The 136,168-nt window shown below is 37.5% G+C and overlaps 22 protein-coding genes, 2 long non-coding RNA genes and 1 other non-coding gene across 37 annotated transcripts; 16 read left to right on the top strand and 9 right to left on the bottom strand.

Annotated features, from left to right (window-relative positions):
* Positions 1-2,674: 2,674 nt before the first annotated feature.
* Positions 2,675-6,823, top strand: LOC137737036 (uncharacterized). Its single transcript, XM_068476385.2, has 4 exons — positions 2,675-3,658; positions 3,768-3,946; positions 5,979-6,053; positions 6,168-6,823. Exons 1-4 carry the CDS (start codon positions 2,992-2,994, stop codon positions 6,552-6,554), a joined length of 1,308 nt encoding a protein of 435 aa, XP_068332486.1. The 5' UTR covers positions 2,675-2,991; the 3' UTR covers positions 6,555-6,823.
* A 775-nt stretch (positions 6,824-7,598) lies between these two features.
* On the top strand, positions 7,599-18,099 carry LOC148692019 (uncharacterized). Its single transcript, XR_015954572.1, has 2 exons — positions 7,599-7,862; positions 17,941-18,099. It is a non-coding gene; the product is annotated as an uncharacterized LOC148692019 (long non-coding RNA).
* Positions 8,524-10,556, top strand: LOC148692021 (uncharacterized). 2 transcript variants are annotated; one of them, XR_015955275.1, is made up of 3 exons: positions 8,524-8,661; positions 8,756-8,866; positions 9,398-10,036. It is a non-coding gene; the product is annotated as an uncharacterized LOC148692021 (long non-coding RNA). The 2 variants fall into 2 exon arrangements; XR_015955276.1 differs by lacking the exon at positions 8,524-8,661 and adding an exon at positions 10,341-10,556 and having other exon boundaries at positions 8,679-8,866; positions 9,398-9,464.
* LOC148692020 (uncharacterized) lies at positions 11,234-17,804 on the top strand. 4 transcript variants are annotated; one of them, XM_088682491.1, is made up of 3 exons: positions 11,234-12,133; positions 16,653-16,719; positions 17,596-17,768. In XM_088682491.1, exons 1-3 carry the CDS (start codon positions 11,656-11,658, stop codon positions 17,600-17,602), a joined length of 552 nt encoding a protein of 183 aa, XP_088538617.1. In that variant the 5' UTR covers positions 11,234-11,655; the 3' UTR covers positions 17,603-17,768. The 4 variants fall into 4 exon arrangements, 1 of the variants encoding a protein (XP_088538617.1); XR_015954758.1 differs by lacking the exons at positions 11,234-12,133; positions 17,596-17,768 and adding exons at positions 15,811-15,916; positions 16,011-16,121 and having other exon boundaries at positions 16,653-17,291; XR_015954759.1 differs by lacking the exon at positions 11,234-12,133 and adding an exon at positions 15,934-16,121 and having other exon boundaries at positions 17,596-17,804.
* Positions 18,100-22,132: 4,033 nt separating the features above from the next.
* Positions 22,133-23,907, top strand: LOC137738120 (thioredoxin H-type). The gene is made up of 3 exons (XM_068477745.2): positions 22,133-22,393; positions 22,647-22,769; positions 23,232-23,907. Exons 1-3 carry the CDS (start codon positions 22,253-22,255, stop codon positions 23,364-23,366), a joined length of 399 nt encoding a protein of 132 aa, XP_068333846.2. The 5' UTR covers positions 22,133-22,252; the 3' UTR covers positions 23,367-23,907.
* Positions 23,908-27,974: 4,067 nt separating this feature from the next.
* LOC137736420 (thioredoxin H2-like) lies at positions 27,975-29,366 on the top strand. Its single transcript, XM_068475690.2, has 3 exons — positions 27,975-28,179; positions 28,408-28,529; positions 28,900-29,366. Exons 1-3 carry the CDS (start codon positions 28,048-28,050, stop codon positions 29,033-29,035), a joined length of 390 nt encoding a protein of 129 aa, XP_068331791.1. The 5' UTR covers positions 27,975-28,047; the 3' UTR covers positions 29,036-29,366.
* Positions 29,367-36,253: 6,887 nt separating this feature from the next.
* LOC137737414 (uncharacterized) lies at positions 36,254-38,136 on the bottom strand. The gene is made up of 2 exons (XM_068476874.2): positions 37,453-38,136; positions 36,254-36,893 (listed from the first exon to the last, which is right to left on the bottom strand). The coding sequence occupies exons 1-2, from the start codon at positions 37,899-37,901 to the stop codon at positions 36,446-36,448; spliced, it is 897 nt and encodes a 298-aa protein (XP_068332975.2). The 5' UTR covers positions 37,902-38,136; the 3' UTR covers positions 36,254-36,445.
* A 2,445-nt stretch (positions 38,137-40,581) lies between these two features.
* Positions 40,582-42,847, top strand: CRR28 (Tetratricopeptide repeat (TPR)-like superfamily protein). Its single transcript, XM_068477927.2, has one exon. It carries the CDS (start codon positions 40,761-40,763, stop codon positions 42,597-42,599), a length of 1,839 nt encoding a protein of 612 aa, XP_068334028.2. The 5' UTR covers positions 40,582-40,760; the 3' UTR covers positions 42,600-42,847.
* A 977-nt stretch (positions 42,848-43,824) lies between these two features.
* LOC137738060 (Actin cross-linking protein) lies at positions 43,825-49,825 on the bottom strand. The gene is made up of 4 exons (XM_068477663.2): positions 49,105-49,825; positions 45,261-45,860; positions 44,878-45,169; positions 43,825-44,257 (listed from the first exon to the last, which is right to left on the bottom strand). Exons 1-4 carry the CDS (start codon positions 49,732-49,734, stop codon positions 44,223-44,225), a joined length of 1,557 nt encoding a protein of 518 aa, XP_068333764.1. The 5' UTR covers positions 49,735-49,825; the 3' UTR covers positions 43,825-44,222.
* Positions 49,826-54,208: 4,383 nt separating this feature from the next.
* On the top strand, positions 54,209-57,561 carry LOC137737283 (LEAF RUST 10 DISEASE-RESISTANCE LOCUS RECEPTOR-LIKE PROTEIN KINASE-like 1.5). Its single transcript, XM_068476723.2, has one exon. The coding sequence runs from the start codon at positions 54,306-54,308 to the stop codon at positions 56,214-56,216; it is 1,911 nt and encodes a 636-aa protein (XP_068332824.1). The 5' UTR covers positions 54,209-54,305; the 3' UTR covers positions 56,217-57,561.
* Positions 56,813-60,824, bottom strand: LOC137737284 (uncharacterized). Of its 4 annotated transcripts, none has more exons than XM_088683123.1 (14): positions 60,610-60,824; positions 60,346-60,495; positions 60,155-60,253; positions 59,329-59,430; positions 58,941-59,084; positions 58,733-58,827; positions 58,524-58,653; positions 58,348-58,452; positions 57,960-58,066; positions 57,822-57,873; positions 57,504-57,593; positions 57,328-57,412; positions 57,182-57,263; positions 56,813-57,085 (listed from the first exon to the last, which is right to left on the bottom strand). In XM_088683123.1, the coding sequence occupies exons 1-14, from the start codon at positions 60,700-60,702 to the stop codon at positions 57,067-57,069; spliced, it is 1,353 nt and encodes a 450-aa protein (XP_088539249.1). In that variant the 5' UTR covers positions 60,703-60,824; the 3' UTR covers positions 56,813-57,066. The 4 variants fall into 4 exon arrangements, 3 of the variants coding, with proteins under 3 accessions (XP_088539249.1, XP_068332825.2, XP_088539247.1); XM_068476724.2 differs by having other exon boundaries at positions 57,182-57,246; XM_088683121.1 differs by having other exon boundaries at positions 57,182-57,246; positions 58,733-58,809.
* Positions 60,825-62,327: 1,503 nt separating this feature from the next.
* On the bottom strand, positions 62,328-64,178 carry LOC137737761 (glutathione S-transferase U17). Its single transcript, XM_068477315.2, has 2 exons — positions 63,197-64,178; positions 62,328-62,997 (listed from the first exon to the last, which is right to left on the bottom strand). The coding sequence occupies exons 1-2, from the start codon at positions 63,512-63,514 to the stop codon at positions 62,614-62,616; spliced, it is 702 nt and encodes a 233-aa protein (XP_068333416.1). The 5' UTR covers positions 63,515-64,178; the 3' UTR covers positions 62,328-62,613.
* A 155-nt stretch (positions 64,179-64,333) lies between these two features.
* On the bottom strand, positions 64,334-66,767 carry LOC137737536 (glutathione S-transferase U17). The gene is made up of 2 exons (XM_068477050.2): positions 66,262-66,767; positions 64,334-64,950 (listed from the first exon to the last, which is right to left on the bottom strand). Exons 1-2 carry the CDS (start codon positions 66,577-66,579, stop codon positions 64,573-64,575), a joined length of 696 nt encoding a protein of 231 aa, XP_068333151.1. The 5' UTR covers positions 66,580-66,767; the 3' UTR covers positions 64,334-64,572.
* A 911-nt stretch (positions 66,768-67,678) lies between these two features.
* TRNAG-GCC (transfer RNA glycine (anticodon GCC)) lies at positions 67,679-67,749 on the top strand. Its single transcript has one exon. It is a non-coding gene; the product is annotated as a tRNA-Gly (tRNA).
* A 215-nt stretch (positions 67,750-67,964) lies between these two features.
* On the bottom strand, positions 67,965-71,741 carry LOC137738319 (uncharacterized). 5 transcript variants are annotated; one of them, XM_088682938.1, is made up of 4 exons: positions 71,562-71,741; positions 68,681-71,105; positions 68,406-68,588; positions 67,965-68,297 (listed from the first exon to the last, which is right to left on the bottom strand). In XM_088682938.1, the coding sequence occupies exon 2, from the start codon at positions 70,993-70,995 to the stop codon at positions 68,758-68,760; it is 2,238 nt and encodes a 745-aa protein (XP_088539064.1). In that variant the 5' UTR covers positions 70,996-71,105; positions 71,562-71,741; the 3' UTR covers positions 67,965-68,297; positions 68,406-68,588; positions 68,681-68,757. The 5 variants fall into 5 exon arrangements, with proteins under 5 accessions (XP_088539064.1, XP_088539063.1, XP_088539065.1 ...); XM_088682937.1 differs by having other exon boundaries at positions 68,684-71,105; XM_088682939.1 differs by having other exon boundaries at positions 68,406-69,776; positions 69,891-71,105.
* Positions 71,742-74,271: 2,530 nt separating this feature from the next.
* On the top strand, positions 74,272-75,569 carry LOC137736447 (Putative membrane lipoprotein). The gene is made up of 2 exons (XM_068475712.2): positions 74,272-75,235; positions 75,387-75,569. Exons 1-2 carry the CDS (start codon positions 74,365-74,367, stop codon positions 75,434-75,436), a joined length of 921 nt encoding a protein of 306 aa, XP_068331813.1. The 5' UTR covers positions 74,272-74,364; the 3' UTR covers positions 75,437-75,569.
* Positions 75,570-75,881: 312 nt separating this feature from the next.
* On the bottom strand, positions 75,882-79,889 carry LOC137737742 (hydroxyproline O-galactosyltransferase GALT6). Its single transcript, XM_068477294.2, has 7 exons — positions 78,704-79,889; positions 78,182-78,414; positions 77,812-78,102; positions 77,586-77,714; positions 77,324-77,497; positions 76,512-76,619; positions 75,882-76,422 (listed from the first exon to the last, which is right to left on the bottom strand). The coding sequence occupies exons 1-7, from the start codon at positions 79,578-79,580 to the stop codon at positions 76,216-76,218; spliced, it is 2,019 nt and encodes a 672-aa protein (XP_068333395.1). The 5' UTR covers positions 79,581-79,889; the 3' UTR covers positions 75,882-76,215.
* A 4,815-nt stretch (positions 79,890-84,704) lies between these two features.
* LOC137736510 (glycerol-3-phosphate acyltransferase RAM2-like) lies at positions 84,705-86,648 on the top strand. The gene is made up of 2 exons (XM_088683266.1): positions 84,705-85,447; positions 85,653-86,648. The coding sequence occupies exons 1-2, from the start codon at positions 85,229-85,231 to the stop codon at positions 86,550-86,552; spliced, it is 1,119 nt and encodes a 372-aa protein (XP_088539392.1). The 5' UTR covers positions 84,705-85,228; the 3' UTR covers positions 86,553-86,648.
* A 560-nt stretch (positions 86,649-87,208) lies between these two features.
* Positions 87,209-90,896, top strand: LOC137738250 (Vps51/Vps67 family (components of vesicular transport) protein). The gene is made up of 6 exons (XM_068477880.2): positions 87,209-87,581; positions 87,964-88,061; positions 88,235-89,279; positions 89,441-90,151; positions 90,283-90,419; positions 90,645-90,896. The coding sequence occupies exons 1-6, from the start codon at positions 87,408-87,410 to the stop codon at positions 90,811-90,813; spliced, it is 2,334 nt and encodes a 777-aa protein (XP_068333981.2). The 5' UTR covers positions 87,209-87,407; the 3' UTR covers positions 90,814-90,896.
* Positions 90,897-92,874: 1,978 nt separating this feature from the next.
* On the top strand, positions 92,875-95,881 carry LOC137736305 (putative polygalacturonase At3g15720). The gene is made up of 7 exons (XM_088683469.1): positions 92,875-92,898; positions 92,999-93,169; positions 94,184-94,391; positions 94,468-94,549; positions 94,658-94,766; positions 94,938-95,054; positions 95,518-95,881. The coding sequence occupies exons 1-7, from the start codon at positions 92,875-92,877 to the stop codon at positions 95,770-95,772; spliced, it is 966 nt and encodes a 321-aa protein (XP_088539595.1). The 3' UTR covers positions 95,773-95,881.
* Positions 95,882-97,650: 1,769 nt separating this feature from the next.
* On the top strand, positions 97,651-99,547 carry LOC137737935 (uncharacterized). Its single transcript, XM_068477523.2, has one exon. The coding sequence runs from the start codon at positions 97,823-97,825 to the stop codon at positions 99,218-99,220; it is 1,398 nt and encodes a 465-aa protein (XP_068333624.2). The 5' UTR covers positions 97,651-97,822; the 3' UTR covers positions 99,221-99,547.
* LOC137737934 (uncharacterized) lies at positions 99,381-103,622 on the bottom strand. The gene is made up of 9 exons (XM_068477522.2): positions 102,958-103,622; positions 102,300-102,383; positions 101,726-102,190; positions 101,180-101,315; positions 100,770-100,932; positions 100,262-100,390; positions 99,908-100,102; positions 99,676-99,798; positions 99,381-99,565 (listed from the first exon to the last, which is right to left on the bottom strand). Exons 1-9 carry the CDS (start codon positions 103,160-103,162, stop codon positions 99,458-99,460), a joined length of 1,608 nt encoding a protein of 535 aa, XP_068333623.2. The 5' UTR covers positions 103,163-103,622; the 3' UTR covers positions 99,381-99,457.
* Positions 103,623-105,843: 2,221 nt separating this feature from the next.
* LOC137736304 (RUN/FYVE domain protein) lies at positions 105,844-111,222 on the bottom strand. Its single transcript, XM_088683133.1, has 16 exons — positions 111,050-111,222; positions 110,932-110,976; positions 110,753-110,851; positions 110,517-110,627; positions 110,214-110,388; positions 110,067-110,123; positions 109,807-109,943; positions 109,646-109,705; positions 109,478-109,555; positions 109,141-109,214; positions 108,907-108,983; positions 108,580-108,659; positions 108,409-108,492; positions 108,196-108,273; positions 107,986-108,077; positions 105,844-105,968 (listed from the first exon to the last, which is right to left on the bottom strand). The coding sequence occupies exons 1-14, from the start codon at positions 111,119-111,121 to the stop codon at positions 108,196-108,198; spliced, it is 1,227 nt and encodes a 408-aa protein (XP_088539259.1). The 5' UTR covers positions 111,122-111,222; the 3' UTR covers positions 105,844-105,968; positions 107,986-108,077.
* An 8,064-nt stretch (positions 111,223-119,286) lies between these two features.
* Positions 119,287-122,514, top strand: LOC137737446 (transcription factor BHLH089). Its single transcript, XM_068476922.2, has 6 exons — positions 119,287-120,184; positions 120,432-120,632; positions 120,913-120,978; positions 121,227-121,295; positions 121,388-121,459; positions 122,020-122,514. Exons 1-6 carry the CDS (start codon positions 119,849-119,851, stop codon positions 122,146-122,148), a joined length of 873 nt encoding a protein of 290 aa, XP_068333023.1. The 5' UTR covers positions 119,287-119,848; the 3' UTR covers positions 122,149-122,514.
* A 1,504-nt stretch (positions 122,515-124,018) lies between these two features.
* Positions 124,019-135,492, top strand: LOC137737558 (phospholipid-transporting ATPase 3). Of its 2 annotated transcripts, none has more exons than XM_068477079.2 (27): positions 124,019-124,457; positions 125,275-125,340; positions 125,776-125,837; positions 126,231-126,312; positions 126,514-126,624; positions 127,690-127,767; positions 127,900-127,996; positions 128,175-128,281; positions 128,629-128,694; positions 129,004-129,125; positions 129,253-129,358; positions 129,450-129,527; positions 129,620-129,736; positions 130,338-130,487; positions 130,645-130,749; positions 131,086-131,228; positions 131,538-131,639; positions 131,751-131,814; positions 131,904-132,116; positions 132,349-132,514; positions 132,634-132,713; positions 132,821-133,060; positions 133,568-133,789; positions 133,870-134,037; positions 134,173-134,523; positions 134,612-134,718; positions 134,819-135,492. In XM_068477079.2, exons 1-27 carry the CDS (start codon positions 124,284-124,286, stop codon positions 135,114-135,116), a joined length of 3,675 nt encoding a protein of 1,224 aa, XP_068333180.2. In that variant the 5' UTR covers positions 124,019-124,283; the 3' UTR covers positions 135,117-135,492. The 2 variants fall into 2 exon arrangements, with proteins under 2 accessions (XP_068333180.2, XP_088538346.1); XM_088682220.1 differs by having other exon boundaries at positions 124,099-124,457; positions 127,718-127,767.
* The last annotated feature ends 676 nt before the right edge of the window (positions 135,493-136,168 follow it).

Genomic DNA, 136,168 nt, shown 5'->3' with positions numbered 1-136,168 from the left:
CTTTGTATCCACTACCTGTACCACAAGGAAACCACTATAACTCATTCGTACAGATGTTTGGGGACCCTCACTTATATTGTCTCATGATGGTTTCAGGTACTATGTCATATTTATGGATGATTTTACCAGATATTGTTGGTTTTATCCTCTGAGATATAAATCTGATGTACTGTCCATATTCATGTAATATAAATCTATGGTTGAAAATATTATGTGCACTAAGATTATTGCTTTGAGATCTGATTCTGGTGGTGAATTCATGAGCATTCTATTTTCTAATTTCTTGGCAAAGCATGGTATCCAACACAACTATCTTGTCCACACACCCTATAACAAAATGAGTGTACAGAACGTAAACACATACATCTTGTGGAAACTGCACTGACCCTTTTAGCATGGTGAGGAACTTTAGATGATGCCAAAAGGGTCAGTGCAGTTTCCACAAGATGTATGTGTTTACTTTCTGCACACTCATTTTGTTATAGGGTGTGTGGACAAGATAGTTGTGTTGGATACCATGCTTTGCCAAGAAATTAGAAAATAGAATGCTCATGAATTCATATGCAGTTTCCACAAGATGTATGTGTTTCCCATGGTTGAAGCCTTATACCTCATCTAAGTTGGGTCCCAATAGTAAGTCTTGTGTTTTCTTGGGCTATAGTCTCAACCATAAGGGGTACAAATGTCTTGATCCCATCACAAGGAGAATTTATATCTCTCGGCATATACTATTTGATGAGTGCACCTTTCCATTCCATTAACTTTACCATTATTCCTCTATTTCCTAACCTCATCCTCTCATCCCATCTTCTGCCATATGATCAACCTTAACCTTTACCTTCATTCCTACCACATCTCCACCACCTATACCATCTGCAGCATCCTCACCCTCATTTCAATCTGCACCTCAATCTAATCCCACTTCCCCACTTGTACCTTCATCAGATTATGTACCTAGTGATCATTCCCCATCACCATTTAACATTCATCCTATGCAAACTCGATCTAAGTCCAGTATATACAAGCCTAAAGCTCTCACTACAACTTAACATCCCTTACCCTCTCATTTGTCACCAGATTACTCCCACAACCTATCTACAAGCTCCAAGCATCCACATTGGCGTCATGCAATGCATGAGGAATTTAATGCTCTCCTCAATACTGGCACATGGTTACTTATTGCTTAGCATTCCTCTCAGAACATTGTTGGCTGCAAATGGGTTTTCCGGATCAAACAGAATCCTGATGTATCTATAGATCGATACAAGGCATGGCTTGTTGCCAAAGGCTTTCACCAACATGAAGGTCTTGATTACACTTAACCATGTGGCTAAATATGTGACAATCCGAATCTTACTCACTCTGGCTGCTCAATTTGACTGGTTTTTGAGCCAACTCGATGTCAGCAATGCATTCTTGCACGACACTCTCTCTGAATCTGTTTTTATGCAGCAGCCTCCTGGATTTGAAGACTCTACCAAACCAAAACATGTGTGTCAGCTCCATAAATCCTTAGATAGCCTGAAACAGGCTCCTTGAGCCTAGTATGATAAGTTACTTGCTGCACTTCATTCTCTCAGATTTATTGGCTCTCAAAGTGATCATTCTCTCTTTGTGAAAAATGATCATTCCTTGGTTTTCATTATGTTTATGTGGACGATATTCTGGTCACTGGTACTTCCTCTACAGCTTGTCAAACTGTGATCAAACAGCTCAGTACTATGTTTCCTATTAAAGATCTTGGAGCTTTGCACTATTTTATTAGCATTGAGGTCAAACGGTCTTTTACTGGAATTTTCCTATCTCAAACGAAATACATTTTGGATCTGTTAACTAAAGCCAAAATGGTTAGAGCCAAATTTTGCAGTACACCACTCAACACCTCCAATATTGATCATGACTCTCCTCTTATTGAGAATGTTTCTGAATATTGATCTTTGGTTGGTGCTCTCCAATACCTAACCTGGACATGCCCAGGTCTCAGTTTTGTTGTTAATCTTGTGTGTTAGTTCATGCATACTCCCAGAGTTTCTCATTTCCAAGCTGTTATGAGAAAACTTAGGTATCTCAAAGGAACCATTGACCTTGGCCTCTGGTTTTCTAAATGTTCTTCACTCCTTATATCACAGCTTTCTTAGAAGCTGATTGGCCTGGTTGTACTTTGGATAGGCGATCTACTAGGGGCAATTCCATTATCAGTTGAAGTGCTAAAAAGCAACCAACTGTAGCTCGTTCTTCAACAGAGGTCGAGTATCGGCCCCTTGCAAACATTTTCTCTGAAATCACTCGAATTTGTAAACTGCTTACTGATATAGGCTATTGTCTGCCTTGTTCTCCTCAACTTTGGTGTGACAATGTCTCTGTTATATCTCTTGCCAATAATCCTATCTTTCATGCTCGGACGAAACATGTGGAGACCAACTATCACTATATTCGGAAAAAGGTCTTGGCCAAACCAGTCTGCCTTCACTTCATCTGCACCCAATATCAAGTGGCTAATATGTACCAAATCTCTATCTAAGTCCAGATTTCTGTTTCTCCAAGACAAACTTCAACTTCGAGTTTCGCAGTTTCTTTTAAGGAAGGATATTAAGGGCAATATTGTAAACTCATATTCTAAGGATAATACTTAGAGGTTAAGGAAAACTGTTAATTTGTTATAATAAGATTCCTCTTAGTTAGAAACTTGTTATGGCATAGTTAGCCTACACAACTTGTATATGTACTGAAAGTATAACTTTATTCATTTTTGAAATGAAAACATATTTTCCTAATACATTTCACCTCCTATTTAATATTTGGCAAACCATCTCCCAAAGGGCCAAATACCCTTCATTCCACCTCTACCCCTCCCTCTCTCTCCCTCTCTCCCTTCCCAAATTCCCTCCCGCCGCTTCGTTATCTCCAAAACCCTTACCACCACGCCGCCGCCTGGTGGTGCTTCTCCGATAACCCGAATTACAAAACCGTAGAACTTCCGCAGCAGCCGAAATGGAGGCCACGGCGGCTTCGGACCTCTCCGATGGACCAGTCCTCAGCCTCATCAACAAGCGCATCCGAGCCCTCCGCAAAAAGCAGAACCGCATAATCCAGATGGAGGAGTCTCTTGCCCAAGGCAAGGTCCTCAACAAGGAGCAGGAGGGCGTCCTCAAATCCAAGTCCGGCGTCTTTGCCCTAATCGAAGAGCTCGAGAAGCTTCGACAGCCTCTCGCTGACGCCGTCGCCGAAGAGCAAAGCCTCGCCGTGCAGCGCCATCAGGTATCCGCCTCTACCCAGCCTATCTCCGATGATAAGCCCAATGTTGTCCAGCCCAGTGAATCGGACGATTGCCAAGCTGCCGCCGTCGAAGAGCTTCTGAATCTGCTCTACTTTGGGTCCTTGTTCGACGTGAAGTCGCAGAGTGACTTCACCCGGATTATTCTAACCAGGACCCACGAGAGAGAATGCTGCTTGACCTACGATACCATCACTGACGACGACACTGAGATGCTGGCCCCGAGGGACTTGGATTTGATTTCGTCTCTCGGTGGATTTTTGATCTCGCGGCCCGGCGATTCCAGCTTGTCCCATAAGAATGCGTTGCAGCAATGCCTCGAACACGCCAAGCGTTGGCTCGCTAAGTCGGAGCAACCCATTGAGCCGAATTCCAATGTGACATGTAAAGTTTCTATCTTTTTGTGAAATATTTAGTTGGTTTTTGTAAATGATTGAAATTCTGTTTTCTATGTGGCTTCTTTGTTGACATCAATGGTTTAATTTGTGTGCAGATGCGGGCTTGAGAGAGAGGCTCAGTAAGATTATGGCTTCGGACTACTTTACCACAACGCCGCAAATGAAAGAAGTTTCGGCCGCAGCAGCTGCAGGGAACTATGCTCCATTTCAGGTGCCGGTACATGAGCCTATCTTGCCTGTTGAGGTGCCTGTCCAGTTGGATTTCCAGCAGAAGGTATTATTGATTTAGTTGTAAATTTTCGTCATTTGTGATATGCTTTGAGTTGTTCTATTAACAATTTGGGGCTTAATTCATTATGATGGTTTTGGTGTTTTGATTGTGAGGCATATGATTTGTATTATTGTGGTATTTCTTATGAGATATTGTTTTATATTTTTCTGAGTTGCTGTTGGTGTTAAAAGAATAAAAGTAAAGACTATTTCAGCATCTCTGCTTATAACTGCATAGAAATAGTTGCCGTTGAAGCAAGCAGAGACAGTCTCCAAAATGGTGGATTTGGGTTGGTTACGTGGCAAGCTATTGAATCTGGCAGTCAAAACGCTGAAACATGGATGCATGTTAGGTGGACAATGTAGCATGAGTACTGAACTTTCTTTTATTTTGAAAGTTTTAAGAACTGTTGGCTTTGTCTTTTCTTATTCGTGCTACTGCTTCTCTTGTGGGTGATGCCAACCTTGAACTCTAAGATATAGTGATCTGATTCAACTCTATTACTCTCAGGTGTAGTAATAGCTTTCACAAGTTTAAAAAGGGTTTAATTTGACCGGAAACTGGAAGTCGGTATTAACAGTCTTATGAAGGAATGAGTTGTTGGCTACTACCTACCCTTCCAGACGCAAGTTAAGGGTTTAGGGAAACCATGAAATAGTGAATGATGCTTTTTATTTAAACTGACCAACATGAAATTGGTATTTGGTGCTACATGAAACTAAGATTGTTTGAACCGCAAGCATAATTAGGTCTCACAAAGATTTGTTTTTATCTATTGGACATCAGAAGTTTTTATTCTTGCTGTGTATTGTGTATGGGAATATGTGCCCTCCCCTTCCCAACAATGATCCGTGAAATTTTTATGTGCTTCGTATATGTAGGACAAGAATCCCAATTATTCTTAACACTATGCCTAATAATTATTAGAATCTTTCAACATGCACGGGTGTATTTGGTTTGAGATTAATAGGAGTCTTTTTTTTTTGGTTATTAATGCAAATGAAAACATCATTATCTCCTTCACAGATGAACTATGCATAGTAAAGTAATGCAACTTCGGACTTTGTGAAGGAGGTATTTGAACTCGTCCACTTTTGCTAGTTGTTGGGAACAGTGTATTGATGAATAATTCAGAATCCGAATAAGTTCAGTCCAGGGGACAAATCAATAGGAAATGCTATTTTCTTTGTATGGATAATTTATGCTTGCCTACTTTGGGGGCCACGTGACTGACATTCTTGAATTTCTATGCAACAACTAAAACTTTGATTAGGCAATGGTTAAAGAGGTACTGTGTCTCCTTCTGGCTGTGTAGTATTTTACTCTCTTTACTTCTTAAGGTCAGAGGTAGAAAAGTGTTTGTGGTTGTTAATTTATAAATAAAGAATATAAAGAAACATCTGTTTTAGCATCAGCCTTCTTTGCATGCGCGGGGTGATGTAAACAAGTGCATCGTGATCAATCTAAATATTGGATTCAAGATTATCTAATGCATGGCCACCTTTCTCTTTGTTATTATATCTCCAGATATACTAAAGCTCTGTTTTATCTTTTCGAAGTTTCTATTAGGTATGGTAATTTTGTGGCTTTCTTTTCCTTTATTTTTTGGTTTACCCGAGCGTGGATGATAAACAAGTGAGAATGCAATTTTTACTAGTTTCCTTTTGACAATACATTTGGCGTCGTTTTCTTTATTTCAAGTTCATTGCTGTGCTGTTTTCTGGTCACACACCTCCTCATCTTACTAGCACTAGCATCCATCCCTATATGGGCTGTTAACAGTCGCACTCCGTCCCATCTTTCAGTCACCCCCTTTCTCAACTTCTGCTATCTTTTTGCGTGCTTTACACCATATTTGTTTGAAGTTGTTAGGAACAAGAAATTATTAGCATGAAATCTTCAAACTTAATGAAAGTTGTTTAATCAACTATAAGTAAGTGTAAAATGATTATTTGATTTTTTTCCTGTTATTGTTGACTGAGTGATAGATTTTGGTCAAGCAATACGCATTGAATTTTCTTTAAATGCTCTGTAGGTTGAAGACACTGCAAATTTTCAAGGACATGATACTGGTGATAGCCAATCGAGTCATACAGAGGAACTTCAGAAGGTGCTCTCAGCATAGCATTCGACAGTTGGTTCTTCTTATTTTAGCATTTTAAGGTCAATTTTTTTTTGGAATTTGCATCTAGTTTATTGAATGTGGGAGGTTCTTTCTTTGCAGGATGAAGTAGTGAAAGAAAATCAGTCGGAGGCTGTCTCAGCTCAACAAGAACAGGTTCAGCTAGAAACAGAAGCAGACTACAACCAGAGAGATGTAGAATTCGAGCAACAGCATGCTTCTCGCAGACCATACCAAAACCAAAGAGGTGGTCGTGGGGGAGGTGGCCGTAGAGGTTACGCTAATGGCCGTGGAGGTCGAGGTAATGGCAGAGGAGGTGGTTCCTTCCAGAATGGTCGCAACCAGTATTACGACCAGCCAGGAAGTTATTATCCAAGACCCTACTATAACAATAGGGGAAGGGGCGGTAGGGGTGGCGGGTCCTCATACAACCACCAAGGTGCAGCTCAAGAGGGTCATACCTCGGCCAACGTTGGAGTTGCTTCATAATGGTACTTTCAGTCTCTGTAGAATGTTTCTTTCTAGTTTTTGTATGGGGCGGTGGGGTGGAGACGTTTGCCGCATTGCATGAAACATGGTTTTTCGATGTGGGCGGTTGACGGACTCACCACCTGGGATGGTTTTTGGTCGTCTGTCGTTCAGTTAATGTGTTTTGTGTTGGAAAACCTCCAAAGATATAAAGATGTTGAAGTATTTTTGGGACATTGTTTGACTTTAATTAACCCCGGTGCGGCGGTGCCTGATGCCTGATGATTAAATTTCTTCGTCCGACTACAATTTATGATGGAAATGGTTCGTGTTTGGGTTTACTTATCCGTGTTGAGTCTCGACCCTCGAATCTGTATGCAAATAATTTACAGTTGCTCATACTGTTTGTCAGAGAAATTAAAGTTGTTATTTTGTATTTGATTATTTGAACAGTGTGTGCTGTTTTGAACAAATGAAAATATAAGGTTTTTTTTAGTTAAAATAGTCTCTAAGATTGACATAATTTTTTACTTTGGTCTTGAGATTTAAAATTTTTAGAATTGGTTTTTGAGTTTGTTCATTATCAATCATTTTAGTTATTCTGTGAAATTTTTTCGTTAAATAAAAATAAAATGACAATAATACTCTTAATTTTAATCAAAAATATTTTGACATATTATTTATTAAATTGAAGGTTTTTTATTTTTTTTTATATTTTATTTAATAGAAATTCTTCATGGAGGGAGATGGTGGAATAACTCATTCACCACTACTATTTATTTCAAATCTCAATTACCAAACTGAGGAGTTATGTCAATCTCAGAAATTATCTTGGCTAAAATATCTAGATATAATTGTATAAATAATATATCTGTTTGGTATATCGAATTTCTTTTTTGGAAAAATTACAGATAAAATATACTTTTAATACTTAATTTCACATTGAGACTACTTTTTAAATATTTTAAGGAGAGAGAAAGATTAATACATGTGAAAGACGACATTATTTACTTTTTTTCTTTTCTTTAGAGTGTAAGTTACAAAAATATCCTTTATCTTTTGCATTTGTTCACACTTCTTTCTCCTGTTCCCTTATCTTTTTTTTTTTTCTCTTTCTCATGCTCCCTCTGTCTCTTTTTTTTTTTTCTCGAATCTCTCTCTCCCTTCCTTTTTCCCATTTCATCAGTAAACAAATAACAAATACCGATCCATACATCAATAAAATCTTAATTTATGCATGTGCCTGATCAAGAAGACACGGTACGATGAAGCACAAACCATTCTTCACGATTTGTCAGAAGGTCATCTTCAAGAATTTAACAAGCCCAAGTAAAAAATTTGATCTGAGGAAATATTGCAGGAGCTAGCTAGAGCAATGTTAACTTGTAGGTTTGTCTACCAACTCTTTATATTTAAATATAGAAAAAAGCTTTTCTCGGGGAGCTTGACCACTTGGTGAAGCATTGAAATCCTCTAAGGTAAAGGAGACTTCCCATATTTGAAGAGATTTCTTCATTTAGAAATGAGTTAGTTCGCTAATTTTGTAGAGATTTATAGATGTTGAAGTGGATCTTAATTTGAATTCTACTATAAGTTAGAAGGCCAGTACCAAAATAGCTGATATCTGTACAAGAACAACAGCATTGAAATTTATTTTTCTTTACCTCGATTAAATTATGGTAACAAAAATAGGGTGACATCTTTATAGTTCTGAACTAACATATATAGTTTTATTTTGTTAATTTGAACAAAAGCATACTTATTTTCTAGTTACTGAGCTTAATGTAACATCCCGTCCCGAAACTAACGAAACGTACGTGTGAATTTACAATTTTACCCCCCTAGCTGTTATTTTACGTGTATTTTTGTGTTGTGTGGTGTGGTAGGACCACACACAATCATACATTTTCTTTTTCTTCCCGGGATTCCCTCCCTCATTCCCTCACTCTGTCTCTTCTCTCAGTCTCTCTCTCTCTCTCTCTCTTCCTCCCCGAGTTCACCTTCTTCTTCTTCTTCTTCCTCTACACACGGACACACATACAAACCTAATCAAATCTTCACCAAACAAGAAACCAAGACCACCATCGTGTTCGTGGAGCTGAGAGGAGTTCAAAGGTGCCATTTTCAGGTAAGGAAAACACCATTTTCACGTCGATATCACGAGGTCCGATTTGAACACTGTTCATGCAAACCTAAACTAGCTTGTTTTTGGAATTTCTAAGCTTGTAGTTGTGCTTGTGAGGTCCCAAGGAGCCTCGGAGTAGTTCGTTGGGTGAATTTGGACGTCGGGATCGTCCTGTACGAAGTTGGCCGATTCTTGAAGTTGAAGACAGGTATGATCTAGCAATTTTTAGGCCTTAAAACTAGTCTAACGTGATTCTACTAGTCCTAAGCTTCATTTTGGTATAAAGAACGTGAAAAATGGTTGAAAAACGAAGGAGAAAACTTAGTTTGAAAATTACCCAGTTTTCCGGCGCCGTCGCCGGCGCCGGCGTCTCGCCGGAGAAGAAAGGAGAATATTCCGTTAAGTCTAACGGAATATTCCTAACGGCAGTGACAGAATCCGGTTAGATTTGACGGAATATTCCGTCAGTTAACGGAATATTCCTGACGGCGTCAACTGACGCCGTCAGTGTGCAGTGCACGTGGGCCGCGCGTGGGGGCGCGTAGGTCCGTGCGTGTTCAGGCGCGTGGGGGCGCGTGCGTGGTCCAAAAATTTTTCTAAAAATATGGGCGTGATCCTGAGGTTGTGTAGGTCACGTTGGTATATTCATTTGTCCAATTTGAGCAATGTATGAGAAGTTATTACGAGAAGTTGCTTAGGTGCTTTTAAATTAATGTTTTCGTAACTTTGTCGCGTATAGGTGATTCGTTTTCCGAGGACGAGCGTACGCACTCGAGGCAGGGGGGCTACGACCCTTCTAATTATCAGTGAGTGGGCTTTTGTTTTCCGTATATACCTATATACATATTAATTCCCAGAAATTAAATAGAAAAGGTTATATGTTTTATGCCATGCATCATTTGAATATTGTTTACGCATCATCACGTGCGTTGGTAGTTGGCATACATATATAAATGTGTATTTGGTGCTGTGGACGCACAGGTAAGTGCCAGGTAAGCGGTATTCATGTGGTTATGCATTCCTGTTTATTATGCAATAGTAGTTTGAAATGCTTAGAGAGCTCATAATCTGCACCCCCGGTGTTAGTGCTCCCGCCCAGGGCCAGGGCACAGTCCTTCACGTGATGTTCACCAGCACCACACGCTCGCCTTGGATCCAAGTTAGGTGCAAGCCTTGTCGTACAGACCACATTAGGTGGTTCCGACTCGTAGGTGACCCGCGATTATTCGCACAGTCTTCACGTGATCGTAGCACTAGAGCGTATATATTACACCCAGTCTTGTCGTACAGACCACGTTAGGTGGTTCCGACTCGTGTGCAGATTCAGATATTGAGTTGAGATTGAAGCTCTATATGCAGCCGTACAGGTCACGTTAGGTGACTCCCGGCTGCCAGATTATATATATTCGATGTGAATTACGCTTGAGCATTTATAATTGATTATGATATTCTGTAATGGCATATTCTCAAGCATGAATGGCATATTGCAAAGCATGAATGGCATATTGTGAGCATGAATGGCATATGTGGAGCATGATTGACATATCTATACATACGTATATATGTTCATTTTCTGGGAAGTATACAGGTTTTACGGCGAGGGGTTAGAATGTGTTTTGCTAAAGAGTTTTCAAAGAACTTTGTTTTTGCCCACTCACGCTTTTGTTTTTGCGCCCCTCCAGGTTCTAGTGGTCTAGCAAGTTCGGTGGTCTATCCCAGAGGGCGTCCCGGCATTTCTGACAGACACTCACCATTGTAGGGTCACCTTCGGGTGTACATATGTCGTATCTTTCCTTTTTCGACTGCTGTAGACTTGCTCTGAATTGTGTCTCTCATACACTAGTACTTTGTATGCTATTAGGTTTTTAATGATTCGTACTTTTATATTACTATACCTTTAGCTTCCGCACGCGCACATGGCTACGTCACCTTCGCGTGACGGCCAGCATGCCCTGATCTCGGTCGGGGTGTGTCAGCTTGGTATCAGAGCCTAGGTTTGGCAGTCCTGTGTCTTTGTGAGTATTCTAATAGTTGGTGTCTTATGTCAGAATCATGCCGCCTCGTCGGGAACCACGTCGCTCAGATGAGTCTGGTTTTCCTGATCTTACTCAGTTGGGGGAAGTGATTGCTACAGCCCTTCAAACAGTGATGCGCCCTCCCCAGAGGACTCCTCTGGAGACTATGTATAACTTGAAGTTGGATAAGTTTAAAGGTAACGAGGGTCACGAAGGCGCAGAACGTTGGTTGGAACACATAGAGAAGACTTTCCGTGTGTTGCATAACCAGGGGAACCTTCCTATGGAAAGGTGGGTTGAGACAACCTCTTGGTTTCTGGAGATGGAGTCTGCAGCTTGGTGGGAGCAAGAACTTCGTAGGTTGACTCCAGCTCAGAGGACCGATTGGAATGTTTTCAAAGACGTGTTTCAAAGGAGATTTGTACCCCCTGAGTATATCGACCGTAAGAAACAGGAATTCACTGAATTGAAACAGCGAAAGATGACGGCTAACGAGTACTATCGTAAGTTCACTGATTTGTCTCGTTACTATCCCGATGTCGCTGGTAATCAGGCGGAGATGCTTCGTCGTTTTCGCTTGGGCACTAAGAAGAAATGGCGTTCTATGGTAACTACTACTCACTGTGAGTCATATCAGGAGTTCTATGAGATATTGTTGAGGGTAGAGGACTCTGAGAATATGTCAAGTGATAGTGACGAAGAGAAAAACGGCAATCAGAAGAAAGACGACAAAGGAAAAGGTCAAACATCGTTGGGGCCTCGCCAAACTCAGAACTTTAAAAGGGGTGGTGCAAGTTCAAGTTCGTCTAGTGGTGGTTTCAGTGCCTCTGGACAAGGACGTGGAGGTAGGTTTTATGGAGGTGCTCGAGGCTAGAGACAAGATGATGGTGGCCGAAACCGACTCCCATTTTGCCGTAGATGTAATAATCGACATTTCGGCGAGTGTAGGCGTGGCAACGGTGCTTGTTTCACGTGTGGGCAGATGGGACATAGAGCGGTGAATTGTCCCCAGGGTCAGCAACAGAAGCCGCAGCAGACCTTTATGCCGCCACCTGCACCGATTCGGCAAATCCAAGGTCCGAGTAATTATGGTCAAACAGGTAGAGGTGGTGCCTATCACTATCAGGGTGATGCTGTTCCCTATGCCCCGGGACCGTATCAGTACCCCCAGGACCCGTATTCACAAGGTGGTTATCCCCCGTATCCCAGCAACTACATGCCGTATCCTCCAGCTCCAACAAGTGGTTCTCAGTGGTACCAAGGAGGACAGTATCAGCAGGGTGAGAATGCCACTAGTAGTGCAGGGTCTTCGAGGCAGATGGGTCAGCCCAGTCAGGGGCGTGGAGCTCAAGGTCGCGGTGTTCAAGCGAGCAGAGGTCGTGGAGGACGACAGCAGGGCCAGGGGCGTATTCACAATATTTCCCTGCAGGATGCTCAGAACAACCCGGACTTGATAATGGGTACGTTAAACATTCTTGGTTATTTTGCTAGAGTCTTAATTGATTGTGGAGCTACACATTCCGTTATTTCTCATACATTTGCTCAAGTAACGCAACCTCGCCCCACACCTCTAGGGTACGATTTAGAGTTCGCTATGCCTAGAGGAGAGAGATGTGTTGTAGATTGTGTGTACCCAGGATGTCCAGTGATAGTAGAGGGTGTAGTTATGCCCGCGGATCTTATTCCGTTAGATATTGTCGATTTTGATGTGATTTTGGGCAATGATTGGTTGCACTTCTATCGTGCCAACATTGATTGTTACGGGAAAGTAGTTACTTTTCACCGTCCTGGATTACCTGAGGTTACTTTTGTGGGTGAGCCGAGTGGAGTAAGACATGGTGTTATTTCGGCTTTACGAGCGAAGAAGTTGTTGACTAAAGGTTGTCAGGGGTATCTAGCTCATGTGGTACTAGAGGAGGCCGTTCCAAGCAGAATTGAGGATGTGAGAGTGGTTAGACACTTCCCTGATGTTTTTCCTGAAGATTTACCTGGTTTACCCCCAGATCGAGATGTGGATTTCACTGTTGAGTTGCTTCCAGGTACCAATCCTATTTCATTAACTCCTTATCGTATGGCTCCCGCTGAGTTAAGGGAATTGAAAGTGCAATTACAGGAATTAGTGGATAAGGGATTCATTCAGCCTAGTATTTCACCTTGGGGCGCTCCAGTGTTGTTTGTGAAAAAGAAAGATGGGACTTTGAGGCTGTGTATCGACTACAGACAATTGAATCGGGTGACGATTAAAAACCGTTATCCATTGCCTCGTATCGACGATTTGTTTGATCAGCTGAGAGGTGCTTGTGTATTTTCTAAGATAGACTTGAGGTCTGGGTACTATCAGCTGAAGATTAGTAGGGATGATGTTCCTAAGACGGCGTTCAGGACTCGTTACGGTCATTACGAGTTTCTGGTTATGCCATTTGGGTTGACGAATGCACCAGCAGCTTTTATGGATTTAATGAACCGGGTATTTCAGCCTTACCTGGATAGATTTGTCATTGTCTTCATTGACGATATTCTGGTGTATTCTAAGTCCAAAGCGGAACATGTCCGACATCTTACTTTGGTGTTGAAAAGGTTGAGAGAACACCAATTGTATGCTAAGTTTAGTAAGTGCCAGTTCTGGTTAGATCAAGTCGCGTTTTTGGGGCACATCATTTCTGCTCAAGGTATTCTGGTTGATACTCAGAAGGTTGCAGCTGTGGAGAGTTGGGAGCAACCACGAACCGTCACTGAGGTGAGAAGTTTCATTGGTTTGGCGGGATATTATCGGAGATTCGTTAAGGATTTTTCGGTAATTGCTTTGCCACTGACGAGGTTAACAAGGAAAGATGTTAAGTTTGAGTGGAATGATAAGTGTGAGCAAAGTTTCCAGCAGTTGAAGCATTGTCTTACTAATGCACCTGTTTTGGCACTTCCAGACGATAGTGGTGATTTCGAGGTTTATAGCGATGCTTCCTTGAATGGTCTGGGATGTGTATTGATGCAGCATGGTAGGGTGATTGCTTATGCTTCGCGGCAGTTGAAAACCCATGAGATGAATTACCCTACACATGATTTGGAGTTGGCTGCTATTATCTTTGCATTGAAGTTGTGGAGACACTATCTTTATGGAGAAAAGTGTAGGATCTTCACAGATCACAAGAGTCTTCAGTATCTCTTTACCCAGAAGGAACTTAATCTTCGTCAACGGAGGTGGTTGGAGTTGCTCAGCGATTACGATTGCACGATTGATTATCACCCTGGTCGTGCGAACGTAGTAGCCGATGCACTTAGCAGGAAGTCACATGGCCGTATCAATGCGTTGTACGCTAGTCGTATTCCTCTTTTGGTGGACTTGCGTGCTACGGGAGTAAGGTTAGAAGCAGAAGATCGAGAAGTGGCATTACTTGCTAATTTTCAAGTTAGGCCAATCTTAGTTGATCGGGTGCTTGAAGCTCAGGTAGCTGATGAACAGATTCAAGAACTAATTCAAGCTCGAGATCAAGGAAGGAGGCGAGATCTCAGAGTTCGTGATTCTGATGGCATGTTGATGTTAGAGGGTAGAATGTTCGTGCCTAGTAATGTGGACTTGAAGAAGGAAATTCTTGATGAAGCACATATCTCGGCTTATGCCATGCACCCAGGGGCAACCAAAATGTATCATACCATTCGACCATTTTACTATTGGCCGGGTATGAAAAGGGAGATAGCTGAGTATGTGAGCAGTTGTGCTGTTTGTCAGCAGGTTAAAGCAGAAAGAAAGAAGCCGTTTGGATTGTTACAGCCGCTTCCCGTTCCAGAGTGGAAGTGGGAAAATATCACTATGGATTTTGTGTACAAGTTGCCGCGTACACATAATGGCTTTGATGGCATTTGGGTGATCGTTGATCGGCTCACTAAGTCGGCACATTTCATTCCAGTAAGAGAGAAGTACTCTTTGAGCCGGTTAGCAGAGCTGTTTATTTCAAAGGTTGTGAAGTACCATGGTGTCCCTGTAAGTATTGTCTCGGATCGTGATCCACGATTCACATCAAAGTTTTGGGTAGCCTTTCAGGAAGCTTTGGGTACGAGACTACTTTACAGTACGGCATATCATCCACAAACGGACGGACAGTCTGAGAGAACTATTCAGACCTTGGAAGATATGCTGCGAGCATCAGTGTTACAGTTCAGTGATGCTTGGCACCAGCGGTTAGATTTGATGGAATTTGCTTACAACAACAGTTTCCATTCGAGCATTGGCATGGCGCCATTTGAGGCTTTGTATGGTAGATCTTGTCGCACTCCGTTATGTTGGTCGGAGGTTGGCGAAAGAGTTTTAGTAGGTCCGGAGATTGTCGAGGAGACTACTCAAAATGTTCAGGTAATTAGGTCTAACCTGAAAGCAGCTCAGGACAGGCAGAAAAGTTTAGCAGATCGACATGCTACGGACAGAACGTATGAGGTCGGAGATTGGGTATTTCTGAAGCTTTCACCGTGGAGAGGTGTTGTGCGGTTTGGAAAGAAAGGGAAGTTGAGTCCCAGGTATATCGGACCGTACATAGTCACAGAAAAAGTTGGTGAGGTAGCTTATAGGTTGGAGTTGCCTCCGGAGTTGGCTAAAGTGCATAACGTTTTTCACGTGTCTATGCTCCGACATTACGTTGCTGATCCATTGCATGTGATCCCTCCTCAACCGTTAGAGATAAATCCAGATTTGACGTACGACGAGGAACCGTTAACGATCTTAGATTGGAAAGAGAAGGTTCTGAGGAACAAAACGGTGAATTTGGTGAAAGTCTTGTGGAGGAATCACTCGGTTGAAGAAGCGACATGGGAGACAGAAAATAGGATGAGGGATTTGTATCCAAGATTATTCTTTGACCGTTAGGGGTGTAATTAGTTAGTTTGAATTTCGGGACGAAATTCTATTAAGGTGGGTAGGTTGTAACATCCCGTCCCGAAACTAACGAAACGTACGTGTGAATTTACAATTTTACCCCCCTAGCTGTTATTTTACGTGTATTTTTGTGTTGTGTGGTGTGGTAGGACCACACACAATCATACATTTTCTTTTTCTTCCCGGGATTCCCTCCCTCATTCCCTCACTCTGTCTCTTCTCTCAGTCTCTCTCTCTCTCTCTCTCTTCCTCCCCGAGTTCACCTTCTTCTTCCTCTACACACGGACACACATACAAACCTAATCAAATCTTCACCAAACAAGAAACCAAGACCACCATCGTGTTCGTGGAGCTGAGAGGAGTTCAAAGGTGCCATTTTCAGGTAAGGAAAACACCATTTTCACGTCGATATCACGAGGTCCGATTTGAACACTGTTCATGCAAACCTAAACTAGCTTGTTTTTGGAATTTCTAAGCTTGTAGTTGTGCTTGTGAGGTCCCAAGGAGCCTCGGAGTAGTTCGTTGGGTGAATTTGGACGTCGGGATCGTCCTGTACGAAGTTGGCCGATTCTTGAAGTTGAAGACAGGTATGATCTAGCAATTTTTAGGCCTTAAAACTAGTCTAACGTGATTCTACTAGTCCTAAGCTTCATTTTGGTATAAAGAACGTGAAAAATGGTTGAAAAACGAAGGAGAAAACTTAGTTTGAAAATTACTCAGTTTTCCGGCGCCGTCGCCGGCGCCGGCGTCTCGCCGGAGAAGAAAGGAGAATATTCCGTTAAGTCTAACGGAATATTCCTAACGGCAGTGACAGAATCCGGTTAGATTTGACGGAATATTCCGTCAGTTAACGGAATATTCCTGACGGCGTCAACTGACGCCGTCAGTGTGCAGTGCACGTGGGCCGCGCGTGGGGGCGCGTAGGTCCGTGCGTGTTCAGGCGCGTGGGGGCGCGTGCGTGGTCCAAAAATTTTTCTAAAAATATGGGCGTGATCCTGAGGTTGTGTAGGTCACGTTGGTATATTCATTTGTCCAATTTGAGCAATGTATGAGAAGTTATTACGAGAAGTTGCTTAGGTGCTTTTAAATTAATGTTTTCGTAACTTTGTCGCGTATAGGTGATTCGTTTTCCGAGGACGAGCGTACGCACTCGAGGCAGGGGGGCTACGACCCTTCTAATTATCAGTGAGTGGGCTTTTGTTTTCCGTATATACCTATATACATATTAATTCCCAGAAATTAAATAGAAAAGGTTATATGTTTTATGCCATGCATCATTTGAATATTGTTTACGCATCATCACGTGCGTTGGTAGTTGGCATACATATATAAATGTGTATTTGGTGCTGTGGACGCACAGGTAAGTGCCAGGTAAGCGGTATTCATGTGGTTATGCATTCCTGTTTATTATGCAATAGTAGTTTGAAATGCTTAGAGAGCTCATAATCTGCACCCCCGGTGTTAGTGCTCCCGCCCAGGGCCAGGGCACAGTCCTTCACGTGATGTTCACCAGCACCACACGCTCGCCTTGGATCCAAGTTAGGTGCAAGCCTTGTCGTACAGACCACATTAGGTGGTTCCGACTCGTAGGTGACCCGCGATTATTCGCACAGTCTTCACGTGATCGTAGCACTAGAGCGTATATATTACACCCAGTCTTGTCGTACAGACCACGTTAGGTGGTTCCGACTCGTGTGCAGATTCAGATATTGAGTTGAGATTGAAGCTCTATATGCAGCCGTACAGGTCACGTTAGGTGACTCCCGGCTGCCAGATTATATATATTCGATGTGAATTACGCTTGAGCATTTATAATTGATTATGATATTCTGTAATGGCATATTCTCAAGCATGAATGGCATATTGCAAAGCATGAATGGCATATTGTGAGCATGAATGGCATATGTGGAGCATGATTGACATATCTATACATACGTATATATGTTCATTTTCTGGGAAGTATACAGGTTTTACGGCGAGGGGTTAGAATGTGTTTTGCTAAAGAGTTTTCAAAGAACTTTGTTTTTGCCCACTCACGCTTTTGTTTTTGCGCCCCTCCAGGTTCTAGTGGTCTAGCAAGTTCGGTGGTCTATCCCAGAGGGCGTCCCGGCATTTCTGACAGACACTCACCATTGTAGGGTCACCTTCGGGTGTACATATGTCGTATCTTTCCTTTTTCGACTGCTGTAGACTTGCTCTGAATTGTGTCTCTCATACACTAGTACTTTGTATGCTATTAGGTTTTTAATGATTCGTACTTTTATATTACTATACCTTTAGCTTCCGCACGCGCACATGGCTACGTCACCTTCGCGTGACGGCCAGCATGCCCTGATCTCGGTCGGGGTGTGTCATTAAAGTATCACTATAATTTATGTTTTATTTCTTCTTCTTATTTGCTTTCAGGTTCAAAATCTACTGATGAAACAAATAAAGATTTGTATGCGAGGATTAGTGAAATATAGTTTACTTTGTACTGTAATTTTGTTGTATTTTCGTTGGGTTGTACAGGGAGCTGAGTTTGTAAATGAATCTATTAAATGTGTTCCTTTTGGTCTGCAAAAATGGTTGAAGACGAGTTTAATTGATTCTGTAAAAATAGTCAAGGATGGGTTAAACTGATTCTGCAAAAATGATCGATGACAGGTTAAACTAATTCTGCAGGCGAGTTGAACTAATTCTGCAAAAATAGTCAAAGACTACAAAAATGGTCGAGAACGGGTTGAACCAATTCTGCAAAAATGGTCGACCACGAGTTAAACTGATTATGTAAAAATGATTGATGACGGGTTGAATGATTATGCAAAAATTATCGATGACGGGTTGAATGATTATGCAAAAAATGGTCAAGGATGGGTTGAACTGATTCTACAAAATGGTCGAGGACAGATTGAACTGATTCTACAAAAATAGTTAAGGACGGGTTGAACTGATTATGCAAAAATGATCGAGAACGGGTTGAGTTGATTCACAAAAAATAGTCAATGATAAGTTGAACTGATTCTGCATATAGTTTCAGAACTGATTCTATAGAAGTAGTCGATGATGGGTTAAGTTTATGATATATATTAATTTTGTTGGAGTTGTGAGGGCTGAGTTCTATTAACAGCCCTAAAGATTTAGGGGTATGGTTAGTATTCTAAAACATTATTTTCATGTTTTTGGGTTAGGCTTTAATTGTTTTTATATTTTTGTTTCTTCTTGACATGTTTAAAAACTGGTGGAGTTACTTGAAATATAGTAAAAGTTTTTGTCTCTATATACAAAGCTTTCTTTTCTTTCTTTTTTTAAATTTGATCCAACGGTCAAAAATTATTATAACTTTTAAAAGTTTTTACTAACTTCTCTGTTTTTGGTCGTTGGATCAAATTTTAAAAACCTAGATCACTTGATCCCTAGGCTTTGAAGGAAGGGACCCGGACATGATCTATTTCCTAGATAATATATCAGTTTAGCCTATCAATTTTTTTTTTCTTTACATGTTTTGTCTCTCCAAATTTGCTCCCCTCCTTTCTCACTTTTTTCTTTGTCTTTTCTTTTCTATAAAGAAATCAATGCAAGTTGTTGACGTATGATCTTTAAATAGAAGGAGAAGAAAGAGAATAGAATCATACCCCCTTTCTTTATGGACATGGATCCGCTCCGGATCTTCTTTGTGGGGATCTGGGAGAGCAATCAATCAAGTCTGTTCATCGTACATCGTAAGGTCAGTTTTCGTTAAATACTATTTATATTAAATTTTAAAATTTAAAAGATTTCTAACCGTACAATGTACAATGAACAGATACGATTGATTGATCTCCTGGATCCCCACAAAGAGGATCCGGAGAAGATCCTATTCCTTTCTTTATTACTCCAGCCCAAGGACAAAGTCTTTTTTTAAAACGAAAATTAATGAAAGTGATTTGAAAACTTTGAGTTTTAACGATAAGAACAAAATAAAGGGTAAAGTGAATAGTACAAGGATTAATTTTTTAGTGTAAAAATATAATTTTTCGTTAAAATAAACAGTACCAAAAGTTTTTTGTTAAATTTCTCTTTTTTAAATTGATCGCTATCAGCCCACTGTTTGTCTGGTCCACGAATAAAGTTTTAGTGGGGTTTTTTTTGTTTGCTTTCTAGTCCCTCCAAGGAGCAGCATCAAACTAATCTAAATTATATAAAGAGAGATTCGTATTTTGGGTGCGTAGTTAGAAGCTCATATGTTCTAATCAGTGCGACTACGCTCACATATGATATATGCTACATTCATAATTGTTATCTTTTAAACTAGTATTGTTTTTTTGATTTAATAAGACATTCTATATTATTTTAATGTGTAGGAAGGGACAGTTCAAACTAAATTCGAAGATGTGGACACACTACACTAACTAGTTAGTTTAACCCACGTCTATATTTTTTTGGAAATCCACCACGGAGAATTAAGTGTTGCCTTTTGAAAATCTGAGATGCTCTTAAAAGTTGTCCATCAATTGTTCGACGAATTCACTCTATGGCATTGGACAGGGTAACTGCTAGCCTTATATGCCGTGTATGCGTTGCTATGGCATCTTTTGATGGACTCACTTAGCATATGTTGACATTTGTGGACTTGCTCACTCAAAAGCTATTGACATCAGTTGACATGCTCACTCTATGTTGGCATATATCGACAGACGTGCAATATGACTTGACAAATGATTTCAAGTCTACCCAGACTCGATGAAATATCAATTTACATACTATTCCATCCAAAAAATATTTGCACGCGCTGCTTGCACAATTTTTATTGATCCTTCAATAATTTTTTTCTGAATCAGCCACTTAGTGGGTTTATGTGCATTGCACGGTGGTGCGCAACTTGGATGGAAGCAAAAATTTGGGACCACAGGAAAGTTCAAGAAAGAGATGCCCTTTTATTAGCCTCACTTAATTCATTAAATTAGCTTCCGCATTACAGGAGCTCATGGATTTGAACTTTATTCACATAGCTGTAATTATATTTTAAAGTTGTTCCGGCAAGAATTCTATTATCTTTTGAAGTATATTATATTTTAAAAATTTTAATCGTTAAATTCTAAGCATTGTACTATTAATCAAGAATCTAATGAGCAAATATCTTAAAATATAACGTAATCTGATACATAGAAAGAATTTTCATTTGGTCATGTAATTAACCTGACTTTTGGTATAGTTTGGGATTGCTACTAATGGTGAATATATGCCATTCTCCTTGTTTTTACGTCATGTGACAAAACTTGCCCATTGACATTAACAGCAGCCAAGTGCTCCTCTTTACACTCTAATTGGTGTAATTAGGGATCCCAGCATTTACCATTTAAGTAGAAAGTGAAAAATGATTGAATTGACTTAGATCCCAACTCCACAAACAACACCACTCACCACTATCAGACTTTTACTTTTTTTTTTTATTTTTATATTTAATCTTTTTGCGGTGTTTATTTTGACTTAATTAACGTCTAGGATCGATCTACTAAGAGTATATGGATATAGTTTGCCTTAAAAAAAAATTGGTTTGTAAGAGGAAGGTGCCCAAAACCTTTAAAACAACACAAGTATATATTATTTTCCGATACGAGGACAATTAAGTTATAACATTACACAACACTTCTGTACTCAATAACTCTTAAACGGGTCGGTTGATCATTTAAAAATTGGCTTGTAAAGAACGAGTGTACAAATACTCTTAAACTCTACTATAACGTCCTAAAAATATCCATAAAAGGGGGAAAATGCTATATATACCTTTTCGTGGACGTATCATTAAAACTAGTGCCGAGTCAGTTGGACATATAAATCACAATATGGTCAATAAATATGTTATAAATACGCTTCAATTATAGCAATAGTTGCTAAATTATGGTTTTGAAAAATTTTCGTTCATGAATTTAAATATTAGTTTTTATCGTCCCCAAATAAAACCTTGCTTTGTCCTCCGTCGAACTTTTTCTACCAAACGTAGGGGTACAAATGAAGAATCAAACGTCCACGAGGCAAAAGGAATACAAGTTTATATAAAAAATGAAATGTCCTTTTAATAATGATTAATATCAAATCCTAGATGCCTTAAATTTTTCCTAATTAAGTTCAGCGGTGTACAATTCATTTAGCAAAATATGGTTCAATATCTTAGTGAATTAGGTGTTGAGTTCTACTCATGCGTTCCGAATTTGAAACTTCTTATCTGTCACATCCTGGTCCGGGCCCCCACCATATCCCGGGCTCGACTCCACCGTAGCACGATATTGTCTGCTTTGGATTCCGATCACGCCCTCACGGTTTTGTTTATGGGAATGTTATATTGATAAGAATTCTAAGACATGATTTGATAATTATTCTAGACGCCGATCGTTCGTAACGGCCATCATGCCTCGATTGAGGTCAGAGTGTGTCTTTATCTCTTAAATTATTACAATAGTTTCAAACTTTCTCAATAATAATAATAATAATAATAATAATAATAATAATAATAATAATAAAAGTAATAAAAAAAAAATGGTCCAATCAAAGAGGCGAACGAATCCGATGCTTGAAGTTGATCGCGCAACTTTTGCCATTCGCCCTACACTATATAAACCCCTTCCCACCAACACCAAATATCCATGCCAAGCGCAGTCGATTTGAAGAAAATAGTTAAGCTTAACTATTTAAATTAAGCTTATTATTGTGTTTTATCGTCATCTCTCAGAGACAAAGAGAAGAAGAAGAAGAAGAAGAAATGGGAGGTAGCACGTCACACTTTGAAGACTCGGATGAATCGGATGAATTTCCACGTGAACACAAGTCTCGCATCGTGGCCTTCCATTCCGAGGACCAATGGAACACCCACTTTGCTGCCGTCAAAGACAGCAATAAACTGGTAATTAATTATGTTTAAGCCCTTAAGAAGTTTGTAGGCTATGTAATTCAATTGTTTAAGGACATCCATTTTTACGTTGAAAGTCTCGAGTTCAAATTCTCCATTGTCGGTACTATCGTTTGTATAAAAGGAAAGCCATGGAGCCAACTGATTAATATATGATATATCAACTCTATTATACTCTACTCTGTTTATTTTAATGAAGTTGCTTAACTGATTAATATTTTGTTTGGATGGTGATGGTGATGAACAGATGGTGATTGATTTCACGGCTAAATGGTGTGGACCTTGTAGAGCCATGGTGCCAATCTTCAGAGAGTATGCTGATAAATTCACCGATGTTGAGTTCGTCAAGATTGATGTCGACGAGCTATCGGTATATATATGCATGAATACTACTCATATTTTTCTTTAACTTAATGTATATATTCCAATGAAAGATGTTATTTACACCTCAAAAAAGTTATGATGCACTGATTTCTTGTAAAAAATATAAAAATGGAACTCACAAGCCGGAAAATGTAATGACTTTTTTAAAGTATCAATAACATCTTCTTGAAATATGGATTTGATCCATAACTGAACATGACGTATATATATATCAGAGATGTTGTCTTAATTACCAAGTGACCAAGGAATACATCGCCACTCACCTTTGAATTTCATACCAAAAATGGAGAATAAAAGAACTTTTTTTTATTTTTTTTATCAACCCGTGATTTTAAATATAAATATGAGTGACCATAAATTCTCGATCACAGATGACAAAAAATGAGATTATTAAAATATATATTATATATATGGTGTATAATTGATAAATGTTTATGGATGGATGCAGGATGTGGCAATGGAGTTTAGTGTGCAGGCAATGCCTTCATTTGTATTCGTGAAGAAAGGGGAGGTGGTTGATAAGGTCGTGGGGGCCATGAAAGATGAACTGCAGAAGAAGATTGAGAAACACAGGAGATCATAATTAAGTTTCCAGAAGAAGATTGAGGAACACAAGAGATCATAATTAAGTTTTAATTAGTAATCAATGAATTAATTAACTGATGCTGTGGTTTCTTGGATGGTACTTATGTACTCACTTATGAGTACCATATATACTTATTTTTAGGTTTGGCCTAATCAAACACGTGTTTCTTGTTTTTTAAAAGTTATTATGACACTATGTTTTAAAACAATAAAACATGTATTAAAATAACATTGGGCCAAATCTAAAAAGTAAATATATAAAGTATTTATTAGTAAGTACCTAAGTATTATCTAATTAAAGCTCGATCAATAATATATTATAATGTCAACGTGATACCAACATGTGAGAGTGGAAAAAATAAAGCGAAAAGGAAAGAATATAGGAAAGCTGAATAAGGTGTAGAGTGAATAAGATTGATTATGTATTCTCTAATTTTCGTGATTGTCTATGATGTTAGTATTTCTCAAGTGTTATTTGACTCTTTTTGATAAATTGTAAGCTATGTATCAATAAATTTAGAGTAGTGTTATTCACACAATTAATTTTACTTTTCACATACTCCTCTTAATTTTTGGTCATCGGATTGAAAGAATTGAAGAAGATCAATGACCAAAACTAACAAAGATGTGTGGAAGGTAAAAATGTGTGTGTAAATATAATTATCCTAAATTTAATGGATCACTTTGTATTGCTTTCTTTTGACTAATTGGCTTCGTAAAATTCTTTAAAAAAAACATCGTAAACCTATTTTGTGGAATATTGCTACACTATAACGAAATATTCTTCATAAATTTTAAAAAGTTCTGTGTAAAATGGCAACATTTCACTATTTCGCAAACAAGTTAACAATAAAATGTGTTGAGTTTTGGCGAGATCTTTTGTGTATACATTAAGGACAATGTTATAATACATTTGGAAATATCGTCATCAATTGAATGACGTGAGTATTTCCAACGGTCCTTTTGTCTAGGTGGTTGGATTTCCAACTGTAAAAAGTTTGCAAATTTTCTACAGCTACCACATGGCAAGATTTGGGGCATCCAATGGTAATAGTTTTGAAAATTAATTAGAAGGCAAATTGGTCTTTATTTAAGGCTTGGGTGTTATTTATGATCCGATCACGGGAAATGAGATGAGTGTGCAACACATGTGGAATAAGATCACGTACAATTTGTCGAGCAAATTCAAGGCACATCCTAGAGTGAGCAATCTATTGAGTACGTACAGACATTTACGTAAAGATTTGAAAGCTTGGCATGAAGCCATTGCTAAAGCAGAAGGAATTTATCAAAGTGGCGATAATCTAGCCAACCAAGTAATAACATTTTATTGTTAAGTCATGTTAAAACATAATTTAGGTAATTAAAAGTAGTAATTTGATTATGTAATTTATTATGTTGTTTTAGATTTCATTTTTCAACAACTACAAACATAAATGCGATTCCATGTTGCCAACCAGAAATCGTTCACAAGGCACGAATGTTGGAACATTGTAAAGCATACTTCGAAGTACAAAGTTCTACCAAGCGGTTCAGAAGTTGTGTTGAAGAGACTCCCCTGCAAAAATCAACTATCGAAGAGTCGCCATTGGAGACCCTAATTGAATTGGTCGCACTAACTAAAGAAACCTCGAGGCTTATTGGTAAGAAGGTCACTAAGAAAAAAGCTACAAGAGGGAGTTCTTTGAATAATAATTACTCAAAATTAGTTAACGAATTGGCTCGCCAACATGCATTGAATATGGAGCGAGACAAGTTAACATATGAACACAACAAGACAAGGCTAGAGATGAAATAAGGGCGAGAGAACGAGAGTTATATTGGCAAAAACAGTAAGAGAAGAAGTATTAGGAGATCAGTCCCGACGCCTCGACGAGGAGTCCCCTAATTCAAAACATTTTTGGAAAAGTGAAAAATAACTTGTCATGAGTAGAAGGTTTTCTATGGAAGGTGAGGAAATTCCATACATTCCAAGGGAAGATGAACTGAGTCATACTAATTTTATTCCCTAAGTTAAAATTAATTATGTTTGTTTAATGTTATAGTTTTCCCTTGTATTTGAAATAATTTACTAGAGTTAGACTTTATTTGTGAAATAATGACACGTGGAGTATAAGACCAAAAAAACATAAAGAGAAAATAAAAAATTATATATGTGAATAGTAATCGTATTTGCCTTTGCCCTCCCTTTTTCCAAACGGGTGGACTTGCGCAAATGCAATGACTATTTAAAGTAATAGTAAACACAATCTCATTGCCCTTTCCCTTGTCTTGCCCTTGCTCCTAAAACTGGTGAACGTGCTCTTATGTGCATTGCATGGGTGGTGCACAACTTGATGGAAGCCAAAATTTGGGACCACCGTAAAGGTCAAAATAGAGATACCCTTTTATTAACCTCAATTACTTAATTAAATTGAGGAAATTGTAGCAATGATCCCTCAACTTTAACTCAATTGGAGTAATGGTCCATCAAATAAAAACTATTGGTCATTTAACTCATCAAAACGTCTAACTACAGTCTTTTTCGTCAACTTCGTTAGAATTCTGTCAAAAGTCGCATGCCACGCACGTGAGTCTGAATCAATGGGAAAATATGAAAAATCTAATGAGAAAAATTGTGGCAATGGTCCCTCAACTTTAATCTAATTGGAGAAATGTTCTCTCAATTTAACTCAATTCAGTAAAGGTCTTTCAACACTAACTCAATTTTAACCCAATTGGAGTAATGACCTTTCACACTAACTCAACTGTAGTAATGGTCATTCCTGGCCCACATGACTTATTTTAACAAAATTCTAACGGAGTTGACGAAAAGAATCATAGCTACGTGTTTTGATAAATTAAGGGATCATTGCTTTAGTTGAGTTAAAATTGAAGGATAATTGCTACAATTTTCTCAATTAAATTAGATTCCACAGTACACAAGGCTCATGAATTTGGATTTTATTCACAGAACTGTAAATTATGTGTAATTGTTATGTTCTGAAGTTGTTTTAGCAAAAACTATGTTATGTTATGAAATATATTATATTTGGCTTTTTAGCCAAAATGGTCCCGAAGAGTTGCCTAACTCCTTACCTTGGTCCCTAAGATTTGAAATCAATAGAAGTCGTCCCTGAGATTGTCCACCATCAATCATTTTGGTCCCTCGGTGAAAAATTATGTTAAATAAGGATTAAAATGACAAAATTACTCTCAATATAATAAACAATATACCAAGATGATTTAACAAAGATTGAGAGTATTTTTATCATTTTATCCTTATTTTATGGAGATTTTTCACTGAATGATCAAAATAATTGATTGTGAACAAACTTAGGGACCAATTATATCGATTTCAAATTTTAGGGACCAAAGCGAGGAGTTATGCAAATCTCAGAAACCATTTTAACTAAAAAACCATTATATTTTAAACACTTTGACGGTTAGATTCAGATTATTGTATAATTGATCAAGAGTTTAATGATAAAATATCTTAAAATATATTGAACTCCGAAACATAAAAAAAAAAGAAAAAAAAAAATCCGTTTGGTCATGTGATTATGCTGACTTTTAGTTTAGTTTGGATGCTACTAATGGTGAACATATGCCATTCTCTTTTTTTACGTCATGTGACAAAACTTGCCGCTGACATTAACAGCAGCCAACCCTCTTTACACTCTGATTGATGTAATTAGGGATCCCAGCGTTTACCTTTAATTAGAAAATGAAAAATGAGTGAATTGACTTGGATCCTAATTCCAGAAACACCACCACTCACTGTCTCTCGGACTTCTACTTTTTTTCTATTTCATCTTTTTGCGGTGTTCATTTGAACGTCTTGAATTTATCTGCTAAGAGCATATGGATAGAATTTGTCCTTAAAAACCGGCTTGTAAGAGAAAGGTGCCCAAAAGCTTCTAAACAACACTAGCACATATTATTTTTCGATACGAAGACAATTGAGTCTTAACATTATACTGCGCTTCCGTACGCGATAATTCTTAAACCAAAAAATTGACCATTGTAAGAATCGACTTGTAAGAAAAGGGTGTGCAAAAACTCTTAAACTATTATAATTAATGTCCTAAAAATATCCATAAAAGTGAAGAAAAAAATGTTTGATGTACTTCTTCATAGACGTATCATTAGAACCAGTGTCATCTCAGTTGGAGATATAATTACAATTTGATCAATAAATACGTTCTAAATACACTTTAATTATAGCAATAGCCGTTGAATTATGATTTTGAAAACATTTCGTCCATGAATTCGAATATTAGATTTTGTAATCTCCAGATTAAATCTTGCTTTGACCTTTATCAGTTTTTTTCGCCGTCAATTTTTTCTACCAAACTTAAGAGTACGAATGAAGAATCAAATGTACACTATGCGAAAGGAATATGAGTTTATATTAAAAGAAAATGTCCTTTCTATAATGATTAATATCAATCCTAAGGTGCCTTAAATCTTTTCCAAATTAAGTTCGGCGGTGTACAATCCAGAGCGTAGCATGGTCCTATCAAAGAGGACGAATCCGAGTTCATCACGCAACTTTTGCCCATTGTCCTAAACCACTATATAAACGCCTTCCCACCAACACCAAATATCAAGCCAAACGCAGTCGATTAAAAGAAATTAATTAAGCTTATTATTTTGCTTCATCATCCTCTCAGAGACAAAGAGAAGAAGAAGAGCAAATGGGAGGCAACATGTCACACATCCAAGACTCGGATGAATCTTCACATGGACACAAGTCTCGCAACGTGGCCTTCCATTCCAAGCATCAATGGAACACCCACTTCGCTGCCTCCATAAACAGCGATAAACTGGTAATTAATTATATTTAAGCTCCTTAAGGAATTTGCAGGCTTTTTAGTTCAATTGCTTAAGGACATCCATGAAAGTCTCGAGTTCGAATTCTCCTTCCTGCACTCTTGTTTATATATAAGGAAAGCCATAATTAAGCTCTGTATATGATATACAACTCTACCATACTCTATTTATTTTAATGAAGTTGCTTAATTGATTACTAATTTAGTTTTGATGGAGATGAACAGATGGTGATTGATTTCACGGCTACATGGTGTGGACTTTGTAGAGCGATGGAGCCAATCTTCAGAGAGTACGCTGATAAATTCACAGACGTTGAGTTCGTCAAGCTTGATGTCGACGAGCTACCGGGATATATATTTATGCATGAATACTTCTCCTCATATTTTTCTTAGATTTTACATATATATTACCAAGAAAATTGTTAGTTACACTTCAAAAAAGTTATTATACATTGATTCCTCGCAAAAATATTAAATGGAATATATAAGCAGGGAAATGTAATGACTTTTGTGAAGTATTAATAACATCTTGTTGAAAAATGGACTTGATTCGTGATTGAACGTGACATACAAATATCATAAATGTTATCTTAGTTGCCAAGTGATTAAGAAATACATGGTCACTCACTTTTGAAAATAATATCATTAATGATGGAAAAAAAATAAAAAAATTTGTCAAGTCGTGATCTTAAATTTAACTATGAGTGGATGGATGCAGGATGTGGCAATGGAGTTTGGTGTGCAGGTAATGCCTTCATTTGTATATGTGAAGAAAGGGGAGGTGGTTGATAGGATCGTGGGGACCAGGAAAGATGAACTGCAAACGAAGATTGAGAAACACAGGACATCATAATTAAGTATGGATTAATTAACTGATGCTTTGAATAAATTATGAAAGCTCGATTGGGAATATATAATGATGATGACGTGCTACCACTGTGTGAGAGCTGAAGAAATAAAGGGAAAAAGAAAGAGAAGAGGAAAGTAGAGAGAAGAGGAATTATTATCAGTCTTTTACTATTGGAATCGTCACAATTAAGCCATATTGAAGAGGAAAGTAGAGAGAAGAGGAAGGGAGGAAAAGGAATTTGGGCGAAAGATAATCCTACTCTATAAGATTGATCATGTATTCTTTAATTTTCATGATTGTCTATGATGTTTGTACTTCTCACGTGTTAATTTAGTTTTTTTTTTTTTTAGTAAATTGTGAGCTATGTATCAATAAAATTTATCACTTAATTTGTGAGCCTTGTATTGCTTTCTTTCGATTAATTGGCTTTGTATAAAAAAAAATTAAAAAATAAATAACTAAATAAATAAAAACTTCATAAACGTATTTGGGGAATTTCGCTGCACTATAATGAAATATTCTGCATGATTTTTAGGAAATTGTGCAGCAGCGAAAATTCCGAAAACCAGTTATCAATCGTGAATAAAATTCGTTGAATTTTCGCAAGATGTTTTGTGTGTATATTAAGGACAATGTTATAATACATTTGGAAATATTGTCATCAATTGAGTGACATAAGTATTTCCCTTTCAAGTAAAAAAAATTGAAAGATAAATAGAAAATTCCAACTGGGCGTACAATTTAGCAATAACGTAGTTCCGTCTATTTGAACATCTCTAGTACATCTATAATACGAATTTTAAGAAGTTTGTGGTGTGGCAAAATTTCCTCGAAAATATAACTTATGACATTTCTTTAATTTTGGAAAACCGATTAAACATTGTGAGTAAAATTCCATTTTAAAAGTGCAATTTTGAGTTTTTGCAAGATCTTTAACATGAGCATCCAAGGAAAAAAAGTGTAAGAAAAAAGTGCTAAGATCTTTAACAGTTATATAGGAGATACGCAATAAGTATATCACACGCATGCATGGGCATGGCCATTCTTGGTGCAAACAGAAGTAATCTTCTACTTCCAGTACTTATATGAACTCTACTAACGAAATAGGTTTGTAGCTTTTGCGAGATTCGACTGGTATGGAAGCAGGGACTGCTACCTTGTTTTATAGCTAGGGTTTTCATCAAATCCAGCCTATTATCGGACAGAATTTCAACCCATACTCTATTAAATCAATTAAAGTCCCATCATGATTCTATATCTTTGTGTTTAGCTAATAAGGGTCCTAATAGATTGCTTATAGTTAAGACTCCAATATATCTACTACATTAGGGCACCGAGAGTCCTTGAACGTCTAATGACTTGTAAACCAAGTCATCTAGCCTACCAATTTTTGGATTCCAACGTTCAAGGTATCACCTCCACCCAGCACTCTCCTCAGACCATCCTTCTGTTCTGCACTGAGCTTCACCGGAAAGACCACGTCGAACTTGATCCTAAGGTTTCCTTTCTTGACCGGATCTTTAGAGATGGGCATTACGCCATCACCTCATTAGCAACCACCTCCTCATGGCCAGGTTTGATTATGTCTCTCACCGGGATCATGAGAACCCTTCCATCGAACGTTGTCAGATTGACGAATGCTCCGGTGAGAGCCTCTAGTCTAGTAGAGATAATTTCTGAGTGACCACAAGGTCATTCCCATCCCTCTTGAAAGAGGGTGGGGTTTCTCGTCGATGACAAAGATGAGATCTAGAGCAGCCGGACATAAGCCCGGCTCTTGGCTTCCTTTCTCTGGGAATGCGATCTTTGTTCCCTTCTTCCAGCCAGGCTTGATGTCTATCTCTAGGATTTCCTCAATAGTCTTTGGCTTACTGCAACAGAGAAGTTATTTCAACATTATAATGAAAAAAAAAAAAAAAAAAAAAAAAGAAGCACAATTACTAGAGGGGGCAAAAATCTTCTGGAAAAGAAAATGCGTTTTAGAAGGGAGGAACGTATTGTTACATCCAACTAGTATAACTTGCGTGTGATCAAACTAAAATGATATGGACGAACATATTGACCTGACCAACTGAGATAATCCATGTCTACCTAATTACACACAAATTAATAACACATCATTTAGGTAATAACAAGGTAAGAAAGATCATGAAGCCTAAAAGAAATCTAATCCAAAATCCATTTTAAATGTTTCTTAATTATTCAATTTTAGATTGAATTAAAAGTCAAGATCACCCACCCAAAACGGCAATTTTATCCAATGTAACAGTAATCCCCCAGCTTATTAGATTCTGAAGTATATTATATTTATAAAAACTTTAACTGTTAGATTTTAATCACCGTATTATTGATTAAGAATCTAATGATCACATATTTTAAAATATAACGTAATCTGAAACATAAAAGAAATTCCATTTGGTCATGTGATTAAGCTGACTTTTAGTTTTAGTTTTGGTTTTGGAAGCTGCTTAGGGTGAATATATGCAATTCTCTTTGTTTTTTTACGTCATGTGACAAAACTTGCCCGTTGACATTAACAACAGCCAACTCCTCTTTACACTCTAATTGGTGTAATCCCAGCATTTACCTTCAATTAGAACATGATAAATGGTTGAATTGACTTTTAATAAGAGATCCCAACTCCGGAAACACCACCTCTCACCGTTTGTCATTTTGACTTAATAAATGTCTTGGATTCATTTGTATGTGGTTTAATAGAGTATTGTGTTTCTAACCATAATTTCAAGTTCGAACCCCCCCCCCTCCCCCCACTCGCTAATAAAAGTAATTTTTTAAAATAAAAAAAGAAACGTCTTGGATTCATCTGCTAAGAACATATGGATAGAATTTGACCTATAAAACCGACTTGTAAGAGAAAGGTGCCCAAAATCTTTTAAACAACTCTATCGTATGTTATTTTTTGATATGGGGACAATTGAGTAATAACATTACACCACTCTTCTATATGCAATAACTCTTAAACCGAACAATTGATCATTTTAAAAATAGGCTTGTAAGGAAAGAGTGTGCAGAAACTCCTAAAACTACTATAACGTCCTAAAAATATCCATAGAAGCGGAAAAAAATTGCTATATCTACCTTTTCGTGAACATATCATTAGAACTAATGTCGTCTTAATTGGAGATATAATTCACAATATGATCAACAAATATGTTATAAATACTTTATTTATAGCAATAGTCGTTGAATTATTATTTTGAAAACATTTCATCCATAAATTTGAATATTGGCTTATGTAGTCCTCAAATTAAATCTTACTTTGCCCTCTGGTCTAGAATTCTCACATCTCTTATTTTCATAGGAAAGAGAAAAAAAAATATATGAGAGAATCCTACTCCAGCCCTCTATCAATCTATTACGCCGTCAATTTTTCTACCAAATGTAGGGGTACGAACTACGAATGATGAATCAAACGTGCACTATGCAAAGGAATGAGTTTATATATAAAAATATATATATATATATCCTTTTTCTAATTATTAATATCAAATCTTAGCTGCCTTAAAATTCTTCCGAATTAAGTTCAGTGGCATAGTACAAAGAGGCGAAACGAATCCCATTCTTATATTTCATCACAGAACTTTTGCCCTTGCCCAAAACCACCATATAAACCCCTTCCCACCAACACCAAATATCCACGCCAAACGCAGTCGACTGGAAGAAAATAATTAAGCTTATTATTTAGTTTTATCATCATCTCTTAGAGACAGAGAAGAAGAAGAAGAAACGGGAGGCAACATGTCGCACATTCAAAACGACGAATCTTCACATGAACACAAGTCTCGCGTCGTTGCCTTCCATTCCAAGCATCAATGGAACACCCACTTCGCTGCCTCCAAAGACAGCAATAAACTTGTAAGTAATTATAATTAAGCTTTTTAAAGAGTTTGTAGGCTTTGTAATTCAATTGTTTAAGTAATAACTGATATAACAGAAATATAGTTAAAAGGGTATTATTGTAATTGGGTTATATGGCTATATAAGGGATTGTATAACTTTCATTTCCTAAAGTTCAATTGTATACATTTTCTCCAATCAATCAATACAATCTCTCTTGTTTCTCTCTATCATCTTCCTCTTCATCTGTACCAATTCTTCATCTTTTGTAATGTAGTTAATATAGTATGCGAGCACCAAGGCTCACCCCATGGATCTTGGTGATCGATTCCTCTTCTCTCATTACTTTCTATCTTTCTTCATTACTTTCTTTTGTTTCCGCGTATTTGATCGTTTATGCTTCCGTATTCATAGTTCTTATTTTTGGTCTCTGGATTTTTCCGCTGAGGGTTTTGTGTTTAGTTTTGGGGTTTTTCCTCTGGGTTTCAAGATGAAGCCGGTGAGACCAACACGGCACCACTACTTGACCTTCACATGGAAGACGTCGGCCCTTTCCTCTTCCTTTACCTTTGGAACAACCACCTTCAGCATGCCATTCTTCATCTCCGCCTTGATATTATCAGTCTCAAACACCTTCTCCGGCAGTTCGATTCCGGTGTTGTACCTCTGAGCCAGGAACAGAGAGTAAACTGAAGCTGATTCGTAGAACAGGTAGAGTGTCATCATGAACACGAAACAGTGGCGTTTAGGATTTCTGCTAAATCGACGGTGGAGAGAGGGGAGGAGAGCTAAAATTCGTAAGGGTTAGGGTTTTCATGAAGACTGCATAGTTTCAGAACTTGGGGATATGAAATTCGAAAGAAATTAGGGATTTGAGAGAGAGATTTAGGCTATGAACAGAGAGTGTCGGTCAAAATCTGGGTCGTCAAAAGATTACGGTGCCGAGATCCATCTTCTTTCTACTGTGCAAATCTCGATTCGGTGGTGATTCTTTCTGTTATTCGTCTGGGAATTTCTCTTCTTCGTTGCTGATTGGAAAGTGGGATCTTGGACTCTGTCGGGTTGTTACTTGTATCTGTCCTCTTCTTTATGCATATATGGTGTTTGTGGAATTGCTGTAGAAGATAAAGTGTGAGATTTTATACATGAGTAATTGTGAAGGCCATTGACATTAGTTGAAGAATGATGAAATATAGTTTCTTAATTGTTTGCCAATATAATTTTTTGTTGATGGTTATTCAAATTATGCTCTCTGTGCTCTATATCTGCCACTTTGATCCATGTTCTTTTCTCTATTGTGGACAAAATTTCTCAACTTTGTGCAGTCCACATGTTTGAAGAAATGCACAGCTCAAGTTGTTTTGTGAAGTTGGTGAAGACACATGTTTGTCAAGTTGTTTTGATGTTTTTTGGATGAATTGTCTAAGATAAACTATTGTTTCATTCAGTGATTTGGTTGGATTACAAGATTTCAAGAAAGTGTCATTCTTTCTTGATGGATAAGAAAGTATCATTCTTTCTTAGATTCCATAGAATTTGTCAAGAGTATCATTCTCTTGTTGCTTTAGAATTTGTCAAGAGTGTCATTCTCTTGTTGCCTTAACATTTGTGTCAAGAGTGTCATTCTCTTGCTGCCTAGAAGAATTTATCTGTTTTGATTTCTGGATTGTACTTGTGTCTTTCATCATGGCTTCACCAACGGCTAAAGTTGTAGTCTTAGTGATGATAATGGAGTGAGCAAAGGTTTTGGTTTGTGTCTCAAATCTTCAAGAAGCTACAAAAGCTCTCAGTAATCTTTTGGTCAGCAGTTATGTACATTAGGAGGAAGTTCTGAGTGGGTAAACTTGCCACCAGGTTTAACTAATTGGGTAGAAGAACCAATTGTAGGCATGATATGGACAACATTCTTTACCTGAGCAACCTTGAGAAGTGATGCAGCATCCGAAGGAAAAGCAACACGTGCCCCAGCAGCAAATGCAGCAGCTCTTACCATCCTATCAGCCTTTATAGGACTACGGTTTAGCTTCAATAGTAGTAAAATGCATAGAGTTACTTGTAATTGTTCCAGCAAGCTTGCTGTTAGGTTATTCCAAAGTTGGTGTAGTTAAAAGTGCTACAATGTTGGATCACCAACTTTATTCGAAATGGTTACTGTCAGCATCAAAAGTGGAACTTGTATCAAAGATGTGGGACTGAACATTCAAATCACTTTATATTTTCGAGATAGCAAGGTTGTCTAAACTATCATACACTACTCCAAACTGCAAAAGACGGGTTTGGGGTTTTCTGCAGCGTTTAGCTTCCTAATAGTAATTGCAGATGTATTTACAAAAGGATTGCACAGTCCATTGTTCTTGAAGCGTTGCAGACATCTTGATCTTGTAGTTCCAGATCAATCTCAAATACCTGGCTAGTTCAAACTTCACTTGGATACTCAAAGTTTAGTTTGAGGGGAGAGTAATAACTAATATAACATAAATATAGTTAGAAGGGTATTACTGTAATTGGGTATATGGCTATATAAGGGATTGTATAGCTTTCATTTCCTATCAGTTCAATTGTATACATTTTCTCCAATCAAACAATACAATCTCTCTTGTTTATCTCTATCATCTTCCTCTTCATCTCTACCAACTCTTCATCTTTTGCAATGTAGTTAACATTAAGGACATTCAGACCAACGTGTGAGAGTGGAAGAAATAAAGTGAAAAAAGAAAGAATATAGGAAAGATAAATAAGGTGCAGGGGGTGAATAAGATTGATTATGTGTTCTTTAATGTTCATGATTATCTATAATGCTTGTAATTGAGTGTTAGTTCACTTTTTAGTCATAAATTGTGAGCAATGTATCAATTATCACTTTGTATTGCTTTCTTTTTTATTAATTTGCTTTGTTAAATCATCGTAAACCAATTTTGTGGAATTTCGCTGCACTATAACGAAATATTCTAGAATTTTAAGAAATTTTTGGTGCGGCGAAACTTTCACTAGAATTGCAAACCAATTAACAATCGTGATTTAATTTGTAGAGTTTTGGCAAGATCTTTTTGTGTATACATTAGGAACAACGTTATAATACATTTGGAAATATGGTCAGCAACTGAGTGACATAAGTATTCCAGCAGAGCATAAAATTTAGCCATAACGTAGTTCTATCCATCTGAACATCTCTAGTATATCCTGCATGAAATTTAAAAAGTTTGAAGTGTGACAAAAGTTCCACGAGAATATAATTTATGATAATTTTTTATCTTCAGAAAACCCATTAAACATCGTAAGTAAAATTCTTTTTGAAAAACACAATTTTTGAGTTTTTGCAGGAACTTTGACATGAGCACCAAAGAAAAATATTATGATACACCATTAGAAATTAATCTCACAATTTATGGAGCCCCATTAGCATTTCTTACAATATTGGATTCCAAACATTCAAATTAGAGTTCCTAGTATGCACAATTCCACCATGGAAAGATAAAATATTTACATGATCTTACATTGACAATTAGGGTTAAATAGATTTGGTTTTTATCCCAAGCATATGAATTCTCATAGCCTTCAGGTATCACCTCCACCCAGCACTCTCCTCAGACCATCCTTCTGTTCTGCACTGAGCTTCGCCGGAAAGACGACGTTGAACTTGACCCTAAGGTTTCCTTTCTTGGTCGGATCTTTAGAGATGGGCATTCCCTCATTAGCAACCACCTCCTCATGGCCAGGTTTGATTATGTCTCTCACCGGGATCTTGAGAACCCTTCCGTCCAACGTTGTCAGATTGACGACCGCCGCGGTGAGAGCCTCTAGTAGGGATAATTTCTGAGTGACCACAAGGTCATTCCCATCCCTCTTGAAATGAGGGTGGGGTTTCTCGTCGATGACGAAGATGAGATCAGCCGGAGAGAAGCCCGGCTCTTGGTTTCCTCTCTCTGGGAATGTGATCTTTGTACCCTTCTTCCAGCCAGGCTTGATGTCTATCTTTAGGATTTCCTCAATAGTCTTTGGCTTACTGCAACAGAGTTGTTGCTTCAACGTTATAAGGCAAAAAAGAGCTACAACAGAGGGCAAAAATCTTCTGGAATAGAGAATGCGTTTCACAAGGGCGGAACGCATTGTTCCGGCCAACTGGTATAACTCGCGTCCAACATATTGTCCTAACCAACTGACATAATATCAACGTCTACCCAAGTAGACACAAATTAAGAACACGTTATTTGGGTAATATTTAAGATCATGAACCTGAAAGAAACCTAATCCAAAATCCATTTCAAATGTTTCTTATTCAATTTTAGATTGAATTAAAAGTCAAGATCACCTACCTAAAAACGGCAATTTAATCCAATTTTAACCATATTAACAGTAATCCCCCAGCTTATCATGCCTTAATCAAAGTCAACTAAACAAGTCAACAGACGCAGAACTCTCAATTAACAAACCATACAAACACATCACTTCCCGAAAATCAAAATCTCAGTTAACAAAAAAAAAGGAAACAAACTTTGCAGCAATTCCGACATATTAAAAAAAAAAAAAACCAACCAGAAAACAAACAGAAACAGAGTACTCACCCGAACCCATCAGGAACAGTTCTCGAAATCCTCATCTTCCTCCTCGCCCCCCTGTAAAGATCCTCCAAACTGCACACCAACTTGCTCTCTGTCGCCGCAGCCTTCTTACTCTTCAAATTACCATTACGCCCTTCGCCATTCACACTGCTCTTCTTGAACACCTTGTCCCCAACGCCGCCAGATCCGCCGAAAAACTCGGCGAAAATGTCATCCGGGTCGCCGCAGTTGAGCCCCTCCTCGCCGTAGATGTCGTAGATCTGGCGCCGCTGCGGGTCGCTGAGAACATCGTACGCCTGGCACACCTGCTTGAACTTGGCCTCCGCTTCCTCGTTGTCGACCAGGTTCTTGTCGGGGTGCCACCTCATCGCCAGGCGCTTGTACGCCTTCTTCAGGTCCTCCTGGGTCGCGTTCCGGTTCACTCTCAGCACGTTGTAGAAATCCACACCCATGTGATTGCTCTGATCGAAATTATCAACGGCTCTGATTTGATAGGGGATAGTCGGAGAGAAAAGCCGGATGTGGAAAAGTGGTTATCCAGCAGAAAGCAAACGCGGTTTTAAATTTGGCGTTTGGAGTTATAATTTTCAGTGTTTGGTGCGCGTTTCGTCAATGGAGCGGTGGTGGGGGTATTGGAGTGAAGGACACTGCGGGCATTTTAAATAAATCAAATCTGTAGCAGAACGTGCAGTGAGGTGGGAGCCTAGCAGACTTGAAGTATCTTTGTAGACTTTGTTTTATTTTTATTTTTTAAGGAAATATATTTGTAGTTACAGTTGCACAGATTCTGGTAGGTCGTTGGTATTGCAAATTTTTTATAGGTGCTGAAAATATAAGTGATTTGATGTATTATTTTTCGTGTTATAATAAAATTAAACGATATAAAATGATGTATTATAGTTTTATAGTACATTAATAAAAAAATCTACGTGTTATACTTGAAATGGTAATATTATGCGACTTTGTCTATTGTGTTGGATGTATATTGGGACCAAGGTGATTTCAAACCATACAAAGTTCGAAAAATACACATGTGAAAGTCCTCTGAGTACCCTTCTAATGTTTGGCATGGGTGTCTTTGTGCTCACAAAATATTTGATGTAATGTCTGCTCTACACATCTGGGCAACACTTGGCATATTGCGTTAAGAGCACTTGACAAATTCTCTCGATAGCACTTATCAGATTCCTTCAGTATATCTCGATATCTGTTTCATATGTGCTCAACACAGTTCAGTTGACGACAAGAAGTCCAACAAGTGTTTGATAAAATGTATGGGCAAATAAACTGAAATTGTATTACGTGCTTCGCGCTTTGTTTGTTTTAAAAACTTAAATCTTTAACACCAATACCCACAATGTTAGAATCTTAAATCCGTCAAGTCTTAATACATCCTAATGTTGGTCCACGTTGCAGAGCTAGATGAGTGATATTTGGGTGGCCGCTTTATACGTAATCTTTGCGTAACACGACATCGTTTTGGTGCTTTTTTAACCTCGTTTAAGTTGAAAATAGTGATTAATACGCCGGCCTTTCTTCTTTAAATATGTGACATTGTGAGTATTAAATTGTCAGTGTATCTTGTGAAGCTGTAATTTGGCGGTCGACATGCTTTGGAGCATTCAATGATTGTAATGAGCAAGAATTGTAAAAAAGCAGCTGGCCGGCGAATTGACTTATGAAAGTAGGCAATGACATATTATTTGCTTGCTTATGGGACAAGGAGTTGTTGTCGATGCTACTTGCAACCATGAGTGTAACGAAATGATAAAGAGTAAATTAGATTTAATATTTCGAAAAGTAACATTCGGAAGGAAGGCAGAATAATCAAAACACATTGAGGGAAGAAGGGAAGGAGGAGAAAAAAGGGGATTGCCACCGGCACCCAAAGTACATGCTAGGGCCGATGGCTAGGGCTTTTTTGTGCTTGTATTTTCTTCTAATAATCCAGACTATTTAGTAGTATAAAGAATGGAGGGTTATAATATCATTCTTCGTAAAATATTATTTGTCATTCTACGATACAAAAAACCTTATTAAGATTGATTATTTACAAGTGATTCATCATATAGTGTATTAGATCAATATAATAGTGACAGACTATTCATATGGGTAAGATATTGGGAAAGGGATCATCTCTAGATCCCTTCACTTAATCCATCAAGTCTGGGGATCCGGACCGTTGAAATTTGATCCAATGGCTACAAATAGGGGTCCACTTTAAAGGTTATAATAACTTTAGCCGTTGGATTAAATTTTAACAGACTGAATCCCCAAACTTAATGGATTAGAATGAAAAGATCCGGAGAATATCCCTTTGCACGATATTGGTTAGAAGTTTACAAGTGGAAGTTTGTTTGATGCCACGAAAGAAGTCATCATCCACGTCCAAATCCAATGGCCCAGTGGTGATATGGCGATGGCGGTAAAGCTACTTTTCTCTAACCGACATGAAGAAAGCATGGAAAGATGAACAGTTTTCAGTTTTCAATTACGAAATGCTTTCTCTTTAAGTGATTGTCAAGTTGTCTTTAATTTAGCTTTTTCCGTGATGATAAAAGAGGAACGCCAAAGCAAAGTGTCATCTATTTAAAGGGGAATGCCAAAAGTCTAAGCATTCGCATGGAAGATAAGATAAGAACTAGGGTTTCTTTAATATAGTGCTTTATTATTTCTTTAATAATTCAGACTAGTTAGTTCGAGAAATAAACAGTTATAATTGAATTAAGTTAATATTTTTTTTTTTCAACTTATCAATCTAATAGATAAAAAATCAAATTACTTATTTGTCCGCACTATTGAAGATAAACCTGTCAAAAATAAACATGAACTAAATAGGATAAAAAATGAGTTACAAAATGTTGATACGAGGGCTTAAAATTGCGCCACGGTTACTAAATGTTCTATAATGGATTCCTTCCTCACTTGACAAACATATCGTTTATTGTTAAAAACCTAGCTCAAATAATTTGACGCCTCAATATTGTTTGCATAAAAAATCGACTAAATATGCTGACTATAGTGAAATTTTATGAAAACTCCATAAATTTGTATAAGATCATCATTACGTAACGTCTTAATTTAATAATATAATATTATATATATTTTATATGTGATAAGTTTTCGTGAAGATGAACTCATTCCATCTACCACAACATCCATTCGAGGTAATTTGCTGCCACTCATAAATGTTTCTAGCAACCACACGAAAACAAGTTTTGGCAAAAAATAAATAAAAATAAAAAAGAAGATAAAACCGATTTCGATCTGCTTATGATTTGGCGGCATTGCAAAGATTCGGCAGCGCGGCAATGGTTCTGGCAACCACACCAACCCCACGTCCTCATCATCTCCCTCTCCCCAACACCAACAATGGAGACTCCCGCACCCACCACCACGCCCATCTCCTCCGCCTGCTGAACGAATGCACGGACATGTCACAGCTCAAGCAAATCCACGCCCACACATTGCGCACCACATTGTCCACCAACCCCCACACCCTCTTCCTCCACAGCCGAATCCTGCATTTCTCCTCCCTCGCTGACATCAACTACGCGTTTCGGGTTTTCGACCAGATCGAAAAACCCAATTCGTTTATGTGGAACACTCTCCTCCGGGCCTGCGCTCGAAGCTCCGAGCACGAAGAGCAGGCAATACTGTTTTACTGCAAAATGCTGGAAGAAGGGGATGTTTTTCCCGACGAATATACTTTCCCGTTTGTTCTCAGAGCTTGTGCGTACTTGTTTGCCTTGTCTGAAGGGAAACAAGCGCATGGAAACGCTGTGAAACTTGGGTTTGATTCGGATGTGTATGTAAGCAACAGTTTGATTCATCTGTATGCGTCTTGTGGGTGTTTGGAGTTGGCAGAGAAGGTGTTTGAGGAAATGCGCGAAAGAAGAAGCATTGTGTCGTGGAATGTTATGATTGACTCGTATGTTCGGGCTGGGGAGTTTGAGACTGCGCTGAAGGTGTTTGGTGAAATGCAGAAGGTGTTTGAGCCTGATGGGTACACAATGCAAAGCGTTATAAATGCTTGCGCTGGGTTAGGGGCTTTGTATTTGGGGATGTGGGCTCATGGTTATGTGTTAAGGAAGTGCGACAGTAATGTAGCTAGCGATGTTTTGATCAATTCTTCGTTGGTTGATATGTATTGCAAATGCGGGTCCTTGAAACTTGCTCAGCAAGTATTCGATAGGATGCCTAAACGCGATGTAACTTTGTGGAATTATATGATTCTAGGGCTCGCCCTGCACGGGCAAGCTGAGGCAGCTTTGAAATGTTTTGATTGTTTGGTTGAAACGGAAAGCTTTGCGCCCAATTCTATCACATTTGTCGGAGTTCTGAGTGCATGTAATCACAGAGGAATGGTTGAAGAAGGCCGTAGGTTTTTTGATATGATGGTAAAGGACTACAGGATTGAACCAAGGCTAGAACACTACGGATGCCTAGTTGATCTTCTGGCACGTGCAGGTTTCATCGACGAAGCTTTGAATTTGGTAACAACAATGCCTGTTAAACCCGACACTGTAATATGGAGGAGTCTTCTCGATGCTTGTAGCAAGCAACACGAAGCTAGCATTGAGCTAAGCGAAGAAGTGGCCAGGCAGATCCTCGAGTCCTCAGAAGGGGATGCTTCTAGTGGTGTTTATGTGCTCTTGTCAAGAATCTACGCCTCAGCTAGCCGTTGGAATGATGTCGGATCAATTAGGAAACTAATGGCGGAGGACGGCATAACAAAAGAGCCGGGGTGTAGTTTGATAGAGATTGATGGTATAACCCACGAGTTTTTTGCTGGAGACACATCGCATCCTCGCAGTAGAGAAATTTTTCGGGTCCTTGATACGATCAAAGAGAAGCTGGAGGCAGTAGGTTATGCGCCGGAATGTTCCCAAGGAGATTTGATTGATGAAAAACGATGGCAATCGGTTGGTGTTGGGCTGCACAGCGAGAGAATAGCCATTGCCTTTGGACTGTTGAACTTAAAGTCTGGCGTGCCCATACGTATATTTAAGAATCTGCGGATATGCAACGATTGCCATAAGGTGACCAAATTAATTTCTGAATTATTTGACGTGGAGATTATCATGAGAGATCGTGCTCGATTCCATCATTTTAAAGATGGCGTCTGCTCTTGTATGGATTATTGGTAGCTTTTTGCTCTTGTATTGTATCACCAGTGCCATGTAAATAGAAAAATGCTATGGAGACTGCTCAAAAGTGGTACTTTTCTTAACTCTCTGCCACCTCATGTTTTTATTACAATGTTTTGTAAAGTTGGCATGGAAATTAACGTTAATTGTGAGGTGGTAGACAGTCTTCGGAGAATCCCACTTTGATTAGCATTTCTTCCAATATTTTGAGATTAGCAAATCCTACGAGACAACATACTAATTGGCAAGAATGCACCGAAGTGGATTTGAGATACTACAAACCCTAATTGACTTTTGAGTAGAGATGTCAAGCTTACATGGTCTTAACGAGCTTATCAAAGGTCAATAACTTGATCCTGTCAATAATACTATGTACACAAATATTTCTTTAGACCACTCGAAATTCACACAAAAATTTCTGTAGACCACTCAAAATTCAAAAAATATACATGTGAAGATCGTCTCAAGATCCTTCAAATATTAGTACGCGTTCTTTTTGTGCTTACCAAGTATTTGATATAATGCCTATTATACATATCTTGACAGATTGCGTCAGCAACACTCGACAAATTTTATGAGTGTTTTTATTATTACTCTTCAGGTTGTTTCTTTTTGACATGTTCACAATATGTTTTGATTAACGATAATAAACCTACAAAGTGTTCAGCAAAAAGCCTTGGTGAATAAAGTAAAACATTTTACACGCTTGGCGCTAACACCAAAACTCCCTAACGTTCAAATCTGCATGGCAGTGTGTACACGTCATGGATTATTGGGAGAAGAGATCCTCTTCCACCAAGATCATCGAATTATGTGATTCAGACCTTTCAAATTTCATCTATCTATTCACCTATTTTAACGCCTTAAAAGCTATAATAATTTTAAATCGTTAGATAAAATTGAAAAGATCCAAATCACTTAACCCGATAAAGATATGAGAGATCTCTTCTCGATTATTGGTAACTTTTGGCTAAAGTCAATATATAATTCTTTTGTATTTTATTGTTCACACGTCGGTCTCCACACGTTGTGGGGCAGGAAAAAAGTAAAAATAATTTCTTTTACGAGTTCAAAATAATTAAAAATAATTTAGGTGGTGGGTTTGGTATTGATTTGGTTTGGGATCCACCGAACCTTCTACTCTGTTTCCCAAAAGCCACCGATCAAGACGTAGACGTGCGTTTAAACCGGCAAAAAGCACATGCTAGAGCTAAGACCCACCAAATCAATAAAAAACATCATTTTCCAAAAATAATTAAATAATAAACAAATCCACCAAATAATTCTACAGCCAAAAGCAATCCGAAAATTCTCGCAGGAAGAACTAGCAGCAGCAGCAGCAGGAGGAACAACAAGGGCATCAGTTCATCTGAAATGCTAACACGAACAACATAACTTTTTTACAGATTCAAGCAAGCCCCAAGCAAAAAACAGTGGACAAGAACACAGTCCTTCAAACACTCTGCATATGACATCGACTGAAGGCGGGGCTTCGCGGTATCCGGTAATTCGAAACCTTGGTATGCCACACAATGAAGTCTTAAATCTAAATATGTACACAACATGATGAGAGTGTATATACGCAGCCGGACCAAAACTTTGATTTCTATTTGGTGTTGCCTCCTATAACAAACCTTGTTTTGCAAGATCTCTTCCAGCTGATACACCAAAACAAGAACAAAAAAAAGGTAAAGACATAAGCCACATGAACTCGAAGGGAAACACCGCAAAAGATAGCAAACCGATCCATTCCAAATCTGAAACAACAACTAAGGGCTCGTTTGGGAAGTATTTCATACAAGAAGCATATAACTGGTTCTTTTTAAATGAAGCACTTCCAAGTGCTGTTGGAACCCAAAGCATTTCCCCTACAAGCTTTCAGTAATTTAAAAGCACTTCGCAAACGAGCCCGAGACCATAAGAAAATGACGATAGAATTGAATCACACTCGAAAAGAATTGCCTTTTAACTTGAATGTTACCTGAACTACAGTCTCCTATAAATACTCAAATCAGAAATGGTTATAAGATTTCAAATCTCCTCATCCATATTCTTTTCCGCCTTCAATTAGAAACCCTACTTTTCGTTCTATGAATACAAAATTTCGCTAATCATAAGACTACAAGATGAGATATTCATAGATAAAAGGCAATGCTATCGAGTTTTTACTTGTTAGTTCACTAACATTTTCAGCTAAACGGCATCGGAAATTGCAGAGTTGATCACAATTAGTACATTGAACATAAACAAAGTAAATTAATAGAAGCCAAGCCCTCACCTTTAGAATCTGGCAACACCAGGACAACCTGCATTGTCACATTGTTTGGTGGAAGCTGCAATCGAAGTGGAAAGAGCTGCTGATTCAAAGGGCTTCGAGCGCAGACGATGATCCCCTCAATCCCGGTCTCCTCCTCGAGCTTACGAGTCAACTCATCAACCCCATTTCCTTTGAAAGTCATAGAGTAGCCCTGCACTGCCTCATCATCCACATCGCCGTTATCTTCAGCTATATGGTAATATATAGTCCTCCCTTCCGACTTCGGCGGCGACGCCACATATGAATCACTCGACTGCAATTTAAAATCATCAAATTCAATTAGATTAAATCGAACAAAATTCAGATCGAAATACGAATTATAAAAACCAAATTCAGAAACAAACCTCTTGTCTTGACAAATGGCTGGATCTGACGGAACCGGCTGATGGGGAGCTGGATTCGAAGTCTAGAGAATCGGAGTGGGGAAGCGGCGGCGGGCCGGACGGCTTAGCAGCCGGAGAGTTGATTTGAATCTCCACAACATCGACATCCCACAGAACCCAATCCTGAGTTGCGGTTCTGTGAGGAATATCATGGGTCACCGAGTTCCGCCACGGCGGGAGTCCTCCATTTGCTCGGAGGAAGTTGCCGTACCGGGTCTTGAGCCGGACCTGCTTGCCATCCCTGACGGGCTCCCACTCGACGGAGGAGTCGAGCCGCCGAGGCAGAGTCTGGAGCACTTTCCGGCCGGTCATGCCGAGGAGGTAAGGCTGGTTGGAGGCGGTGAGGTACTTGCCGAAGCAGCTCTTGAGTCGGATGATGTTGTCGGTTTCGGGTACGACCTCGACGGTCCACCGTGCCCTCGTGGACGACCCGTTTCGTTCCTGGGCGACGGACTCCTCGTCCTCCTCCGCTAGGAGGTACTTGTCGTGGTGGCTGCGGAGGCGCACCGACTTGGCCTTGTGGAAGAAGTCCATTCCGATTCGGAACTTGTTGGATTTCGTCTGCGGATAAATGGTTTCGGATTAAAAAATCGGAACTTTGATGGATATTCTCGGTTTCTGAAAATATGGAGCGTACGCATTGAAGTTATGATATTTGTACTGGTCAAAAAACGACAAGTTCCCAGTCAGCGCCCGTAACTTACAGCGTGGCACCACGCGGTTGTGTGTACGTGGCCTCATCTCTTTGTGGGTTCCGTGTGGGAGAGGCTGTTTGGGGGCGGCATTCTTTTATCGAGTTCATTTCTTATCGACTAGAATTTGCCTACACATTTTATGTGTATAAACATATTTTTTTTTTAAAATGAGAAAGAGATAGAGAGAAAACGTGGGGAGTAAGAGTTTTTTGTTTTTGGTTTTTTATTTTTTATAAATATTGAAGGTATTTTAACATCATCTGTAGGTGAGGCTTCAATAAAAAACAGTAAAATTTGAATTTGTGAAATTACATTATTGCCCATCATTTTTTTGTGTAATAGAAGACTAATTTGTCTTTTTACCCTCTTTTGGTAGACAAAGAGAGTTTCATTAATTAGCAAAGATTAGATTAACGGCTTGTTTAAAAGTGTTTTTAAAATAATTAAAAGAGTTTCTAATGAAAATATTTTTGAACTAACTTTTAGTAAAGCGCAAGTAAATTATACAAAAGCATCATATATGGTTTTTTTTTTTCTTTCAGAAAATACTTTAAAAATATTATTAGAACTCAAAAATACTTTTTCTTAAAGCGTTTTTAATCATTTGAATAGCACTTCCAAATAAGACCTAATTTAGAATGCATCACAAACACATTGCACAAGGGTTCACCAAGTACTACAAAGCCTAAAGCCACGTTTAACACACGGACTATATGGGAAATGGGGGTTCCTATGGGGAAAAGATTTTTTCAAGTATTGATTGTTTAAACAGTATTTCATATGTTATAATAAAAGTAGAAGAAATGATTTGCATCCCTCCACATGTTATAATACAATGAAATCCTCTTAGATACTAGACACTTCAAAAAATTTCTCCCTATAAGAGAATATATTCTCGATATTAACATATTCCCTTATGGATAAATTAAAAAGAATGTTCACTTAAATAAAAATTTACTAGATTTGCGTTGTCACGAGGTCATTCACAACGAATTGAGTTGACTAAAATCCGTGTAGTAACAAGATCATGTTAATGGTTAAGATATTAGTGAAAGATATATTTTTTCTAGTTTAAGGTTGCAGGCCCTAACTAGCCCAAAAACATCACATTTATTGTAAGCATACCTAAAAATAAGAAATTTATCATAGGTAAGATCCAGTTAGGGTTTTCCTTTTAATATATTTTTGTAGATAAGGGTAGGATTGTCCACTTTCACTATAAATTATAATAGTGTAATGTCTATTTCATGACAGATGTACAACTACGTCAATCGCTAATATGAAAATGGCACCATGAGGCGATTGTGAGGAGTGAAAACTTGACCAACTGTAAAGGAAAAGGAATATCTCCGGATCCCTTCTACCTAATTTTACTCATCAAATAATTTGGATTCTTGAAATTTGATTAAACGGTTAAAAATGGGGATTCACTCTAAAAGTTATAATAACTTTAACCGTTGGATCAAAGTTTAAAGACCCGAATTGTTTAATGAGTAGGATTAAATGGAAGGGATCCGGAGAGGATCCCTTTCCAAATGTAAATGTGTTTATAAACTAGTGCGACTTTCGTGTCCTCCTACGGCCCACCCATTAAGTTGTGGTGCAGACGGGTTGGTGTGCATTTTCTAGAGGAGAGAGTGCTACGGAGACTCTCAAAAGTGCAATTCTTTATGTATTTTCTGTCATTTTGTATTTTTAGCACATTATTTTATATATTAGCATGAAAATTGACGTTAAAATATGAGATGACAAATAATGCATAGAAAGTCTCATTTTGAAAAATTCTCCATACCATTTCTCATTGGGAGGTTATATTGCAATTTGCAAACAATTATATGTCTGAAATCTAATGAATAGTCAAATTAGGGAACTAAATTCCATGGTTAGAATATAAAATTGCAACTAGTGTGTTATGCAGCTATTTAAATACCGAGTACACATGCATCCAATACTGAGAAATAACTTAAGTGTGTAGAACTCGTGACATTTAAGTTTGCCTCTTGTTTTAATAAGTCCTCTATAGTTTGGATCCTAGAGATTTCTTGTGGAAACAAATCAGTCGGCTCTAGTACCATATTTTTGTATTTGACAAAATAAAATGTAAGATTCCTCACTCAATTGGAAACGTACTGGCATGTCCAACCAATGCAATATCCATTTTTTCTTTTTAATTTTATCATTATTAAAGAGGAGAGGGGAATCGAAAATGTTTAAATAGTTCAAGAGAATGAGAAGGTTCAAAGACAGAACGCTTAAGTGAAAATCCAACATCTTATTCACTAGGATATTGAATTACATGCAGTATCATGTATAATCACCAAACATTATAACATTTCATTGGCTAAATGCATGACCACGTAAAAATTTAAGATAAATACTAAGGAGACTCTCCATGGACTCTAAATCACCTTATATATTTGATACAATTTTTGTGCTAATGTTATAAAACCATGTATAAAAAATATGAGGTATTGGCGAGTTCATGAAAAGTTTCACTCTGAGAGAATCTCCTTAATATTTTTCAAAATTTAATACAACTGCTAAGCATTTTGAGGAACAATTAATAAAAAAAATTTCTTTTAAAAAAGGACAACGAGTGACAAGCCATAGTTATCCATCCCTTACGATGGTCAGAAGACTCACAAAAGCATTTCAGTCTCCTTCTGACCACAAGTATGGCTTCCACAACAGCAACGGGTTCCAAACCCGAGACCTCCACACATTTTTTGTACTGGTTGAAGGAAGCCTCACACTCTACTTTTGCTACTGAGTTATCAGCTCGTGGTTAGGAATAATTGATAATTCATCTTGTGATTAATTAAGAGAAGTGATTTTTGCAATTTTATTTATTTTTATTACGCATCTATTAATTTTTTAATAGTTGTTCGATTAATAAATTGAAAATTAATTAACAACCTAAACCAAAAAAATTAGTGTAAAAATGGGTCTATAAACCACAATTCCGTTTGCCCCAAGAAGAAGGAAGTTAAATCAATTGAACAATCAAAATGGTACCGTATGTCATGATCAAACTAAGATGCTTGATTAAAATTTAATGACAATTAACAAGCCTAATTAACTAAAATTAATTAAGCAAAAACTGAACATACCTGCTTAGCCAGATTTTTCGACGACGCCTTCGGAGACTTAGCCAGCTTTCCCGACGACGGCTCGGAATTAGGCGGCTTGGTTGAAAATACCGAAATGGGCGACCCGTACTTCGATGAGTTAAGCTCGTCGGAAAACGACGAAAAACTCGACTGCTGCGACAGCAACGACTCTGACGCCGGAACATCCGTCTCCAGAACGTCCCACAGAATCCAGTTCTGGGTCGATGACGTGGTGGGGTCGTCATGAGTGAGCGAGTTTCGCCACGGCGGCGGCCCACCATTGGCGCGCAAGTAAGTGCCGCACCACGTTCGCAGCTTGACCTGAAACCCGTCACGTATGGGCTCCCACTCGAACTTCCAGTCGACGAGCTTGTCTAACTCCGCCTGGATGACTTTATTGCCGGTCATGCCAAGAAGGAAAGGGAGGTCGGTGGCGGTGAGGTAGAGCCCGTGGCAGCTCTTGAGGCGGATGACGTGGGATTTTTTCTCGACGAGCTCGACCGTCCACCGGGCCTTTCGGGAGGTGCCGTTGCGGCTCTGGCGGACGGACTCTTTGTTGTCGTCGGCGACAAGGTACTTGTCTAGGTGGCTCCGCAGCTTCACCGCCCTGGCGGTGTTGAAGAAGTCCATGATTGATGATCAAAAAATGAGACCGTACTTTAAAAAATTAGGAAGATTGGGGTTTTGGGAAAAGGCTGGGTGTGTTGGGTTTTGCTTGTTGGTATTAAACTGCTTTTATAGGTTGTTTATATTATAATAACTCTTAGGCTCGTTTGGGATGGACACTACCTAGAAAGTGTTGGAAATGAATCTTCCGGATTCCTTCCACCAAATCTACAAAGTTCATTAATTCGGGTCCTTGAAATTTGATTCAACGGTTACAAACAGGAGTTTATTTTAAAATTTATAATAACTGTAGTCATTTAATCAAATTTCAAAGGTTCGGATTGATGAACTTTGTGAATTTAGTGGAAGGGATCCGAAGATGAAAGTGTTTTTGCTAGAAATATTTTGAAGACAAACACGGTGAAACAAACGGTTGGATAGCAAATACATTTTCTTAAAAATGCTTTTTATTATTTTGTTCGGTGCACAATCGAAATTGTTTTTATTTTTTAATTTTAGACAAATGACAGTCACACTAAATTCATCTAAATTGAATACAATGATAGATATAGTTGAGCACAAGATAATCTAATTAAATTCAAATCTAAATGAGTACCACTACATTTACCACATTTTTTTTAGTACATTAATATTTTTAAGAGAAGTTCGGCTAAGCCTTACCACATATTGATACCTACATTTTTACCACATTTTTAATAAAAGTAGGGCACACCAATACATGTATGCATCGTTTCTATTAGATAAATAGTACAAATGATGCTATAAATATAAGGTAAGCATAACATTTTTGAATCCATATTTGTTTCAGAAAAGGAACATTTAGACCTTAAAAAAATAGAAACAAGATACTTGACTAGAAGATTGTTATAGTCAAGCATTTGGATTCGTTCAAGTGTTTTTTTAAGATTCACTTACATTTTCACTAAGGATTGGTTTCAAAAACGCTTTCATAAAAAATGTTTTCAGTCATTTTAAAATAATTTTCAAATGAACCTATAGTTGAGCATAAGATACACTAACTAAATTCAAATTCAAATTTGCCTGAGAAAACAGACTTTTAGACCTTAAAAAAAACAAAAACTTAATTAGAAGATTATTATGGTCAAGCATCGCGAAAGCAGAAGATGGGAAGAAAATGACGATTAGGTACTTTGGTGATGGAGGAAGAAGTTACCTGGCGGCAACAGTTCATTGACGAGTGGAAGCTGTTTGGGTTATGTAAAGGTATCGTGACTCTTGAATCTTGATGCCCAGGGACTGGTTTTGTCTTGGTACGGCTAAGCCTTACGGGGTTGATTGTCGTATATTCTAGAAGGTCATATCCGTGGACCGATGAGATTATTTTAGAAAGATTCATGCATTTCTAAGTTTGAGTCTCAAAATAATTCAATCTACTGTATCAATTAGCCGAAGTAACATAATATCTCATTTTAATTTCGACGGTTTAAAATCGATAGAAATTTTTTTGATATATCTGCTCTTTATTATTTTGATCATTTTTGAGAATTGAACTCATGATTTGATTAGCTCAACGAAATTTTTTTATGAAATGACCAAAATAATTGAAGATAGACAATCTCATATATCACTTTTATTGATTTTAAATCTTAATTATCAAAATAAGGAGCTATGATAGTCTATGGACCATTTGGCTAAAAAGCCATTTAGCGTTTCCTTAAATTGTCCATTATTTTATAAACCATTGAATTTAAATTAAGACATTTACATTAAGACATTTAAAACATTATTAAGATGCACTATTAAGAGCATTTTAATGCGAGAAATTGAAGTCCATTTCTGCGTGTCTTTTTTCATTGAAATATGAACAACGACAAAGAGTGTGAAAAGGGGCAATAACTCTCCAATTATATTCTAATATAAATACTTGATTGACATGGTCTGAATGAGCCGTTGACATTTCTTGTTCATATTATATAGTATTAGTATTAATATAATGCTCCATTTCATTCCATGTGTCACTCGTATTAATGCTTTAAAATGCGCCAACCGTTAGGTTCTAGTCAAACGGCGAGCATGGCCTAGCCTAGGCATCCAGGGGCTAGTGTTTCTTTTTTTTTATTTTTAATTAAATTTATTATATAACTTATCATAATGTCTACTTATACTTAAAAATACATAATTATATTAAGATACATAAATTGCAAAATAGAATGATATATAAATTATAAAGTACAATAACGTATTGAAAACATTGGAAATAAATATATAATTAGTGTTTATTAAGTATCCAACAAGTCTCTTACAATTTATTAAAAAAAAAGAAAAATGGAAATTATTTATTTTCTATTTATGTGAGAGTCACGACCTAGATGATTTAGACGGATCTAAAAGGACGCTTAGGCATATCTAGACGTCCGTTTATATTATGTAAAAGCCTAATTAATTTTGGCAATGACGAACAACGCCTAGACGAAAATTTTTTGAACACTACAAGTAATACATGAGATGGTACACTTGGATTTTATTCTGAATTTTGATTGCTGTAGTCACAATTTCAGCTACACAAATGTATACATCAAATGTGTGTACACAAGTTCTAACTGATCGGGGCTTAAGCAACCTAACAATTTAAATAAATTTTTTTTTTTTTTAATTACAAAATGATGTATACAAATGAGTTGATAGAGTTTAAACTTGTATGGGCCATGCAGTCTTGTCTCAAGGAACGTAAATTATAGGGCCAATAGTAACGAGATGGGCTTTCAACAATAACATCCAGACGTGGGCCCACCTTCTGCTTGTGGTCAAATAAGTGGAACTCTCCCGCCTTTTTTTTTAAACAATAACTTACATGTGTGAACATCGTACGTAGACATAATTGTTTTTTCTTCGTATTCTAACGCCTTTTTTTTAAACAATAACTTACATACATGAACATCGTACGTAGACATAATTATTTTCCGCTTCGTATTTTAACTTTATCAAAAAAAAAGGTTAAAAATGTGTGCAGCAATAGTGGACGACGTGCTCAAGGGAAAAAATTGCACCCGGACGCTGTAACCAAGCACAGAAAGGCTTTTTATTTTATTTTAATAATTTCACAGAAATCGAGGTGCTTTTGAGCTTTCTTGGTTCTTGCCTCTCGGGGCCTATGTCCGTGGACCCCTACCATGAGAAAAAAAAGAGGTAAAAAAGCCTAATATGCTATTCACTACACTTTGTCAACCGCAGTCAATGGAAGAAAACTAAATCACAACTTTATTGTTCAATTTCCTTTTTTCTTTCTCTTATTTTTTAAAGAAACGTTATTATCTACCTACCGTAATAGGAAAGATGAGCTTAGTTTTATAATAGAAAATTATTATTGGCATTCCAAAAATCTCATTCTACACTTCAAACTTTTTATATTTGGAAAAAAAAAAAATAGACTTATGAGGAATGTAGAACGAGATTTTTAGAGTGCTAATAACACTTCCCTTACAATAAGTTACAATAATGTGGTTTAAATTATTTTAGACGATAATCGAAGTTAAAACCTCTTACTTACAAGTAAACAAGAATATCACTAGATTTCAAAAGAAAAAGAAAATATTTGAAATGTCATATAAATTTTCATACTTTTTTATTTTGTTACGCGAACGAAAAATTTAAAGTGCATTATCATATTAACTTTTTGAAATTATTAATTTGTCATCTCACCTTAACTCCGTTAAAATTTTCATCTAAAATAAGTTATGTGCTTTGCACATGACTTGTGTTTATTGTTATTTCGAACATTTCAACGTAAAAAATATCATCAAACTTTTCCATAGATGAAGCGTATCTAGTAACTACCATTTTGAGTCATTTTCACCTCGTAATAAAGAGGAACAAGTGCAAGTCGTTCCCCTTCTAGGAACAACAAACTCTCATACCCTAGTATACAAGATAAACCCTATTTCTGTACTTTTTAAATAAACTCTAGAATTATTTTTGCTAAAGGCAACTTATTAGAAAGGGAGTGAAATGTTAAAATGTCAAAATAACTCTAAATGCAATTCATGTGTCAACTTATTTTGGATGGAAAACTTACCGAAACTAAAATGAGATGACAAAATAATGATTTTGAAAAGTTGGTATGATAAATTGTTGAAAATTAGTTTATATGATCAATTAAAAGAAGTGCATGTGTACATATGACATTTCAAAAAAAAAAAAAAAAATCTATTAAAAAATAGTGGTACCCTTTTGCATAAAAGAATTATTCAATTTTACAAACAAATTATGCGACGACGCTTAATCAAGCAATAATGGCAATCATTTTGAAGGGAGAGACCTCATCACTTAAATGCAGGAATTCTTAAAAAAAAAACAGGAATTCTAGAAAAAAACAAAATATAAATTAATTGCAAACTCCTTATTATTTATAAAAAGAAAGTTAATAAAAAAATTAAAAAAAAATCACCCACGAGGGCCACTGGGCCACCAACAACTTTCGAGTTTTATTGTCTTCTCTCTCGATCTCGACCTCACTCCACGTGACCCTCAGGTTCAAGATCTCGTTTTTATCATTCGTGACTCCTAAAACTTCACTCTTTACACTCCCCTCCTCACACCCATTCCCATCCACATCCATGCCTCCACCACACTCCGTCGCACTCTCAGCCCTGATCCTCCTAACACTCTACTCAGCTACCACCGCCGCCCACTCATGTTTCCCAAAACCATCGTCCTCCTCCACATTTTCCTGTCCACCATTCACTTCGCCGCCGCCGTTCCCCTTCTCTTCTTCACCAGGCTGCGGCCACCCTTCTTTCCAAATCCAATGCTCTGCCCCCCACTCCACCATCTCCATCAATAACCTCACTTTCTCTCTCATCAGCTACGATGCCAACGCCTCTTCACTCCTTCTCTCTCCCCACACCACCAACTTAACTGCCACAAATTGCTCATCCTCTCACTATTCTTCCATCCCCAGCCGATCCATCAACATCTCCGCCTCCCCATTTCGAATATCCGACGGCTCCTGCTCCCGCCTCTCAGTTCTCAAGCCTTGTTCCCCGCCGAATCTTCCCAACTGCAGCCACTGCCCTTGGGAATGCAAGCTCATCAAAGACCCACTCAAGCTTCTCCATGACTGCGGATCTCCGCACCCCCCTGTCACCCACCAGGGCTGCCACGCCGACGTTTTGAGCTTTCTCGACGATTTTCTCAAAATTGGGATCGAGCTGGAGTGGGACGAAGCTCAGGACTCTTACTTTTCCAGATGCAGAGCTTGCAAGTCCAACAATGGCTTCTGCGGCTTTAACTCCTCCGACCCAAATAAGCAATTCCTCTGTTTTCACGCCGAACCTCACCTTACGCCGCCATTGATCAGCAAAGACAACCCGAATCGAATCGCCATCTTGTCCTCTGTGTTCACATTAACTTGCTTCCTACTCGTCGCCTCTGTTATCATAGCCGTCTTCAGGTCCAAAAGATTAAGCTCGGCCGCAACAGAGGAAGACCCAACAACTCTGTTCCTCCACCGCCACCGCCCCGCCAACCTCCTCCCGCCAGTTTTCACATACGAAGAGCTCGAATCCTCAACAAACCACTTCGACCCGAAACGCAAAATCGGGGACGGCGGGTTCGGGTCTGTCTATCTGGGTCAGCTCTACGATGGCAGAGTTGTTGCCGTAAAATACCTCCACAAACCCCTCCGCGGCGCCGCCGCATCCGGGAAAGCCTTCTCCAACAAATGCTTCTGCAACGAAATCCTAATCCTCTCCTCCATTGACCACCCAAATTTAGTCAAACTCCACGGCTACTGCAGCGACCCGAGAGGCCTCCTTCTAGTCTACGACTACGTTCCCAACGGCACCCTCGCCGACCATCTCCACGGCCCCAAGAGCCTCCATCGGAAAGGGTCGATGACGTGGCAGGTGAGGGTCGACATTGCTCTGCAAACGGCCATGGTTATGGAGTACCTGCACTTCTCGGTGGTGCCGCCAGTGGTCCATAGAGACATAACGTCGTCGAATATCTTCATCGAGAAAGATATGCGGGTTAAAGTCGGGGACTTTGGGCTTTCCAGGCTGTTGGTATTCCCCGAAACGACGTCGTCCAGCTCCGGGTACGTTTGGACCGGTCCGCAGGGGACGCCCGGTTACTTGGACCCGGATTACCACCGGTCGTTCAGGCTGACCGACAAGAGTGACGTGTACAGTTTCGGTGTCGTTTTACTGGAGCTGATTTCGGGGCTGAAGGCGGTGGACCAGCGGAGGGACAAGCGGGAGCTGGCGCTGGCGGATTTGGTGGTGTCGAAAATCCAGATGGGCCTGCTCCACCAGGTAGTAGACCCGGTTCTGGTCGTCGACGGTGACGTATCCGACGGCGTGGATGCGGCGGCTGAGCTGGCGTTCAGGTGCGTTGCGGCGGATAAGGACGACAGGCCGGACGCCAAGGAAGTGGTGGAGGAGCTGAAGCGGATCAGAAGCCGCACTCGTGGGGTGTCCCGGGTTTCGAGTTCGAATGTGATTGGCGACGACGTGACAAAGGGATGATCACAGAGGGTGGGGCCCGTGGGGGGAGGGAGTGGGGCCTGGTGTGCATGTGCGGGGTTTGACTGATAAGTGAAAGAGTGAGGGAGGGGGAAGTCAGAGATGGCGGAATGTGAATAGATTTGTGTTTGGTTAACTTTGGATCTCCCCTGTGCTTTTCCCCTGCTTCTGGTTTTTACTCTCTCTCTCTCTCTCTCTCTCTCTCGTCTCCTTCCAAATCAAATTTCGGCATCTGCTAATTTATCAGTTCCAATTCGATCGACGATCATGTCCTTCATTGCTTCGGTGTGTGTCATATATCGAAGCATTGTAAATAAATGTGGTTTCTAAATTTCCAATTTTGGTGGAAATAGTTGCTCAGCTAATTTGTGTGGAGAATATTAGCTATCTCGGTAGTAGATACCCCCCAAGTTAAGGGGACAAGAGAGGCGGACATGTTCAAGTTAGGTATGCCATGCCACCTTTAAAACGTATGGACCTGTGAGTGTCCAAGTCGTACTCAAATACATTGGAGCCTGTCCCTGTGAGAATGCGTAACCATCAAGCTGATTAGGCTGTTCTACGCACGGTTCTCCGTTCTCCCAGTTGTAAACACAGAATTACAAAAAGAAAGAAACATCAACCAGCTGTTTCCAAGGTAGGAAATTAGGTTGTTCTTTTATTTGAAACCAAATGTACATATTTGTTCATGTTCCACGAGTATCCCATGTAGATAATACATTTGAAGTTATGTAATGTGTAAAGATAATACATATAGTACAGAGAACACATACAACACCTGGTTACGGGAAATATGCGTTCTCCAAACGCTTGGCCTCCTCGCTTGCAGTTGCCGCCTCCTCATCCCTGCCTGTCAGTTTATAGCCTCTCTCCTGCAAGCAAGACATACACCACTACATGAAACTCTTCTGAACGATATCGGTCCTACTGCTCATATTCAAATCGAGTGTTACAAAGCTAAAGTATACCAGCAGGCGCCAAAGGAAAGGGATACCCTCTCTTGATTTGATCCGCTTCTTAAGCACTTCAATTGCTGAAATCCACACACAACTGGCAAAAGTCAGCAGAAAATCACCGGTGGGGTTTGATGGCGAAAGAATAGTGTGTATCATACCTTTTGCAGCTTGTCCATTGTTAAGCAGCATACAGTACCATACCTCATTGAATATATCAATCTGTTCACCCGATGCTCCGATCATCTTGGATGATAGCACATAAGAATTCTTTAGCGCCTCTCTATGTAGAAATAGAGAAGAATAAGGCAAGGAAATCAGTTCTCAATGTTAATACCTTGTAGTTATCTGCATCAAAGTCGTGACCAAGCAATTCTAATGCTTGTTTTTCGTTACCCTTCCCATACTCGTACGTGGCTTCTGCAAGCTGATAACGAAGATATGGTCCTGTTATTTATAATGACAAACCAAACCGTAACAGTGATTATCTTCTAAATTCATTCTCTTGCTGATAGTATGGAAGAAAAAGCCCTGAGTAAAAATGATGTGGCTATTGATGATTAGATTATTACTAAGCGTTGATTAACGTGCTTATTTCTTATTGGCAACACATCATTTAGTTTCAAATTTGGGGAAGGTAGTGATCAGAACAAACCAGTATTGCGTTCTGCATGAACTGTTGCTTCTTTTCGTTCATCTTAGTAATTCTACATGAGGAACAAAGTAGGAATCAAACATTGAAAGATAATGGTAGATAGAGAGCCATTGAGTGAGAGTGGGAGGTTCCTTTCACCTGGATTTCAAGCCCTTGAGCAATTCTTCTGCCCTTGAAATTTCACCAGTATAAGCCAACGCCCATAAAACTAATATGTCAAACTGCCAATCTAAATACCAGTTGGCCTGAACAAAGTGGAACAAATTCAGATAACAAAACTAGATTAAGTGTATGACAACAATTCAAGCACACGAAGCATGGAATGCACATCATCCAGTAAAATAACAATCACGATATGGGCTACCAGTTCATATCATTCTTTCCTATATTATAGTCCTAGCGATCGAAAAATTTAATAAATATTCTCCGTCAACACATTTATACAAGCCATTCTTATTATGTTCTACTCTTTGCTGCATAAACGAGCACACCTCTTGAGACGAAATGAACCCAAGGTTCAACTTACTTGATCTGTCACACAATTGGCTAAGGTCTTCAAATGGTCCTTAAAGGCATCCATTTCACCCCGAACATGCACCCGTAACAACAACCCAAGGGCATTCAAGTGGACCTAATTGCAAAAGACGTTAGGAATGGAAGATGCAAAAGAGCCGGGTGATCTGAAAAATACTTTCAACAAACCTCTGGACGTGGAGCATCAGGTCTCTCCAACTCCTTCCAGATAAAATGGTCATATAAATCTCGGATTCTTTGGATTGGAGCATGACCTTCTAAATAACAAAGAGCTACATGCCACCAATTGTGTGTGAACCTGATGATCGTAACACTTATTAGCATCTAATTACCAAGTGAAAAAAAAATCAAACTATAAACTAATTCAATACTCATACATGAATGACGAACACAAATCCCATGAAGGTGAGCATTCTTCCATGAACTCTACTGCTTCTTTAAAGCGGCAATTATACTGAAGAACATGGCACATCTGCATAAGCAGTTAGAATGCATGAATTACAACATCAAGAACTTAAGCATTTGAAACTTCTTGCGACAACTAACAGACGGTGATACGAAACAAAGTAAATGATTATAGCTCACATTATGTTGCACCCAGCAGTCACGCTTGTTGATTTCATATCCCTTTTTCGCAGCTTTCTCAGCCTCTTCCATTCGTCCAAGCTCCAATAAAGGAAAAGCAAGCATGCCATATACAAAATCTTCTTGTTCATTGCTGGGTAGAACCTGTTAGAAAATTGTTACGAAGCAATGAAGAAAACGTAAGAAGTTTATTTAAAATTCTTGAAACCATAGACAAATGTGCTCTCCTAATTCCTATATCTTAAGTCATAAACTACAATTCTTTGGTTGAAATTGCTCAATGCTCATGCAAGATGCTCGAAAAATAACAGCTAAAAAATTATCTTCCACTGCGTCAACATTGTTTAACGAAAATAAAACTTCATATGGTGATGGTGCAAAAATGAACCTGTTGAACAAGATCCAACGAAAGGTCAGGTCGAGCCATGTGGAAGCAGAGCACTTGGGCCCTTTGCAGAGAAGCCAAATCTCTAGGAAAACTTTTCAGGAGCTGCAAAATATAATGAAATAACATCATCATATGAGTTAGTCATAATACCACATGACGGTGTTACGATCACACCAACATATTTCTTAATAACTTGATTGATTACCACGTGGTATCATGCCATGAGTTAGCTGGGCTACATTTTTGTTTCATGTAAAAACAATTTCAGTCGTCATTTAACCAACAAAGCCATTGCAAACACTAAACTTATGTTGAAGGGTTGTCATGCTCATACAAAATACTTAAACCACACAGTTTCTCCTACCATATCTGCCACTCACCCATGGACCATTCAGTTTCACTAATATAGACGAACAAGGGGAACCAAGCAATTGGAAACATTGTCAAAAACATCCGAGCAACATTACGCTTCGTTAACACCCATTTATGTCTTGGATTCGGGATGATATATCATATATCGGTTATGCAAACCAGAGAAGATGCCTCCAAATCGTAAGGGCAGTGAACTCTTTACCATAAAATTGGAATTTGAAGTGAAAAAAGTTTGTAGTTTGAGGCCTATTTCCACAACGTTTTTCAATCGAATTTCCTCAACGTTTGTACATATAACTGTAGAAGTAGAGTCGCACTGGATCATCTGCTATACCAGCATGACTGACCAAATAGTTACTAACGAGCTGGTTAAAATTGTGAATAAACCAAAAATTAAAAGCTAAGGAAACCAAGTAGATAGCAATAAAAACCCGATAAAGAGGAACTGGCCCACCTTTGAATGCAACTCGAAAGCAACATCATCGTCTCTATCCTTAGAAATCAAACAATTGACAGCATCAAACACTGCTTTCTCGTACGGGGTAGCTTGTTCCTTCGCACGACAAATTTCTCATAACTCCACAAAAAGTAAATATCCAAAGATTAATCAACCCAAAAAGGTAAAAACCAATCGAAAAAACTTACCAGCCGGGACTTGGCGGCTTGGAGATGAGAAGGAGCTCGGGAAGGATCAGATGAGAGGAAGTAAGCAGCCAGAATGTTAGCAAGCACGCACTGGTCGTCGTGCGCCGCCGCCTCCAATATCACCGACCGCCGCCGCCGATAGTTTAAAACCTTCATTCACTCATCAAAAATGAAAAACCTCAAACCCATCTCGGATTTTCGCATACGAAAACAAGAGAGCAATCGAGAAACACTGAAAGAGAGAAATAAATTGTCGGGACCCACCTGGTCGTAGAAGGCGTTGATGGCGGAGATGCAGGCGTCGGAAGAGGTCCTCACCTCGTATCCAAATTTATCAACTTTTAACTCTCCCTCCATTTTCCAACTCCCTGTAGCTAGCTGAGGCTGCCACTCTACTCCCCGGCGATCAAAGAACAGAGCTTTTTGCTAAGAACAGGGCCAGCGACCCCAACTAAAACTGGGTTTTGTTTTCTTTTGGCTGTAAACATTGGATATATATATATATATATATATATATGATAATAAATAATAAATGTGAATAGGAAATTGACAAGGATGAACAACGAAATAATATTGAATAGAAATATTGAAAATCGAGGCTTGCGTATCGTAATATTCTTGAAACAGAAATTTTGTCCCTACTCAGTGCTTATAGTTCTACAGACGTCTGCTTCACAAGAATTCAACGATCAAGTCAGAATTTCAGCATCGGAAAAATTGACTTCTGGCAAATTTCTATGTGATTCTCTGAGTAAGGATGTTTTGGATTATAGAAGAAGAATTGTTTTTTCTGTGTTATAAATGTCATGCAGATGGATGCATATATAATATGATTATGCCTGTTCGCAACAGGTATGAGGAAGGGATGCATCTGTTGTGAGACATCCTTTCAGATGGGTGTTTTCTTTCTGCGTTTTTTCACACTTCAGACTTCATCTGAAAAGATGAGTACGTTGGTAAAAAAATAATTAATTAATTAAATTCGAAATTAATTAAAAATAATTAATTAAATCTGAAAATAATTAATTAATTTAATTATTAGAGCCCAAGAGCTCCAAGGCCCATATTTTGATAATTAATTATATATATTAATATACCCCAAAGCCCAACCCTAAAGGTGAGCCCAATTTTAGTCTCCAAGGCCTATCACTCCAATCACTTTCTACAAGGGACAAAGCCTTATAAAGTGAGGAAACTTTTTGGGAATGACAAATGTGGGACAATAAAATTTCTACTCAAAATTTCCAACAATACCCCACATTTGAGTTGAAATTTCATTCAAACTCCAACAACTACCCCAAATTTGAATGCAAATGTATGACTAGGCTGCCTAAAATTGAGAGAGAATAGACATGAGATGCATCCAATGAAGTGTCTTTTGGACTTGAACTTACCCTGGTGAAAACATATCGGGATGTGAGACAATGAAATTTCTACTCAAAATTTCCAACAGTAAATTGGAAAATTAGTGTGAAAATAGTTGAGGAACTAGGAAGATCGTTCTCAATACTCAAGAAAAACTAACCATATTATGAATGATAAACGAACGTAATTGCAAGATCTTCGGATCCTCACAAAGAGGATCCGGAGAGAATCCTCATTCCCATATTTAATGCATCGGTAACCAGGTGTGGTTGAGTTTATTATTTCGATCAAGAAAAATAAATATCCTATCCATGAGCACCAGGTGTCATTTCAGTTTATAATTTTCTTTGTAGGTTAAATATCACTACCGCTACACTATGTTAAGTTTAAGTAACAATGAGCGTCATACTTTAAAACATGTTAGTTTATAAGTATCATAGTTATGAGCTCAATATATCAAACTTGTGAGTATTGATTCACTGTAGGTATATGATTCATATATAAATTCAATATATTAGTATCACACTCACTTTTATCAGCCTAATGTGAAAGTCGTAGTAGTCTCGAATTGAAGAAAATGCTATCTCGTTATGTGAAAGGCCGAAGTAGTCTCGAACTGAAGAAAATGCAATCTTGTTATTGACAACTTGGAAGAAGATGATTATAAACTAGAGTCTTTGCATTGGAGAAAGAAAATTAAACCACATGAATACACCATTTTTCGGGGAGAAATTTCGGAGTCCAGACCACCAAATCCCTACGACCTAGACTTAGAAAACCTCCGTTGTGAGTACTCACAGACATAAAAATAGGCCAGGCTATAAGTTTTGTCAAACTATCGTGAACATATGTCTCGCCTGCATACTATCACTATGACGTCTTAGATACATGTAAGTTTCTCGCCTAATTAGACGGAGGAGCGGCTGCAGCTCTTGCTTTGGCAGCAAGAATCTTAGCAATCTCAACAAGCTTGTCAGTCTCAGGCATAACATCCTTCACAGCAGCATGTGCACAGAACTTGTCAGCCCATTTTACCAGCCCCGGCGTTTTCGTTTGGTCGAGCAGTTTGATTCCATGCAGCTTCTCGTTTACTCTGAGCCACCCCAAGAAGCACCCGAACGCAATGTCCAAGTATCCGATCTCATCTCCGCCGAAAAATACGTTGCCTTTGCTGGATTTCTCAAAGGCTTCCTCCAGCAGCGCCAGCCCTTCTGTCACTTGTTCGATTGCTGCCTTCTTTGCCTCCTCTCCTTGTGCAAAACCAATGCCCTTCATGGATGGATACCACTACAACCATTTCAATTGAATGAGACATAAATTAGTAACGTGGATTAATTGTACCAAAAGCTTAGGCTAGCAACAAAGAAAGACGTTGTGCTTGGGCTTTGAATAAAAACTTGCTATGCTTCTAATAAAAGCGTTTCTATTAGCAAGTTAGACGTTTATGAGAAGAAGTGTTTTACGCATGACCATAATAAATCATTACCTTCTCGCTGATATAGGCAGCCCAAAATCGTGCAGTAGCGCGATCGTAGGGGTCAGAAGGGAGGATAGACGGACCAGATGCCCAAACTTCGTCAATGTACTCAACAATGATGAGAGATTCACAAACTGGTTTGTCACCATGAATGAGAACTGGCACTTTCTTGTGGACTGGATTGGACTGAAGAAGAAGCTCGCTTTTAGATCCGAATGTCTCCTGAAGAAACTCGTAGTCGACGGATTTGAGGTTAAGGGCAATGCGAGCCCTCATCACGAACGGACTCGGCCACATTCCCAGAACTTTGACGTCGCTGTTGCCCATAATTAATCCTCGACTAATTAGCTTAGCACTCAACTAGTGATCTAATTCAAACACTGATGAGTTCTGCAGGGTTTAGTGTATGTGCGTGTTGGGTGGATCTAAACAAGGAAACACAAGGATTAAGTAGGAAGAAGAAAGTGTTTGGTATCAATGAGCCTACTGGCATTAGTCTGGTGCATTTGGTTGTTGGACGCACGTTTCAACTTTGAAGGGTAGGCAACATTCAAAGTTTTTTTTAATTAAAAAAAAAGTCATTGAATCAAAATCAAAAGAACGACTTACTTATACCTAGTATACTATTGTGGCATTCTCGGCTTAATAATACGGCAGATCTCTTCCATTAAGGTCATCGGATTTATTGATCCGTGTCTTTTAAATTTCATCTAACAGCTCATCTATTTTGATCCCTTAAAAGTTGTAATAATTTTTGACCGCCTGTTTTGACTCCTTAAAAGCTATAATAATTTTTTACAGTTGGATGAAATTTGAAAGGTCCGTATCACTTGATCCAATGGCCTTAGTGATAATACAATTCCAAAATCATTAAATTAGAGTTTTGAGATTTTCCAGACCTGTGCCAAAATAAAAATTGCAAACCTTGACCTTCTTTAGTGAAGCTTTTCGATTCATTCCATAAAATGAACCGTAGGACTGAAATGTTTTGAGCCCCTGTGCACAAGACAGAAGTAGCACAAGTGAATCACACAACGATGAATAGTTGACAACTAGTTATACAATTGTTTCTTTCAACTATATGACAACTATCTATACAATTGTTCTTTTCAACTATACCGTTACCCATATTATAATCAGGACGAATTTATATAAAAGACATCTATTGAACTAATAGATGCACGTAAATGATTTATTTCACTATCAAATAAACATAAAAACCAGACACAAAATAAAACGAAGTCCATGAGTTTACCAAACTACAACATCGTCTAATACATCCGACTTAATAATTTACCAAACTACAGCATTGTCTAATACATCCGACTTAATTTCTTAATCACTAGTTTAAACAACAAGATCCATTGATTTGTTTCACTAATTAATCACTTGGAAGCACCTGCAGCTCTCAATCTGGCCATAATAATCTTTGCAACCTCAGCCAACTTGTCAGTCTCCGGCATAACATCCTTCACAGCAGGATCTGCACTGAACTTCTCAGCCCATTTGACCAGCCCTGGGATCTTTGCTTCGTCCAGAAATTTGACCCCATTCATTTTCTCTGTGACTCTGAGCCACCCCAAGAAACACCCGAATGCAATGTCCAGGTACCCAATTTTGTCTCCACTGAAGAAGTCCTTGCCTTTGCTGGTCTTTTGAAAGGCTTCCTCCATTTGAGCCAGCCCTTCTGCAACTTGCTCGACTGCTGCCTTCCTTGCCTCGTCTTCTTGAGCGGCACCAATGCCTCTCAGCGACGGAAACCACTGCACCCATTTGAATCCGTTACTTGATTAAACGAATAAATGTGCAACGACGTGTACAGTAGTGCACTATACCAAATGTTTTTCGACAAAAATTTGCACGTCTCATGTTGTATATCTCTTTTCTTTTTCTTTTTTTCTATTTACCTAATCACACTCACGATGTAACGAGAAATAAAAAAAAAGTGGTATAAAAAATAATTCATAGGACTTTCTCTCTTTGTTTCATTTCAACTAAACTATTACTACTCAATACCATTTCTACACCACTTAGTACTACGGTCTAGTGGTATTTCTCTGCACTTGTAAGTGAAAGATGTTAAGTTCGAATCTCGCCAAAAACGAGTTTGAACCATATTATTGTTAGCCTATTATGAGCTTACCCCCTTCCTTTTAGGGTAGATAATATAGTTTGTTTAAACAAACAAAAAAAAACCATTTCTACAAAAGATATTCAACAATATCTACAAAAGTGAACATATTTTAGGGCTTGTTCGGGAAATTCTTTTGTACAAGTAAGAATGCAGATATGCTTTTGTGTTTCTAAAAAAAGTAATTAGAATCCCCACATTTTTTTTCAACTTGTTTAGATTAAATACTTTTTTTTTTTTACAAAATTTGATTAAGAAGCTTTGATCAATTGCCAACTCAACAATTTTCTACTTATTTAATATATATATATATATATATATATATATATATATCTACTTAAACTAGATAACAACTAATTTCCTACAATCTATGAATTTTAAATTCGTATTTAAAACTCACAGTACATTTGAAAATAAACGAACCAACTTTTAGTACGTTTAGAATTTAAATGTACCAAGAAACAAAATGTACTAGAAATCCAAATATTACCTAAAATCAAATGTACCAATATTATAGATAATCAAACACACCTACAATTTGACCAAAATAAAAACGCATCTATTATAAAATTGTAGAAAAAAAATGTTCAATCAAATTCTTAAAAGAAACAAATGTTCAATCAAATTCTTAAAAGAAACAAATGTTTAATCAACGAAATTGAAAAACGAGGTGCCTATATCAAAACGTTCCTTTCTAAAAACACTATTAATCATTCTATAAGCAATTCCAAACAGATGTTATTTGAGCCATATTAAGGAGATAGACTATCAACAAACCCCTTTAAGCATATTTTATTAAGTAATGGAAAAACAATAGAAAAGAAACAAAGAGCAACATAATCCCTCACATTTAACTGGTTAATCCAAACAAAATTTAATAAATTAACGAAATTAGCCTACAAAAATTAAAAATTAAGGACACGAACAAAAACTGTGCACTTACCTTCTCATCGACGTAGGCAGCCCAAAATCTTGCAGTAGCGCGATCCAACGGGTCAGAAGGGAGAATCGACGGGCCTGAGGCCCAAACCTCATCGATGTACTCCACAATGATGAGAGACTCACAGACGGGCTTATCACCATGGATGAGAACTGGGATTTTCTTGTGGACTGGATTGGACTGGAGAAGAAGCTGGCTTTTGGGTGCGAACGTCTCCTCAAGAAGCTCATACTCCACTGACTTGATATTGAGCGCGATCCGAGCCCTCATCACGTATGGGCTCGGCCACGCTCCCAAAACCTTTACGTCGCTCTTCGCCATGATCAATGATTCAGATTCTCTATCAAACTCGGAAAGCTCTCGAAATGCAAATGCAAAATCTGTGTTTTGGGGTTCCTGTTATTTATGAATGTGCATGAAAGGTGAAAGCAGAAGGAGGATTTATGAGGAGGTTTGGATAATGGGTGTGAACGTAATGACAATATGTGTGGCAGTGGGGAAAGGTTTGAAACGTAGGAAAAAAAAATTTAATGCCCTGTGTTCCGAGTCCATAATTCGTGCATTGTGTGGTTGGAAAGAGACTTGCATGCACTTTTCAAGACGATAATGAAGTGTTCCGAGTCAATAATACGATGGGAACGTTAAAACACATAACATTGGATATTATTTATTAACGATGCTATCAAGTCTGGACAGTTGAGAGAAACTTAATACAATCGAGAGCTAAGTTGACAATGAATCGAACCTATTATTTGCTGTCACGTCCTTTAACTTACCCTCTTGAGATGTCGTGATCTGTTTGCGGTACCGTATTTGAACGGTGTTTCAGGTTCAGCGTTTTCAACTTGAACCTAGTTTTGGTTCGTCTTTGTGTTCAGATAGGGAATAGGATGTTGTTGGTGTGTCGTGCGGCGGAGATTGGAGCACGTATGAGCAAATTTGAAGTGTGTAGGCTTTGGAACAGCGTGGCTTACATGGCATTCAGTCATTTGTGCTTCGCGGGTACTTTTCTTGTTCGTACGTGTGAACACATTTGAAGTCTGTAGGCCTTGAACTGTAGGCGCAGGGTCTTATTCTGCCACCAGATTGCGTGCATTCTTTTCCACAATACACCTTTTACAGTCTCTGACATCACCCCTAGGAGACGGAAATGGATCTTTTTCGGATCTCTTCTTTCTAATCTATCAAATTTGAAAATTCGAACTGTTGAAATTTGATCCAACTATTAAAGTTATTATAATTTTTAAAGTAGACCTCTGTTTGTAACGGTTGAATCAAATTTTAATGATCCGAATCTCCGAACTTGGTAGATTAGGAGAAAGGATTCCTTTCCCTAGGAGACAGGAGGACGGAGCTGAGAGCTGTGAAGGTGAGTGACAGTTGTATATGAAGATGGTACTTCTGGAAAAGTAGAGCAGAAGCACCAGTGGTCTAGTGGTAGAATAGTACCCTGCCACGGTACAGACCCGGGTTCGATTCCCGGCTGGTGCATATGTTTTTTAAATTTTGAATAAACTGAGTTGCTAGCCTCAATGACGGATCTAACCCCATTTTTCGACTTATTGGAGATGAAATTTCTCGCTAAGGTTTGAAATGTAGTAAATTCATGACGACTGAGCCCCCGTTGGGGATGCTCTTATTACTTGCTGTGTGTGAAGCTTTCAGAATTCACAAGCATATAGAAAATGGAATTCGAAATTCCAGGATCTCTTCAAAGTTGCTTCTTTTGTATTGATTTGTTGCTTTCCTTTGGAAGCATACAAGTAACAGAAAAAATCTTTGCAAAAACAGTCACGTTACAGCTCTATCGGGGTTCAAAGCAATGGCATGACTCGTTGAGACCAGAAACTCTCTCGGGGCAGCTCGACATTTGCAAATTCTTCCGACTTCCGAGTCTTTCATTCTCACTCGGTCTCTTTGGTCTTACGTTGGCCCTTGAAGCGGTTGTATCAGCTTAACCCTTTTCTTTGCTCATTTTCCGGAATGCAAGCACTTTTGCATCTTCTCTGCTTTTCCACCCTCCGACTCTACCAAGACTGCTGCACCCAGTCAAACTAGTTAAGATCAGAAGAGTGCCGACATAACACATCTAAGCTGCATCCAACGGTTTCATGCCAAATCATGAAAGAAGAAAAATTCAAACATACCAGGAGGGGTGTGTTTACACAGCATTTGGGCAGTGATGAAATCCAACAGATGAACTTTTGAGTGAAATAGCCATCTTGAGATTGCTTGGATCTGTTTACGGGACATCTTATTCCTTAGGGCCTGGCTTCGTCCATCTATGATTTCATATCAAACGTTCGATAGCCAGGTACATACGTAGGTCCCTGGGTAACAAAGAGTTGTAGCTCACAACGTGCACAGATAGATTCATCTTGTAAAAGGAAAATGTCTAGAAATGATGCCATTAAGAACTTACTACCATTTCAACATTATCATTTCAGAAAGGCTGTGCAATATCCTTGGATCTCCAAGAGAGCAGTTCAGCTAGTTTTTTCATTCTTGGGCTTTGCCAACAAGACAATTCTCTATAATTTCGTCGCAAAGATCTAGAGTAATGTCCATGTTCCCTTCTTCATAGTTCATATCGACAAAAACGTTGTATGTTTCTCTATCTGCAACCGCACCATGTCTCCTCATTTCTTCAAATAGTTCCCTTGCCTCCGCAAATTTCCTTCTCTTGAAAAAACCCTTAATAAGTGCACTGTAACAACTTGCCGTCGGAATAAATCCCTTTCCTGCCATTTCTTTATGCAAAAACCAAGCCTCTTTCATATTCCTTGCCTTAAAATGCCCTTTTATCAAAATGTTATAGGTGTTGCTATCAGGAATCACCCCACCAGCACACATGCTCCTATAAATTTCCGCTGTAGTACGCATATTATTTCTAATGCAGTACTGCTTCATGAGAGAATTGTAGGTTGCCGCATTAGGCACTATACCCTTCTCCAACATACACTTAAGTAGCCTCTCAGCATCTTCCACCATTCCTGACATACAAAATCCATTCATAAGCACATTGAATGTAACAACTGTAGGTTGAAGCCCTCTATCGAGCATCTCACGCAGGACCTTCTGAGCCTTAGCCATGTCCCTCATCTTACAATATGCATCCATCAGAGTGGTACAAGTAATAGTGTCAGGACAGGGCCCTGCACCCTCCATTTGTTCCACCAATTTTTCTGCCTCCACTATGTTTCCCGACTTACAAAGGCCGTTAACAATTGAGTTGTAAGTGAAGACATTAAGTTGAAGGCCCTTCCTGCACACGTCATGAAGAAGTTCATTTGCTACATCTACCTCCCCTCTTTTACAAAGGCCATCAGCCAATGCCGTATAAGTGACAACATTTGGGGTAAGCCCCATATTAACCATCTGGTTGTGAAGCGAAAATGCCTCTTTCATCTCGCCTGTTTTGCAATAACCATCAATAAGGGCTGTATAAGTAACTTCATCTGGTTCTAATCCTCTGCTAACCATTTCATGGAAGAGCTTATCTGCTTCTGTCATCTTCCCTTTTTGACAAAATCCATGAATAATAGCAGTATATGTAATATAATCAGGGATTATTTTCCTATCCCGCATTTCGTCAAATAGCCTATATGCAGCAGGAATATTACCCAACTTACAGAATCCATCAATTAGAGTAGTGTAGACGACATTATCAGGAAGTACTCCCAGAACCATCATCTCCCTCAGTAACCCTTCTGCTTCAGATAGTTTACCTGTTTTACACAGAAAGAGTATTATGCCGTTATATGTATGGGAATTTTGCTTCAATCCTTTTATTTTCATTTCCTCTATGAGCTTCAAAACCTTCTGCAGTTCTCCAACATAACAATATCTGCTGATTAAAGTACTATAACTTACAACATCAGGTACACAGCCCCTCAACTCCATTTGCAGGAGTAAATGGTGGGCCTCTTTTATTTTCCCTAATCGACAAAGACAATGAATGATAATATTGTATGATGTGGTGTTCCAATGAATACCCACTTCAGGGTATTCGATGAAGAATTTTATTGCCATCTCAATCCCATCAAAGGTGCTTGATAGCCGAGTAAGAAATAAATTACAGGAATCAACAGAGATAACCAACCCATAGCTCAACAATTTCTCAAAAAGCTTTCTTGCTTCATTGAGCATCTCAGTTTCAACAAGGACCCGGAAGAAAACATCAAACACATGGGTATCTGAACCCCAATCCTTGTAAGTGTATGTCAACCGATCAGAAAAGTGAGCGAATGAAAGACCGACATCTAACTTGGGTTTTGCCCAAAAATTATGAATGAGCTCATGCGCTGTTTTAAGATCCTTTGATGCTGCAGCAATTTGTACAACGACGCAACAGGCTTCTAATGATGGGTCCTTTCGTAAGCATGCCCAGTCAAAGAAATCCAGAACTAGTTTATAGTCATTCTTAATATTCATGAGAACCCAAATAAGATGGTCAGACCTGAAATTAGATTCATAAGGCTTCAGAATACTGCGAAAAGGCTCAGAGCAGCGAAGCTTAATTGTGGTGGAGATGCGATGTACAAGTTCGGCATCTTTGATGGTAGGTTTCTTGGGTGAATAGTCAGGAAAAGGCCTTGTATCTTTTGATCCTAAAGAAATTCCATGACTTAAAAACCTCCTAAAGACGAATAGAGAAGAATTTACAGCAATATTTAAGCGGGGACGATGACAGGAGATCTGAAAACAATAGACTGACAAAATGGCGCACCTCTTCATGTCTATCAGAGGAACCCATCAAGAAAAATTTTGGGGACCCATTTCTATTAATCCAGCAGCTCTCCTCCATTTAGAAGAACCAAAGCAACGAGGTTGCTTCATCACATGACCTGTAAAGTAACCATTAAACACAAACACTCAACGTATAAAAACTTTGTAAAGTATACTGCCTATACACCAAAGCATACATTTCTTAATCAACCTTCTTCCAATCCTCTATATATACTGCTGGAATATGAATACACAGCGGTACGAAAGTAGAACACTTGCATGGCAAACGCTTGCAATTTTGTATTTGAACAATGAACAAATTCTGTTTGCAAAACCAATAAAACCATTCAAGTTGCTACTATTTACATTGATTCTGAAACTAATAAAACTTTCTAAAATTAATCACACTCACACCCACAATCTGTCACCAACTAAAACAAATTAAAAGTGGTTCACGCATTCTATCAAACACTTGGCAAGCAATCAATAAAAAGTACTTAAAACCGAAAAATAAAATGCAACAAGGTGACAAAGAGTGACAAGCTTTCGAAGCTGGGAAACATGAGAGGTGTTACCTTAAAAGCGATTGACTGTGAAAAGCTCGAAAGCTTCGAACTTCCAAAAACTTGTTTCGGGAGGATGGCTGTTGCCGGTAGGTATCTCGAGTTTCATTCGGCCTCCACTCTCCTCCTCCCGCGGAAGAGCACAGGCGTTTTAGCGAGAGAGACAATGCTGGATAAAGATATTTTATTGGGCCTATATGTTTGGGTTAAGTAAATGGCACCAATGAATGGTAATTACAAAAAGACTTGGCCCGGGCCCAAAATGATAAGAGAGTTTATACAGCTAGTTGTTGTGTGTTTCAACATGAGCAAAAGATGGGTGTAGAAATCCTTTACATCGGAGTTGATGGTTGTCATTTGAAATCTGAGATGCTTTTAAAAGTTGTCATTCAACGGCTCGACGAATTATCTTTGTGGGCATTGAGTAAGGTATCTGCTAGCGTCATTCCTTTGGACTATGTGTTGTTATGGGCATTTTTTTTATAAACTCACTCGGCATATTTTGACATCTATCGACATGTTGGCTCAAAAACTATTACCATAAGTCGCCTTCCTCAATTGAAAGTTATTGGTATTTGTCGACAGCCGTGCAATATGACTTGGCAAATGATCTCAGGCCTACCAAGGCTTGATAAAATGTCAATTTTCTCTAATTGTATACGGGAGGTCTCAAGTTTGGCTAACTTGAATGGCAAGTTTAATACCTAAATATTGTGGCAAAGTCATTGAATTAACTTTGATTCTGGCCCTTTTACTCTTAGGGTAGAATATCATCGTACCAAAAATAAAAACATGTAGACAAATAATATCTTGTGATAAACTCATAATATCGTCACTATAACGTCCTGATTGAATGTAAGTTATCTCCATGATGAGTTCACCATCTCACATGTAAAGTCCCACATGTTAGATGCCTTCAGTTTTTTCTAGCAAACAAAGGTCTGCCTATGTCTCAAGCCAAAGCGTTGGAAAGAATTGTTCTTCACCGTCTAAGTTGACTTCAGTTCTAATCAGGTCATTTAATATTCTCAAACTATTTATTTAAAAATCAAGTTTGTGCTGGATCTGATTATAGTCAGTAACAAAATGATAAATAAATATGGGGAAAATTTTTGGCACAAAAAAAAAAAAAAAAAGAACACCTTAATTGAAGCAGTGCTTGGTGGAATATGCGCATGAATTGTTGAGGGGGATTATAATTAATGAATGATTACAAGTTTAATGTGAAATTTCTTTTTAATTAGTTACAACACCTTAACAATTTGGTTTATTTATTTAGTTCTAAGTAATATTTTATACTAATTTATATTTAAAAAAAGAAAAGAAAAGAAACATGTGAATCCGAAACACAATGGTAAAAAGTCGTATCCATTAGGGTAACTCACCACTCGTCATTAACAATTTGAATTTGGATACCCTACCAACAGAACTATGCCCCAGTTACACATATTATTGGAGATTAATTAAGATTAAAATTCGTTATCAACAAATAATGTCGATGATGATGATTAAATAATTGGAAAGTTCAATAAATGAAGGAAAGATCATCATTGCTTCATTTTCAATCCCCATTTTTTTCATTCCATAAAATTATGCTTTTGATCTCTTTTCCTGATTTGGGACTGAAAGTGGTGGTGGTAGGAATATATACTTATTGCTCCAATCAAAAAGTTGAGTTTGTGAATGGAAATTCAAAAAATATATAGAAAGCTGGGGCTTCGCTTGTTTTGGGGACGAAAGGGTATGGTAGGTAGGTAGCCGTATTGGGATCTCAAACACACAAAAAATCCATATTCTGTTTCAGAATGTTTTCAAAAGAGTTAAAATTGATTTCAGACGCTTAATGTGGTGTTTGACGTAAAAACAAAAATTATTTTTGAATTCTAAAAACTATTCTTGATATTTTTTATAAAGTGTTTTCAACATAAGTGATTGATACGAGAAGCAAGTCAATATTTATTCACTTATAAGCAAGTCGACCAAGGAAATGGTTATTAACTTATTACTTCATGTCTTGATTAATTAAAAATTATTGTTCAAGATCTCTTGCGGAGTCTCTTAAAATAATGGACGTGACTCGATGTATAGATACGAATTATATATTTTTTTATGTACGTGGTATCAGATGCATGCATGGATAAATAGTGAAAAATGTGCAGCCCCTTCAGCAGGCAAAAAGATATAAACTTGTGTTCTTATATATAACCAAAAGGATGATTCGAGGAGTGTAAAACTTGCTTGGTAATATATGTTGGGAATTGAAACTAAACAAAATCCCAAGAGATTTATAAAGAGGGAGATAATCAATTCAATGCTAGGCAGGGGGAACAAAGGCATCTGCTAGTAGGGAAAAGAGAATCAAACAAGATCAAAAGCGAGCTAGTATTCTAGTTTAAGTGGTTATGAGCATTTATTTTTGTATTTAAGGTATTGAGTTCGATTATGTACTTTTTCCGCTTCGCTATGAATAAAGAAAATAAAACAAAAACAAAAAACAAGCTATTGCCAGCCAAAAATTGAAAGTGTTGATGAGATCACAAACTACATGCTCCTTTACCATCAGCAAAATATTAATATTTGTATCATCGCACCTGATCGTCTAGCATACTATTTGTTGAATATATATTAGGGTAATTAGATGTCAGTTAAGATGATACAAGTAGTTTTATTTATCGAAAAACCCCCGCCCCAAAAGTGTGACCTCTCTAAGCTTTCTTCTTCCACTTCATAATATATATACACACACACACACACCAAGGCCTCACTTCACACACTTCACACCTTATCATTTTCTCCTCTCCAAACTCACAACAATATGAAGTTTAGCTCTCCTTCAACATCAACTCTCTCCATCATCTTCCTCTCCACCTTCCTCCTCCAACTCACCTTCATCTCCTCCCAAATCTGCCAAAGATCCTGCGGCAAACTCCCCCTCAAGTTCCCATTCGGCACCGACCCCGGCTGCGGCGACCCGGGCTTCAACCCCCACGTGTCATGCAGCCAGGGAAACCCTATCTTCACAACCCACACCGGATCCTACCCCATCACCAACATAGACTACACAAAGAAAGTTATGTACATCTCAGACCCCTCCATGTCAACATGTTCATGCAACCAACAATCCAAAGGTTTTTCCCTAGACTGGGACGCACCCTTCAGTTTCCAAGACGACAACGTTTTTGCCCTACTCGACTGCTCGCTTTCCAACTCTCCAGTCTTCCAGCAAAACTCCCTATATACAGACCAAAAAAACAACTCTAAAGTGTCCCTATGTGACAACCAAGGTGCTCCGATTTGCAGCTTCTTGTACTCGTGCCAGGCGATCAGCACGATCAACCTCCCGATATCCACGTGTTGCGTTTACACGCCGGTGGATCTCGGGCCGGCTTTCGAGATGGATTTGGAGAAGCTGCAGTGCAGTTCTTACTCAGGGTTTTACAGCTTCAACGAACATGAGTCTGACCCAAATAGTTGGAACTACGGGATTGCCCTCAAGTACAAGTTCAGTGTGAACAACGAGTATCCGGATTCGTGTGTTAATTGTGAGAGGAGTAATGGGGTTTGTGGGTATTATGGTAATTACAACTCGTTTATATGTAATTGTCCGAATGGGATCAACACTACCAATGATTGCTTTTTTGGAGCTTCTTATAACTATGGTTCAAGGCTTCGATCGTCGCAGATTGGTACGTCTTCATTCTCTCCTTTTTCCTTTATGTGGTTTTGTGTTTCATTTTTTTATTCACACTCGGAGGAAAGAACAGGAAGTCCACTATTGTAGTCAACTTAGTTATGCTTAAGTCTATGTTTAATTTTTTATTTATCTTTTTTTTGCAGGGACTTGGTTAATCTATTGCTTGGCTTGGCTATTGGTTTTGGTATTGTAGCTTGTGAAATTTCATGGATGAATTTTAGAGTTCTAATCAAATGCAAGTTAGAGGTTTGACCTTTCCATAAATCATATGAAGTATATTGAGATTAAACTTTTTTTTGTTATAAAATGTTGAGGTTTCTCCCCAATATTCGTAACAATACTAGGTTAAGTCAGTTAATTTAGACAATGTGCCACTACGCCTGTCCGACATTTCCATAAATCATATGAAGCATGTTGAGATTAAACTTTTTTTTGTTATAAAATGTTGAGGTTTCTCCCCAATATTCGTAACAATACTGGGTTAAGTCAGTTAATTTAGGCAATGTGCCACTACGCCTGTCCTCTTGCCCTGATATCGTATAAAAAATAAAATAAAGAACTCAAAAACCCAAAGGAATTGGCATATAAGAAAGAAGGTCAGGGAATTTGGTTCCTTCTTTTTGTAGCACCATCACCACTAAGAAAGAATAAACTTTCATTACAAAGGCTCTTTCTGTATCAACACTTTACAGATAAGCTCCAGAATGCAATCCACTGTTCCATCACCATATATGGTTAGCTAGATTCTAAAGAACAGAACAGTAACTTTCTCCATCTAGCTTCTTTACAATTGTAAAGACGGTAAATGAGGGACCGAGAAAGCAAAATAGGTGCGAAATTTTTGACAGAGTTAACCCCCACCGGATATTTACAGCGGTATACTGTGACTGCAAAACTTGTTTCTCTGTATTCTTCTTTTCACATTCTCTACACTGTAAGCAAAAAAATGTTCGATCAATGCATCATTCCTGGTCATCGCATATTGCAGCACCGGGGTTTCCCTTGTTGCAATTTGTCCCACATGCATATCATTTGTCTCGGAGATTGGTAATGCGCGGTGTAATAGTCGTTGATGCACCCAAACTGGCAGAACTTCCAGCTATGCACATACTCCACCGGTTTAGATTTGTTGAATTGCTCTACCCACATTCCCATGCTCACATCTTCCATCTTGAACAACTGCACAACACATATGAATTTAACGATATGGAGACCTGCACACGGACTACACATGCGAACAAGGAAAAAACAGTATTTTCATCACATACTCGCAATTTGTGCTTTTCAAACTCGGATACAAGGGACTTTGCTATGTCAGAGGAGATTATGTATCCTGGACCATTTGCATAGGGTGGATAATCTTCTTCTGGCCATTCCTGGAGCTCACCAAGGAAGAAAATGAAGGATGAGAGATTGTTCATGACACAACCCATATATCAATTCTATATGAATGTGAACTAAAAAGTGACAACATTAAACTACATATTGACTGCCAGAAGCTAAATAGTAAATACTATCTAATTCTTATCACCAGTCACAATCGCATACGTCATCATATGCGATGAGGCAAATGACAATTAGGTAGATAAGAAAACCGAATGATATATTCACGATAAAAGCTAGAGTTTGGTACAAATACTAAGGCTGTCAAATTTCTAAATAGTGGTTCCTCTATCTCCTTTTTTAAGTAAAAATTTGTTCCTCCATCTCTTGATTGCTACAAAGTACAAACACATCATCTCTAAACACCTTGAAGTAAAAAATATTACTCTAATCCAAAGCATCAACACTCAACTTAGAGGCGTCACAAACAGAATTTACCAGAAAACATGAGGCAAAAGATCAAAGCTAAGCGTTAGAAGAAAAACTAGTAAAAATAAAAAATCAAAAGTTGTATGCATTGCCCTTAAAATCAGATAAGAGAATGTTAATCGGACGTATACAACTTGAGAAAATCAGAATTACCCAATGATTTAGAGAAGACCAGAAAGGACTTATAAACAGTAGAAGATGTATATCAATCTCAAGTTTGTGTACATTGTCTTTTAGAATCATTGGAGAAGAGCAGAATAATGCATACCTCATACGTCACTGCCCATTTACCATGGCGAAGAGGCTTGTGGTGGTAGTTCATATTTCCAATATAGAAGCTTTTATATCCACGAACTTTCCGTGCTTCCTTGAGCACAGCATCCACCCTGATAAATGTGTCATCATCGCACTTCATGATATACCTTGCAGGCACCGTGCGAACCTGTAAACAACCACATACATCGATGTTAAGTATTATCCACAAGGTAATAATAAGTATAAGACAATTGAAGTCTTGTTATGAAGCTTACCCCATATTCGCAGATTGCAACAGTCTTCAATACTACCAGATCATAGTTATCCATATAAGGAACTATAACAATGTCCCCAAAATAATCTACTTCTTTCATTAGTTCCATATTCACTTCCTTTCTTCCATGCTGTCAAAATATAATTCCGAATACTGTAAATAATTGACATAGAACTAATGCACGAGTGGTTTATCAAAGCACAAAACACAAATTCTACATTCCTTACCAGTGCTACAAAAAAACGAGCCACAACACGCGAAGATTTGATTAATTTATGCTGCATCCAAGACTTTCTCACAGCCATACGCTCTGCAAAATGGTTCCCAGCGGACAGAATGCCAATGAACAACTCTACATGCCCGTAGGGAAGAAATGGAGCTTTCCACTTAGTCACCATTTCGAGGTGCATCTGGGGTGAAAAACTAGGATGTGATGTGGGCAAGGAGGCTGCAAGCACAGAGTGCACATCAATGTCTCCATTTACAGAGAGTCCGGTAGCATCCTCAAGAACAAATCCCTGTCACCCACGAATAAAATTTTACGATATTCCGCATTCCTTACAGTATAGGCCGATATCACAACAAAAGGGTACTCACCGTGCGATAAGGGAAAGCAGTAACATGCCTCCCATCGACATTGATATGGAAACCTTCCAAACCAGCACTCACGGTAAGAACAAACAGCTTTCCCTCTGCAAAAGGGTATGGCCAGTCTATGGTCACCTTCTTCGTTCGTCCAATCAGCCTGTTCAACCACCATGTGGCCTTTGATTCTTCCGTCTTATTGTCATCATCACGAATCCACTTCTCACATTTCACCTGTCCATCAACTTCGCAAAACAAAAGAATCAGAAAAAGCATACAAACTCACCAAGGTTACATGAAACTCTTCAAAGCTTCACTTAGAAAAAGGACATTGCTAATAATTCGAAAAAGAAACACAATATGGCATCGGAACATTGAATAATCGAATCACAACCGCTTTATTTAGATTAGCTAGACACATCTAATAAAATATACTATTTACCTACCAAACTAGCATTTAGTTAAATGCAGCACAAAGACCCCTATTTCTCAATTCATTAAGCAACGCAATTAGAACACAATGAAGCCACCTACCAGTATCTTCATCAGCCAGGGACCTCCAACCCTCGCAGCGGAGTGCCGAGCCCCATTGCATCCGGTAACAAGTGTTCTGCTCGATCACCGGCTTCCCACTCCAATCCCCCTTCAACCTCGGATTGAAATGCAGTATCCTCGGCGGGTCCTCCCCCTCCACATTCTTCAAACCCTGCAACTCCATCATAAACTGCGAGACCATCACCGCCTCGTCTCCCTCCTTCAACACCGCAATCTTCGGATCGTACTCCGAGTGGGCCCACCTCGGCGTGCCCACCACCGTTATGTGAGACCCCAGAGTCATCCCGCAGGGAAGAACCATGACCCGTTTCCGGGACTCGAATTCCGACCCGGACAGCAAAAACGAGTACGGGCACGGCTCAGAGCGGTTCTCGGGCTTGGTCTTCAGGTCAGACTCGAGCCTTCCGGCCTCGAGCTCCGCCCAGAGCTTCTTCCCAGCTACCCAAGCGCTCTTGGCGGTTCTATGAAGCTCGGAGACTTGGTCCTTACTGACATTGCCGCCGAACAGAGTGTCCTCGAACACCAAGCCGGAAACTTTCTTGACCTCCCGCATTTGCCGCTGGGGTGTCCGGTTCGGCGAGCCGCCGGCGACCCGAAACGCATCCTCCGCCGGCCTACTCGGGGCGTCCCTCTCGCCCATTTCCTCCTCGCTCTCGAGCCAAAACGTCCTGGGAAATGCGTCCTCCAGCGTCTCGAACAGCCCGTCGTCCAAACCCGAAGACTCAAACCCGGATTTCAAAACGTGGGGGATTTCGAAGCTGATCAGGAGCAGGTAGACGATCACTGCCCCAATAAAAACCTGAATCATTCTGAGTCGACTCGGCGGCAGCAACGAGTCGAACTTGCCTCGCTTCATCTGGGTACTTTATTCCCGCAATGCCCCTCAAAGTTTCTGCTTGTTTCGGACAATGGGCATAGAACGATCACTGTATCAGTGGGTTTGCTCTGCTGCCCCTGCTTCCTGCAAACCCTAGATTCGAAGAAATTGGGGAAAATCACAGGTTAATTCGCACTCACAGTGACAGAGTTAAAGCTTACAGAGTTAAAGCTTGAATTTATTTTCATAAATATGCAGATGTAGATTTTTAAATAATATTTTTCAGAGAGAAAGCTTGAATTTTTCAGACATTTGTCCTTGGCAAATTTGACGCCTTTCAATTTCTATGCCGTAAAGGGAAACCAAATATTATTTGTTTTCACACGCTCCACTATTGTAACGGCGCCGTTTTGCGTAACTAGCTTCCAAAATAATTCCGCGGTGGCGTCGGCACGTGGTTAGAGTATTTTTTTGGTAATTAATTTATTATTTATCGTAATTTTTTAACTGAATATATTCATTACTCAAATTTTGTAATGAAGAAAGAATACGATGAGGTGGTTCATACTCAAGACATATTCTTCAACTCTTGGTCAATTTTTCTTCTCTTTTTGAGATTTGTTCCTATTGTATAATAAAAATGTAAAATAAAAAAAAAACAATATTAAAAGGAGGTTAATATAAAATAAAAAGTAAACCGTCATTTAGCACTAAGGTTTAGGAGTATTTATATTTATTTGTGAGTGAGAAATTTTAGATTCCTTCTCATTAAAGGTAAATTTGAATCATATTATTGCTAGTCCATTTCCTCATCCTTTAGCGTATATAATATCATTTGTTAAAAAAAAAGATATACGTCGAAATTGTAGGTCGTTTTCTAATTTTAGAAATAGAAGTTTTATTCTTTCTTTTATTCATAACAACGATTTTTGTTATCTTCCTTTATGTTATAGATAAGAACAGTATAATCAGACTCTCGAATACCCTTATAAAAATGATTTAGCAAATATAATTTCATAAGAATTTTTGTAAATTAACTTGATTATGTAGCTTTTGAAAGGGAAAATGTCAAAAATGTTTCTTCTTGTTCAAAATTAACTTGACTAATTGAAGGGGTGTGACTTGTAAGGAGTCCGGATCCCCCCGGATCCTCTTTGTGCAGATTTCAAAAATCAGTGAATTGTGTCCGTTCATCATACATTGTGCGGTAAAAAATTATTTTAAATATTTTTATTTAAAAATAAACATAATCAATATTTGATAAAAACTTATCGCTTGATAACATGATTTACGGATCTTCATAATCCTTATCAAAAGAATCTGGAGATGATCCTGTTGGGCTTGTGAGACCGTTGAGGACGTGATTTGAACGGGTGGGGGCCGCTACTCACCCGTGGGATTTGAAGTTGAACAAAGATGTACAACAGTCACGCAGTTTGGTTGGTCCGTTGGTGGTGCGTCCTATTCCTCAGTGCGCGCCACTTGTACCAACTTGTTTTTGTGCCACTTGTCTCCTAAATTTAGTTCCAAATAAAATTAAGAGAGTATTAAGAAAATATATATCGAAAATTCAATTGAAATTTTAAAAGATTGTAAAAGAGTTATATATTTTTCATAGATTATGTAAATTTGAGCGAATTTCCTTCAATATATCTTATTATTTATAAGCATGTTGGTCGATGGAATGTAAAACTTTCATTTTAGTGTTGGAATATGCTGAGAAATAAAAGCGAGAGGATACTATTTTTTCCATTTCAATGTCCAGTTATGAATCGAGCAAAAATGTTTTTATTTTCCAACAATCCATTTGCATAATTTACTTAAGAATAGTATTTTGATTTTAGCAAGATAAGGCTTTTTAGCTAAAATGATAGCTGAGATTGGCATAAATCCTCACTTGATCCTGGAGATTTAAAAATTGTTAGAATTGGTCCATGAGTTTGTCTACCATCAATTATTTTGGCTATTCTACAAATGCTTTTTATTAAATAAGGAGAAAATGACAATATAACCTTAATTTTTTGTCAAATTATATTGGCTTATTGTTTATTAAATTGAGGGTATTTTTATCATTTTGGTCTTTATTTAACAGGGATTTTTCACGAAATACAAAAATGATTCACGGTGGACAAATTTAGGGACCACTTCTATTGATTTTAAATCTCAATGATCAAAGTGAAGAGTTATACACATCTCAGATACCAATTTTAACTAAAATGCCCAAAGATAATCCAATAAAAATTGCATTATACGAGTAGTGTATAATTTAAAACATTCTTCTCGTGCATTCAAGGTCTCGAATTTGATTCATGATAAATGATGGGCTGATATCGTTTTCGTGACTGCGACATCTTGGCATGTCTTTGTCCTTCCAGGTATCATATTCCAAGGGGGCCAAAATTTTTTATTACACTTGATTAATTAAGCAATAAGATAGCCTAATCACATTCACATGCATTGATAATTTCGATTAGAAGTTAGCCATATGGAACTGCAATAAGCATGAATACTGTTGCCTTTTTAGTTGCAATTGTATAACTATTTGCCAGATCTAAATTAGTTGTATAATTACCACACAAAAAAAACGATTAAATTAGCACCAAATTATTACAGCCTGAATTATGCTATTATTTGCTGTAAAGTTTAAACTTTCCAATTATTTTCATTTCGGGCATGAGTGTGAAAACTGAAAACTGTCCAAAACAAACAAGAAAATAAACAGAAAATAACAAACAAAAAAAGATAAGAAAGGACAAAGCCCGTGCGACCGACAATTTATGTCATCAGCGTCCACTAATTTGCTACTGGGGCCAAGTCAGTTAGTTATGTATTTATTTATTTATTTAAAGAGTGATGTTTTCCACATATTTTTTTTTATAATCTTTTTCACATTTCAATTTCAGTGATCAGATCAATTGAATTGAAAATGATCAAATAATATAAATTAATAGAGTACGTGTAAAAAGTAACAATGATTGTGTGGATAGCACTATCCTAAATAAAATGCTCGTACCATAAAAAGAAACTAATAAACAAATGAATATTAACATAAAAGATAAGAGTAAGAGCTAAAAGAATGGATAAATTTTTATTGTACTAGGAAAACAGTTCAATACATCAAGTGTTATAATATAAGTGGTTGAAAATATTTTTTTTAAGTACCCATTACTTGTATTATAACATTTGATGTACCAGACCATATTTCCTGCATACTGAAAAATCTCTCTTAAGAATGACAATGAGTCGAAGCGGTAATGGTATGTCATTAACTAAAATTTGACTTTAAAATAGAAAATATGATTGTAAATGCTCTAAAGAACCAATTCGATCGAACCAACTAATCGAATGACACAACTCGCAATGGCTGAATTTTATGATAGTTTGTGCTAAACTGCTCAGAAATAAACTTATATATGTCGCAAGTTACATGACATTTTTTCATGCACTTAGGCTAACAAGGTTGATAAGATGCTAAGAAAGATAAAATAAAAATCAAACTTATTAGGCCCAAACTGCCCAAACCAAATTGTCAAATATTGGCTCGGCTTTGGTTTTGGGTAATTCAAGGCCAATATGTACCATGCAAATCCCTCACAATTTTCTTTTCTTTTCTTTTTGGTATAACCCTTATACTGTCAAATGACATTACAATCCACTTATATTGTAATGCGTTTTTATGAGTCGGCTCTACAACTTGCACTCTATTACAATTTACAGAAGATGATCTTATCCAGATCTCACCCGCCCAGCTGAATTCCTCTCCCAATTCCAGGTAATTCCTTTGCTACTTCTCTCATTTTCGGTTTCAATTCAATGCCCGATGCGGACTTCAGTTAATCTGTAAGTTTTTTCGCAGTCGAAAATAGCACAATTTCAAAACTACGAGTTGTAGCACGTTGTTACGACATTGCCAACTTCGATGACACCTATGCTTTTGCCGATAACCAGCTCCGAGTAAGTCATGATGCCGACCGGACTTTGAAGAAGAAGGAAGAAGAAGGATCCGGATGGATGCCATCGGAGAGGATCCTATTCCATAATTTACAACATACCTACAACACTACTTTCAAATACTCATAAGAATTCACAGGTGACAGGTCCGTCAACCACCACTTGCACTTTGTCAACCAAAAATTTTTCAGCATCATGCACGTAATTAATTAAGTCGAATTTGTTCCCTTGGCTTAAAATTCATGTCAATGATGAATCGATGAGAGTCACAATCGAGTAAATTATTCTTTTGGATTTAAGTCACGCGTACTACATGTTGAGTAGCGAAAAATTAATTAAATTGATTATGTACGTTAGCAGTTATCTGGTAAGAAAGTCGCACTTCGCTTTTAAACCAGATTAGTATACGTAGTAACATGTCTGCAACTACACAAAGACAAGGAAGTTGGCCGTGGAATAAAGACAGCAGCAAATTGCTGCGCACACAATTGATTCTACTCCAAAAACAAGGCTCTCCTACCCTTGGATCTTCCATGCATAACCAAGTTCCCTCTCATCAATGCCACCTTTTTCTCATTGTTCTAATAAATTAATTAAATCATAATCCAAATTTGTCCCTTCTAATACGACATATATGTCATTATATAAGTGGATAAACATTTTGAAAAAAAAAAAACAGGTTCGTTTCAATGTGCTTTTAAAATTATTAAACGGGCACATACGTCATATATGTCATTATATAAGTGGATAAACATTTTGAAAAAAAAAAAACAGGTTCGTTTCAATGTGCTTTTAAAATTATTAAAAGTGCTTTTAAAATTATTAAAAGTGCTTTCATAAAAAATGTTTCTGGGTTACATAAGCACTTAAAGTGTTTCATGCAAGAAACACCAATTATGTGCTTCTTGTAAGAAATGCTTCAAGTGTTTTTTTTTTCTTTAGAATTTACTTACATTTTTACTAAATATTGGTTCTAAAAATATTTTCACAAAAAACAGTTCAGTTATTTAAAGCAGTTCTAAATGAGTCCTACTTCACTTCACTTGTATAATAACATATGGCATATAACACTCGAGCACATTAAAAAAAAAATTTGTCTTTTAATGCACACCCTGGCATTAAATTTTATAACTTTCACACACATGCGATTCTCTCTATATATACCTAGCATGTACAACTTCTATTTCAAAAAACAAAAAAAAATCAGCTAAAGAATACTCTAAACCCTAGTTTTAGAAATCATAGTTCGAACCATCTTTCATATTTTGTATCAACAAAGTCTTAGAGTTCGAATGTCCGCTATCTCTAACTTACTTTTTAACAACAAAAAGATTTGTTACGATATGATTATGGCGAAGTTCCCGACGGTTGATCAGTGCACGTCAGATGGACGGGAAAAGCACACGGTGGTTGCCGACATGGACGGGACTTTGCTTAGAGGCCGAAGCTCCTTCCCTTACTTTGCTAGTATTGCCTTTGAAGTTGGTGGGATTCTGAGGCTCCTATTCTTGCTTTTAGTTACACCACTAGCCGGACTCCTCTACTACTTTGTCTCGGAATCAGCCGGAATCTAAGTTCTCATCTTTGCAACGTTTGCCGGCGTTAGGATTTCAGAGATCGAGTCCGTGGCCAGAGCCGTGCTGCCAAAGTTTTACTCGAGCGATTTGCACCCCAAGTCTTGGCGCGTTCTCTCTGCATGCGAAAAGAGATGTATTCTTACTGCAAATCCGAGGATCATGGTGGAGCCTTTCTTGAAGGATTTTCTTGGATTCGACACGGTTCTGGGGACGGAAGTGGCGACTTATAAGGGTAAGGCTACTGGGTTTGTTTCCCCACCTGGTGTGCTTGTGGGAAAGAAGAAGGCAGATGCTCTTAAGAAGGCTTTTGGAGATGTCCAGCCAGAGATTGCGCTTGGTGATAAGCACACTGACATTCCTTTCATGAAATTATGCAAGGTTCGACGATTTTCATGCTAGCTTTTCGTTTTAATTAATACTATTTTTGTTTTAATTTTAACTCTCAATCATATATGCAAATTCACTAATATATTCTAAGATATGGCATGCAATAAGACATTTATACAATTATACTATTTTTATTTTAATTAGAGTCGTCTAACTAAATTTAATTAAAACATGTAAACATGAAAAATTGTTGCAGGAGGGTTACATGGTGCCAGCAAAACCAGAAGTGGAAGCAGTAACAAATGACAAGCTACCAAAGCCCATAATCTTCCACGACGGCCGTCTTGTCCAAAAGCCAACACCTCTCGTGGCGCTCCTCACCCTCCTCTGGCTCCCCATCGGCTTCTTCCTCGCCTGCCTCCGTATCTCAGCCAGGGCACTCATCCCCATGTCGCTTGTCTACCATGCCTTCTGGGCCCTCGGCGTTCGCGTCACAGTTAAGGGCACCCCACCACCAGCCCCCCAAAAATCCACGGGCCACACCGACGTCCTCTACATCTGTTCTCACCGCACCTTCCTCGATCCCATCTTCCTCTCCACCGCCCTCGGCCGTCCCATTCTCGCCGTCACCTACTCCGTCTCCCGCCTCTCCGAGTTCATCTCCCTAATCAAGACCGTCCGCCTCAACCGCGACCGGGCCCTCGATGCCGCCATGATCAAGAAGCTTCTAGAAGAGGGTGACCTGTCAATCTGTCCGGAAGGCACCACGTGCCGGGAACCCTTCCTCCTGAGATTCTCCGCACTTTTCGCGGAGCTGACGGACGAGCTGGTCCCGGTGGCGATAGTCAACAAAATGAACATGTTTCACGGGACCACCGCATGTGGGTGGAAGGGGATGGACTCATTCTACTTCTTCATGAACCCGAGCCCGGCGTACGAGGTGACGTTTCTGAACAAGATGCCGGCGGAGCTGACGTGTGGGGCCGGGAAGTCGAGCCATGAGGTGGTGAATTATATACAGAGGGTTATAGCGGCCAACCTTTCGTATGAATACACCGGGTTCACCAGGAAGGATAAGTACTGGGCTCTTGCCGGAAATGATGGGACCGTGACTAAGAAGCCGTTGCTTCACCCCAGTAAAGTCATGGGCTGCTAGCTTTATATTTTGGGAATTATTTTTCTAAAGTTTTTAGAACTTTGATTAACTTAGCTTATATTTGGGGAAAAGCCTTATTTAAGTATACTTTTTATAGCCTGGTTAAATGTTTATGTAGAAATACATGGCATGGGAAAAGTAGAATGTTTATCAAGAAGAAATTATGTATTTGTATTTCCCTATTCTTTGTTTAGAATAATATCAATTAATGAAATATTTCTTACTTAAAAAAAATTGTTAGAAGCATACTATTTTATTGAAAAAATAAAACACCTACAAAATGCTTCCCAAAAGAACATTTATCAAAATAAAGTTGAAATTCCCGCACCGGCGATATCTTTTGAATAAGAAAAAAGTACGTCAAAATTTCATTTTAAATTCAAGTACTTTTTAATTTTTCTGTCAAACGCTCTAACAACGCTTACAATTAGTCATTCTGACACTTTCAAACATATACAATTTCGACATTAGAGGTGTTGTTATTAGTACTAAAAAAAATTCTTCTACAAATATTATTTTATACGTCAATAACACCATCCTTTTAAAAATGAAAAAACTAAAATATGCAAGTGAAGGTCCAATGGCTATGATAGATTCAATCTACAGGCCAACGAATGGTCACAATAGATCTAAAACAGACTAAGCGAGTCCTACGTGTTTGTAAAATGGTTGCAAAGCATGAGCATATTGTTTCCCCGCATTTGTCTGCCTCCTCTTCCTCTTCCTCTTCCTCCTCCCACTTCAATCTCTCCCTCTCTCTCTCTCCCTCTGCGATCAAAATCATGAAATCCTCGCATTGATTTTGTTTCCAACTTAATTAAGCGTCGAAGAAGAATTAGTTAATCATAATTAACAATGGACTCGACGACGATTTCACATCTTTCACACGGATCGATTTCGTCGAGCATCGGAGACTCGTGGGAACTTGAAGGCAATCTTCCGCTCAAAGATCGCCTCAAGGCCTTTAAAACCAACCAGTTCGACCCCAATGTCTACGTCACCACCAAATGCCACACCATGAGTGAGAAGGTCCCCAATCTCTCTCCCTCTCTCCCTCTCTTGATTTTCATATTTTTCAAGAAAATAATGCACGGGAATCTTCACAAATTCGGAAAAACAAAATGGGATTTTCGTAATTATGCATTTAATCGTGTTCACTAATAGTTTTAGTGATGCATGGTGAAGAATTTAGAGCTAGTTCTCAATAATTTATTTACGGAACTATTTGCCTAATGAGATAGACTTACATGAAATGGGTTCATCGGCACCATAGCGTTCAAAACCATTTGTATATGTGGAGTGTATTAGTGGTTTGGGACGCTGTGGTAGCGGTGAACACGTTCCACCTAAGTCCAAATCCTACAGCACAACAAACAGGGTCTTACAGTTTATGGGTTGGAGATGATGACAGGAAATAAAGCATCTTCACTCTTACCTTGTTGACCTAAAAAAGGCGTCTGCAGAAGAAATGCGTAAAAGTGTTTACGCTAATTATCCGGCATTTATCCGGTGAGTGAGCATAATTTTCTTTGAATGTAATGACGATGATTTTTTAGTAGACGTGAATTAGGCCAGTTGCTTAATCATGAGGGTATTTCCAATTTCCTCAACCCTTATATTGGAACTTTAGAATTTTCATAACATATTACACCATGAAAGTGTTTGTATTGGTTCATTTGCAGTACATCGAGGGAAATCACTGAACTTGAGGGACAACTCCTTTCCATGAGAAATCTACTTTCTAGTCAGGCAACTTTAGTTCATGGTTTATCTGATGGAACTCGAGTTGATTCATTGTCCACTGGCAACGAAGATTTAAACGACGAAGACATATTAGTAGAAAGTAAGGAACTTTCTGAGATTGAGAACTGGTCAGGAGAATTCGAGGACACCCTCGAGGTTCTATTGGCTGAAAGAAGAGTGGATGAAGCGTTAACTGCCTTGGACGAAGGGGAACGCGTAGTGCAACAAGCTAAAGACAGGAATAAATTGACCCCAGCTGCATTCTTGTCACTGCAGACTACCATCACTGAACAGAGGCAAAAATTGATGGATCAGCTGGCGGAGACAATGAGCCAACCTTCCACGCGCATCGTTGAGCTTCGCCCATCTGTTCTAGCTCTCAAAAAGCTCGGGGATGGTCCCCGTTCACACACGTTGCTGCTCAATGCTCACCATCAAAAGTTGAAGTCTAATATGCAAGGTCTTAGCTTATCTAGCACTTCATATGGAGGAGCATATATCGCTGCGCTTTCTCAACTGGTCTTCTCAAGCATTGCGCAAGCGGCAAGTGACTCCCTGGCAGTTTTCAGTGAGGAGCCCGCTTATACATCTGAACTTGTCACTTGGGCAGTCAAACAGACCGAGGCTTTTGCTCAGCTCCTCAAAAGGCATGTTCTGGCTTCATCAGCAGCTGCCGGGAGTCTAAGAGTTGCCGCAGAATGTGTTCATATATGTTTGGGACACTGTTCGCTATTAGAAGATCGCGGGTTGTGCCTCTCTCCTGTCTTATTGAAACACTTTAGGCCATTCCTTGAGCAGGCATTGTACTCCAACTTGAAAAGAATTGAACAGAGCAGTGCTGCATTAGCTGCTGCTGATGATTGGATGCTTCTTTATCCACCGGTAGGCTCACGCCTTATGGGTTCGACTTCATCTCTTACTACTATGAGCCAAAACCAGCCAAAGCTTTCAAGCAGTGCTCACAGATTCAGTTCAATGGTTCAGGTGATCATTTATCTCACTTTTACTTTAATACTTCTTCTGAGATTTCCAACTTAATTCAATTTGTCACAATCACGGCGTTAGGAAAACGGGATGGCATAATTTTGACTATGCAGATAGTTTCTGAACTACTAATTTGTGCTAATAATATCTAATGGATTTAGGAACTTCTTGAGGATGTGGTGCCGCTTGAGACCCTGCAGTTGGATGGTCCGGCATTAGAAGGCATTTTACAAGCGTTCAACTCGTATGTAACTATACTGATGAATGCAGTGCCTGGTTCAGCGGAGACTGAGGAGAACTTGGAAGGGTCAGGACATAAACTTGTTAGGATGGCGGAGACAGAAGCTCAACAGCTAGCTTTGCTAGCAAACGCATCATTGTTAGCAGACGAGTTGCTACCACGAGCTGCTATGAAGCTTTTGCCCCTGCAGCAGGGTCAGCAGGCTAATAAACCAATGGAAACCCCTAAAAGATCTTCGGACAGAGGAAATCGTGTCCCAGAACCTAGTAGGGAATGGAAGAGGAGGCTTCAGCGCTCGGTCGAGCAATTGAGAGACAGCTTCTGCAGACTACATGCCCTTGATCTCATCTTCACAGAAGATGGGGACACGCGTCTCAACGCGCAAATGTACACTAGCATGGACGGAAACCTAGACCCCGAATGGTTCCCATCTCCGATACTTCAGGAACTTTTCGCAAAATTGACAACCTTGGCGAACCTTGCAACGGATATTTTTGTGGGGAGGGAAAGGTTTGCGACTATCCTACTAATGAGACTGACTGAGACTGTGATCTTGTGGCTTTCAGATGACCAGAACTTCTGGGCAGAAATTGAAGGGCCAAAGCCATTAGGCCCTCTCGGCCTTCAACAGGTATAAACATACATGAGAACAAAAGTAGCTTAATTGACTAAGAGTGTTCAGCCCCTCACCTAAGTCCCAAGTTTGATTCCCCCTTCCCCCAATATCGCTTGTGAACAATTCGTTATTTAATTTGTATGCAGTTCTATTTGGATATGGAGTTTGTGTTGCTTTTCACATCGCAAGGCCGGTACCTTTCCCGAAATCTGCATCAAGTTATAAAGAACATCATTGCTCGAGCCATCGATGCAGTGACTGCTACCGGAATAGATCCATACAGGTATGCATAAGAGAAAGATTCTAAACAAACTGGCTATCTATATAATTACATCGTCTGATGAGAAAAGTTGAACATAATCTTATTTGTGACGAGATTGATAGGCATATAGTTGTAAACAACAGGTGACACCTCGGAATCTCTTTAGGGACTTGGAATCAAATGGCACCATTGTAAATTAGCATTGGTCAGTGTGTCCCTAACGATAAAACTATTTCTTTTGGGCAGTGTTTTGCCGGAAGATGACTGGTTTGCCGAAGTAGCTCAAATAGCAATAAAGATGCTGACAGGGAAGGCCAACTTCTCGAACGTGGAACAAGATGTCACGAGCCCTAATCAATCTGCAAGATCTTCTCATGGAAGTGAGACCGGTTTTTCTCAGCACTACAGAGAGTAATTATATTCATTCAGATTCTACATTAACAACAATAAAACAGATATTTTTTATTATTTTATTGGTGGTCATTTTTCCAATTAACACATCTTATGATGTTTACCGATTTGAAGGCGTTGGAGAATAAAAACCTACATCGGGAACATGACAAAAGATATACAGTTAAAATGCGAGAGATTTCACTTCTAATATCACCAAAGTTTTTTGTGATAAAACTCAACACTTACTAATAAATTTACCAAATTAGTTTTCTCATAAACGATTATGGCCCTTCCAAACAAGCTTTAGGTGTGGAAAAGAACATTAGATGGATAAAGTAGCAGAAAATTTTCAATAGGTTGCCAGATTACGTGAGACTTGAAAGCAACGGAATACTATACCATCTCTCGAATGGCGGATCCATAGAGCTACTATAATTATAAGATATAAGAAGTAAAGAAAGAAGCCTACTTCGATTATGTTCATCTTCCTTTCGTACGTTCATGATATTGCTTTCGCATGGCTCTTAAAGGCTCAACTAAATGAACTCTAATGGATTTATCTTGCTCCATGTGATTTTTGGGAGAGTAATCAACTGTACACGTAGTTTGGACGTTAGGATGTATTTAATTGAAAATTTGAGAGATTGTAATTCTTTTAATGAATTTATGGGTATTCAATCAAGATTTTAAGTGATTATCTTAAATTCAACGTATATTCAATTAGGATTTAAGATGCCACTTAGTACTATGGTCTAGTGGTATTTCTCTTTACTTGTAAATGAGAGGTTTTAGGTTCGATTTTCGCCAAATGTGAATTTGAACCACAATAAGCCTATTGTGAGGCTGAGCCCTCATAAATATTCAATTAATTTCTATGATTTATTGCCACTTGTGTCCAAATGCAATTCAAATCTCCCTTGTTGTTGACCAAAAAAAAAAAACTCTCTTAAAAAAAAAAGGAATTTATTGAGAAAGTTTTCTGAAATAGTATTTGAATTAAACTAATAAGATGAATAGTAATTTATTGAAATAAAAATTACAAAAATGTTTTATATATGTGGCTACTGAGTTTCCTGTGATATCTAGGTAATTACTAATTTTCTCTCTTGGAATAATGCTACTTTTGTATCTGGATTCGTAGACGTTTAACTTGGAAAAAGAAAATCACAATTGTGAGGAAATACATGGAATTTGAGAAAAAGAGGATCTCAATTTTATGATTTACTTTTATGAGAATTTGTTATCCATATATATAGATATATTGTCATATAGTCTAGTGTATTTCTCAAACCATTCATATTGTTATCAAAATTTGTGGTTTAATTTTTCCATCCTTTGGTAAAAAATGCAGGAAGGATTGGTTAGCCTTTTGATGATTAGTGTTGCATTGTCTCAGTTGATTGATATTGGATATAGTGAAACAAGATATAATGTTCTTGATTATGGTGCAATTGGAGATGGCCAAACGGATGATTCCGAGGTAACTTCTCTTGTTACTTTCTTTTCATTTTCGTATATGTTTTATAGTTATGTTTTTGTATGGTTCTCTTCATGAAGTATTGGAAGGGGTTGTATATTTTTAATGGAATGATACGAGGTAATGCAACACATATTCTCTTGTTTTTAGTCTCCTTGAATGGTTCATGAATTTTGGTAACGCACCCATACTAAAATCGCCACACTACTAATTCAGACTATAAGTTTTACGCAAAAAATAACTTCTTAGTGAATAGTCTCTGGCGACATAAGTATTGCGGAACGAAAATGCCGTGATAATTTTATTTTCTTTTTTCATTTTACATTCTCTTACTCCTTTAGTTAGGGAAAACTGAACCTAATTATGGACCATTGTTCTACTTGATATAGGCTTTTGTAAAAGCATGGAAAGCTGCATGCGGAACAGCTGAAGCTGGTGACTTAACAACACTCATTGTACCTCCAGAAACATTCTCATTGCAGCCTGTGATATTTGCAGGCCCTTGCACTTCTAAGACAATGCATTTTGTGGTACACCTAACAAGGACATGCTATTTCTTCATCTTTTAATTTCCATTTGTTGCTTCTTTTTCATCATCCGTGGCTAATGACCTTTAACTACGTGAAAGTCGTATTATTGTTATTACCGACCATTGCATCCAGGAGTCAGGACTAAAACTTTTGATAATGGTGTAAATTTTCCTTGATTTCGTATTGGTTGCGGGGAATAGGTCCTAGGGAATGTGGTGGCACCCAAAACGCTGGATGCATGGAAGGAGTGCCCATCACATGGCTGGCTCGAATTTGTAGGTGTGACCAATCTCATAATCAATGGTTCAGGAACAATCGACGGCCAGGGTTCAGCTTGGTGGAGGAATGAGAAGAACTGCAAAAGACCAAAGGTTAGTTGATTTCGCCAATTTACGGACCAAATAGGTGGTTGAAATTCATTATTTAATCATTTAAATACACAAAATTGACACTTATCGACACACTTTGTGATGTGCGCATACCCACCGTTATAGACCTTATATTAAAAAGTATACAAGCAGCGGCGGAGCCAGGAATTTAAAGCGATGGGGTCAAAATATAGTTTTAAAAAATCCATCATACTTTCATTTATAATTGTCCACGACATGTTCTCATATTTTGGAAACATCGTATCACAACATTATTATCAATGGAATCAAATACATCTTTCTTAATGTACACAATCAATCTATCATTCAACCATTAATCACCCATCTTATTAAGATGTGGATTCTTCATAATTTTCATCACCGAAAAAACTTTTTCAACTGAAGCAGTCGCAACAGTTAAAATCAGTGCTAATTTCACTAGCAAGTACACCAAGGGATATTGTCTCTTCCTCTTTGTCTCCACCAACTTTTGTGCAAAGCTACTAATTCCTTTCAATACAGAAAACTCATTATGCAAACGACATAGCTTTGTTAAATTAAAAACGTATTAATTAAAAAATTATTTTTTACTTTTTTAGGGATAAGTTTAGAAAAGGATAAGTTTACAAGTAAAAGGTTATTGGGATAAGTTTACAAGGCAGCGTGCTGCTGCAATGCTGCTGTTGCAGTGCTGCTATACAGGTTCATAAAATTTTCAAAGGGATAACTTGACAAGGTTATTAGGGTCAAGGGATGCCAATGCCCCCTCATTGGATCCGCTAGTGTATACAAGTAAATATATTAATTTCGTGTGTCTAATAACATTACTCTTATTGCAAGTGGTAAGAGCATACCTCCCTCTATGCTCAGTTTCCTATGTTTCGATTCTCCTACCCTTGTGTTGCTTGTATCAAATAAAATCATTACTCGTACATGATAGCATATGAATTTGTTTGTATCTTTTTATTATAATTTTATATTACTCAATTAAATTTTGATTTATTACAATTACTGCAGGGTATAAACTTTCACAAATGTGATAATCTTGAGTTAAATCTACTTACTCATGTAAATAGCCCAGGAGCTCATATTGGTATAAACCAGTGCAACAACATCGATATCCACCATCTTACTATAAGTGCACCTGAAGATAGTCCAAACACTGATGGAATTGACATCTCAAACTCTACCCATGTCAATATTCACGACACTTATATTGGAACTGGTAATTAATTTAAATTTGATTTATTTTGTAAGCAAGCATATGTAGCCAAATCAATTTCTTTGCATTTTGTTAACAGGAGCTGACTGTATAGCTATCCACACTGGCTCTTCCGATGTCAACATTACCAACATTGCATGCGGACCAGGCCATGGAATTAGGTTTATCCAAAATAACCACAGAAGATAGTGTTATGTGAATTTTATTGACAACGTACTAATTAGATGTTGAGCATCTAAAAATTAAGTTAAAATTCTTTTTATGAACAGTGTGGGAAGCTTAGAATCGCACGGGGCTTATGAAGCCGTGGGAAATATTTACGTGAAAGGTTCTAGTTTCAACAGAACTCAAAACGGAGCAAGAATCAGGACATGGCCGGTAAAATTAATTACAACTATGTAATCGAAAAGAATTCCAGTGTGTGTGTGTGTGTGTGTGTGTGTGTATAGTTAGTAAATATAATTTCAGTCTCTAATTAAATTAACATACATTTTACTCGTTTTCTGTGCTTGATCGATTCACTGATATCATCCTTGTTAATTTTCACAGGGAGGATCTGGGTATGTCAAGAATATAACTTTTGAGGACATCACACTTACTGCAGCTAAAAACCCCATCATCATCGACCAATTTGATTGTGATGATAAACACGGTTGCACAAATAAGGTATTTTGCTTTAAATATTCTTTCTTTAATTTGAAGTGTTGGTTCAATAATCAAAACTGTGAACCTGTATTCACATTCAAACATGGCATGTAAAACATTCCACGTTAATTACCACATAGTCTAATAAGATAAAATATTTTCACGGATATTTTTACCAGGTTAACACATTTAGACATGTTATTAGTATCATTGTGTAGACACTATATGCTTCCGCACACTGTAAAATGAAAAGAAATAAAGTAGACGAGAAAATAAGGCAAGGTCTAAGTTCTAATCCTGCTTTTTTGACCTAATCCTACATTTTTCTGCCCTAATTAATTATCATGCTTCTTTTCCCTAGTGCTACACCAGTGCCCTAATCCTACATTAAACAATTACATACATAGTCTAATAAGAGAAAAATTCACGGTTTATAGTTGTTGACACGGGCTTGACTTGTTCCGAATGTTGATGATTACCACAGACCTTATCAGCTGTGTCGGTGAGCAATGTGAGATATATTGGTTTTGAAGGAACCTGTGGTAACGGGGAGGCGATTGTGTTGAACTGCAGCCAGATTTCAGGCTGTCAAAACATCGTTATTGAACATGTTAACATCACCTCTGCGGTTCCTGGGAAGAAGGTTTATGCAACCTGCAAACATGCAAAAGGAACTTGCACTGACACTAATGTGCCCGTATCTTGCCTCAAGGGAAATCCAAACTCAATTGCTCCATAGCTTCAACGTCACCTAACCCTAATGTTGTACTTCCTTGTGACCGTGTAATAAGAGACTTATTGTACTCTCTCTTTTTGTTGGAGGAAGTTTTCAATGTGTAAGAGTTAATTCTGGCAAAAATTAATATACTGCAATAAGCAACACACATAACTCAATAATTCACGTATGTTAATTGTCTTATAGAGATTAAATGGGAAATGGAAGCACATGTGAATTGGTATAGATTAGAGAACATGGCTGGAAAATAAAACCAAAACACCCTTTAATTTACTAGAAGAAGGAGAACTTTACCATTTTTCTGATTTATTGGACCAAAATAAGCAAGCCATCACATGGAGGGCTGTTTATCATGTGCAAACACTGATATGCTTTTAAGCACCATACACTGTAAAACGAAAAGAAACAAAATAAAATAGAAAATAAGGCCAGTTCTAAGTTCTAATTAATTATCAAGCTTTTTTGACCTAGTCCATTTTTTCTGTGAATTTGCTTCTTGCCCTAATCAGACACTAATTTTTGTTAATTATCGTGTTTCCTTTCCCTAACGCTACACTAGTGCCCTAATCCTACATTAAACAATCACACGATACATACATGATTTTCTTTATACACACAAGACTTTTACGATCACAAATAATACATAAAAATTTGCGATCACAAATAATACTTATAAATCAACTCCTAAAGTACAAAGACAGGTTCACAAATAAAACACAAGATGTACTTTCCCAATTCTAATCTTGATTTCTCATGGCTGTCCATACTACTAGAGTGCAAATTAATTAAATTATATTGGTACCTTAATGCAAAGACCAAAATGGGTTAAGTTTTTAAACATACCAAAAATAATACAAAAAAATTACTCTCAAGTTGTAAGACAAGTGTACAAATATTTGTAAAGGTTGGAAGCCTAGAAGTCCCACAGATTATTTTTTGGATCACCGACTTTGCTTTGATGTACAGTTTTCACTTGGGATAAAAAAAAATTATAATAAACATGGTAGAGCAAATAAGGTATTTTGATTTATATATTATTTCTTTAATTTGAAGTGTTTATCAATTATTCAATATGGATGGTTATTTATAGGGTAATTAATGTTATTTTTCATTAAGTTGTCAAAACTATGGACCTGTACCTGTATTCACATTCAAACATGGCAATGTAAAACTTTCAACGTTACCAAAGTCTAAAAGAGAGCATAATTTCGCGGTTTATATTTGTTGACATGGGCTTATCATTATCTCTTTTTGTTGGAGGAAGTTTTCGATGTGTAAGAGTTAATTTTGGCAAAAGTTGATAATAAGGGGAGAGATGTACTGCAATAAGCAACACACCTAACCCAATAATTTACGTATGTTAATTGTCTTAAACAGATTAAAGGTTGGAAGTCCTCACTCGAGATAGAAGTCCTAAGGATCATTTCTTGGGTCACCGCTTTGATTTAATATACACTTAACTCGAGTACCCAACTGTCTCACGTAATACCACGTTATATAATATAAATTTAAGAATTTTTTGTATGATTGATGGGAATTAGTCTGACATTAATGTGTACTAAAGAACAAATTAGATTGATTGGATACAGATTAAAGATTGGAAGTCGTCGCTCGAGATAGAAGTCCTACAGATCATTTCTTGGGTCACCAGCTTTGGTTTAATATACAGTTTAACCTGGTATTAAGAAAAATACGTTACTATCTCATGTAATACTACGTTATACAATACAAACTTACAAACTTTTTGCATGATGGACGAGAATTAATCTGACATCAATGTATACTAAATGACAACTTAAATTGACTGAATTGGGCGCTACGTGTGAATATCACTCCTAATTACATTCTACTATTAGATCGGGTCATTATGGTGTACTTGGTCGATCTAAGTCTTTCATATTATATTAAAAAATACTTTTCCGGTTTTTCTAGGATTACATGCACATGATTACCATGCACTAGTCTGACGGTGTCTATAAATATTAAGCCCTAACATACAAGCTGAACACGCATTCTCCTAAAATCCCAAATCAATTAAGCAAACAGAATACTGATGAAGTTTCTTTGGGTTGTACTACTCATCACCCTTTCTGCACTTGGGGAGGGAAACACAACCCCCAACCAAGCATGCAACCCCAACGACCTCAAAGGCCTAAGCAATTTCAAGGCTGGGATTCCCATCGACACCTCCAGCCGCCTAGCGATGTGGGTTGGCGGCGGTTGCTGCGAGTGGCAAGGCATTACTTGTGACAACAGGACCGGCAGAGTGATTGGAATCAGCCTTCCAGCGTGGATCACAAAAGATGATGAACCTTTCCTCGCCCGTATGGTAGGCACTCTCTCTCCTTCAATAAATCTCATTTCATTCCTTGAAGTCCTGAATCTTGGTGAGAACTCTGACCTCACCGGAAACATCCCAGAACTCATCCTTCCGAAACTCCAAAGGCTTTACCTCTATTCAAACAGTTTCTATGGACCTGTGCCTGATTCAATTGCAAGCTTGACGCGTTTAGTAAGTTTGGATCTTCATAACAACTCTCTGAGTGGTCACATACCGCAGGGAATTGGTCAATTGCGAGTCTTGCAAGACCTTGATTTTTCAAACAATTTTTTGTCTGGTAAACTTCCCTCTTCCATGGCTAATCTGTCTGCCATTAGAAATCTAGGGTTGGACTCTAATTTTCTTGAGGGGCCAATTACATTTCTGTCGATCTCTCCGAAAATGTCTCATCTCCGGCTTATAAGGCTGCAGGATAATAGTCTTACTGGAAAAATTCCAAAATTCATTGGCCAACTCCCACAGCTTGAACACCTCCTCCTCTCTCGGAATATGATTGAAGGACCACTCCCTTCTGAGATGTCTTCTCTTAAACATCTCGAAACACTCGATGTTTCTTTCAACCCATTGAGGCTCTCTGCCATCCCGAAATGGCTCCCAGAGTTGCCGTCACTTCTTCGGATTTTCTTGGCGGGGTGCGAAATCCAGGGAGAAATTCCAGAGCTCTTTCCAAGTGCAATACAAGAATTGGACTTATCAGCTAACAATCTCACCGGAAGCATTCCTACACGCTTTGGAGATGAAAACTTTCAAATGCTCTTCTCATTGAACCTATCCAAGAACGCACTCGTTTCAAACATCCCTGTGTCAATTGGAAACTTGAAAAGGTTGATATGGCTTGACCTTCACGCCAACAAACTATCTTCCAACTTACCAGAGGCGTTGGGAAATCTGATCAAGCTGACCAAGCTCGAGCTGCAGCAAAACCAGTTTTCCGGAAAAATTCCAATCGAGTTTTTGAAGCTGAAGGATTTGTTGAAATTTGATGCATCGGACAATCTTCTGGAGGGGAAAATCCCGGAAGGCAAACCATTCAGTGACTTCCCGAAAAGCTCCTACTCCGGAAACAAAGGCTTATGCGGAAAGCCTCTCCCTCCCTGTAAAAAGACTTGAAGGCCTCCTATCTACGTAGCTAAATAACTTTTCTTTCGTACATGCTCAGGTTTATGGTACGTTAAATATTAAGCATCGGCATTTAAGTAGTTAGAAAACTGAAGGATGCTTGTTGCCTCAGTTCACTGGAGATTATGAGTCTATAAAACTACACAAAAGATGACACAATTTCTTCTTGATTTGAAGTGTATTAATGGTTGAATACGAGATTTACATTGTCCCATCATTTACAGGGTGTCAAAGGGGATCTTGGATCAACCCTAGTTGGTGGTAGTTCATGTAGTCAATTCCGTTTAATCGTATACAACATAAGATCTGCTCCGGCAACTCTTCGGGTTTGTTTCCCTGTTTCGAAATGCAAATATAAGATATAGATGAACAACTCCAAAAGGCCAGCAAAAGAAAGAATTAAGGGATTGATAATGGAAGTTTAACTTGCTACTGGGAAAAATTACCTGAATCGTGAGCCCGACATCCAAAATGCAGTGCTTCAGTCTATCTAGGAACGCTTCAAACCCTTTCCTAGAGATATAACTAAATCTGTGCATATCCAAATCAATCTCGAGGTAGTTTTCTCCCTGAAATCCATTACAGTTAGCAAGAAAAGAAACACTTAAGAAGCCATATAAATCGAAGGCGAATTTGGAAGACTGAAGTCAAAAATTAAAGTAATCCAGACAGGCTCACCATGTAAAATTCATGTTGAGGACGAGAAAGAACCGGCTTTTCATTGTAAGCCTGCATAAGTTTCCGCTCTGGTGCACTCAAGTGAAGATCTTCCACATTAGCAACACGTCCCAAAATTTTCAACCTTTCTCGAAAGGATGCAATTGTGTCCACGGGAAAACCTTTGACCTTTTCTACTTCATCGTCAATTACCCTCTGGCATGAAAATAGGCATGAGCGTGAATTAAAAAAAAGTTTACGCAATCTGCTGGGATGAATCACCCAGCATCATCTCTGATGGAAAAGATATTTCCAAAACAAAAGGTTCGGTATGAAATGGGACTACAACGAAAACTTCAAAAGGCTCCATCTTACTCTGATATTTTCTTGAAAATTAGGTGGAAGTTCTTTAACGTACATATCGTTAACCTTAAAGTACAAAACAAAATTCATTCCCTCTCCATCCGTCTCACCCTGAAAAATTGCAGTAGGATACAAGGGTACCTGTAGAATCAATGAGAAGGACATTTTTTAACATCTGAATAAGTTTTACACATATCTAGAAAGCAAAATCAACTGAATCTCATTAACTAGCCAGAAGGTATCTAAACTAACTACTCATCTTGAACTCAATTTGAGAACCTAGCCTGAAAATTGTTGTCACAGGTGGCAGGGTACAAGTCCTCAACCGTTACAGCTTATTGGTTATTATTCAACTTATATTCTGAATCCGAGCTGGATAGTCTGAATCCGCACAAGGAGTTAAGTTGTCATAGGCGCTTAAAAATTATATTACCTGACAAATTTAAAGATGGACAACTGTGCATACAGAGAGCAATACAAAAGGAGAGAGGCGGGGGGAGGAGAGAGAGATCAAACTTACCTGTACATTTACAACAAGAACAGCGGGAAGATCTCCAGAAGAATTAACAACAGGCAGTTCCACAAAGCGAGCTATATGATCTATTTTTCGCTGAGATAAAAATACATCAAGACCAAATGGATAATATGCAGCATAGCTGGGAGCATGCTCCTTCTTTCTGTCCCTGCAATAAAGAAGATCAAATTCAATGGTCAATTGGAAAAGTAGCTTGGCAACAAAGATCTACACAGGTAAATCTCAAATTTTGAATATAGTGAATCTTATATGTTAAAAAAGTGTGCCAATTACGATCAATATTTTACTACTGATTATTTTAATATAAAAAAGTGTGAATGTAGCCCTATATGAATGTACATATGTACATGTACAAGTTCTCAAACTAAATGAACACTTTACTCTGCGAATCTTACCTAAAGTAATTCGGCCCCCGAACTTTGAAAGAATTTGGCTCAATATGTGACCAGGAATCAAACATTTTCTTATCTATAGGGCAAAAAGGAACTTGAGAACCTGCTATTGGTCTTTGCAGAAGCATCTTCGAGGAAACTGGAAATATGCGTAAAAAAACAAAAGGTTAAAGGAATTACAATTGGATATGTTTGCACTAGACTAAAGAGTCGGAATGCTTACAATGTATGAACGCTAAGAACTACCATCAAACAATATAACATTTACTTAACTAACAATCTACGACCAATTTAGGGAATAACCAAGAGAGATACTACTCAACAAAGTAGGATGATGAGAATAACGAAAATTTACTACAAGATTATAGATGACAGTAAATCTTAAAGGAATAAGCGGCGCAAGGACAGGTTTCATGAATAACAAGGTTGCAGCTAAAGACTAAAGAAAATGCACACTCAAAATAATAATGATGGCAAAGAAATGAATCCCATGCGTGTTTACCATTTGCATGCCATATTAGCTTATCAAAAGATAGTTCTAGTTCTTACATAAACTTGCATTGGGATGTCCTTCTTTCCATTTAAAGGGAAGTTTTATGGCAGCTTTTTTCCTTGCACTTGGTGGGCTAGAACTCAGTGACCTTCTCTTTTCAACAGGGGGAACAGTTGAAGCAAGAAAAGGCAGACAGGTGCTTGGAAGAATCCCACAATTGTCCAATATTCCTTCCTCCTTGGGAGAAGATTCATCGACAGAGGAGGATATTTCATCGAGGAACACAGGTTGATTTGCTTCAGTTGTCGAATGTCCATCAACGTTATTAGCATTCATGATATGATTATTGCTCTTTTGAGAAACCACACTAACAGGGTTGTTTGCAGAATCCCCTGGTTTATGTATCTGATCAGTAGAGGAGGCATGCAGGTCATTAACATTATACTGTTCACAATTGGCATCTCTTACTGACGAATTGCTTGATACAGACACGCGTTCAAATCCATTTAGAGATAACACCTCTGCAAATAAAGATATTTTAGTAATTCAAACCTAAAGACATCAAATTAAGAAAAAAAAAATTGAAAAACAATACAATATCACTGAAATTAGACATCGGTAAAACTTTACCATCCTGAACACTATGGAAATCTTCATCGCATTCTTCGGACTCAAATATTGCAACCGGATCAAACCATGAGTCCTCACTACTTTCTGCGGACGCCATCATATTTTTAACGATAATCAGAAACTATGGACGTAGAGGAAATTACAGTACAATGCAATTTGAGAATTACAATGTTAAGAAAAACAAAAATGCCACCAAAACACTGACTAGTTTGTCACTAAAAAACTAAGACAACACAATTTTCAGCAGCAACAAATGCACAAGCAATTGCTTCTTGCTGCATATCAAGCATCAACCAACTCCAAGACAGATTTTCGGAGACGGATTCACATAAAGACTCTACATTTTCCAGAAAATCATAGCTTAAATTAAAAAATTGGTGGTTCTCAAAGAAAATTATAGCTTGTTCTGCGGTCAATTGCTCTATCTCAATTATGAGGTTCTTAATTAGTATCTTAATTACTCACATTATTTTAATTATCAAGAAAATTACTATCAAGAAAGCTCAAATTTTCCCATAAACAATACAATTCAGCCAAACAAGAAAATCCCAGAACTAAATTCCAGAAAATAACTCAGTTCCAAACAAAAAGGTCCAAAATTTCATCATTTTACAACTTCTAATAACAGAGCATTCTAGAGAGAGATGAAAAAATGGACCTTGGAAAGTGGGGTTGTTGAACGTGGAGCGATCAGGCGGGGCGGACCGATCAAACTTGTCCGGCGATCCCTCGGACAATCGACCGGCCCGACCCGGAGACTGTTTAGCCCGCCCGTCTCTCCTCCTCTTCCGGGTCCTCTTCCGCTTCGACGAGCTCAGTCTCCCTCCGACGCACCCCTCCGGCTTCGACACGCACGCCCCCATAACCCCCTCCCTCCCTCACTCTCCGGCTCAGATATCAACAAAACAACCGTCGCCAATTCACCATAACATAATTATAGAGAGAGAGAGAGAAACAAGAGAGAGAAAGAAAGTGAGCTGGAAGGAGTTACCGTTTGTTTGTTGGTTGTTGGTTTTTTTGTTTGTTGGAAGCAAAAGGTTGAGGCGGAAGCTTTAATGGCGGGCAGAGTCAAATAAAAGGAAGGACAAAGGTGGGAGGGAGGCAGCGAGCGACGGCGTTAAGGCATCTCTAAACAGGTGGGTGGTGGGGTTGGGGGCGGGACCCGCGACCAAAATGATTTGACACGTGGCGCTATGTGGTTTTACCTGACCCGGGAACGTGTGGGTATTCACCGTCTCTGTGGGATCTCTGTGTGTGTTTCGACGCTGCCGTTCAGCTTACGTTGTCCCGTAATTTTACGTTGAACGTTGTGCCGTTCGACTCACGTAAATAACGAGTTTGATTTATTTATAACTGAATTAATGTGGAAATTAGTTTTAAGTGTCGCTTCCTGATATCGTTGTATTAAAAGAGACACGTTACAATAACTTGATTAGGTCTCTCTCCAACCACATCTCATATACAAGTATAAGACTACTTATTTTGATCTCATCTGACTATACGTGGCCCTTCAATCCGGTCACTCAATAGTGCATCCCACGTATAATGACATCTTGTAATTTATATGTAAACATAAATATCTAACTATAAAAATAAATTATTTTTAACGGTAAGGATTGAAGCAGTATTCTTTGTTCCATTTGATTTTTTTTTTCCTTTCCGCTCTAATAATGAGTCCAACGAAACGTCGTAGTCTCATAGATAATATAAAGTTGTGCTACAGTTCCTCGACAATTACACTAAGGTCGGCTGGCCTATATCTACCAGCATCATTTGTCATTTTAACCATAAATAATAATATTATTAGAAAAAATTTAAAAAAATTATTTGTTATTTTAATTATAAATAATAATAATATTATCTCTTAATAACATAGGAAAAGAGAAAGAAAAATAGATAAAAGAGAAACAAACAAAAAGGGAAACCCATTTTAATAATTTAACCTTTTGTTTTGTCCACTCATTCTTCACCTATCAAAATTGATATTTTCCCTCCTCTAAAAGATGAAAGATTTGCTTTTGATACTCGATAAATAAAATATAAATTAAAATAAAATCCATGCTTTTTTCGTTTTATTTTATGTTTGCAATTGTATAATATTATGACGGTGTTATCCACACACTACATTTTAACTTTTACATATCTTTCGTAATTTCAAACTTTCGAAACAAATAAACCGGAAATGATCAAAGGATAAAATTAAACAAAAGATTGTGTAAAAAGTAAAAAAATGTGTAGATAACACAATCTAATATTAGGCTCACTTATACAATTTTGTTCTTTATATTTGTGAGCATGCAGAACAAAAATGTAGTTTGCACGGTGAAGAAAAATTATTGTAATATTTTAGTTTTATTGTACCAAGACATTAATTTTAAATTTTATTGTACCAAACCATTAATTCTTTATTTATTATTCAAGGTCAAATTGTTCAATATAAATTTTTAGTTGAATAAACTTTTGTATCATAAATAATATTAACAACGGCATTAAGATTGTTTATCTTCTTTTATTCGAAAAGTTTTCGTTATAACTTTTTTGTTTTATATAAAAAATTTGAATAATTGCAAGTGGCCTTTTACCACTGTAGTAAAGGAACTGAGCTCTTGCATGACAACATGAATTTAAATCTCATATATAGCTAATATAACTTCTAATTTAACAAAATCTATAATTTGACAAAAAAAAATTTGAATAATTAATCTTGAAAAGTACAACCCATGTCACTCATTTTAAATGTATTATATGCACTGATAAAATATCTAAATTACCAGTCATATAATACACATTTCACTTTCGAGTTTGGTACTAAATTATATATTTTTTAATAAAATAAATAAATAACATGTGCATTGAAAAATAAAAAATAAAAACAAGATACAAATATAAAAGGACATGTAATGCTAAAGAAATTAAATTTGTATATAAAGTTTTGAAAATTAAAAGACATAAAAGTTGATGATTGATTTATTCCTTAAACATTGATAAATGTGCTTATTTCGATTGATTGCACATCATTTAATTTATAAATTTAATTTTTAGCATTATTCATAAAAGGACATGTCGGATGGAAGACTAGTCTACTGCCATATATTGTGGCGTGGGTGACGTGACGGGGGCCCACGTGGCAGCTGTGAAGAGAGTTTTAAACCAATAAGCAAATAATCAAATAACGAATTACAAGGGTCGACACGAAACACTAAAATTAGTAAACTCCATGAGGAACGTTCGTGCATGTCCCAGATAGCAACAGCTTTAAAAACTTAAAGGGTTTATTCGGCAGTATATTTAAAATAATTGAAAATGTTTTGTGTGAAAATGATCTTGGAGTCAATTTTTAATAAAAATTCAAATATATTATGTAAAATCACTTGAAGTCTTTCTTAAAAAAAAGTACATAACCGGTGTTTCTTACAAAAAACACTTGAACTGCTTCTAAAACCGAAAAACATTTTCACTAAAAACGTATTCAGATTTTAAAAACATTTCCAAAAAGAGTCATAATAATACTATATCATCAATTTTTCTAGAAGATGAACAACAAGAAGATATTTGACACAGGATATATGGGACCTTTGCCTTAGGTGGTGGGGATTGGGACTGGGAATGCACTGCACGTCCTTCAAATGCTTTGCTTGCCACAACTATTTCATCAATCAATTCCCACACCTTTGAAAATTGAATTTAGTGAGAGAAATTAGCTTTTGTTTCATGTAATGACGGAATCAGAATTCAATGTTTAAGAAAATCATTATATTGGTTTTTAAATTCTATTATGCAAATGCAGTAAAATATATCACACAGGTCGCAAATTTAAAACACTTTGTGTCACTTCATATTTTTTATAATATTAACATGATAATAAATATTAAATTATGATGTAACAAATAATGTAAAAATTCAAAAGAGTCAGAATAGCATTTCCATTGAAAATAATATTGGAGTGCGCGTTACTCTAAAAGATTTAGGTGGGTCTATCTGCCCCGTCGACGACAGGCTGGATAAAGCCTGAACATTTTGTTTGTTTCCATCTACTTTATCCTTTGGGATCAACTTTTTTTTAGTCTTACACGGATTCGAAATTTATGGAAGCACGGAAATTGAAAATTAATATTTGGACATACAATTTACATAATTCCTACCAACCTAAACATAGAATCAAGTTATTTTAACGTATTTAGAACGGATTATTCTATTGTTGTTAGAAAATCATTTAATCTTTTCAAAAGCAATTTTAAACAAGAATCGACCTTAATCTCTTACGACTTTTACAGATAATTTATGTGTGGGTATGTAATGTATTCAAATCTCCACAACCAAAGTAAAAGAAAGGAGAAAAATCTCTACAACCAAAGAGATAAGAAAACAAGTGAAAGTTCAAAGGGAATGGCCGTATCACATTCATATGGCCAAACCAAATTTGACCAATGTTAAAGTTAGGGGAGGGGCCATTAATTGTCATCTGGGAAGTAGTTAAGTAGTTGATTCAAGTGCCGTCCAGGTAAATCCGCACGCCAACTTATGTTGCATCTAGGTTTTACTTTCTGTACGTCTTATTACAAACACCGATCCAACAATCTTCACACTTCGTACATCGTCCATGAACCCATCATTTCATCAACATATGATTTACTAATACCTTCGGAGGGAGAACGAGAGAAACCTAAATGCAATTTTAACATAGCAATATTTAAACTTATCACGTATAGTTATGTATTTTAATCTGTACACGTAACATCATGCAATAAATTTGTACTATCATCACTTTAATATCTTAGTTACATCTAAGTCCTCTTTAAACGAGTTAATTGCTCAACTACATGAATTTCTGGTATCTTCGATATCATCACCCTAACGTCTTAGACCATCTTCAAAGAAGATGTCGAATTTTGAACATAAAATTTAAATTTTGACATCTTATGTGGCACTTTCATATCTTTTAAAGTTTTGTTCTCCAACCAATATATCAAATTAAATTATTATTTTATTATTTTATAAATTAAATTATTAAACTAATTAAAATTTAATAAAGAACATTTAAAGTTTAATCAGTAATATGTTCATCCTCCTTAATTGAAAAGAAGAAAAAAGTGGGATAATTGTATCAGTCAACTCAACATTAATTATAATAAATGATTAAACTAATTAAAATTTAATAATTAATTAAAAATTACATTTGAAGCTGCTGTCAAATTTGATTGCAACCTCTTTTGATGTCAATTTATGTCATCGTCACATAGGATTTGGTACTTCGGTTAGAGAATATTAGTATGGTCTTTTTTTACTGTTATAGCTAATGTGTACATTTTAGCATGCTCTTAGTCACAATTTGTAAGGTTGGGTATCCCTAATGAATTTTGTAACAATGGTCATCAAATTCAACTTAACATTGTTGTCTCCAAGGAAAACCAGACAACTGGAGTTTAAAATATATAACTTCCTAGGCTTGGATTTTATAACACTATCGCCGAGCTCATAGATTAGGATTTGAATTTGAAACTAATAATAATATAAAAAATATTTTAAAAAATGGAAAGGAAAAAAAAACCAAAGAAGAAATACATGGTCAGCCCAAAAATTAATCAAGGTGGGCTGAAGCCAACATGGCCCAACCTGTTCTACATCTACAACACGAACATTTTAAGAAGAAAATGCGTCGACGTTAGGAGAAAAACTTGAGGATTACCTATTTGCTGAAGAAGCTGTGTGGTGGGAGGATCAGTGTGAGCAGAACAATATACAGCATGCTCGAATTGCAACGCCCAAATCTTGGTAATCCTTGAGATTTTAAGATTATGCTTTAGTCTCTTGCATGCTCGTACTTGTATGCTTGTAAACTTTAGTCAAATGTTTAAAATGATAAGGTGGGACTCCCACCGTGGGAGTGTAGACGAACCTAATTCGGAATGTGTAAGGCTTCATCTTGGGTTGTTGAGCACTCTGAATCTATATGCATTGATATTGTGCAATTATCCTGATCATTAGATTACGCAAGAAAGAAATCGATCATTCCGTTTGAGCTGATTGCTAATGCATTAGAAGAATTAGACAAGATTACTAATCATCACAAGTATTCACTGAGAAAACAGATTGTAGGCCAACTCCATACCTTTCTATCACTTACTGAGATACCTAGAACAGTAGCTTCCAATTGAGGTTTTGAGGAAGCCGACTGTGGGGAACAACAGTTAAACTGCCAGTGCAATGTTAAACAAGATTATTCAATGCAGAATGACCAATCGATGAGTTTTTCAATTTACAACCAGTAAAATTCACTTGCCTCTGACACGCATGAGTCCAAGTTATTGTTCTCTTGTAAGTTGTTCCCAGCTGACTTGCACTTTTGAGATAGATGTGAAGCTGCAAGTTTTTTAAATGTCCATATAAGTAGAGTACATGTAAACATCAACTCTCAACTTTCTTTCTCTTAGAAAGAATAAGTGAAGTAAAGCAGCCCTCGGAAGCAAATTTGTTTGCATCGAACATGGTATTTGAAGTGAGACAATATCTTCACTCACAGTGAGTGTATCATTTTCTTTTTTGATAAGCAAGTGTATCATTTTCTGATACATGAGATTCTAGAAGCAGAAAGGTTTTCATGACAAACCTGTATTTCCTCCATCGCCAGACCCGTAAGCCTTTTCTTGAGATTTTCCTGTATATTTCTGGACTGCATCTTCAATCCTGGAAAGTTAATAACAATGTTAAGTAAAAATTAATGAAAAACCACCCATTGTGCATCATTGCATTTGTTTATGATCTCCGATAAGAACATATATCTGCAATGAAGCATTCCTGTTTTCTACAACTTATGCATAGATGGTAAGAGTATGAGCACTACCTATTATCTTCCTTCGTCAAAATCATATTGCATCCTCCTTGGTGTTCCAGAATTGAGGAAAATACCCCTTTGTCCTGAAAAATAAATTGACGACAGTTCCCACAAGGAAGCAATGAGTGTCTTCACTAGAAGATCAATCAGAAGATGTTGGGGAAAGTTGTACATGCATCACAAGAGGCAAAACCATAAAACTTAAGAAATCACACCATGTATCCATATACATTATATGTTAAATTGTTAATTGACCAATTGGAAATGTGGCGTTCAATAAAACTTTGAATGTGAATTCATCAAGTGAAAGCATGGCAGGTTAAACCTAAAATTAAACTTTTTCTACCTCTTCATTCATACTTTTAACAGTGTCTTGAATCCGCCTTAAGACAATCCCCAAACTTCCAACTTCAAAACGCAATGCCTGATCATGGAGTTCATCAAGTAAGTTTAGAAGTCAATAGCAGAACTCAGTAAGGTCTAAACAAAAACAAAAACAATATGAAATTTAGACCTGTTTTTCTGAAATCAAATTCTGTATGACCGCATCCTTTGCTGATATAACTTTCTGAAGGTAAGGGTGGTTAAGAAGACATTGATGAGAAAATTTTTGGCTAAAACAGTAGACTAGTTTTACGAATCAATCGAACAAATGAATCTCTGATGCATGGATATATCTTCTATTTGTGTCTGGCTTGTATTACAAATTTTTGCTGCCTCCATCTGAGCTTCTAGTTCTGAGATGGCTTTATCCTTTCTCCGAGTCTCGTCTTCATAATTTTTTAGTTTGTTTTCCAGGTCACTGATCTTTTCTGCATAAATTAGTACATGGTCAATAAATTATTAGTGGTTTCAAATTTAACCTTTCCTTCAACAATTTAATAACGTAATTTACAACATCGAAGAATTGATATATAATGATAACTTGGAGTTACCAATAAATACTTTCTCTAATGTGGAAACAGTATCCAATTTGCTCTTTAAGCCTGCCACTGTGAACAAAGCAGTGAGTTAGGAGGGATCTGACGCTGCAACTTCAAATGGAATATAAGCATACAGTAAAAATTTAAAATGTTGCTTGCCTACTTCCTCTTTCTCACTAACAACGCGTTGCACATTATCCACGACTTTCTTTACCAAAATTGCCTCCTTTTCTATTGAATCGAATAGCAAAAGATGAGATTTTATCTTCTCAGATAGGAAAGCAAGCTTTCTGTCCCTGCATTGAATCGAGCGTTTCATTTCACAAGTGGATTCCTAAACATGAACATGACACCAGTGAGTCATATTTTGGTTAAATAGGTTCGATACAAATTCATCGTGGGATCAAAAAACACTGACAACATTGCATGGTAATCTCTCTCGATGTCATAATTCCAACGAACCTGATAAGCGTTGACGAAATTTTCCCTGGACTGGAGTAGGTTATGAATCGTTCCCTTCAACTCCTTTTGCCTGTTCTCGAGCATAGAATTGTCACTCTGAAGGTAACTCACCTGCAAGAACAAGATTCGAAAAACAAAAAACAGCTCAATTAAAACCAAATTTGGCTGTGATCTTTAACAAGCATTTCAACAAACACCTTCACCGCAAACATAAACAATTACATAATCCCACAAACCTCTCTTTCGAGTTTCTGTCGCAGCTCATTGGAGGAAGCCAATTCCGCCAGCAATTCCTGCAACTTTCTGCCGCATTCTTCCTCGGTTTGCTTTTGTTTCTGCATCCAAACACTCCGTCAATACGAACAAGTAAACTCAAATTGCAATCGGAGAGCAGCGATTGATTTTAAAGGGAAACCTGAATAAGAAGACGGAGCTGTTCGGCGGCGGAGCGTTCCCTTTCCTGAAAGTGTGAATTCACAAAGAACGGTGAGGGAAAGGGAGATAATGGAGGTGGCGGCGATGAGAAATCTTACTCGGAGTTCTCGGACTTCGGAGATCAGAGTTTGAAGCTGGAGCTTGAATTTGGAGAATTTCAGCAACTCCATTTCCGTCTAGTGTAAAATAATAAAATTGTTTGGATGGGCGCCGCAAAAATGGCCTTCACCGCTTTTAATTCGCATTTGATTTTCCCGCCACTGGAATTTCGCGTCCTTTTTTTTTTTTTTTTTTACGGTTTTTTCGTTTTACCTCTCATTTGACGCGAAATTTAACTTTTAAAAATCATCTAACTGTTAAAAATAATCCAAGTTTTAATTAATTACCTTATTGAAAAATTGGTTGAAGCGTGAACTCTCTCTTCTTTTATATATTAAACCAACACATGGCCACACACAAAATGTGTGTCGTAATTTTGTATTTTTGTTTTTTAAATGGAAGGAGAGAGGAAGAGAGGGAGAGAGACCGTGGGATGGGAAGAGTGAGGAGAGAGCTTTGCTTTTGGTGAGTAGATTGTAATAATTGTCTTTCAACTTTAATCAAATTGGAGCAATGGTCTCTCAACTAAAAATCTCTTACCATTGGTCTCTCAACTAAAAATCTTTTACCATTGGTCTCTCAACTCATCAAAACGTGTAGATATGGTCATTTTCGTCAACTCCGTCAAAATTCTATCAAAATAAGTTATGTTGGAATGACCACTGCTACAATTGTGTTAAAATTAAGAGACCATTGCTCCAATTGGATTAAAGTTGAAGGATCATTTCTTTAGTTGAATTAAAGTTGAGGGACCATTAATACAATTTTTCATATTTGCTTATTGATTTAGCCTCACGTGCATGACACGTGACTCATTTCACAGAAGTTTTAACGGAGTTGACAAAATGATCATAGATGCACGATTTGATGAGTTGAGGGATTAATGGTAATAAATTTTTAGTTGATTGATCATTGCTACAATTTACTCTTTTATTTTTTTTAATTAAAAATGTGTTAGAATCACGTGTAGCCGTGTAGGTGAGGTATTGAAATAAATAAATAAATAAATAAGCAAAATGTTGGTTGTGTGAAATTACATTATTGCCCACATTTCCTATTTATGTTCAGTTTTACTTAGAGAGTTAGGATGATAATTTCATGGGCTTTTAGTCGACAATGAAAATTTTATTAATATTTAGATATCTAGATAATTATTACAAAAATAATAATAATGCATGCATCTTTCATGGCAAACTTACTTGATAAATAATCGAAATTATTCACTCTTTATTATCATCTAAAGATTACATATGTAAAAAATTATTCACCTCGAAATTTTTTTAGTCATTCAGATGCATAAAACAAATTGACCGCTCATTATAGAGATGCTACTTGATACCAAAATCGTTAATTGTCTTAACATGTACGGATGACTAAAAGATTTTCAAATTGAATGATTTTTTTGCAAAAAATGGATTGGGTGATTTGAATGTTTATACTCTCAACCCTCGATCAATTTGGCCAATTAATCTTATCGTCGACTGCTTTGAATGTTTTCGTAGTGTACAGCTACCTAGCACCAGATAAAATACTGGATACGTTTGACAGTTGTGTCTGAAATTAGTGTCCAAATAGGGTCGCAAAGATGATGAAAACATGTTGAGAGAAGAATTCAAAAACTTATCACATATGTTCCCCATCTGCTTCTCCAGTTGGGCTGTCTGGCATTCCTCCATTTGCTTTAATTTATCTTTCAAATAAGCAGGATTTACAGCTCTCATTTCAAACACAAAATTAATAATTCATAAGAATCTAGAAAATATGCATGTTTTTTTAATTGGTGGATAAAAAGGGTTACCAATGGGACTGGATATTTTGGATCCAAATTCGGATTCTCCTGAATTTGGATCCTGTTCAGATGTTAGTATCGGAAACTAAGGATCAAGAAATTTGAGCATTTCGTTTGTATGAAAGAAAAAGCAAAATTCTTAGTTTACGTAAGGTGGTCAGCTAAATGAATTAATAGAAACCATCAGATTTAATTTCAGTGATCCGAATTTACTCATTGGCTCCAAAAAGTGAGATATGTCCAATTTCCTCAGGACTAGGATTCCCTCCCATTCTCTTTCCATTTCCTTCAATCTCCTCCTCTCACATTCTTTATTTTGTCTTTCTCTTTCTATAAAAAAAAATTAATATAAGATGTTGACGTAGCTTAACCGTGACCATTTAAATAGAATGTGAGAAAAAAAGATAAGGTAGACAATCCTACTTCATTTCCCCACTACCTACTATCTATCTTCCAATTATTATTAGCCAGGTGTCTCCTGGGCCACACATCATTTCACTGGCCTTAAAAAAATATGGTCTAATTCAGGACTCCAGTTTATGTACTTTCATTCCAGACGACACTGCAACTGTGATATGTATCATGTATGCCCTCAACCAACTAAAGTCCAAATTGTTAATGTAGTGCAGCTAAGCACGAGCTGTTTTATTCTCTCTTTTTTTTTTTTTTTTTTTTTTTTTTTTAAAGAATTCAATTCTATCGTACAAGAATTGGACAGTGTGAATTCAAGGTATAACAATAAAAGTAAAAATTCAAATCAATTTAGGTCATTCAATAGTTGTAGCATTTAATGTTACATAGTACAGATTAATTTTTCTCTCTTTTGTTAATGTCAAGAGAAATTTTTCCTACCCTTAATGAACCGATTACCAAAATGATACAAGGGCGTGCTAAGATTGTTTATGAAATTGTCAAAAGTATTTTATACAATCTAAAAGTGTTTCTTGTTACTTTTGACCAAGAAAGAACTACGTTTGGCATAACACCTGAAAACAGTTGTCGGTGGTAAAAGTGCTTTCTGAAAAATCACTTATTAAATTTTTCAAGTAGATTTTCAAGAAATACTTTGATTTCTAATAGAAACTTTTACATGTTTACAATAAGAAGCCCAAAAAGCATTTATCAGCATAAGACTGGACCAAGGACATCTATGAGAAGACCTAGCAACGTTTATACATTTCGTAAGAATATTTTCAACAAAAAATTTGGAACGAATAAAAACGCTTTCAAAAAACTAAATCAAATTCCCAAACATACCCTAAGATTGTAACACATGCTTTATGCATGGAACTGTCAAATTTCATCAATTTTTCCTTTTCCCATAATTAAGATTTTGCACAGAAAATACATTTTGAAGAACATGAACAGTGATAATTTGTTGTTATGGTATGGAAAACCAGAGAAAATTTTATCAAAAATTAATTAAAATTTTGAAAATGAACGATCGGTATGAAGATAGCGATTTTTATTCTATTTTGTCGTTAGAAAGATAGCGAAGACACGCCAAGAGGTTCGGTATCATTCGAGCAACAATCAATTGGAGGGACGTTGCTAGCGTTAAAGCGACACTCGACGGTGACAATCGCTAAATTCTTACCGATCCTTCATTTTCAATTTAAAAATAAATAAATTTGTTAAATTTTTCTTTTGTTTCCTTTATCATAACAACAAACTATCATCTTCATGTTATTCAAAATATATTTTCATTCCAAAATCTTGATTTTGGAAAAAGGAAAACTCGATGAAATTTGACAAATTGCATGCATAAAGCATGCGTTTTATGTAACTTATGTTTGAGATTGATCTCATAAGATGCATTTTTTTCATAACACGCTTTAACTAAAAGCCGAATAATTTTTGTTACAAAATATTTAAGTACTCATATTACCCATAATCATTTTAAAATTCTTAAAATATTACCAAAAGCGTTATTGATTTTATGAAAGCATTTTTATTCATCTAAAATTGTTCGTTGAAAAAATTCTTAGTTGCATATGCTCTTATAAACTATGAATTGCTTAGACATTATGGGACCATGTAATAAATTAAAGGATATCTATGAGACAAACTAGCAATGGCTAAGCAATTCGTAGTTTGTATGAGCATTTTCAATTAAGAATATTTTCAACAAATAATTTTTTTTTTTAACAAGCGATATTATCTAACTAAGGGGTGAGATAATGAGCTAAGTCTTACAATGGACGAGCCATAACAATGTGGTTCAAATTTGTCTTCGGCAGGAAAAAAACCTAAGACCTCTCATTTACTAGTGAAGAATAATACCCTAGATCATAATACTAAGTAGCGTAATTGCAAATGCTCATATAAACTACGAATTGCTTAGCCATTGCTAGTTCGTCTCATAGATAATTTCAACAAACAATTTGGAACCGAAAAAATATGCTTTAACCAATAACGCTTTTGGCTTTTAAGAAGTTTTAAATGTTTATGAGTTATAAAGTACTTAAATATTATATATATATATATATATATATATATATATATATATATATATATATATATATAAACTTGTTGTGCTTCTAGTTAAAGCGTTTTATGAAAGAAAAAAATGCATCTTACGAAATTAATCTCAAACATGCCTAAAGATTGTATCACGTAAAACACATGCTTTATGCATGCAATTTGTCAAATCTCATCAATTTTTTCTTTTTCCATAATTTATGATCACTCACCAATTAAGAACAGGGTAGGATTTTCTCCTTTCCTATTCTCATCCCCTTCTCTCTTCTTCTCTCACACATTGTTTTTTGTCTTATTGTCTTTATAAAAAATATATATATATAAAATGTTGACGTGATTTAACCGTGACCGTTTAAATAGGAGAGGAGATAATGAGAGAAAGATTAGGAGGTGGGAGAGAATCCTCCTCCATTAAGAACACCGGCTGGTAATAAGCCCCAAACAACTACTTTTTTCAGCATTGAAAAATCCATCATTATCCATTATTAAGTAGGGACCGACCATTAGGGCAGATCAGATTAAATTTAATTGAAAACTGACAATCTATAAGTTCATATTAATTCCATAAAATTGTTCTGACATCTACACTTATCAAACACTTCAATTATCGTCCAAGGCCAGTTAGGTGATCCAATTCTTTGTTGATCTAAATACGAGTCGTTAATTGGTATGTTATTTTTAAACGATCACCTAGTTACGTAGAAATTGATATTTTTATCAAGAGTTTTATCTTCTTCTTTTTATACAATTATCGTTTATGAAATTTGAATTTTAATTACAACAAAGCAGAGATTTGAGAGTAGTATCGCATCTTACGGTGCCAACCGTCTGTCTAGTTACTGTATAATACTGCTACATCCACCCAAAAGAGAAAAAAAGTCGACTGAAATTCCAGAGTACCGAAGCATCTGGCATAAAATATGGTATGGTGATTTCCTTACCCTCTTATAGTATTTTTCCCACATGGCAGGCCGAATTGAATTAATTCCTTGATGTAACAGTAAACTTCTGTATTTTGGTTTTCAAAAAGAAGAAAATGCAACACAAAATTCTAAAATTAAATAAAAAAATGTTACAATGTTTATGCAATAAACAACGAAAATAGTCCTTCATTTATCACGTATTCACAATTGTAAGAGATATCGATATGAAGAACAACCATGCATGCCACATAATATGATAGTAAAACCTTCCCGATCAATCAATCTCAACATTACACTCATGACAAATCCAAACGCGAACTTGTAAATGTTAATTCAGCGTGTTAAAATATCAATATCGATGATGATGACGACAACCTAAGTACATTTAATCTTTAGAAAGGCAGAGCTACCAAGCTCTTTTTCCCTTGGCTTTGCTGGTAGCTATATCAATCGCATCGGATTGAACACAGACGACAAAAAAGGACCAGTGTCGCAATCAGCACACGTGATGAAATAGATTAACTGCACGAGTTGAATTTCTCGATCCAAGGTGTGTTTATTTGGAGCAAGGGCAGCATATCCTTTCCGGCGACTGTGTGTGCCTAACCAGAACTGGTAGTAGAAAGAGGCAAAGGTTCGGCACGACTTGTACTCGAAGCAATCTCATAACCATCAATACTGTCCGATGAGTTTTGACAAATGAGTGTTGCATGTACCAAACTAAGTCAGGCCAATGACACAACCTTTGTACTTCAGTTTTTGCTTTACCCAAGAGTTGTTAAATGATAAGTACGTGTAATACAACCCAATAGCTAACTTCAAATTCACGCGTTTACTTATGCTACGGATAGTCACACACGCGTTGATTTTGATCATTGATGCATTGTCAGCTTCAGATGCATAAACGGCCAATATCAACTCACAAGCATGCAAGATTGACCTTATGACGGTTGTTTATGGGTACTCATGCGTACAATAGCCTTTTCGAAGCCTCTTATTTTTTATTTCAAATACTAAATTGGGATAAAAGAATACTACCATTAGTTGCCTGTGTGTGCAAGGATTGATGCTGATTGTCATCCACGTGTGCAAAAACGGATCTGAAATATCAATAAATTATGAGTTGCATGCATCAACGGTTAAGATCACCATTTGCGTGCATGTATGCACCTTATACATGATCATACATACACAGGATATTTTTTCAGTCAAAGCAAATGGGAAGCTTTTTTGGCGAGTGCTAAAGTCACTGTTATTAATTATTTTCCTCTAGAGAGGTAAATTCTCTGTGAAAGTTGGTTTGGAATAGAATTTCAACCCGATTGAGATAAATTGGGATGTTTGGCTCATAAGTTATTATAATATGATAAATTTTATAGGAAAAATTGAAAATTTTAACATGAAACGCTTTTAATTTTTTTTGTCAAATGTGATAATAAACGTTGTTAATCGTCATAAAGCACTTGAAGCTTTTCCAAAAGCTCATTATTAATAAGTGTTTTATAGTATATAATTGGTAAATATGAGACATCATTTGGTTAAAATATGTGACACACTTTACAAATGGACATTTGATCTAGAGACACATAATTTTTATGATATTGAAGGAAATTCTTATGTTCAAATTCTACGTACGTCTATCATTTAAAACAACTAAACAATTACATCAAATATTGTGATTGGATATTTGGATATTCATGATGTAAATATTTGGTTAAAGATTGAGTTCGAGATTAATTTAAAAAAAAAAAGAAAAAAAAAGCATCTAATTTTATTTTTTTAAGAACTATATTTCCTTTTTGGGAAACAATGATGACGGTGATAGGCCAGCGAAGGCTGGGCCTCCATGCTGTCCAAGCTTCCAAAATTGGTCCAATTCTCCTCTAACCAAATCTAAAATTATAGATTAGTCAATTCTTTAATATTAATTACACCTTTAACACACATCATAATCATAACAATGATTAAACTATAGAAAACCCACTAACCCACCTTTTAGGAGATCATAAGCTACGTTAATCAAGCATTAAACAAGCCTAATCCATGCACATAATAATCAACATATCGTGACCCGAGATCTCAAACAAGAGACTACATTGAACTTGTACTTGGAGGTAGCTAGAGAAAACTGGAGCTTGACTCCAAGTTGAAAATCAGAGTAAGCACAACGACGAACGAGCAAACATATTATAACACTACAAATATTATTGAAAATAAAAAAACACTACAAGATTTATTAAGAAGGTTACAAAATTTATAAGATTACATTGTGACTAACTTGTTATTTTACGAGTCACAAAAACATCTTATGTGTAAGTTTTTGTTTATAGTGGTGTTTCAATCTAATAATACAATACTTTATATAAAGTTTTTATTCATATGTAAGTTGCTCGTAAAAAGATACGCATTTTCCTTGTGTCAATAAGTTTTTCAGTGCAGTTATTACATCATTAGTGGGTATTAATGATTAATTCATGTTATAATACGTGAATTTATTTAGTAATATTATACATGAGTTGTAAGAGTATTGTAACACAAGCCATTGAGAGCGTTTAAATCAACACTTGTAGTTTCGTACTCAACTTGAATACATACATTAGTGACATATAATTTCGTCCTCCATTTTTATTGTAATACGTGACTAAGGGCTGGTTTGGTATTGCTGTGCTTTGAAAAAAAGTTGTTTCTGCTGTGCTGTGAGAATAAGCAGCTGTGAAATAAAGCAGCAGAGTGTTTGGTAAACTTTTTTGTAAAAGTGCTTTTGAAAAAAAAAAGCAGTATTAGAGTATTTGGTAAACTTTTATGTAAAACAGATGTGAAAAAAAACCGGTTTTTCAAAGCTGGGTTTGGCAACTTCTTGTTTTTGGTTTTTTTTCACCCAAAACTGTGAAAAAAAGCTGAAGCTGGGTGTTTACCAAACACAAAAACAGCTCCCAGCTTTTTTTTATAGCAGCTTTTTTTCAGAATCACCTCAGTACCAAACTAGCTCTAACAACCTAACAACAGTGAGACAACTTAAGATTCACCGTTATTGTGATGATCCGTTTCAATGAGTACGTGGGATTGTAGTATCAACAGTAAGGCAATGCATTCGTGTACGTGACCGTATGATTATTGATCAAAATGCCTCCCCACCGTCAGTGTGATTGACTGGGATTGCACTTTGATCGGACGGTGGAGAAGGGAAGTGAAGGTTTACATAAGGAATAGTGAGAGAGAAGAAAGGGACAGAGAAACGCTGGAGGCTGCGATAAAAGCTCTCACCGTAAGCGACTTCGTTTCGCAGCTCCCGAGGCCGCTGTCGATGAAAAAACAAGTTCTTTGCGTGGAGGAAGACGAGGAGAGGCGCAGTGGAGAGAGAAAAGAAAGAGTAAAACTCTCCAGTACGCAGTAGGCGCAGTGCGCACCAACGACCTCCACTGTCCAAGGAGATCACGCACAGCACCAAACACTTTCTCTCTCTACATCTCTCTCCGCTTTCTCTCTCTACTTGTTGCGACCTCCCATTCGACTTTGAGATTTGTTTGAACTTACTATTTGAATCCGGCGAATGCAAACGTTAATCCGAATCCAAACCCGAACTTAAACCGTATCGGAGTGTGAAAATGGATCCGCCGGCGCTCGTCAACGAGTGCTTGTTCCCTAACGCCAATGCGACGTCGTTTAATCTCTCGGAGATCTGGGAGTTCCCGATGAATGGAAGCGGCGCGAGCGCCGGAGATTCCGGAGGAGCGTTGGGGCTGCGGAGGCCGAACTTCTCGCAGAGTTTCGCGCAGTTTGGGGACGTCTCGGGCGCGATTCGGGACGTCTTGGCCGATAGTGATCCGAATACGATGAGCTTGGACCACCGAGGCAACCACGGCGGCGGACATGGCGGTGCCTCGAGGAAAAGGCCTGACGCCGACGCCGAGTCTCCCAAAAGCAGTGGCCATATTGGCGTGGTATTTATATTTTTCCTTCATTCAATATATAATTCAATTGTATAATTGCTTAAACTCGGATTAGCTTTTTGCTAATTATAGCAAACTATTTCTGTTTACTGTTTGTTCTAAAGTGATTTTCTTTGAAATTTCTAATGATTTTATTTGAAATTTCTAAATCTGCACATCTGTGATTGGAAATAGGCCATTTCTTTAATTGAACAATTTCTAAATCTGCATATTTTTGGTCCAAATTTTGTGTTGGCAGAGTGATTGTGATGGGAAACGGCTTAAAGCATCGCCTAGATGCAGAGATGAGAGTGCCCGTGAGTCGAAAGCCGAAGCGGAAACCAGTTCAGGCAAGCCGGCGGAGCCAAATGCTCAGCTGCCTGATCCGCCTAAGCAGGACTACATACATGTCCGAGCTAGAAGGGGTCAAGCTACTGATAGCCACAGTCTTGCAGAAAGAGTAATTTACGTCAATTGTCCAAGTCCTTTATTTTCGAATAATATTTTAAACTACTCTAATTTACAGGGCGGAGATTAAACTCTAGCGCTGTTATTTTCAGCTACCTTATATTAAGGGATATAATTCGAGAAACGGGACACAAATCAAGCATGTATAATCCATAATAGTTACCTTTTGTTCACATAACTTCATCGTCGATTTTTGAAGAATTTTCGAACAATCTTCTTGAGCTATTAAATGATAAGTACTGAATGAAAATTTGGAAATATGTGGTGGACAGGCTAGAAGAGAGAAGATAAGCGAGAGGATGAAAATTCTCCAGGATCTGGTCCCTGGTTGTAATAAGGTACGGTACGGTATGGTGTGCCCATACTTTTCATATATTCATCTACTAGTCAATACCCAGTTGCATCTCAATGTGTTAGAAATCGCCTCACAGATTTTTTTTCGATTTTTTTTTTTTTTACTGAGTTGATTTTTTTCGTGTTTTTGCGTAAATTTATCTCCTAGTCTGCATCAGTACTATTGAGTTTTTTTTGAGCCTTGGATTAACATGGTAGAAAACTGCTGATTACAGTATGCTATCTGATTCAGGTTATTGGAAAAGCACTGGTGCTTGATGAGATAATTAATTACGTCCAATCGCTACAGCGTCAGGTTGAGGTATGAATCTTGCAATTGTTCTTCATTTTTACGATGAATTTTTCGACATGTAAACTTATGCTCGAGCACTATCAATGTTTGGGATGTTGCAGTTCCTGTCGATGAAGCTTGAAGCAGTTAATACAAGAATGAACCCCGGCATTGAGGCGTTTCCTTCTAAAGAGGTAAGTCCATAAGATTATGTGCAGTTGTTGGAGTTTAGAATCACTTTCACGTCGCTTTTTTCTTTCTTCGAACGCTTCATTATATAGTACCTTCTTGTTTTCTTTTTGCAACTTTTTTCCATGTGCCATGTATTATTGCACACATGAAATTCATCAGGCTGAACGTATACATGTCAGCTGATGTTCTATGTTTAGTCTTATTTGAAAATCGGTAAAGTAAAACCGAAGCAAGAGGACAACCAAAAGTTCCTCAAGTACTTCTTTACTTGATGTGAGGTTGTGCGTCTGTGTTGTTATCCATCGTTGTCTGTTTTAACGAGGGAAGACCACATTTCTGTGTTTTGAAGACCACAGTTTTCGTACTCTTTCATCAGAACTTCGTTGAGAATCTTGAGATCCACACGCATTGCTCTTTGATGAAGCTAGGCGTGTCGATTAAAATAGGAATCCATGAGTTAAGAAACAAAAGATGAAAAATACAGATGTGTTGGTGGGATTTGATTCATTCCTCTATTTTATGAACTGTCATTCTCATAACGGATCAATTTGTATTGTTTCAGTTCGGTCAACAAACATTCGATGCTGCTTCAATGGCTTTCGGTACACAGCCTCCAAGGGATTATAGCCGCGGCAATTCACCCGAGTGGTTGCATATGCAGGTTGGTGGTGGTTTCGATAGAGCAACATAGCCTAGAAAACTCGTCTTAAATTGGGAATAAAAGCGCAAAGGGAACGCTTCCTCCTTCAGTAGCTGTTGAAAAAGTATACTGCATTATGTTAAATCAACGAACATCTCCATCTGTTCGCGTGTCGGAAAATCGAACTTCGAACTTCGAACTTCGAACTTCGTATATCATCCCTATGGCAGGATACACATTCTTCCCCGTATAAATACCGAAGCGAATACCCCGGGGGCAATTAGTGACGTTCTTGTTAAAGAATGATGCGTGTTCTATATTTCATATGCTCCCACGTCTTGTGTAAACGTTGTTAGAACATTGATGATTTGTTATTAAGCTGAAACTACATTAATTAAATAAAATTAATTAAGCCTCTGCTCTCTGGACGTCCATTTTCTTGCTAGGCTTTAATGTTTTGATGAAGTTTACAACTTAAGCTACCATCCTTTAATTCGATGTAAATACATTTGTTGGGCCTGTTAAGAAAGAAAATGGAGACATTTATTAGGCCCAAAGCCCAACAAAACAAAAATTGCAGAAAGAAGTTGGCCTCGTAACAAATAAAAGAGAAGAGTGTCAATTTGAACCCCACTTCTTATTTAAGGTCATCTCAATTTTTATCTATGGGAACGGATCAATGTCACTATTTTTTTACATAATTTTTGGCACACTTTTTTATGGAATTCACTTCGTAATGTATTTCAACGATTTGAACTATCTATCTTTTTATGTATTCCCTTAAAAATCATGTCTACCAAAAATCATCAAATCCGAAACCATCTGATTGTTAAATAATGGGTTTAGGGTTTTTTTAGTAAAATCGTATTCGTCAATTTTCTTCACTACAAATGAATATCTTAAGGGTTTTGGATTTGTCTAATTTTCTTGCAAGAAACACGGTTCAGATTGTTAAAGTACATTCCAGAGTGGACCCCACAAAACGTGTGCCAAAAGTTATGTAAAAAAGTGGTGCCACGAATCCGCCACTTTTATCTATATATTGTTTTTTTTTTTTTTAACAAACGATAATATCTATGCTAAACAAAAAGGGTATGATTAGCCTCATAATAAGTTAGCAATAATATTGTTATAAAAATTAATTTTTTCTAAGAACACCCCATATGTTCCCAAACTACCGTTAAACACCATCACATCTACAGTAATCTTCTGATAACCAAATGCAAAAACGAATGCTTTTATTTAATTGAGGTTTCATGAAATTTAAGATAAGGTTTTCGTAACAAATTGTAGACAAAAATAACCATAGCCAACGTAATGGTTTCCTTGACATTTTCAGTCGAGTCAAATGAACATGAGTAGAAAATTATACTAAATAGTAAGTTTACTAAATGTAATATTAGGTCGTAGTTAAGCATGACAAGAGATTTGACCTTGATGAATTAAGTTCAAAATTTCTTTTTAATATTTTAGCAAAAGATACATATGTGACATTTCATATATAAATTTTAATAAATTTCGATCTTTCGAAGAAAAAAAAAATTGTAATAGGGACAAAAAAAAAAAGAATTTAATTGTGTAATAGAGACAAAAACAAAAAGGGTGAAAAAAGGTATTAAAGCTTCTTATTAAAAATGATATTAAACCCTAAAATGTGCCCCATAAAATCTAACGTCTGTCAACCGCCCCCAGACGCGCGTCTTCTTTCGACTCTCCAGTAACCGTTACATTCACCCACGGCGAACCAAACGACGCCGCATAGAAATATATCCGATATAATCCGAACCAGGTCCCGCTTTGCGCTTTATAGTATTGACCCTCCAAACACCACGCTCTCACTCGCGCGTCAAGTCACAGTCGCTCTACTTTCCTTGTTTCCGCACCGGTCACCATATGTAGAAAGCCCGCCAGATCTCGCCACATACGCGCAGAGAGTACTCGCGCTGAGGAAATTACCCAATTCGCGGTCTACAAGAAAAAGAAAAAAGAAAAAGAAAAAAAGGGAGGAAAAATGAAAGCATGTTTGAAAGGCCGTTGAATACCGCATGCACTTCCTCTGGCTCCGTACGACGAAGCGTTTTGAACCACCGTTTACCGCCGAGAAATAGGGGAGGAGACGATTGAGGGGCCGATCGGAGAGTATTCGTTGGAAGCGACTCGTCGTTTGAGTTCCGATCGGGCCGAAGATGAGTGGATGGAATCGGTCCTCCAGAGGAGCGAGGCTGGGCGGTGGTCGCAATTCGAGTTTGCCGCCCGGGCGCACGTCGACCGTTCGACTCGGAAGAGTCCAGCCACAGGCGCCGGGTCACCGCACGATTTTCTGCAACGATCGCGAGGCTAACATTCCCGTCAGATTCTCGGTTGGTGACCCGAATTTTTCTACTTTTTGTCGTCTTATTCTCCGTTCACTCATTTTTTTATTTTTCTGTTTGGTTGCTGAGAAAATATGGCGGAATTTAGAATGATCATTGGAATTGAAATGTTGGATTGTTAATTTATCCTCCAGGAATATTGGAACTTCACTGACGTAGTTCGATAACGTCCGTTTCTTTACCTTCGTTATTTTTTTTTCTGTTGAATTAGTTGTGGTTAATTATTGTTGGTTTTTTTATGGATAGTGTGGAATTGAAGAGATTAGGGTTTCTGTAACGGAAAAAAAATTCAATAAAAATGCTTTTTATGCTTAATGGAGCTTCCTCATGGTTCCAAGGAATGACCAATGTTCATACAAACCACAATGCTGTTGTGGAAGTAAATTTAAGCTCCTTCGATTGTTTGTGCTTTTTTAATTAATTAATTCAACTCTTAAAATTTGCTAACAACAAAAAGGAATATAAATAGGCGAGAAAGATTGTCAGCCTCTATAGAAGCATCAATGTGGGTAAACTCGTTGTTGTCGATTGAGTCGTAGTGTTATGCTTTGTAGATTGTTAGCTGCCCACTTTTCATCTGGATCGTAGAACAGAAGATTAGGATATGGCATTCTCAGAATTTAGAATATGTTTCTAGCACAGTGGATGTTGTCAGGATTTTGTTTTACCTCCACCATGTGCCATCGACAGGTTTATGAGTATAAACATATAGGATATGTAATCTATGTCCTGTTATCTGCCACTTTAAATCTTACTTCATTTTGTTTGTATTTGGTTTTATTTATTATGCGTTCAATTGTTCCAGGGGAATTCCATATCGACTACAAAGTACAACTTCATTACATTTTTGCCGAAAGGACTCTTTGAACAGGTAATTCACATGCCTCCAAACTACGTGGATGAATATGATTATATTAGAATTTAAAATTATTATATGATTCGGTGCGGCAATTTCTGACCCAACCTAATGACAAGTTGGAACCAGAGCTTGTGTTCTAAATCTTATTATGGTTGTTTTTAAGTACTGAAAATTAGACTGGATGGATAAGAAAAGTTTATAGGAGATGCATTCCCTTGGTAGATAAAGTTGGAAATCTTAAAATTAAGGGCAATTTCAATGAATTTGATTTTAGTTTTCAATCAGCCTGCTTGCTGATGCAGTTCGAAGCTTATCTTCTTTTTTTGTTGTGATGAAGTGTAGGAGTATCATTTTGCTATGGGTTATGCATAAACAACTTGACTAGAGTTGCCAATACCTATGATTTTATTTTGTCATGGTCCTGAGAAATTGTGTTTACACTGACAGTTCAGGAGGGTAGCTAACCTCTACTTTCTGACGATCTCAATTCTATCAACAACGCCAATCAGGTATGTTAACTTTATTTGGTTTGGTACTTGTTTTATAAGGTCTTAACAGGAAAACGTGTATGAAGTGGAAAATGCACCTCAGTAGAGGAGATGCCAATGTTATTTGTTTATTTTTCGCATTCAGTTACACACATTTTGAAGTGGAAGTTTGTTTAAGTTTCTGAAAATAAAAAGAGCGATGTGTGCACCCTATTTTTCTTCAGTTTGGGTTCTTTGTTTTGTTATTAACACACTTACGTGCACTTTGGAAATATTGCTTACAAATTTGCTTTGGCATCTCTGAATATGAAAGGGTACTGACTACAGTTGATTCACCTGTAATAAATTAATTTATAATACTAATAATTGTTACAATTCTAAGCATAACGTTTTCAAGTGTGTCTAATATTGCAGTCCTGTGCATCCTGTAACCAATGTGGTCCCTCTGAGTTTGGTGCTTTTTGTTTCTCTTGTTAAGGAAGCATTTGAGGATTGGGTGAGTACCAGTCTGCCTATTATATCATGCAACCTTGATTTTTAGTATAGCATTTTTTGTTTTTCTGTATTGCCAATATCAACCTTTTCTCTCTGTGATAGCTGCGGTGTGAAGTTTTATCTATCATTTATGCAGTTAAGTATGAAAGCGAGGACGAATGAATAACTATGTACCTTTTTATTTTGAATTTATGTTAAACAGAAGCGCTTCCAGAATGATATGACCATAAATAATGCTTCTGTCGATGTCTTGCAAGATCAGAAATGGGAAAGTATTCCCTGGAAAAAGTTGCAGGTTGGAGATATTGTCAGGGTGAGTGTACTGCTTACTTATGTTTCCTTATGGATATGCATTTGATGTGCCATAATATGATATAGGCACTTCTATAAGGTTATTGTGTTATGCTGTAACATGGATATTGGTTGTAACTCCTGTGGATGATGATGGTTGTTGTATGTTATAAAACATTACCCACCCAACCCTGGGGCAGGAAAAATAATTCCCATTTATCATATAAGCATTTGAGCATCATGTCGTTTTCACCTTATGGTGCATCTATTTATTTTCTGCTGATTATTTTTCTCGAGTTTGTCATATTATTCATTTATCTTCTATTCCCATCATTGTTTATGGCTCATTTGCCTGCCATTGTGATAGAACTTTAAGGGCTTGTGAATTATCGTATCCGAGCTTCCTTCATTAGAGACTTTGCTTTGTATTGGGAGGTTTTGCTATGTCATATTATGTTTTGAGATTTTTCTATGGATAAACAAGTCTCCATGACTATTGGCGCTTTTGACAACCCAGCTCTGTGGGAGTTGATTCTTCTTTGTGGCAACAAGGGTGGTGGGAGATAGAAACTACTAAGTGCTGTCGTCCAGCCGATGCATGGTCTTGTTGGCATGTTGATGATGTGTGCGTAAATAATTATGCAATAGTTGAATTGGCACTACAGCAGAATAGAGATTGTTGCTATTGGAGAGGTATTGTCATGTTGATGATGTGTCCAAACATGATCATACGATAGTTGAATTGGTTGGAAGTTCTCTTGAATGGTAACTCTTCATTGTGATGACGTGTTTAAATAAACTTGGTCTTGTGATGGCTAAGAAGGTTGGAAATTCCCATTACTAGTAACTTTCATTTCTCCCCCCTTGCTGTCCAAAGTTTTAGAAACATGGAATTGAGTAATGCTTTATATGGTCATGATGATTTTTTTGTAGCAATCAGAAGATAATTGATTCATATTGTCTTGGATGTTTGCTGTCTTTCTTTTAAACGTTTGAGTTGTTCTGTCGTACATTTGCATGTTGTTTCCATTAAAAAAAGAATGTTATCTGGCACTACCTAGAAGCTGATGTTTTGTATTGGTTTTAGATTAAGCAGAACGGATATTTCCCTGCAGATCTGCTTTTTCTTGCTGGTACAAACCCAGATGGTGTCTGCTACATTGAGGTTCTTGATTCTTTCATATCTTTTAGTTTTTGAATATTCAGTCATGCATGTTTGACATGGATGGAGTCACCCTTTTTTGAAATAAATAATAAGAAAAATCTTTTCCTTTTTTTGTTTTTGTTTTTGTAACAGACTGCAAATTTGGATGGGGAAACTAATTTGAAGATCAGAAAAGCATTAGAAAAGACTTGGGATTACTCGACTCCTGAGAAAGCATCTGAATTCAAAGGTTTAGTATTTCCTGTTAACCTGCCGTTCAGCAAGTCTTTAGAATTGTACATTCATATACTTGAGTGTGCTTCAAACAATGATCCAAGTAATCTTGTTAAATGCGATGGGTATGAAATTTGATTGCTAAATTGACGAGTCATTTGTTGCGGTTGTGATGAACGTTTAATTCATTGCAGGAGAAGTGCAGTGTGAACAACCTAACAATTCTTTGTACACCTACACTGGAAATCTCATTATTGACAAGCAGACATTACCTCTATCTCCAAACCAAATTCTGCTACGAGTATGATGTCTTTTTGTTTCTCAGTATTGGAATTTATTTTAGAACGTGATTTTAATATTTTCCCTTGGATTTTGCGCCCATTTTTTTTTTATGTAAAGTTACTCTTGCAGCTGATAAAAATGGTCTATGTATTACTATCTTGCATTTCAATTTTCTATGGAACTAGTTGGTCTGCATGAATTTTTTTGCTTCACTAATAGTTATAGAATTGTGAATTATGTTAATCTTTGTGTTATTGATCCATAATGGTCTTGTATCGTTTATTTGATTTGATTTTGCTCTCGTATCCACTTGTGAAACTGACCTGGGAAACTCATTGGAATTGGGACTTTGCTATGTTTTTACAGGGTTGCAGTCTCAGGAATACTGAGTACATTTTTGCGACTGTTATATTTACAGGTCATGAAACCAAGGTATGTTGTCATGAAGTGGAGTAAATTAAATGCCTCTATTTTTAACTCCCACCCTTTATGTTTACATATGTAGAGTGTAGTAAACATGAATTCTTGGATTAGTTGCCTTCTTTGTCCGTCAGTGTTCTTACTTCAGTAGATGTTTGTGACTTGGATTCTCTTTCAGAAAAAGTACTTTTGTGCTATTGTCTTACACATGCTTCTTTTACTTGTCCCATTCCTCTTATTCTATTGGTACCTCCCTCTTGTTTTTGTATTTTCTGTCCATACTTGTGAACTATTGATAATTTTCTATTTTGGTTATTGCAGGTTATGATGAATGCCATGAATGTTCCTTCGAAAAGAAGTACACTGGAGAGGAAACTTGACAAACTTATACTCGCGCTTTTTGCTTTTCTCTTTACGTTGTGTTTGATTGGAGCTATCGGCAGGTGCGAGAATATGCTATCCAGTAATTTGATTGTGTATTTTCCTTTGGAATTTATTATATTACCACTCAAATTCTTTACATAATTTTTCCGTATCATGATGATGTTTCTGGTTTATGTAATTCTATAGTGGTGTATTCATCAACCACAAGTACTACTACTTAGGTCTCTGGGGAAAAAAGAGCGGCGACTCGGCAATGGCATACAGCTCGTTTGACCCTAATAACCGTTTTCTGGTAACATTCTAGCTTCAGCAGAACAATTGCTGTAGAGATTGATTCATGTTGTACTATTTCTTTTTGCTTATGTTGTTTATTGGTCTTATAGGTTATCATTCTGACGATGTTTACCCTCATTACTCTGTACTCAACAATAATCCCTATTTCTCTTTATGTTTCCATTGAGGCAAGTTTCTTCACTCGACACTGCAGCTGCTTGCTATTTAATACTTTTTTGATGGGTTGAAAATTCTATTAAAATTATTTTATCCATTGCAGATGATCAAATTTATCCAGTCTACCCAATATATCAATAATGACTTGCGTATGTACCATTTTGAAAGCAATACCCCTGCCTTGGCTAGGACGTCAAATTTGAATGAAGAACTTGGACAGGTAAGTTAATCCCATATTGGCATTTTAATTGTGGAGCACAAAGTTTTTTTCTCGCTAATTTATTCTAGGAAAAACAATTATTTGTTACTATTTTCGTTTACTTTATATTCTAATATTACTATTTATCATAGTTAGTAAAATACGGAACGGGTATAGTACGTGAAAAGAACATAATTGTATTATTAGGCAACTTTGTTATTTAAAAATTGGGCCAATTTTTAAAATTTAAAATTTATTTATTTACTTTTTCTATTAAAAAATATTTTAAAAGTACGGTAGAATATGTGAATTTTATATGTATTATTGAAAAATGTGTGAAAATAACGTGGTTTAACCATGAAAAGTACGTACATGCATGTATTATACGTGTATTATACATTGGAGTTTTAAAAAACGTGCAATTCAACGAATCATTAATAGGTGTTCGAAAAAAGGAATTTTTTTAAAAAATACGACGTAGTTGTATACACCAATTTACTAATTAGAAAAGATTTACATTGTTTTAGTATCCCAGAGGAATGTTTTTATTGAAATCTCTATCAATTTGCTCTTATAATGCTTTTGTTGATGGTGACACCGTGACAGTCTATTCTTTGGTCAGGTGGAATACATCTTTTCTGATAAAACTGGAACTCTAACACGAAACTTGATGGAGTTCTTTAAGTGTTCAATTGGAGGGGAGGTCTATGGAACTGGTATCACTGAAATTGAAAGGGGAATAGCAGAGCGGAATGGTATAAAACTTGTTGAGGTATATTTCACTCTCTCTCTGTGTAGTACATACATACATACATACATGTATGTATGTGTGTGTGTGTGTGTGTGTGTGTGTGTATATAAATGATATAATTATGTTAGATATTAAATGAAAAAATCTTCCTCTTAATGGAGTTATGATTTCGCTACAGGGTTACAATTCAGGCAATGCAGCCCATGAGAAGGGATTCAACTTTGATGATCCTAAGCTTATGCGAGGAGGTTGGAGGAACGAGCCTAATCCTGATCTTTGTAAGGTAGATTTTTTTATTTGCTAGAAGTATATTTAAATATCTTCATCATTACTGTGGTGTGGAGCTACATGCAGCATGCTCAATGTTGGAAGTTCTTTTTCTCCTTTCGTTTTGGGGGATTATGATAGCTGTTTTCGCTCTGTTGTAGTTTTTCTCCTTGCCATCTTGTTTTATGGTCTTTAGGGTCTATGGAAGTTTATTTTCTTTGAGGGAATTCCGTACAGAATTATTCTTACGACAACTGAATTAGTGTATCTCTGATTCTCTGACATACCATGAAGGCATATCATAAATTCTTAGCTTTGATACTTTTATTGATAGTTTTTGTTCTATTGGTAGGAATTCTTCAGATGCCTTGCTATATGTCACACAGTGCTTCCTGAGGGTGAAGAGTCCCCAGAAAAAATCACATATCAAGCTGCATCCCCTGATGAGTCTGCTTTGGTAATTGCTGCAAAGAACTTCGGCTTCTTCTTTCACAGGTATACACTTCTCGTTTCTGTCCTATTGACTGGGATTGCTATTTGTCATACTTTTAAACCACATAGTGACAGATGTGTGAAGGGAGGTTCGGTTTGGTCACATCAGATAACACCAAACTATTTTTATTTGATCCATGAATTTGTTTCCATCTGATCTATATTTCAACTGTTTGAATTGGGTCTCTTATTTTTTTTGTGCTAATAATGTTGCTTTCCATTCTTTTTTCTGGTTCTGCTAGAAGTGCCTTGAGAGAGCTGTTATCAATTAGTCCAGCTTATTTAAGGTTGATATCTTCCTTTTTTTCTCAGACGTACACCAACGATGATATATGTTCGTGAATCTCACACTGAGAAAATTGGTACAGTTCAAGGTGTGTCTTACGAGATTCTCAATGTGCTTGAATTTAATAGGTGGGTTATGTCCTTGAGCACATTTGTTCACTTGTATTTTTTGGGCCATGGTACTTTTATAATTTCATCGTTGATTGCCTAACATTTATTACATATCTGTTGCTTAACTAGTACAAGGAAGCGTCAGTCTGTTGTATGCCGTTACACAGATGGCAGGCTTGTTTTGTACTGCAAGGTAATAGCTTATTGGGCTTTTATATTCGATGAAATTGCTGAGCAGTTGGCAAATAAATTGACATTAAGTCAGGAACCTGTTATTGATAGGGTGCTGATAATGTAATCTACGAGAGATTGGCTGATGGACAAGATGATTTGAAAAAAGTATCTAGGGAACACTTGGAATTATTTGGATCTGCTGGATTACGTACTCTTTGCTTGGCCTATAGAGATTTAAGTCCTGATACATATGAAAGCTGGAATGAGAAGTTTATTCAGGCTAAATCCTCACTACGGGACCGTGAAAAGAAGTTGGATGAGGTATGTTCTGTTGAATCTGGTTTTGGTAGTAAGGGGGTGTGACTTTCTAGATTTGGTGTGAACTGTTATAACTTCATTAGCTTTATTACTTCGAGTTGTTTTCTGTTTTATTCTTCTATGCATCCATTTCGTTTTTGTTTTACCAACCCCCGCCCCCTCCTCTCTATTTCATTGTTTATTTTTAGTGATGTTGATATTAAATCATTGCAAAATTATTTTGAAATCAATGAAGGTGGCAGAAATCATAGAGAAAGATCTCATTTTGATTGGATGCACTGCCATCGAAGATAAGCTTCAAGAAGGAGTCCCAAATTGCATAGAGACTCTATCAAGAGCTGGTATTAAGATTTGGGTGCTAACAGGGGACAAGATGGAAACTGCAATAAATATAGCTTATGGTGAGTGGTATCTTATGAGAGCTGGGGCTTCTTTATTCCCTTCACATTCTCTCTCTCTCTCTCTCTCTCTCTCTCTCTCTGTGATAACATTATCTTTTGTTTTCTTAAATTTGCTGCAGCATGCAATTTGATCAACAATGAAATGAAACAGTTTATTATCAGTTCGGAAACTGATGTGATTAGAGAAGTTGAGGACAGGGTAAGCAAAAAATATATAGCTTGCACGTTTAGCCTGTACATACATTAAAAATCACTATCAGCCACGATATTTGCCATTTGCATAATACATTCTGATTCTGGCGTTAGGGAGACCAAGTGGAAATTGCACGTGTCATTAAAGAACAAGTCAAAAAAGACCTAAACAGGTGCCTCGAGGAAGCGCAAAACTATCTTCACAGTGTGTCTGCACCAAAACTAGCACTTGTAATAGATGGGAAGTGCTTGATGTATGCCTTAGACCCCAGTCTACGAGTGACGCTACTCAACTTGAGCTTGAATTGTAACTCAGTTGTTTGCTGTCGAGTTTCTCCTTTGCAGAAAGCACAGGTGAGTTTTCCAATGGATTTCAACTCTTAACATTATGTGTTTGAGTAATAAGCCTATGAATTCAAGAACCTTTATGAATCATGTGTTGGGCTACTCCCTATATTGTCAATTGGTTTTATAGTGGATCCTCAACTTTTTCATGGTATCAGAGCAGGCTGTCCCACGTGTGAAGTCAAATGGCCACATGTGCTCCATGTCACCTGAGTTGTGTTGTCCATGTGTTAGGCTTGGAAATTCACCACACATGAGGGGGTGTGTTGAGAATGAATTCCACATTGATGAGAGGAGGGACCTTGCATGTGCTTATAAGTAGTTGGGCTCTCCCATATTGGCAATTGGTTTTAGGGTGGAACCCCAACTTCTTCAAGAATAGCTTCACTAGAGAAGCATTAGGAAACTAGTTTTAGTTCTTAAAATTTTGACTCTCTAATATATATAATATTTAGAAGTTTCATATTTTAAAAGTGAAATTATGTAGTTCACTTGAAGCATTGCCACTGTCTTCAGGTGACAAGTATGGTAAAAAAGGGTGCAAAGAAGATAACATTGAGCATTGGTGATGGTGCCAATGATGTGAGCATGATCCAAGCTGCTCATGTTGGCGTTGGAATAAGTGGGCAAGAGGGAATGCAAGCAGTGATGGCTAGTGATTTTGCTATTGCCCAGTTCCGCTTTCTTACTGATTTACTGCTTGTGCATGGACGGTGGTCATATATTAGATTATGCAAGGTATGGATTTCTTGCAACTTCCAAAACTTTAACATCTATTGTGTGGTCACGAGCTTGACAAATCTTATTGCATTTTTCAGGTTGTTACATACTTCTTTTACAAGAATCTTACATTCACGTTAACTCAATTTTGGTTCACCTTTCAAACTGGATTTTCTGGTCAAAGATTCTACGATGATTGGTTTCAGTCATTGTATAATGTCATATTCACAGCCTTGCCTGTAATCATCGTTGGGCTTTTTGACAAGGTATTGTATCTGTCCATACACTCAATAATGCATTTTTTTTTAAATTGCGTCTGGGAGAAATTATTATTTGGGTCGTTGCCTTTTTAGTGGATGAGGCGTATAAACTTTTTTATGAGTGTCAACTTTCTTTATCAGGATGTGAGTGCAGCCCTCTCCAAGAAGTACCCTGAACTATACAGGGAGGGAATAAGAAATGCCTTTTTTAAATGGAGGGTTGTGGCAGTATGGGCTTTCTTCTCCGTTTACCAATCTTTAATCTTCTATTATTTTGTCACTTCATCAAGTGATCGTGGTCAAAACTCATCCGGAAAGATGTTTGGACTTTGGGATGTCAGCACAATGGCCTTTACTTGTGTTGTAGTGACAGTCAACTTTCGTTTGCTTATGATGTGCAATTCAATCACAAGGTGGCATTATATTAGTGTTGGAGGAAGCCTTGCAGCGTGGTTTATATTCATCTTCATATATTGTATCATAGACCAGAAGGTTGGTCCTTTTATCTTTGTATTTGGTTTGTTCTTTGAGTTTTTTATCGAAATATTTGAGATATTTAACTTATTTATTTTTATTGCAGAGAAATCTTTATTACGTCATATATGTCCTGATGAGTACCTTCTATTTCTACCTGACACTTCTACTAGTCCCAGTTTTTGCACTTTTTGGCGACTTCGTTTACCAAGGGTAAGAAAATGAGATCTCTGTTGCAATCTGCAGCTTTTCAATAGGTACGGGTTGGTTTTCCATTTATCATTGATGAAATAACCGATGGTTTGTTATACAGGATCCAGAGATGGTTCTTCCCTTTCGATTATCAGATAATTCAGGAAATTCACAGGCATGAGCCCGAAGGTAGAAGCAGGGATGATTTACTGGAAATCGGAAACCAGCTCACCCCAGCCGAGGCAAGGAGCTTTGCCATAGCTCAACTCCCTCGGGAGGTATCAAAACACACAGGGTTTGCTTTTGACTCGCCTGGATACGAATCATTTTTCGCTTCCCAGCTGGGAGTCCATGCCCCTCAAAAAGCATGGGATGTCGCTCGGAGAGCCAGCATGAAAAGAACAGCGAAAAAGAAATAAACTGGATTAAGAAGATTCTTGTATAAATTATCATTTTGACGTCACGGCGTAGGAAAATTTGTAATTAGCCCTGTGCCATATCACCCGTAGTTCTAGCTCTTTTGATATATCCAGTATCTGTTTTACGTCTTCAGAAACTGTAGTGGTATATCCTGGTTGTACATTTACATGATTTAAATCAACTTAGAGAAGAGCATTCTCTTCCAGTGTAAGAGAAACTGCATTTCGACCATTTTTCGCTGTTGATGACGAACTGTTTTCTCGCTCAAGGTCGAGGTTGTATATTCGTCCCACATTTTTGTAATGTGAGCTGTAAGAAGCCCTAACTTATAACTTCTGTCAATTGATTGCGATAATGTTCAAGGTTTTTGCCTCATATTCTTCAATGTGCGCTGGCTCGATAATGTAGTTTGACTTAAAAATGGAAATTTCAATCTGCCCTAATATTGAGGAATCAATGGATCATATTTTCAGGTATAGTAGGCAGTCCCCTTCCTTTTGAAATGGTGTTGGAATCCCTCCTGAAGTTGCCCATTCCTTTGCTCTTGATTTCCAGAGTTGGATGGCCATAAATCTTAGGACACACTGTTCTACCATACATGGATTACCCTGGAACCTTATCTTTGCTTCAACTCTCTGGTATTGCTGGAAAGGGAGGAACAATCTTGTCTTCAATGATGGTCAACAACTGCCTGTCTCACCCCAGAAGTTCATTTTTCAATTTGCAAGGGATTGGTATGATGCCAACAAGTTTTCTTCTAGTAAGCCTCCTAGACAAATCATCTCAATCCATTGGATCCACCCGCCAATTGGTAGATATAAAATCAATACAGATGGGAGTTGTAATGACCCATTTAGGCACATAAGTGCTGGAGGTTTGATTCGCAATTCTGAAGGGGATTGGATTAAGGGATTTGTTGCTAATTTGGGCAGAGGAACCATCATGGAAGCTGAGCTTTGGGGTGTTTTCATGGGCCTTTCTATAGCTTGGGATGAGGGATGCAGGGATGTGATCCTTGAATGTGATTCTTGGGATGCTGTTATTTTGATCC

The sequence above is a fragment of the Pyrus communis genome, chromosome 13, assembly GCF_041283825.1.
Source record: "Pyrus communis isolate YQ-2024b chromosome 13, ASM4128382v1, whole genome shotgun sequence".
Taxonomy (NCBI): domain Eukaryota; kingdom Viridiplantae; phylum Streptophyta; class Magnoliopsida; order Rosales; family Rosaceae; genus Pyrus; species Pyrus communis.
The sequence above is the reverse complement of the archived record's forward strand: the minus strand, read 5'-3'. Positions and strand labels throughout refer to the sequence as shown.

Excerpts from the sequence above, each read along its gene's own strand:
- LOC137737036 (XM_068476385.2), top strand. The coding sequence starts at position 2,992 with ATGGAGGCCACGGCGGCTTCGGACCTCTCCGATGGACCAGTCCTCAGC. Across the intron at positions 3,659-3,767 it reads GCCGAATTCCAATGTGACAT|ATGCGGGCTTGAGAGAGAGG; the intron begins GTAAAGTTTCTA and ends ATTTGTGTGCAG. Across the intron at positions 6,054-6,167 it reads ATACAGAGGAACTTCAGAAG|GATGAAGTAGTGAAAGAAAA; the intron begins GTGCTCTCAGCA and ends CTTTCTTTGCAG.
- LOC148692020 (XM_088682491.1), top strand. The coding sequence starts at position 11,656 with ATGGGACATAGAGCGGTGAATTGTCCCCAGGGTCAGCAACAGAAGCCG. Across the intron at positions 12,134-16,652 it reads CAACCCGGACTTGATAATGG|GTGATTCGTTTTCCGAGGAC; the intron begins GTACGTTAAACA and ends TGTCGCGTATAG.
- LOC137738120 (XM_068477745.2), top strand. The coding sequence starts at position 22,253 with ATGGGAGGTAGCACGTCACACTTTGAAGACTCGGATGAATCGGATGAA. Across the intron at positions 22,394-22,646 it reads TCAAAGACAGCAATAAACTG|ATGGTGATTGATTTCACGGC; the intron begins GTAATTAATTAT and ends GGTGATGAACAG. Across the intron at positions 22,770-23,231 it reads TTGATGTCGACGAGCTATCG|GATGTGGCAATGGAGTTTAG; the intron begins GTATATATATGC and ends GGATGGATGCAG.
- LOC137736420 (XM_068475690.2), top strand. The coding sequence starts at position 28,048 with ATGGGAGGCAACATGTCACACATCCAAGACTCGGATGAATCTTCACAT. Across the intron at positions 28,180-28,407 it reads CCATAAACAGCGATAAACTG|ATGGTGATTGATTTCACGGC; the intron begins GTAATTAATTAT and ends GGAGATGAACAG. Across the intron at positions 28,530-28,899 it reads CTTGATGTCGACGAGCTACC|GGATGTGGCAATGGAGTTTG; the intron begins GGGATATATATT and ends TGGATGGATGCA.
- LOC137737414 (XM_068476874.2), bottom strand. The coding sequence starts at position 37,901 with ATGGGTGTGGATTTCTACAACGTGCTGAGAGTGAACCGGAACGCGACC. Across the intron at positions 36,894-37,452 it reads ACTGTTCCTGATGGGTTCGG|TAAGCCAAAGACTATTGAGG; the intron begins GTGAGTACTCTG and ends ACTCTGTTGCAG.
- CRR28 (XM_068477927.2), top strand. The coding sequence starts at position 40,761 with ATGGTTCTGGCAACCACACCAACCCCACGTCCTCATCATCTCCCTCTC.
- LOC137738060 (XM_068477663.2), bottom strand. The coding sequence starts at position 49,734 with ATGGACTTCTTCAACACCGCCAGGGCGGTGAAGCTGCGGAGCCACCTA. Across the intron at positions 45,861-49,104 it reads CGAAAAATCTGGCTAAGCAG|ACGAAATCCAACAAGTTCCG; the intron begins GTATGTTCAGTT and ends ATTTATCCGCAG. Across the intron at positions 44,258-44,877 it reads GGTGTTGCCAGATTCTAAAG|CTGGAAGAGATCTTGCAAAA; the intron begins GTGAGGGCTTGG and ends TTGGTGTATCAG.
- LOC137737283 (XM_068476723.2), top strand. The coding sequence starts at position 54,306 with ATGCCTCCACCACACTCCGTCGCACTCTCAGCCCTGATCCTCCTAACA.
- LOC137737284 (XM_068476724.2), bottom strand. The coding sequence starts at position 60,702 with ATGGAGGGAGAGTTAAAAGTTGATAAATTTGGATACGAGGTGAGGACC. Across the intron at positions 58,828-58,940 it reads ACTGCTGGGTGCAACATAAT|ATGTGCCATGTTCTTCAGTA; the intron begins GTGAGCTATAAT and ends CTGCTTATGCAG. Across the intron at positions 58,654-58,732 it reads GATTTGTGTTCGTCATTCAT|GTTCACACACAATTGGTGGC; the intron begins GTATGAGTATTG and ends TACGATCATCAG.
- LOC137737761 (XM_068477315.2), bottom strand. The coding sequence starts at position 63,514 with ATGGGCAACAGCGACGTCAAAGTTCTGGGAATGTGGCCGAGTCCGTTC. Across the intron at positions 62,998-63,196 it reads CTGCCTATATCAGCGAGAAG|TGGTATCCATCCATGAAGGG; the intron begins GTAATGATTTAT and ends AAATGGTTGTAG.
- LOC137737536 (XM_068477050.2), bottom strand. The coding sequence starts at position 66,579 with ATGGCGAAGAGCGACGTAAAGGTTTTGGGAGCGTGGCCGAGCCCATAC. Across the intron at positions 64,951-66,261 it reads CTGCCTACGTCGATGAGAAG|TGGTTTCCGTCGCTGAGAGG; the intron begins GTAAGTGCACAG and ends AAATGGGTGCAG.
- LOC137738319 (XM_088682938.1), bottom strand. The coding sequence starts at position 70,995 with ATGAAGAGGTGCGCCATTTTGTCAGTCTATTGTTTTCAGATCTCCTGT.
- LOC137736447 (XM_068475712.2), top strand. The coding sequence starts at position 74,365 with ATGAAGTTTAGCTCTCCTTCAACATCAACTCTCTCCATCATCTTCCTC. Across the intron at positions 75,236-75,386 it reads GCTTCGATCGTCGCAGATTG|GGACTTGGTTAATCTATTGC; the intron begins GTACGTCTTCAT and ends TTTTTTTTGCAG.
- LOC137737742 (XM_068477294.2), bottom strand. The coding sequence starts at position 79,580 with ATGAAGCGAGGCAAGTTCGACTCGTTGCTGCCGCCGAGTCGACTCAGA. Across the intron at positions 78,103-78,181 it reads CTGCTTTCCCTTATCGCACG|GGATTTGTTCTTGAGGATGC; the intron begins GTGAGTACCCTT and ends CGTGGGTGACAG. Across the intron at positions 77,715-77,811 it reads CTCGTTTTTTTGTAGCACTG|CATGGAAGAAAGGAAGTGAA; the intron begins GTAAGGAATGTA and ends ATATTTTGACAG.
- LOC137736510 (XM_088683266.1), top strand. The coding sequence starts at position 85,229 with ATGGTGGAGCCTTTCTTGAAGGATTTTCTTGGATTCGACACGGTTCTG. Across the intron at positions 85,448-85,652 it reads CTTTCATGAAATTATGCAAG|GAGGGTTACATGGTGCCAGC; the intron begins GTTCGACGATTT and ends AAATTGTTGCAG.
- LOC137738250 (XM_068477880.2), top strand. The coding sequence starts at position 87,408 with ATGGACTCGACGACGATTTCACATCTTTCACACGGATCGATTTCGTCG. Across the intron at positions 89,280-89,440 it reads GATTCAGTTCAATGGTTCAG|GAACTTCTTGAGGATGTGGT; the intron begins GTGATCATTTAT and ends TAATGGATTTAG. Across the intron at positions 90,420-90,644 it reads ACCGGAATAGATCCATACAG|TGTTTTGCCGGAAGATGACT; the intron begins GTATGCATAAGA and ends TCTTTTGGGCAG.
- LOC137736305 (XM_088683469.1), top strand. The coding sequence starts at position 92,875 with ATGACCTTTAACTACGTGAAAGTC. Across the intron at positions 94,550-94,657 it reads GGACCAGGCCATGGAATTAG|TGTGGGAAGCTTAGAATCGC; the intron begins GTTTATCCAAAA and ends TTTTATGAACAG. Across the intron at positions 94,767-94,937 it reads CAAGAATCAGGACATGGCCG|GGAGGATCTGGGTATGTCAA; the intron begins GTAAAATTAATT and ends TAATTTTCACAG.
- LOC137737935 (XM_068477523.2), top strand. The coding sequence starts at position 97,823 with ATGAAGTTTCTTTGGGTTGTACTACTCATCACCCTTTCTGCACTTGGG.
- LOC137737934 (XM_068477522.2), bottom strand. The coding sequence starts at position 103,162 with ATGGGGGCGTGCGTGTCGAAGCCGGAGGGGTGCGTCGGAGGGAGACTG. Across the intron at positions 101,316-101,725 it reads ACATCCCAATGCAAGTTTAT|TTTCCTCGAAGATGCTTCTG; the intron begins GTAAGAACTAGA and ends GCATATTTCCAG. Across the intron at positions 100,103-100,261 it reads ATTTTCAAGAAAATATCAGA|AGGGTAATTGACGATGAAGT; the intron begins GTAAGATGGAGC and ends TTTTCATGCCAG.
- LOC137736304 (XM_088683133.1), bottom strand. The coding sequence starts at position 111,121 with ATGGAGTTGCTGAAATTCTCCAAATTCAAGCTCCAGCTTCAAACTCTG. Across the intron at positions 109,706-109,806 it reads GCCAGACACAAATAGAAGAT|CTTCAGAAAGTTATATCAGC; the intron begins ATATCCATGCAT and ends AACCACCCTTAC. Across the intron at positions 108,660-108,906 it reads TGGCGATGGAGGAAATACAG|CTTCACATCTATCTCAAAAG; the intron begins GTTTGTCATGAA and ends AAAAACTTGCAG.
- LOC137737446 (XM_068476922.2), top strand. The coding sequence starts at position 119,849 with ATGGATCCGCCGGCGCTCGTCAACGAGTGCTTGTTCCCTAACGCCAAT. Across the intron at positions 120,185-120,431 it reads GCAGTGGCCATATTGGCGTG|AGTGATTGTGATGGGAAACG; the intron begins GTATTTATATTT and ends TTGTGTTGGCAG. Across the intron at positions 121,460-122,019 it reads AGGCGTTTCCTTCTAAAGAG|TTCGGTCAACAAACATTCGA; the intron begins GTAAGTCCATAA and ends GTATTGTTTCAG.
- LOC137737558 (XM_068477079.2), top strand. The coding sequence starts at position 124,284 with ATGAGTGGATGGAATCGGTCCTCCAGAGGAGCGAGGCTGGGCGGTGGT. Across the intron at positions 130,488-130,644 it reads ATGGTATAAAACTTGTTGAG|GGTTACAATTCAGGCAATGC; the intron begins GTATATTTCACT and ends ATTTCGCTACAG. Across the intron at positions 130,750-131,085 it reads CTAATCCTGATCTTTGTAAG|GAATTCTTCAGATGCCTTGC; the intron begins GTAGATTTTTTT and ends TTCTATTGGTAG.